A 144179-nucleotide genomic window follows, 5' to 3' on the forward strand; every position below is an offset into this window, starting at 1 on the left:
CAACTCCATAAGGTCATGAACCAAAATAGGGTTCGGGGATGATGGTACAAATCCAACCTAAAAGAGATTGAACCTGCCCTAATAATAGGCCTCTACTTTATTCTGCTCGTATTCATGTGCGCTTTCTGACTAACATACAATCAATAGGTTTAACCCTAAACCTGTTTAATCTATGTTGGTTGAATTTAATGCACAAATAAACTATTATAGGTGATCACTTGAATTTATAATCACAATTAACCTAACAAGATTATTAATTATCTTATTAAGCGCGATTGCAAATACCAATTCCCTTTAAACATGCATAAAAGGTGATCAAGCAATAACAATATAAAATAATATGCATATCAAGCAACATAATAAATAATAATAATCAATCATAACAATCATAATCATAAATATTAGGAAGAACATAGGAAGCATCGTACTTTTAATCATACTTAATATTAAAATTACCCTAGACATGATACTAGGAATCATAAATAACAATCTAAGCATGATATCTACATCATAAATTAATTAAACCATTAAAGTACTTACTTGGATGCCTCGTACCTCTTTCTAATAACAAAATACACACGTTAGTAACTTCAAGGAAAAATAATAATCAAAACAATTAAATTAAATAATTGAAATAGAGATTTGGGACCAAACCCTCAGAAATTAAAACCTTTCACGTCTAGGGCGAAGGCAACTTCGAATATGGCTAGGTGTTTCTAGATCTTGTGAATGCGGAATTTTGTGTGAAAAAAGTAAGGTATAAAAAAAAGAATGCTAAAGAATTAATGTTATTGAAAATTGATGAATGAAGAGAGTTGATGAATGAAGAGAATAAAGAGAATTGATGAATCATAAAGTGATTGTTGATGATAGATGATGAATGAAAACGGAGTTTTGATACGATATTTATAGAGAAAACCATCCAAAAAAGATAATTTATCAAAACAGAGTCTGAAGATCACAAAACCACCTTGGCGCCAGCCCTGGCTCATTGGCGCCAGGACCAGTGGCTAGCGCCAGGCGCCAATGGCTGGCGTCTGGCGCCAATCCTGATTCCAGGCGCCAAGGCCTGGGGTTGGACGCCAATTTGGATTTCAACGCGTTTTCGAAAATCTGATAAATTTCCCGTACTGGAAGATAAAATAATATAATTTCAGTCGAAAATGCTATTTGATCTGATTAAAACTCTGAAGAATCCTAATTGAATTAAGAATGATAAGACCTTCTAGAATGTTCTAGAAGACTAAAACCATTCCTAATTACATTAGGAATGATAAATCATATTAGGCCCTCCCCTAGATCATTGGGCCGTACTTAAAACTCAAACCGGGCCCAGTTTAGTAAATTGGCCATAAATTCCTCAATATTCATCGGAACTGGGCTTATAATATATCGTTGGAAAGGTCTTTGCAAGCCCCATCCAACTACACCACTATTGGACCCATATCATGGACCAACCAAACTGGATTGGCTGTTTTCTTAAAATAAAGTTTTCAAAAACAGAGAGAAGAGAAGAGAAAAGAAAAGAAAAGAAATAAAACTTTCCGCAACACTAGACCTTTCTACACTTTCGTTTCATTCGATTATGATTCGACGTGAAAGGCACTCATCACTGGGTTTGGTTTTGGGGAGACACAAATGGGTGTCTACAGTAAGTAACTCCTGAAAAAAAAAAACAAGTAACCCCTGAAAATACAAGTAACCCTTGAATAAATAATCCATACAATTAACCCCTGGAAAAAAAAAATACAAGTAACTCCTGAAAAAAAATACAAGTAACCCCTGAAAAAAAAAAAATACAAGTAACTATTGAAAAAAAAAAAATACAAGTAACTCCTGAAAAAAAAAATACAAGTAACCCCTAAAAAAAAATTACAAGTAAATCTTGAAAAAAAAATACAAGTAACCCCTGAAAAATACAAGTAACCCTGACAAAACCAATAACCCTGTTATGCGCGTGAACAGTAACCTCGTTATGCGCGCGTCAGAATCCGTTATTTTTACTAACTTGGCAGCAGGCCACATCGTGTGGCCTGCTGCACCAAAAAAGCTCTGAACAATGATTAAAATATTCCAAAAACACATGGTAAAGAGAAGATATGAGATTATTAGAAAGAGAAAAAGTTTATAGGTGTGGACCCCACTTATTTTCCGATCAAATTGTCTCATGTGATGGGGAACAACATGCTAATTGTTCCATTGTAAGCTTACATAGTACCATTGAATCTTCAATAGTACTATTTATGCATAAATTTAGTAAAACTTAGGCCCCGTTCACTTCACCTTACAAAAAATAATATTAAGTAAAAATAATTTCAGTTCTGTAAAATTAATTTTAGTTCAGTAAAAATAATTTCAATGCAGTAAAAATAAGTTCAGTTCAGTAAAATTCAGTTTTCTTAAAGAAGAATTATACGGGTAATAAAAAATTAGTAAAAATAATTTCAGTTCAACAAAAATAATTTCAATTCAGTAAAATTAATTTAAGTTCAGTAAAAATAATTTCAGTTCAGCAAAAATAAGGTGAAGTGAATGGGGCCTTAGACCCTGTTCACTTCACCTTAAAAAAAATATTAAGTAAAATTAATTTTAGTTCAGTAAAAATAACTTCAGTTCGGCAAAAATAAGGTGAAGTGAAATGGGCCTTATATACAACCACACTCATGAGTATTTTGTTCTCATTTTTATGATTATTTATTTTTTAATCATCAAATGAAGAGGAAACACTAAGGGGTCGTTTGGTTAGGGGTAATCAGGAAAGGGAATGAGAATCAACTGGCCGATTCCCTTGTTGATGTTTGTTTAGCACATTTATTCATTCCCTTTACCTTCACCATAACCCCTAATCCTTCCAACTTCATTCCCCACCCCCTATTTCCATTCCCTACCCACCTTCACAACACCACATCACCACCTTCACACCTACCAACACCACCGGAAAACCAGCCCAGACTACCGCCACCCCTACCATAACCACCGCCGCCCCTCCCTCGACCACCGCCGATCTCCCCCCGAGCCTCGCCGCCCTCCCCTCCCCCGTAAAAAACACCCCTAGCCCCGCAAAACCCTAGCCCCGATCTCCCTCAACCCCGAAAACTGTCGCCTGGCCCTCCCACGTCAATTTTTCGGCAAAGCTGCCGGCGATAGGTCAGTTCAAGTGTAAGGTTGTTGGTCAGTTGCTCTTGTGTCAGATTTCAAGCAGTTTCAGGTGGGTTTTTAGGCTGTTTCAGGGCGAATTTTAGGCTGGTTCCACGTCCATTTCAGGCGACTATTCTAGCAGATATTACGGCGGTTTCCAGGCTCTGCAGTTCCTTCGGCGGGTTAGGTTTCGGGTGGTTTCGGGTCAGGTTTCAGGCTGTTTCAGGTTTGATTTCCCAGCGTTATTTCAGAGTATTAACTTGCAGTTTTAGAGTATTTTAAGATTGCTCTTTCGGGGTCTTCAGGCTGCTATTTTCAGACTGCATTATTGGGTCAGTTTCAAGGCGTTCTTGGTGCGGTTTTGGGAGCAGTTGGTGCAGTTTATTTTGGTTGTCAGTTGGCGACGAGGGGAGGGGGAGGTCTTGCGAAGGGCGGTGAGGGGAGGGGGAGTGTCGGCGAGGGGCGGGAGAGGGCCGACGAGGGGTTTGATGGCTGAGAAAGATGAAAAATTAATGAAATGTGTGGTTGTGTGGTGGTTGTGGTGGTGGGATTAATTCCCTTTGTTTTAAAAACAAACAACAAAGTAAAAATAGGGTATTTTCATTCCATTCTTCTCCTTTCCCTTTGTTCATTCCATTCCGATTCCCTCGTGCGAACCAAACGGCCCCTAACTTTAGGTCAATTAAGTGTACGGTACACCAGGGTGTATTCGTGTATATAACAAATTCTACATATATAATACCACTATATGCATATATAGTACCATCGTATGTTTAGTGGTATTATTTGATTATCCAATAATACCACTCTCGTACATAAATGTAATTATATGAATGTCCCTTATTATGCATTTCTACCTGCATAACAATAATGGTAGACTATTTTGGAGTAAAAAAAGTTTTAAGGGCTTAAAGCTATTAGAGAGTATCTTATGAGTTATGGGAGTACAAACTCTACAACGTGTCTATCGGTCTTTGAATTGGGAAATCTCTAAAAAAAACAGCTTGAGAATTTTTTTAACTCAATTTGGAAATATTTTTATGACAATTTTTAAGAACTTGAAAAAAATAAGTGCGTTACAACTTGTTTAACTGTATAACGGCTTTACGATGACAATATTATTTTATTATTTTTAACGGGAGGAAAGCAAAAAAATGAGTAGGGTTTTTTCGGTGTTATTTACTTCAAACCATTTATAACGTCCGATTTTACATACTTTTGCCTACAAAATTATTTATAAATATTTAAATTTTTAATTATTGGTTATTAACGGGCAAACAACTATTTTTTTTATTTTTTCAACAATCTGGTTTCAAACACATAATTTGAATTTATCTAATTAAATTAAGGTATGGCATTTTGATTATGCAAAATCTTAAAATTCTACAATTTGATTTTATGATTCAATTTTGAGAGCCCTTCTGATTCAAAGCAGAATCCCGATTTTGAAAACTTTGCTAAAAATACTTTATATTTCCTTTGTTTGAACATAAAATTGTGTTCATAACACTTAAACTAAAAATATGAGAGGAATTTGAGTAAAACTTTGCAGATTTATTGAACAATGAAAATACTACGTATAATAAAATTTCCCATCTAGTCTACAATTTTCCACCGTATAAATTCTTTAAATTTTGTAAAATACCTGCAATTATTGCGAAATACTACATTCGTTTTTATTTAGTTGACACGTTTTGACTTTAGCACTATTCACACACCTTCCTTTGACCGTGTTTTGTGCTTTATACATAATGAAAAATATAGTCATGTGAGATCTTGCTAGATTTTTTACGTTATATACTTACAAGATATCAACTTTTCATAATTAATCTTTATCGATAACTAAAGATATTAATGATTGAATAACTGCATTGACAAACGTGACTAAAGTTTCGTGTCAACTAAAAAGAAACGGAGGAAGTACTTCCTTTTTAATAAAACCTTTAAAATTTAATACGGAGTACATATATATATACCCACTTATGATCCATAATCTTAATTTACTACGAGTATCATTTCTCATTCCTTCAATGATCTTCACCCCCCTTTCACACCGCTTTACTTTTCAATAAAATAATAACCTACTATCTTTTATTATAATTTTTTGTTACATTATCTACCTCACTAACATTTATTTTATTTATCCTCTTAAAACTCTTCTTGATCCCAACTTTAACTTCAAATATTCTCCCTTTTTTTAATGTATAATTTTGACAGGCAAATTTGTTAATACATATTTAAAAACGAAGGTAGTAACTTTGACCATTAATATCTTTAATTGTCTTTTAGTAAAAACTGTAGAAAAATTATAGTATTATGAAATTCAATATTATGACTAATCTAATACTACGTAATATATATTATATTAGTATATAATAACATTTATTTATTTTATAGAGGTGAAAAATTATATCAACATGATATATAAATAGTGCAAAAGTCAAAGTGATGCCTTTAAAAAACACGAAGTGCGTACTGAGAAGAGGGAGTATAGACGTATAGTTATTTTGTCGAAAAGGGTACACATAGACATAGTCTATGTGTACCCCACATAGACAAGGGTTTTTATTGGTTGGAACAGTTGGCCCACTTGGTCCCACTTCAATATTTTCAAAATTTTCGCTGTAAGTTTTGCAAATGAAAAACTTTGAATTTTGAATTCTTAATTTGAATTTAATTGTACTTTTGGCCGTGAATAATGTTGGAGGATTTGCGAGAAGAAACTATGGAGGACGACGGTTGCTTTAAGGCAAGGGTCGACGAAGGTGGCTTTAAGGTGAGTAAGGTGGTTGAGAGGAAATAAAGGGCCGATGGTCGATTCAATGAGAGACAATGGTTTAGAGTATGAACGGTGTTAGGTGAAATCAAAGAGCAATGTAGTCCACAAGATGGTCTGAAACAATGGTGGGTGAAATAAAAGGCACGGGTGAGAGAGCGACAAAGACGATGGAGACCAAATGTATTGTTATAGTATTGAAATTGTTTTGAAAATATTTTGTAATTCATCATTTGTATTATTTTAGTATCAAAACTGATTGTTTTAGTATTATTTGTATTATATTAGTTTAAAAAAGAATGTTTTATAAACAAAATTCATATAAAATTCTTAGTTGTGGTTGTTTATGGACATAAATATCACAAATTGTTATGATATTTGTTGGTCAATTATGTTCCTAAAATTCTTAGCAGTGGTTGTATCTTGTATAATATTTGATTTTCAACTTGAAACGAGTTTCTAAATTTAGATAAGAGTTTGTGAATTAGATAAGTTAATTACTGTAGATCTTTTAGAAGATGAGTTCTCTGTAACTATAGTAGTTGAAAACATTTGAGAAGAAAGAGTGGGTATGTGATTGTTGGTGAATTGGTTTCGATGTCGCCAAAAAATGGTTTCAAATGTCAGCTATCAAATGAAACTCTTCATCTTCAAATCAATGACTTTTTTCACCGTTGTTTGTCATTGCCATACAAATGGTTTCTAAAACTACTTAACTACCTTCAAGAAGAAGTAATTTTTTTTATTATTATTTTTTTTTTTATGAAAATGGCGGGATAAGATCATCACTTTTAGCGCTCTTCTCTCCTTAGGCGGGACACTCACAACACAAACTTTTACAACTTAATTTTCCCGCTCAACTTTCTTTTTATCAATTTTTTAGCAAGCTGATGTGTTGCAATATTATTGGTTGTCTACGTGGGGCTACACATAGACTAAGTCTATCAGCTCCCTTATTTTGTATATTTAATTTTTTTTATTTTTAGGGTGGACAACAGGTGGTGGTGAGTGGTGAAGGGGGAGTGGGGAGATATCGAGGTGGTAATGTGGGACCCAATGTGAGGAGAGAGAATCAAAGAGTGATGTAGGACAGTGAAAGTGAGTAGAGTATGCAACTATGCAAGTAGCCAAGTATGCTATGCTAGTGCCCAAAATATGGACGAAGGGAAGCAGTTAAAAAGATGAGTGTGTGAATTTGTTTGTATTATCACTATTATTAAGGGATTATTTATTATTATAGGGTGATCATTTATTTGGTCAATTATTTCTTCGTTTTCTCTCTCCACGTTGGTTTCCATTATGTCATTTTAGTCTTACACTTCATTATATCTCACATTTGTGCACTTGTTCCTTGTTTTTTCATCTTATTCTATGGACTTTATCAAAATAGCTCTCTTCTACAAAATGTGTATTAATGATTGTTAAATTAATTAAGAGTAACTAGGCACGATGTGTCTACAAATATAACGATGATACAGATCTTATGCCATGAACAATTTTTAATGTGTTATACGTAATTTTAATTAGATCTATCTAAGCTACTTGTGTACTTGGTATTATTTTATTAGAATCAATATTTTAATTTAACTTCACATTAACACAAAGATGTACATATTGTGGCTATGTTGAATATACTTTTTTTTTTTTGGGTACAATATGTTGAATATACTTTGTATTTATCTATAAATATTACTCCCTCCGTTTTTAAATACTTGCTCCATTTCTCTATGTGCGGAGTTTTAGGAGAAATTAGATAAAGTAATAAAATATGAAGGTAGTGGAGTAGTTGAGAAAATAAAAAGTTGTAAAAAAAACAAAAGTAGTGGAAGAATAAGAGGAGATAGAGTATTATATTGGGTCCACTAAGTGTGAGAAATGAATTAAATATTGTAAAAGCTTTCCAAAAGAGGAAATGGAGCAAGTATTTAAAAACGTCCAGAAAAAGAAAAGTGGAGCAAGTATTTAAAAACGGAAGGAGTACTAAAGTAACAATCGCTGACATCATCACTGCTTACGTGTCACTCTCTTATTTAATTTTTTCCCGCCAAAATGTAAGGATGATGTCATATTTTTTTTCCCCTTTTGAGCTACCCTATTTAACATTGTTTTGAAAATAAATTCAAATTGAATTTTAAAATTTAAGTTTTCTACGCATATTACGCTATTTTATTATTTACAAGTAGTTGTTAAAAATAGTTAATACTATAGTTTAATTGAATTTTAAAAAAATATGAAAAAAAAACAGATTTTTAGAAATTGTATTTTCATATTTAATTAGAAAGTATTATAGAAAAAGCAGTTGTTTTCTCTCAACATGAGCTAAAAAGTCTATAATTTATTTAGCTTATTATTTTAAAACTGTGCATCACACGGAGACTAATCTAGTTTAGTAAGATTTAATTTACCGAAACAATTAGTTTTCATATCCTAAGATAGCTAATTTTTGTCCATAATAATCAATTAATCACATTTACCTAAGTTTTTTTTTTACTTCTTAAGTTCTTATTTCTTCTAAAAATTTGAAATTTCGAGGATTAAGGCCCTGTTTGATTCACCTTAAAAAAAATAATATTAAGTAAAAATAATTTCAGTTCAGTAAAAATAAGTTCAGTTCAGTAAAATTAATTTCAGTTCAGTAAAAATAAGTTCAGTTCAGTAAAATTCAGTTTTCTTAAAAAAGAATTATAATAGAAAATCAGTAAAAATAATTTCAGTTCAGCAAAAATAATTTAAGTTCAGTAAAAATAATTTCAGTTCAGTAAAATTAAGTTAAGTTCAGTAAAAATAAGTTCAGTTCAATAAAAATAATTTCAGTTCAGCAAAATTAAGGTGAATCAAACAAGGCCTAAGTTCATATAATTTCTTTCAGCATCACAATTATCCATCAATACCTAAAATCAAAGTGTTAAGCTCTTGTGACAACTTGATGGAGCTGACTTCCTTTGATGTAAAGCAACACGTAAGCTTCTCACCAAATATTAGAGCTGGTTTGGTTTATTTATGTTAATATTGTATTTATGTTAAGTTTATTTTATTAGGAGTTTTAGGCTAATACGGCTAATTAGATTTCCTATTGTATTGTGTATATTTATGTGATTAATATCAATACAAAGGCTAAGCCGTTTTCTCCGGTATTTTCTTGAGTTAAACACCAAAAGCCTTCAGACAAGTAATAATATCATATTCTTGGTAGTAGCTGTGATGCATAACCTATGATTTTTGCTGCATCTGATTGAGCCAATAATGGAATCAACTTGGGCAATCAGTTTTATTCCATTTTGGGTCTCATATATTTGGACAATAAGGCTCAAAATTTGGGTACTGAGTTTCTTTTCACTAAACACCGGATAACTCATGACTCGTCTCATCCAATATTTTCATTCGTTAGATCATACACCTAAGGTAGAATAAACTTGAATAAACTAATCTGATTGACCATTATGAAAAGGAGTAACTTTAATTTTGATATAATGGAGAACAGAAGTCCGGGTTAAAAGAGTTAGGAAAATTTGATTAAAATAATCCAACCTTTGAACGTATTTATTTTTAATAATCTAACTTTTTGATTATTCTACAATAATCCAAGTTTTGGGGGGTGTCTTAGATTATCGGGCCTAGCAGGTCACTTAACCTAAAAGTGCAAGTCACCTTCCACGTGTCGGATTGTCATTAGTCTAATAAGTATTTTTAATTTTTATTTTGCAAAAATTAAATTAAAAAAAATCCCCTATTTTTCCCCTCGTTCTTCCCTTCAAACCTCCATGACAACACCACCACCGCTTCCCCTCCAAAAATCGACCACCACCACTCTTTCCCCTCCAAAATCCGACCACCACCACGCACGACACCACCCTCCCCTCCAAAATCCGACCACCCACAATCGGTCCATCCAATTGCCGAGCACCCCACCTCCTTCCTTCTCCTCCATAATTCCCATCAGCTCATTCCTTCCAATGAAATGAAAAAAAAAATTACCTGAGAAACAAGTCGCAGGTCACCTTAGCCTGATAATCTAAGACACCCCCTAAAGCTTGAATTATTGTGTAATAATCAAAAGGTTGGATTATTAAAAATAAATACGTCAAAGGTTGGATTATATAAATCAAATTTTCCTAAGAGTTATAAGTAATTAGGCACCATTATATTCCCACTACATTCACATATTTATTGGTCTAGCTAGAACCTAAGTGAAAACCAGAAATTTGAAAATGGAGATCAAGAGATTGGATCATTTATGTTGGGACCATGTACGACCATACCTATAGTGTCCGTCCAAACATGGTTTGAACCGATTTTAACATATTTGTTTTCATATTTAATTTTTATTTTTTATAATAAGATGGAAACAGGCAAAAGAAGTAAGACTAATGCCTTATTCTTTTGAGCTAAACTAAATTGAAATGAAGTAGAAAATGAACTAAGCTAAACTAAGTTGAACTGAATTGAACTTAAAATAAGTCCAAAAGAACAGGGCCTAACTGTTTAATGCCAATTCTTGGTTATGACCTAAACTAATACTTCGTATAAAATAACTCATATTATACACATCTTTCTAATAAATGAATGGATATAAAATCAAATAATTAATTATTTTCACGGATTTTTATGCATAATTTTAAATAGCTTATCGATCCAATTCAAGATCAGTTTTTAAATGGACTTGAATCTCTATATAGAGGCTTGAAATTTGCTAAATATTAAATATTTTATGTTCGAAAACTACACATGAATACAAATTAAATCTAACATCTCATTTGATTTTATTTTTTAATTTTTAATTTGTTTAAAGGAATAATGTGCAAATAAGGTTATAATTTAGTTAAATTGTAAAATAAAATTAAATTAATTAGAAATATTCAAATCATATCAAACAAAATGAAGTGAGCATAGCCAATTTTTGAAGATTAGTAGACCAGTACAGTTTTAGGCTGGTAGCAAGCTAGTAACGATTTGATTACTCCGTTAATAACTTAATACGGAGTACGAAGTATGACTATACAACAGTAGTGCACTGGTACAATATTGTTGACATAATTAGTTGTTCATTAGTGTTTCACAATCTACGATGTTTATATGCACTAAACTGACTAAAGTACAAATTATCATTTATCGTAGAATACTCGTTCCAATGAGAAACAAGGAAGATGCCTAGATTCCCTACACTTCAACATAATGCTTGCTTTAGATTTTCTATACTAAGGCCTATTTTGATTGATCGAAGTGAAGTGAACTGAACTTATTAGAGATTAAGTGAACTGAACTGAACTGAATTGAATATTTTATAAGAGAAGGAAATTAGGAACTGATCTGAACTGAATATTTATAAGAGAAGAAAATTAGGAGCTGAACTGAACTGAACTTATTAGAATTGCACTGAAATGAAAATAATTGTATCAGAACAGGCCTTAAGGCTACACATAGTCACATACAATAGTTGTATGTAGTGGCCCACATACAACCGTTGTTGGCAGCATTTGATTGGTTTGTATTTTGAGGCCCACCTTCCCTATCTTGCTTCCCTATTTTTTCCCTTTTCCTCTGTATTTTTTTCCTCTATTTTAACGTGACATACATATAATGGTATTGTAAGTGGGCTACGACATACAACCATTATATGTGTAGCATCACTCCTTAAGGAAAAGATAATAGTGCTTGCTTAGATTCAATTAACCTTGTTTGAGAATATTGTCATGTCTTGACATTTCTCACTATTTATATTCTAAATTTGACTATACATCTTTACTATTACCTCTATCCCTAAATATATTCTAAGACTCCGTTCTTTAGAGCTGTTCTGCTCCGCTCAAAAGAAATCTGCTCTGCTTTCAACTAATAATTAATAATAACAATAATAATAATAATAAATAATTAGTAGTAATAATAATTAATATTATATTGATGATAATAATTGATGTGTTTAAAATTATTATTATTATTATTATTATTATTATTATTATTATTATTAATATAAAAAACCTAAAAAGTCAATCAATTTACAAGAAATTGGTGGGGAGCCGAGATACAATCTGGGCCCCCACCCCTCTAGCTATTGCGAACCCGATCCTGCTGAAGATGTGAGCAGCCGCACGAGCACCAATATCCTGAGTCTTAGCGAACGCCTGAACCCGCTTCAGCAACGCAATAACATCCTTCTCTAATTCCCCCAACGAAGAAAAGGAGAAAGGAAGAAAACCATATCCAATAGCCCTGCAACGCGCCCCATACTTGTCCCGCTTCCGCTGAGCCGCCGTCGACACAACATGACCAGGAACGAAGTCAGACAACCCCGATTGTTATAGGGCATATTGAAGGGGTTGCCAATTCATTCTTGGCACTTCAGGATGTTTGCTTTTATATGTGTTTTCACTCACCTAAATCAATGGTATGCACTTAATAATAATAATAATGATAATAATAATAATAATAATAATAATAATAATAATAATAATAATAATAATAATAATAATAATAATAATAATAATAATAATTTTAACATTTAATAATAATGTCGAAATCTGCTCTGCTCTGCCAGAAGCTCAAAAGAACAGGGCCTAAATTTGAGGGCAAATATGTAAATAAACATTTTAAATATAATTGTCTAGAAATTACTCCGTATTAATAAGAATTATCTCAAATTTCTAAAAAGTGAGGATGTAATTATGTATAATTTTTTTTGGTCATTTACTATCTTTAAAAAGCACTATTTTGAAAAGGAAAAAGATATATACAGCCCTAAGGGCTGCATATAAGAGACTAAAAGTGGAGAAATAGGCTATAAATATATAATTTATTACATCGATTTACTCGTGAATTGTCAATAGATTTTCAACTTAATACTTAAAAAAGAAATATATTAAATGCTTATATACAACCCGTAGGACTGCATATAACATTACCCTTATTTTAGTCGATTACCCCTGAACCAAATAAATGTTTCCATTACGGTATCTACTTCGGATTAGTTGTCAAATTCATATTGACATGTAGTCATGTACGTATGTCTAATTTGATTTTGTCATTTATTATGGTATCGAGTGAGTAGTAGCACTACCTACAATTAATTCATGGGTAATGCTCTAAGAAGCCCGAAGTCCGTATATATACTCTTGAAAATTTTACTCCGTATAAAATTAGGAATTTATGATAAAAACATGTGTAAATCAGTGTAATTAGTGTTTATATTTTTATAATTTTCTAAATTTATACAATTTTTTAGTGTGTATTTAATGGATAGAGCTACATATAACATTTTCCTTATTAAAATTGTACTTGGTTTACAAGTACATTTTTAGTTTTTACGACAAATTAGAATTGTTTAAATGTAAAAAAAAAATAAAAATAAAAAAACCCAAACAAAGAAATTCGGGAAATTCTTCATTATAACCCTCTAATATTGATTTTACCAAGTTGTGCCTTTTTAAGTTACACATTGTAACCTTGGGTTTAATTATTAACCATACAATATTCTTGTTGTCATCCTGCCGTTAACGAATTCTGTTATATTTACTCAATAATCGTTAGTGAGGCCATTGTCCTTTTTTAAAATCAATTTACGTGTTAGAAAATGTTCCATTATGGAACCAAATTTAGCTCACATTTAGAATTTTTTTTTTTTAAAAAAAAAATGTAAATCTCTCATTTGCACGAATGCGTTTCATTATTTTTTTTTTATCCGCAGAAATTGTTCAAGTAAGGTATAAGATAATTTTAGTTCTTGAAAAACCAAATTGAGGTCAAAATCGACAAAAAAATGTAATTGTCTTGTTTTACGTGTCAATTGCGCTGTTTCTTAAAGAGGGGTGTTCAACACCGCCAATAATATTTATCAAAATCGCCAACATTTGATGTAAAAGGACAATAATACCCTTACTCTTTTTTTTTTCTTTTTTTTTTTCCTCTCTTTGACCATCCACAACTACCAATCCACCATTGCTGTCACCAACTACCATACAACCATTGTTCAGAAAAACTACTGTACAACCATATTGGGTGGAGGTGAAGGGCAGTAGCAGCACAACAATGAAGGGTAGCAGCGGCGTGACAATGTAGGGTAGCGACGACATGCATGGTTATGGCTTTGTGACAGTGTAGGGGTCAGCGAGTAAAAGGCAGCGGCGACCGGCGAATACAACGGAGAGGTATTAATGGAACGGTGGGGAAGGGGTTACTTTTTTTAATTTATTCTGGGGTCATCAATCAGCAGTCAAAACCGGTGAACGTCACCGGTAACCGGGGTCCAAAACAAGGTTACCGTGCAGGTTGACCGGTTTTTGGCCTCCGGTTGACCGTGGTTACTGGCGTCCAAAACTAGTCAACCGGCACAGTAACCGGTTTTGAACGCCGATTACCATGTCGATTGACCTGATTTGTGTGTCGGTTGTGTTGGTCACCGGAAATTAAAAAAAAAACCACCTTCCTGCCGACAAGGGAAGGTGGTGGGTCATCGTTTGTTGACTGCGTTTGTTGGGCGACATATAAAAAATAATCTGGTATCTCTTGGTGGTCGTGGGCGTGGGCGTCGGTGGTGGGTGGTGGTGGTCGTGGACTTGTGGTGGTGTGGGTGGTTGCTTTAATTTTGTGGTGGTTGATGGATGAGTTTGAGTCTTGATGGACTTAGGAGAGAGAAAGCCAAATGTGGATAAGTAAGGGTGATTTTGTCCCTTCATCTCTTTTGTTGGCGATTTGATAAAAAAAACGTTGGCGGTATTTAGCGATTCACTTCTTTAAACGCCAAATGAAACATTACATTTATTTATTTATTTGCTAATTCTAAACTTAATTTGGAACTATAAAACCAATTTCAAAACCTTACCCAAGCAATTCCACCACTAAAAATTATGGATATTTTTTTTCACAAAACCCACCTTGTTACCCACCCGATTTTTACAAAATCCCCCTTCTACCTCATTCTTTATCCTCCTCATAGTTGGCCACCAGCCATTCCAGCGCAGCCTCGCCTTAACCCTCCCCTCAAAACACACTCACGCACACCCTGCTAAAACCTCTTACCCGCAAATTCTTGGCTGCGTTCTAGTGCAGCCAAACTAGCTGCAACAACATTAAATGTGAACATATAGTACATTAAAATGAACATACGCTTTTTTCTTCCTTATATTTTAATTCTCTTTCTTCTTCTTCCTTAGCTCTATTATTTTTCTTTCTCTTCAGTTTTCTTCTCAATTTAAAATTTTCTCTCTCCTCTTTACCTCACTTCCCTTCAATCTTTAAAGTTTTCTTCTTTATTTATATAAATTTTTTAATTAGTAATTTGTGTTTTGATGGGTTTACTCGTTTCTTTCTAAATCTATGAGTTTCAGATTCAATTAATTGACTTTATCAAAGAGGAAAGAAAAATATGGAGGAGAGAAAAAATTGAAGGTCAAAGAAAACAATGGAGGTTAGATTTTATCAATTTGTAATTGTATTTTGTATGATTTTGTTGATCATGCATGATGATTTATTGTTTGATTATTTGAAATTATTATGAATTTGTGACGAATATCACAAATTGCTTGATTGTTAATGAATATCAATTGTATTGCTTAATTTGTAGTCATTTTCTCTCTCCTCTCTATCTCTCTTTTTTTTTTCTTTTGATTTCTAATCATGTTACAAATCAATAATTATTTTCTCTATGATGAATCAAGATTAGATTTAAGGTAGAAGACGCTCTTTTTGCCACGAAGCCTTGGAAAGCTCCGGGTCCGGATGGTGTTCCTGCTGGTTTCTATCAAAAAAATTGGGCTGGGTACAGGAAGATGTGACAGATGTTGTGCTTTCTTGCCTTAGAACAGGTAATATTTTAAAGGAACTAAATTGCACTAATATTGCCTTAATTCCTAAATGTGAAAATCCGGAAACCATGGATAAGCTAAGGCCTATTGGACTTTGCAATGTGGTTTATAAAATCATTTCTAAATGTATCACAAATAGGCTAAGGAGAGTGATAAGCGGTCTAGTTAGTCATTTTCAAAATGCCTTTATCCCGGGGAGAGCAATCTCTAATAATATCTAGCTAGCTCACGAACTCCTAAAAAATATAAGGAAAATAAAAAAAAGGTTTGAGAAGGAAGTTGGCTATAAAGACTGACATGAGCAAAGCTTACGATAGGATCAAATGAGAATTTTTGGAACATGTCCTTATAAAGTTTGGTCTGCCAGATTTGATGGTGAAAAAAATAATGAATTGTGTAACCACGGTTTCCTTTTCTATAATTATTAATGGCTCCCCAAGGGAAAAATTTTCTCCAAATTGTGGTCTTCGACAAGGAGACCCCCTCTCCCCGTACCTTTTCATTTTGCGCATGGAATGTCTCTCGGGGCTCATTAGAAATGAAGAATGCAGAGGTGGTATTGTTGGTATTAATGTGGCAAATAAAGCTCCTAAAATCAGCCACTTGTTTTTTTTGCTGATGACTCAGCTTTCTTTTTACAAGGGAATGAGAAAAATGTGGCTACTTTAAAACAGGTCCTTGAAGTTTATTGCAGGGCCTCTAGCCAGGTTATAAGCAAAGAAAAATCGGTCTTATTGGCAAGCCTGAATACTAGTGAGGAGGAGATAAAAAAACATAGTGAAGATCTTGGAATCTCAAGAAGCAATAAGTTTGATACTTATTTGGGGATACCTGCTGATTTTGGTTCCTCAAAACAGCAAATTTTTGGTAAGTTGGTGGATAAGGTGAAGGAAAGGCTGACAGCTCGGAACTCGATTTTTCTATCTTATGCTGGTAGACTAACACTGATAAAATCAGTGCTTTCCAATCTAGGAACTTATGTGCTTTTGGTTTTTAAGTGCCCTGCTATCATCTTATAACGCATTAATAGCATTGTTGCTAGATTTTGGTGGCTTGGCAACAAGAGTGGTAAAGGTGTTCATTAGAAAGGGTGGGCTCACCTCACTCAGAGTAAGGACAAGGGTGGTGTTGGCATCCTTGATGCTTGGTTTTTCAACCAAGCGCTTCTGGCCAAGCAAGGATGGCGCATAGTATATGACAGGGACTCTTTAATCAGCCAAGTCTTTAGAGCTAAATATGGTGTTGACCGGCAAACTCTTTTTGAAGAGTCTTGGAGTAGGAAAAGCTTAGGCTCGTGGGGTTGGAATGGTATCAAATGGGGATTACAAGTGTTAAAAAAAGGTTGTTCTTGTGCCATAGGTGATGGGTTCCTCGCAAAAATTCACCATCCCTGGGTCTATGGTGCAACCCCGAAATGGAGATACCAAGGATGCTCTGACAATAGTAGTGTAGCTAAGCTTAGAAAGGATGATGGGAATTGGGACCTGGATGCTTGTAATAATTGGTTTTCTGATGTTTCTGTTAAGAAAATCTGTATTATCAAGCCTATGATTGAGGGATATGAGGACTTGATTACATGGAAAGGTGATAGAAGTGGGAAGTACTCGGTAAGAAGTGGCTACAGATTTCTCTTGCAAAAAAACATCAAAATGACAGGAACACAAATAGTCATGTGAAGCAAAATATTAATTGGAAGGAATTCTGGAACGCTAAAGGAAACCCGAAACAAAAAATCTTTATGTGGAAAATCATGAAGGGTGCTCTTCCTGTGGGCTGTGAAAGGAAAAAGAGAGGTTTAGGAGATGACTACAACTGCAGATTATGTTCTATTGATGATTCACCCAGCAGCAGTCACTTAGAAACAATTGAACACTTGTTTAGGGAATGTAGTTTTGCAAGTCATTTGTGGAAAGGGTGCAGGCTAGGTCTCAATTTTGCCAATCAAGCAGACATTCCCCTAGCTGAGTGGATTTATAATTAGATGAGGATGCTAAACGACAAGAAAAGAAAGTGGAATGAGGAATACAATCTTTTACTTGTTGTGCTTGATTGTATCTGGGAAATCAGAAACAACAAAATTTTCAGGAACATTAATCTGAATTCAAGGTCTGCTACCATTTCCTTGGAAAGAAAAATGAGCTTTCATTACTCCAGATTTCAGAACTCAAAATCTGAAGCTATTATAGACTCTGAGAACTCTGAGTCAGGTTCTCCTGGGTTCGAATATGAGCATGACAAAGAGAAGGTTACTAATTTAGATAAGAGTACACAGCACATAGACAGTATCCAATTGGTTACAGGGGCTGGTTCTTGCAGCACTATCACATTAGGTATATCTCACAACCGAAGGAGTGGAAAGAAAAGAAGATGGGAATGGCTCTTGAAATCTGATGGTGTCACCTTCAAACGGGGGGAAGATCAGCAGCAACAGTAGAACCGTGAAGCTGAACTTCTGAGTGTGATTCTCAGAGGTCTAGAAGAAGCACAAAGATTACAGCTTTGGCACTTGGATATTGAGGTTGCAGACAGGAGAATTCTCAAGTGGATGCAAAGTGATCACACTAGCATACAAGGGGATAGGATGATAAAAAAGAAAATTGATGACATTGTACCTTATTTCCTTATTTTCATTGTATTTCTGTTAGTTTCACTAAGTTTAGGGATTAGTCTCCCTTTTCTCTAGCTGTAAAAAAAAAAAAAAAAGATTAGATTTAAGGTGTATATTCAATTTTTTAGAGTTTAAATAATTACAATCAATCTTGATATAATTTCTATTATAAAAAATGAACACACAAGAATTTAAAAATGAACATCTTTTACAAAATGAGCATTTAGTACACCGAAAATGAATATTAAATACATAAAAAATGAACATATTTTACTAATTTATTTTATCTTTATTTTTCATTAATAATTATCTAAAATGAATTTGAAACTTTATGAAAATCATGTTCATTTTTAATATCCTAAATGTTCATAACGTTTTGTTACATGTTCAATTTTATAAGTGTTCATTTTTTCATACTAAATGTTCATTTTTTAAAGTGTTATATGACGGTTCATTTCTAATATACTAAATGTTCATTTCTTTTTTTGGCATGTTCACTTTTTATTACTAAGTGTTCATTTTTTATCACTGATTTTTTTTTTTTTTTTTTTTTTTTTTTTTTTTTTTTTTTTTTTTTTAACTAAATGTTCATTTTTAAGGTCATGGTCTACCAAATTTATGATTATATGATAATCATGTTCATTTTTAATAAATGTTCATTTTCTTATAACATGTTCACTTTTTAGTATTAAATGTTCATTTTTTACGTGTTCATTTTGTTATTAAATGTTCATTTTTTTTCCATGTTCATATTTTTTAACTAAATACTAAATGTTCATTTTATAGAGCGTGGTGTTGATTTGGGCGGATCGCGGACATGTTGTTTAGGTTATTTGATTTGGGCCGCGTGTTTTGGGCTTGCCCTTGTTGTAGCTAAGACCTATTGCCTTTTACCAACAAGATCAAAATATGGTTTTAAACCAATTTTCTATTTATGCATGGTGTTGAGCAAGTTTGTAAAAAATAGTGGTTGGATTGGTGAAAAAAAAAAAAAAAAAAAAAGGGCTTTAGACAAAGTCGCTTGCTTTACACTTATTACACGGTGGTTAACGTTCCAAATCCGAAAGATCTCAAAATGGTCAAAATAAAGAGATTATTTAAGGTTTAAATCATACGGAGTATTTTGAGAATGCATATGTATGCAGCCCTCTATTTCCACAATTTACAAATTACTGTTTTTTTTTTTTTTGACAAATTAGATTATTTTTTAAGTTTTTTAATGCATCCCAATCAAGAAACATCTAAGTTTGCCAAATATGCATGCTACAGCCTACAGGATCGCACATATGTCAAGTCCAAATGCAACAATGTTAGAGAATTAATTACTTGTAATGCACTAATGCTTATAAGTAATTCTCACAGCAAAGTAAAACAAAGATTATGAAAATCTGTAAAAGTTGGATAAAAAAAAAACCTGGACCAGATATATAGAGACAGTGAAGAGAAAGAGAACTGGAATTAAGATAGAAAAATCGGTTGATGTGGCAGAAAGAATTCATCAACCATGTTTCTAACACGAAGCTACCCAAAGAAATCCAGAAGGATGAACAATCCCTCGCCTCCGCAAAAACAAAGGAATGGGGACTAAGTCTCATCTAACAGTTTGCCTCAGCTGTTCAAAATTTGTACAACAATTTAATACAAGGATGACCCCTAAAATCTACGCATATCTGCAACACAATCACTAGGGTAAATCCAATATAACAGCAATATTGGACGCAAAGGTGGGGAAGAATAATAATCTACACAGGTTACCTAGCATTAATGTAGTATTCTATGCACAATGTGTAGTTATTTCTTCCCTATATCCTTAGAGGCCAAAGGAATACCCATTACCAAACCAGAAAGCACATCATTAGTAAGAACTGAACTAATCTTCCAATCACGATGCTGGTAGAGAGATCAAAAGTGATCAGCATTAGCATGCGGCTACGCTACACATAAAGAATAGTCATTAGCCCTTCCCGAGTTGTGCAAGGTATTCCTTGTCAGCATTTGCAAGTCGATTTTGGAACAGAGACCACTCTTTCTTGCATCTCTCACGGACCTTGATATAAGATCATAGATGAACAAAAGAAATCAGTTTGGAACTTCTAGGGAAAAAGCAGTCAAAGTATAGCATGACTGTAGTAGTTAAAAGATTAACATTACATCTGCTACACAACATATGTGAGCAAACATGTCTACATGATCAATGTGAGCAAAAAGAAACAGAAGAAGAGAGAAATTCACAAGCAGATTAAAGATATTGAAGTACAAGTCCCTACCCCTTGCCATGGAGCCTTGCCATTCTCAGCCTGACCCTGAAAATGGATAGATGCACTACTTAAAAAGAATCACAAAATGATAAAACATTGAATTCAAAGAAAGCTGCAGAATAGCATGTATGTGGGATGAAAGTAAATATACGAGTTTGTGAGATTAAGAACACACTGCAAATGAAGGGAGATCGTTAACAATTTAATAGGGAAGCACCGTCTCCAAAGATTTAAAGCCACTCATGCTTTATTATTATAAATTATAAATATTACTCTAAAAAACACTTGTATGTGAAGTTTCACTTTTAGGACCTCAAAAACCTACGAAGACTTTACATGTTCAAAGCCACTACAAATTCACCGTTACTTATACAAGTTTTGAAAATGTAAAAATCAAGTTAAATCTCATAATTGTGTACAGCCTTTTCATCAAATAAGATTACATTTCTAACATTTTAAAAAAAAAAAAAAATGCAAAACAATCTGTTAATCTTTAAAAGCTATAAAATTGTTTCTGCAGGACACGATGATTTCCAAATACACAAAAAATACTCAGAACCAAGACATCATCTTAAACCATTATAGGACGCCCTATCTCTACTAACTGATAGTACAAGGGTACAGATAGACTTCAATGGATACAATTTTATATACAGTCTGTAAGTACTAAGAACCACCTCAGGTCCCAAGTGACCTCGAATACTTGATAGATAACTTTGCCTCTACCTGATAACTCATTTTCCCCCTCGCAATTGAGTGTAATTTTTTGGAAAAAGAGAGGGAGAGAGAGAGAAAAGAGAGGGGAGTAGCACTTCAGATTTTAAATATGCTATTTAAAGATTTATTTACCTGGTTCCCAAGAGAAGGAATTACTTGATGAACTATCCATTGCTGATCTACAACACCAATTTTCTCATGCGCAGGCTACAGAACAAACAACAAAAAAGTTAAGAATGGAGTACATTATTCGAAATGAAAGATGCAGATCATAAAAACTTTTAGCCAGAATAATGATAGGGCCACTTGGCCAATTCCACAAAAAAGAAAAAAAAATCATAAAAATTATCAAGATAAATATCATTTATAAAGAGCTCAAACTAATAGGGCCTACTTAAAAAAAAAATTATCTGGCATTATTGTCGAGAATCACCAATAAAAAATAAAAAAAAAAAAATTTATAAAAATGATCAGAATTCAGCTATAGAAAGAATTAACGCTATACTTAGCTGCCCAAGTCAAAACACAAGCAAGGAATTACCTTGAAAGTGAGTCAGTGACACACTAATTACATACTAGACAGAAGAAAAAGCAAGTATTACAATATAACTCTCCGAATAGGTAGTGAAAATGAAAATGATATGACAATCAGAAACGAAAGACTTACTTCTACACATCTTCTCAGAGCAAAATCCAGTCCCCACCCATGTACCAAATCATTCTGAAAGCATGATAAGAATGACAATCAATTAGAGATATAAGAACATCAAAATACTCCAACATCGAACTTCAACTGTGAAACATAACACAAAAACTTAGATTCTTCGCATAAATATTCATACAGGATTATGCACATTAAAACCATAGATAATAATTTGCAATAATAAAAAAAAAAAAAAAAAAATGTAAAACGTAAACCAAATACCTGAATCATATGCCACACACAGCGCCAAGCATCCCGAGAAAAAACAGGGGCCATGATTTCCACAAATCTGCAGCATTCCCAGAGCAAAAATACAGTTAAATAGGAAGAGAAAGAATGTGTGGGAATGGTTTACTAATCCCTTTAATCTTTCATGAGATAAGTAATAGGCTTTGAGTGATTTCTTTAACTAGATATGCTTCGGATTATTTTATTCACACAATATTCAATTTTCAGAGATCCATAACATTGCCAATCATGAAAAGTAACTGCAATTAATCAGCAAAACAGAGATTCATTTGCATTAGATATCAATCAAGCAGCTATTAAACATGCAATGAATACTGAAGTATGTGCATGTTAATAAAAGTAGAGTGACCCCAGTTTTGCTTCAAATTATGTGACCCAGCATTAAATCAAGCTATTAAGGTCCTAAAAAACAACCCATAACATGATACAAGGATTATTTCTTTTCTTTTTTTTTTTTTCTTTTTTTTTTCTTTTTTTTTTTTAATTTTTATCTTTCTATTTTACTTCAGCCTCCTTTTCCCACTATTTTGTCAAATGTCATAAGCGCGCAAGGAACAGAAGAACATACGCAGCACAAGGAGGCAAGTGTGGGTTGGAGCACCAGCCTGGTTTCTCCTCAGTATCCCTAGTGCAAAAAAAAAACAATTTGGTCACATGAGAGGAAAAGGATTACTGATGTCAACTGCATAACTTAAAATAGAAGGCATACTTGTGAACTTCTCTATCCCCTCTCCTCTTAGTCATCTCCCATGTCAAACCATTATTAGGCTCAAGACCAGGTTGAGAAATCTCCAAGCCATACTTCTTCACCAATTGAATATACCTAATAAAAAATTGAACAAGAAAAAGTTGTCTTAGAAATTAAAATCATAATAAAACCAAATCAATTGAAAATTTTCAACTTACTTCTCAGCATTGAAATGTTCAACACCAAGATCTTCATCCCAGATAAAGATATAGTCATAAGCAGCAACAACATCAGGGTGGAGAAATCTCTTCGCATACCACCTGCAGATTATTTAAGTGAGAGACAGAACAAGGTGACCACGTCAAATATAAGCAGCACAATAAGCTGTATGTCTAAATCATATTACATCACTATGTTACAAGCTTACAACAGAAATTACATATTCTTTGCACCTAATGCTAACAAATATTCCCGAAAACCATTGGAAAAAGAAAAAGGTCAGAAATGCCTGCCAATTTGGAGATAAGTCCTGACAAATTAGATGGATAAGAACCATTGATCCCCAAGTCTTTACAAAAATCATGCCTTGCATGTCACAAGCTCAACAAAGCTTATTTTTTATGGAACAGAATACAAATTAAGATCAAGGAAAATGGAAATATGATACAAAAAGGAGCGCCAAAACCAAGAGTAAAACAGAATATATAATGGGGAGAAAATTTACTTCATTGTTCTAATCATGTTACAAAGTGTGCACTCAAGGCAATCAAAATTCAGGACTACTTAGTCATTTTAACCATGCATGAATCTAAAAGTATCAACTCTTATCAGCTTTCAGCATTGTTTCAAATAGATTTCATACAGCTGAAGCATTTGTGAGAGAAATCAGATTGACTAAATGGGCTGTTGTATTCACAAAAAAATTGACAAAACTAGTACTCCATATATAAACATCATTTATACTTCTATCACTCCATGGATTGTGTTATAGGAACAACATTTACCATTATCCGTTTCTACAGAACTAGGCTATTAGCTATACATAGCAAGAGTTGTAAGAAGGATTCAAACCATTTTGTTTGCTTTGGAGCACTGACATGGATAGCTTTTTTGGACCATTCAAACTCATCCCATTCAGTAACTTTGCCATCATAGTGGAAGAGCAAAATTTGGAAATCGTCAGAGAACTGCAACACAGTGTCAAACTCATATCATGTCCTTGAATATAATTTTATACTTTCAGTGGTATTCTAGAAGAAGCTAACATTTCAATACCTTCTTTACAGCTTTATTAATGTTGTCCCTCTGAGCTAATCCAACAGTGAAAGTTACCAAGTATTTTGGCTTCTTTTTCAAATCCTGCAGGTAAAAGCGATACAATAATGAAAAAAGAGAAGTTTTTTTGCAAAAACGAAGGGAAAGGAAAGGGTAGTTTCAATATTTTCTTCAAAATCAATCAACATATCTCAAAAAAAGAGAAAAGGGTGGGGGGTGGGGGTGGGGGGGGGGGGGGGGTTGTTATCAAATTAAGACATAACAACAATTCCTAATGCATAAGTTTGTATGCTATTAGTAAAGAGCAAAAAAAAAAAATGACAGTCCAGACACTAAGAAACAATTTGAGTGAAAAGTGCACACAGAAATTGCAAGAACATCCTTCAAACCAACAGTCTGCCTTTTTTCCTTTAGATAAAGTATACATTACATCAATGAGACCAGGTCATTAATGCAAAATAAGTAGATAACAGACTTTGAGAACTATTTGAAAAAAAATTGAGATCCTGAGAAGTTAAATCAACTTATTTAGATTTCAATTGCTTTTCTGTCTCAAGGTTTTCTGCAGCTTTGCCCTCAGACAGAGAAATTTAATTCAATGAAAAATATATGGGAATTTAGCAAGGTTCCTTTATTATGAACTTATGCAATGTTTCAGCCTCAGAATTGAGGGAGTATCAGTCAGATACTTAGAAACACTCAACAGCACTAATATAGGTATTTGTTGAGTCAACAGAAGTATACCTCACTCGGTTCACCCCACAGTCTTCGAAGAAAAAAATCACTTTCTCCTACTACAATTCCTGGAGGTAACATCTCAGCACCACGCGGATTGGTCGGTACATATATCTGAAAGAATACCAGTAAAATGTTACCAGCCAAAGAATAAAGCAAGTTTCACAACAATAACAATCATACTTTAATTCAGGCACGATATGATATTTGGTGAGGCTACAAGTCTACAACAGATCTGGAACTCCTTCGATAAAAGCTCTTACTATAAAATTAAAAAATTAAAAAATCAACTCTACAACTTTATCCATCAAAAGTCATAACAAATACTGTCTATGACATAGGCAAAGCTACAATAAAGGGCAGAAAAGTGAAGATAATATGTTGATCAACTGCCATGGTCTCCATATACAATAGCACTGCAATAAGAATAAAGCTAAAAAAATTGCAATAAAAATTTGAAACATAAGTCCTGATTGTTTTTGTTATCAAAATTTGATTCTATTTATATACTGGGAAAATGTACTCCCTCGACCCTCAGTTTTCTTTTGTTTGTCTCATTTGGAATTTTGAGAGATTCCAATGGAAATGGAATCTAACACTTCAAAAGTTTTCATTACCTCAAAATATAGTCATATGGAATCTTGTAGATTCATCTTTTATTTCTATTTGTCAAAAATGCAATTTTACAAGAATTTTGAAGGATATTAAATTACAATATTACATTTAAACTATGCAAAAGAAACTAGTACAAACATAAATCAATGAAGAGAGTAACAGTTTTTTGCTATAAATGATGGTGGGTCGAAAAACAGAACTCTCAAAAAACCTTAATGCAGACTATATACATTCTTCTTGTTGATTAAAAATAAAGATATGATATTTTCATGTAGTTATGCAATCATGATACAGCATATAATTGGACAACAAAAGCTTCTAGTCAGGCATTTCGTGTATTAATATGATGCAGAAATTTAAACAATGCCAGCCTAAATTAATATGTTTGAAACTATGATAACTTAACAAACACCCAAGCAACCCAAATATAAGGCACACAACAATATAAAAACATTATCATATTATTGAATTTCAGATTAGGACCAACTGGAATTCTGGAAATCCCTTATTTCAACACAACAAAGGGTCAAAGGCAAAATAGGAAGTTCATTTAAAGCATTGTAAAATATCTAAAAAATAAAATAAAATAAGTAGTGGCAATTGGTAAAAACCATCAATAGAATTTATTCAAGTTTCTAAGATAGCTAGCAAAGGTAAGAAAACAATGAAAAAAAACACGCGATTCGAAACACGAAAAACGATTAATGACATACCTTAGGGATTGTCAATGATGCAAGATCTTCAAGAGACTTCGCGGAACTTTTAGAAATTCCATCAAAAGAGGAAATAAGTCTTGAAGATAATTTAATCTGAAACCCAAATCATAGCTCAATCATAACTTATTAAATTTTTTTTTTTTTAAAAAAAACAGCATAATTCAAAATTCCGATCGAAATTATTAAATTAAACTAAATGCTAGTAACATTTTTCATTTATTTGGAACCCAAATCATGGAAAACTGAAAAATTAATTACAAAATAAATCAATGTACCTTATCAGAAACTGAAGGAAATGAAACTCCAATGAAGAACCCAAAAACAACACCTAGAATAGTAGTCATTACAAGCCTTGCGCTATAATTCGATCGTTTCGAAACCCCACTAAAAACATAATCAAACGAATAAGATCAACAAAAATAGCCGATTAATCACTACAAAAAAAGCCCAGAAATTTCCCAGAAAAATTTCAAACCTGCGAAGAGGTGGGCCCATTTTATTATGCATTAATCTTCCCCAGAATCAAAAACTAAACTTCGAGCACATTCAACAAGAGAATCAAGACGTCCGCCGTTCGCCGGAGTACCAAATCGCTGTAATCGGCGATCTAGTACTCAAACTCAAGGCGATCAATTGACAAAATTTCAAATTGAAAAAGCGGCAAAAACCCTAAATCTTTCCAATTGAGAAAAATTAAAATTGGAATTGAATTGGGGAAAATCAATGAAAATTAATCGAAGTGGAAAAGATTAGCGTTGATGAAATAGGTTATATCAACCTAGATCTTGTCAAAAAAAAAAAATTGAAATATTAACAGTGTTGAGAATCTGATATGATTTAACTAAGGTTTTTTTTTTTTTTGAAGGAAATATGATTTAACTAAGGTTTTTGGGTGAAAAAAATAAAAACAAAAAAAAATTGTAAATTTCTGGGTTTTTATTTTTATTTTTTTTAATTTTGTGTTTTAATTTTATTTAGAATATGTGAAAACAAAAAAAAAAAAAAAAAAAAAAAAATAGGAATTTTATTATGATTGGTGTCGGCCAACCAAGATATGGCACATAAGAAGGCATATGAAGGTGGGAACCACGTACGTGGCACTACGTTGTTGAACTAACCCCCACCCACATGAGTGCAACATTTTATTGACCTGTCGGATTTTTGGATCTTTACACCCTTTTTCTCTTTCTTCCTTTCTTTATTGTGCCCTCCTTTTTTTTAAATACAAGTATGAAAACAATTATAGTCCGTACAAGATGGATAGATGGTGTCGCGGTTAATAATGATGTAGACGAGATTTGATTCGAGATATTTGGGTTTATGTACAATTAAAGTTAGTAATAGAATCAATTGAATTGACTGTTGGTGAAGTGGTAATAAGGCTGCACTTGGTGGAAGAACCCCGAATCCAAATTAGTGTAAAGGGTGAAGCGGGAGAAACACCAAAATAAAGTTAGTAATGAAAACAATAAAGTGATGCAAATCGTACGAGATTTGATTCGAGCGTTTCGGGTTATAAGTATATAAGTGTAGTTAAAGTTTCATGAAAACAAGAAAGTGTTACATAACCATATAAATGTAGTAGAGATTTGAAATTTTAAATTTTTAAGTTTGAGAAAAATTAGCTGAAACAATGTTTATGTTTGGTTTGAGGATACTAGATTATAACCATTAATTGCAAATACTCTTCATTTTTTAATGATTGACATTAAAGTGAAAGTATTGTGTAGAACGGACTCACGTGAATCCGGTCATACAAACAGAAAAAAAAAAATAAAAAATTTTAATTGTCATAAATTAGATAATATTCATAATAATGGTCAGATATTAAGTTATAAATATAAGATATTAGATTAAAAGTAACAGAATTTTGATAATAATGGTTAAATATTACGAGTAGATTATAGTTATCAAATATTAGATTATACGTGTCAAGGTATTAGGTTTTAATTTTCAAAAATTAGATTATAATTATCACATATTAGATTATATTTATCATATAATAGATTGTAATTGTCACAAATTAGATTATAATTATCAGATATTAGATTATAAGTGTAAGAAATTAAATTATTATAGTCAAATATTGGTTTATAAGTATGGTGTTGCATCACACATTTGCACGGGTTTTAACATTACTAAACTAGACCTTGTTAATAATTAAAATTCATCATGATTTGGAATGATTTATAGAGTAATTAAGGGCATGTTTGCTTCGGATGAAAACAGCTAAGCTGAATTGAATTGAACCGAACCAAACTGAATTGAATTGAATTAAGCTGAAAAGAATATTTTATTAGAGAAGGAAATTAGGATTGAATTGAATTGAATTGAGTTAAAAAGAATATTTAATAAGAGAAAGAAATTAGGAACTAGTTGTGTTCTTTCTATTTCCTATCTCGAGACTTATTTAGGTGGGGAAGTGGGGTGCGTTGATAATCTTCGATGACATCCTTATGCCTTATCTGTACACATACGTACATATAAAATAGACCATGTTTAGTTCACCTTAGTTTTACTTATTTCAGAAAAAATAAGTTTAGAACAGAAAATATAAGTACAAATCAGATCATCGTTCTATGTGCAGTTTTTTATCGCTAAATATCTTTAATTTCGTAATGAAAATCATATATTAATAAAGTACACATTATCACGAATCTAACAAGACCCCACTTGATATATTTTTTCCGCATAGATTATCGTATATATAAGGTCAAAGTTTGGTCAAATTTGACATTCAGATCAGATCATATAAGTTAAGATAAGCAAAAATAAGGTGCACCAAAGAAGCCCTTATTCTAAACATTATGAATAATCTCTATATATAAGCTAATAGCCTAATAGGGAAGTTGGTATTCACTCCAAATGACACTTTTACACTTGGATCGTATAATCTAAATTTAAGACTTTTACAAAACTAATAAAGGAGACTATAAAACTAATAAAGGAGATTACAATCACAAATCCTAATGTCTGTAAGAACTACAACACGTGGAACTTGGCCCTTGAGCATCCAAACCTCCATGATATCGTTGAGGTCTCAGCTTCAATTACAAGCCCCTTACTCTGGATCGCCCTACCAGCAAGTCAAACAAACATGTACACATTTTATGCATACAGAAATCTGAACCCTTCTATTTTGACATATGTATGCGTACGCTGATAGCCAAATGTCTATTAAAAACTTGACTGCATTTGCATATTAAGACAATGATTTGTTCGTAATGTAAAGAGTTCTGATATCTGTTAATTTGAACATATGGTGATGATTCGACATCAAGTCAATAGTCATGAAAACAAGTTTCTGAAACTGCACCCCTATTTCACATCACATCAGTTTCCAAAATTTCTGTTTGTTAACTGTACCACACTAGACTCTTCTGGGTGTTGCTGCAGTCAAGGCAAACTAGAAATGTGCAGACGGAGATTGCAACTTCTCAACTTGCTTCTCTAAGAAATAATAGGCACAAACAGAATTTACAACTTCTCAGCTTCAAAAGGGACAAACAGGATTTACATCTTCTCAGCTTTCAAAAGGGACAAACAGGATTTACAGCTTCACAAAAATGAAAGGTACACATCCTTCTCAACTTGCTTGTTTCTCATTCTCCTTGCAAATCTTTCCTATCACCTGCTTAATGGAGTACAAAGTATCGTCAGAACCTACCTAGAATTTTCCATTTAAGTATTTTTCCCTTTTAAGTCTTTAATATAAACCACTACAGACCCACTAGATACCTTTTTATGCATATAAGGCTATAACACCATGAGCCAGTTTAAAATAAATTAGACTATAACAGATTAACAGTTTAAATTTAGATAAACTTATATGCAATGAGAGAACGGATTAACTAATATTGCACCATGAAAAAAAAATGGCACACACACAACTTACATCATGCATATCCTCTTCCAGTTTGGCTACTCTCCTTGAAAGATAATCTGCTTCATGTTGTTCTGTCGAAACCTGCAAGTAAATGGATCTTAGTGTGGAAAAGCTATAGTTATAAGCTTAGAGTTTTAGTAGCTATCAAGTATAACACATGGAGTTATGAAAGTGCCAAGAAACCATGAATTTTACCTTATCCTCAATAGATTGAAAAGTAAGTTTAAGTTCATCCTCATTTGTCAACAGCTCTTCAACTTGTGCCTTAAATTTGTCTCGCTCATCAGTCATCAGCTTGAGCTTGTTTGTCTATAATAAGCAGATTAATACTTCCTCCGTGTCAAATAAGTTGCAATAAACTTCTCAAAACTGATTCCAAGACAAAAATTTTTGCTGAGCGTTTAATGGAGAAAGAAAGATAGGGACAAAGAATTTCCAAATAAAGAAATAAAACATTGTTGCAACTTATATGAAATTTTTAGAAATCACATGTTATGCATCAATATCAGTAGGCTAAGGGTATTTTAGGATGTTTTAATAATTTAGATACTAGAAGAACATGAGATGGTAGTTGATGGGGTGGAAAGAGAAGACATAAGTAAGAAGCTTCCATTAAGATCAGAGGATGACAAAGGAAAATAACGAAGTGGTGAAACTTTTCTGTTTCGTCGCCAACGACAACATAGGCAGAGGCGAGTTTGAAGGTCCACCCAGGAGACCATTTGTAACAGGGTTAATGGAAGCGAAATTAACCTAATTTTGGGCCAAGAAGGTGGAGCTGGTTGTGGATCGGGTGGTGGGCCCAGCGTTTTCGATGGAGGTGGCAAGCTCAAGGGAGGCAGTGATAGGACTTTGGTTGAGGAAGGATATGGTGACTTTGCAGGCGGTTATACACGCGGTGTAGGTGTTGGATATAGCAGGGAACATGGTGGATAATTCGCCGGTGTGAAAATCAGTGATTGGACTGTTTGTTTTAGAAGGTGACCCGAAAGGAGGCTTGTTGGCTGCAGGTAGTGGCTACGGTGGAGGTGTTCTCAGCGAACTTGTAAAACCTTCAAAAGGTGGCATAAAAGATAATTTTAGTTCCCTGGACCCACATCAGCCACGTGCCTTTAATTTTGAAATTGGAAGTTAGGAGAAGCAGAATTTTCACAAACTTCACTTACTAGGCACGAGCATAAAGATGATACAACGTTATTGGTAAAGCCCAAAATTATCCATTATGATGTGGCAACTAGTATATCTGGGCTGATTCAATCTCGGCCCAATTTACCCAACCGTCCCACATATCTCATAAATCAGCCCCATCCAATATCTTTTAATTTCCATTTTCACCCTTTCATCTTGTCACCCATCCATTTTCAACACCCAATATTCCAATTCAACCAGGAAGCCCACAAAATTTACAATCCAATGCTCTAACCCATTGTTCCAAACCCATGTCTACTTTTTCCCATTCGATACACTTCACAAACCCAATTTTACAAAGCACTCTCCCCATTAATCAACTGAACACCTTATTGTACCATCACCCTAACCCACTTTCAAAGTCAAATTGCACTTACAACTTCTTCATCCAACCAGAACACACTGACAACCTCTTGTTACTTGCAACTGTTGCAAGTTTACTTCCCCATAGCTACACTACAAGAGGAAGTGAAATTGTGGAGGCCTTTCATGGACATCAAATCCCATTCTTGGCTCGGCTGTGAATGTAGAGCCAATTACAACCCACCTTGAGGACAAGGTGGAAGTTTGGGCAACGGGTATTGTTATGCATCAATATTAGTAGACTAAGGGTATTTTAGGAAGTTTTAATATTTAGATACTAGAAGGTTCTAGAGTTGTTAACTAGGTTATCCTTATATATAGACCTAAGGAAGAGAAGATCACATAGGATGATGAATGATGAAAGTTTGATGTTATGTTGTGTATTATTAGAGTTGTATTATCTTCTTCTCTTGTATTATTCCATATCATTATCAATACTAGTCCATTTTTCCTTATTTAGTCCAGCTTAATCATATTAATCACAGCCCCGAAGTCAGTTCATAACATTAAATAAGATGCAACTAATTTTATACGCAGTGAGTCGCTACTTACTCTTTCCCCTAAACAGATTTAAATAGTCAAAAGGATATAGGTTTTTACTTACCAGCTCGTCCAGCTCAGCATCACGGATGCCGATCTCGTCGGCCAAAGTGTCCTGAACTCGAAGTGCCTCCCTTAGCTTAAATATATTAAAACAAAAAAAAAAAAAAAAAAAAAATTAACACTTAATGTTGCATATTTTTCTTTTAAATTGTTAAAATATATAAAATAATTTAATTGTTCAGAATAGAAAATTTACTCTTTTCAGGAGAGTTGCATTCAGATTCTTCATCTCTATTATCGACTGCAATAAACGTACAGATCAAATTAATTGTGCAATTTTTAAAATTAAAAACTATCTAACTAATTATACAAGTTAATTACCCTTTCAAGCTCCATGCTTTTCTGTTGTAACCTTTGCACCTGCAATAAGAGAAAGATCATTTTATTAGTGCAAATTAAGACTCTTTAGAAACTTGAATGAAATAATTTAGCAACCAAAATATGGAGTATAAAACAATCAGATAACAAATTTCAATTTGACATATCTCTCTCACTCTTTCTGATGAGATGGATTGGTGTGCAACTTTTTCACTAACTATGCACAGTTTTCTTTACACTACTACAAAAGGTTGAAAATCCAACACTTAATTAACAATGGTTCCTTCTCCATCCGTTGTTTTAAGGGGTTCTTATAATTTTTACTGATTTAAACAAACATACAACAATGGTTAAGAATAAATGGGTCTCGTAAATGAACAATTAATTGTGTAAAAACAAATGAAAAACAAAAAAAATAGAAAAAGAAAAAGAGTCTTCCTGGTTCTCACTACTATTCTGTTTTCAAACTTATATAGATTAGGTTTCTTCCCTAATTCTCCTAAATTCTACACCGTTCCTCTACTTTTGTTTTTCTCATGATGTGTTGCTCTCATCATTTCTCAATATATCGATTTTCTTCCAATCCGAGTCACTTACATCATATTGGAGGGTTATTAAATTTCAATTACACCAAGAATTTTTGAAAGGGTAAATTTTTCTTGATAATTTAACTACCAAGTGCTGATGCTATCATGGTTATTAAATTTCAGCTTTAGCTCCAATCTTTTAGTTTAAGCGCCTTGTAGAGTTTGTCTCTTTGTAGTGTTTGAACTGATCCGTAATTCAATTTCTCTTGACTGGCTAGGCCTCAAACTAGAGCTATAAGTATGACTACTTGTTCATGTTAATATGCTTGTTCGTTAATGAAAGCAAAAATGAAATTTAGAGGACAATTTTAAGATATGTAGCAGGACACAATTTTGGCTAAAGACGTGTATTATTATTATTGGAGTCAGTCATGGTACTTAGCAAGGGTAATTATTTCCACCTGTGTAAATTAGACATGGCTACTAGAGTGGCACATGATGAGTAAGCGTCCCAGGTGTGGGATTAAACTACTTTTATGAAAATTTTGCATGCTTTTAGTCTAAAGTGATGTCTCAATTGTCTAAAGTAAATTACTTGTAGGTTTGCTGTCATGAACTTGGTTAATGGTTTACATAGACAAAACTATTGTAATTAGATAAACAATAAAAGAGGAAAATGGAATTGTGTTTATGTTTACCCCAAATTGTTTGCTCAGCTATTTTTAATGGTTTTTATTTAATACATAGACAAAACTATTGTAATTAGATAAACAATAAAAGAGGAAAATGGAATTGTATTTATGTTTACCCCAAATTGTTTGCTCAGCTATTTTTAATGGTTTTTATTTAAGCCCCAAATCTGTAAACTGATTGCAATTTTATTATTATTCAATTGTCGGGAAAAATATGACCTGGCACATTATGAAATATACCACTTAAGCACGTTCCACAATGAAACTACCAGGTACGCCAGAAAACTTACCCACACATGAATGGGTATCCAAAGTCTCTTCTAGAGAAAGAAGAGGCTTGAAAGCGTTGGAGTGCTATGGACAGCCTTCTTCGGATATATAATTTTCAAAACAATGAAAATAATCATCATTGCTAAACTAAAACGAGACTTGAGCAAAGTTAAGTCTTCGCCAACTCTCAATTTAACAAAAATAGACAAAGCAATCTTCAACCAAAAGTACTTATAACTTCACTTACCACACACCCTAAACCTTAACGGACAAAGAGATGGGGGAATCCTTGACCTTTCGATTCCCTCTTGTCTCTTCCATTCTTAAAGGTCCCAAGGTAAGGTAAAACAGAAAGGTAAAAACCTCAAGGCCCCCTACACAATAACTGATCAATTCCAGAACCTTAGACAAACTGGAGTCAACAGAACCATCTCTAGCATCTTGGTAAGATTTAAAGCTAGAGATGGATAAAACCTGCCCATGAACAGTCAAGAAACAGGTTGCATTCGCCCAAGAGTTACTCACAAAGACCCCCTTCGATCCTAGACTTAGACACCTAAACCCTAAATCAACATCCCCTGCAACCCTTACCCATGACTCGAACACAAACTGACCACTAATAACCGAGACCACAAGTCGGACATCACAGCTAAACTTAGACACCTAAATCCTAAATCAACATCCCCTGCAACCCTTACCCATGACTCGAACACAAACTGACCACGAATAACCGAGACCGCAAGTCGGACATCACAGCTAAACTTAGACACCTAAATCCTAAATCAACATCCCCTGCAACCCTTACCCATGACTCGAACACAAACTGACCACTAATAACCGAGACCGCAAATCGGACATCACAGCTAAACCCAGCATAAGAAAGCCAAGAAATTCCTCAAACAAACACCAAGACTATGCAGTAGAAGACAGAGATTAACTGACTTTGAGTAAACATAATTAAATTAGGACAACATATAGCAAGAACTTAAAAAAGGAAGTAATGAAGATGAAAGAAAATAAAAAGAAATGGGATACACAAAACCCTAAATTTGCTGACAATAATGGAATTCTTGAATCAATAATTAATATAAAATCCATAAATCAATAATGGAATTCGAGAATCAAACATACCTCAGTCAGTTCAGCAACCTTGTCGGAAAGAATTGGTTCGTCCTCAGGCAAGGGCAAGTATATCGGCGTTAAATTCACAGCCGGAAAACCAACTATTTTCCTCTTTTGCCTCATAAAATAATTGCGATTGACCTTAGCTGGATATAGCAAATGCTTCTCCTTCCACAGGCCTTGATCCCTCAAGCATTTAGCAGCCTGTAACCCTTCTTTTGTATACACGATCAAATCAGTGATTTGTTCTTGATCCCCCATTAATGATTTCAGAAGCTCTTTCTTCTTCGATTCAAAAGTTGTGGTTAAAGTTGCATAAGATTGAAACAACTTCATTTTTTCAGAATCGGAAAGGGTTTTCGCCATTGTTGTGGTTGAGAGAGATTTTGACAGAGACAATCTCTCACTGTTCCTGATAAAAATTCTAAGCAAAGAAAACAGAAAATATTGAGAGAAAATGAAGAACAGTCTAAGGTTAAGCAGAGAGATTTTATTGAAGATATTTTTGTGAAAATCCTGGTTAATATGTCTGATAAACGAGGGACGTTTATATGAGGGTGTAAACGTCAATTCGTCTCCATTAGTAAGGGTAAAAACGTCAAGCGTGAAAAGGCGAGTAACTGCTGTTTAACTAACGTTAACTGGTACGGGTTTATTGGGTGTTTCATATAACGGAATTGTACAAACGGAGTTCGTCTTCCAAAAACAGAGTAATGTCTAATATTTTCTTGTCAATTCGACTTTTCATTGTTGAACTTGTTTGTACAAATCGATGACACAGTAATGAGGGGATCTGAGGGAACGATGAACAATTATTGAAGTGGGTGATAGCGGCGGGTGGTAGGGGCACGGTGGAGGGATTCCTATTATTGAATGCATGCTGCTCCGGTATGTTGCGGCCACTGTACAGCTAGGGTTGTGAAGTTCAGTCGTTATAGTCGATTAATTTCATTGGTAAGTGTGATTCTCGCCTGAAACTAGTAATTTTGAATTTGAGATCTTCATTAATTGTGATTCTAACTATCCTATTGGTTGCAATGATGAAGTTGTTAGTATAATTATCCTATTGGCTTCATTTAATTATGATTTGAAGTGTACATTGGATTGAATTGTTACTTGGATTAGTAATGATGAAATTGCTTACAAACTGAACTGAAATTGAAATTGTACATTGAATTGAAATTGAACAAATTGTGAATGAGAATTGAACTGACAGGTGGAATAAATGGAGGGAGGGAAACATAAGCGAAAAATGTGCAGCAGTCGAAATGATGATGAGGTACAAGTATGATACAAAACCTGAAACATGGAGTAGTCAAGTTCCCCCTATAGTCTGTTTAGCAATTGTGTAATTAATATATTATTCTCGTTAAATTTAGGATGGGATAGGAGCAGGTCATACCTTGAAGAAGCTATCTCCTGAAATATTCAAGGTAATTGAAACAATTTGTATTTGGTAATTGCACCTTAATAGAGTAATGGGGCTTATGTAGAGGTCCTTTGTTGTTGTAGGATGAATCTTTAACTTATGGTGGTGGAGTGAAAAGGAAAGGTGAAGTGTTGCAAAGACATGTGAAGGCAACTTGTAGGGTAAGTCCTTCAGCTGCATTTTTATAGTTGTAGGGGGTGGAGTCATTTTTTAGGAGTAATGGTAAAATTTACATTGATACGTTTTTGTTGTTATTGTTCATTATTCAGCCAGCTAATACTAGTTGTCGCGTAGAGTCGTTTGGTAGAATATGCCAAAAGTTAGACGAGCAACGAAAGGCTTGGGTTTGTGAAATGGGGTTTGATGGTCTGTTAAAAATTGGAGAGATTAACCTTCCACGGCAGTTGGCGTATTGGTTGATGACTCGCATAGATCCCTTCAACAACACTCTTACTAGTAGAGATGGTAGAGTGTTCAGGCTTTCTCAAAATCAGGTGCATTGGGTCCTTGGTATTCCCAATGGGGGACTTCCTGTTCCCACATATCAAACATTGGATAGAGAAAAGTTGGAAAGGGTGAAAAGTATTATGGATAGGTATGGTAAAACCTGGAAAACTAAGTCAAATAGAATTGGTCGTGAGTACATATTTAAGGGTATTCAATTTAATGCTGAATTGATTGCCCTGGTTGAGGGACGATGGGAGGAAGATCAAGCGGAAGAGTTCAAGACTGTATTCTTGTTGTTGGCGCTGGAGATGTTGTTATGTCCCAATCAATCATCTAAACTGGCTGCTGACTTAGTGCCGTCATTAACGTGTGCTGCAAAGGCTGCTGAATATGACTGGTGTAGCCTAGTTTTGAAGAAGCTCATGGATAGTGTTGCAATGTTTGCGCGTCGTTTTTACTCATGTGGCTATGCTAGTGGATGTGCAGGTTGCCTAATATATATTGTGGTATGTGATTTATATGAAGTATGGTTTGTTATGTTTGTTTAACATTGGGTTTGATTTAGGTGGTATGACAACTTTTGTGATACAGGTTATGTATTTGGATCGGCTAGATAGACATGCTGTGCATTGGGGTTATTTCCCCCGGTTGGAGGTTTGGAAAATGGAAGAGATACGTATGGCTGTTGCAGAAGATCGTTTCCCAAACGGTGGTGATTTTGGAAAGCTTGGGGTAAGAAGTTGTATTTGTATTTATTTAAATGTTACAACAAGTGTGATGGATGTATTTTGGTTTGTAGACTTTGGATGTTGCTTATGGTGAATTTCATCCTATTGAAGCAAGGGATACAAATGGGCCCGAGGGGTTTAAAAAGGTAAAGGGGTCTGGGATTATTGTATTTTCAGTATATTATTTCAAGTGTGTAGATGATTGATTCAAGTTTTCTAATTTATGATGTCACAGTTTCAGATCGGTGCAACTACTAGTGTTTGTTATAGGAGTACTGGAACACGAAAAACCACCTCAAAAACCAAGCGTCCTAGGAGAACGAATGTTCAAAATTTGAGTACTCATAGTGATTGTATATATAGGGATGAATGTAAACGGGAAAAAGCAAGCAGTTTGCCTGGTGAAGAGAATATGGCTGTGATGAAAAGTTATGATGTGTCATCGTTCAAGATTGATATGTTGAAGAGGTATTTGAAGTGACATCTATTGCCTTAAATTTATTTTTGTGATTGAAAGTATTTACTCTGGTGAATGTGATTTTGTAGGTGGATATCGGTTGATGGTGTCTACATGCTACAATCATTTACTTCAAGGGTTAGTAAGTGCATGATATCCTGAATGATACTGAGAATAACATGGCTAACATTCTTTATTGTCTTTCATTTATGCAAAAGATTTTGAGGTTGATTCATGCTATGGAATATGGTTCGGGAACGGGTCCATTAGTATTTTCGTCACTGGCGGAGGTATTTTCGTCACCTTAAAACTGTGATAGTGTTACTCCTTGAAATTGTGATTTGATAAACAATAACATCTTAGAAAATGCTACCAAAACCAGGGTGAGGTAGTGCTGTTTTCAGGTGGTATTGGTGCAGAATCTATGTCAAGAGAGTCGGTTGCTGCGTTTTTACGTACTGAATGGTGTTCGTACTTGGCCATTTTATCGGAGGTACCTTTAAAACTATCTTTGAACTATATGAAATTGGTGATTGGTGTGGTAATTTTTGGTACTTTACTGAATCCGTTAAATGATTAGGTTGAAGGTCAGTCATTGATGGCCTCTCCTGCGCTTTGTGTTTTAGTAAAAACTGGCCATTCCAATGACATATATGTGGTGCATTCTACTTCGTGGAACTCAACTTTGAAAGTGATCCAGAAGAAGCGGGTAAGTTTGTATGAAATGTTGTTAGGATATGAGTTTTTTTTTATTAAGTCGTTATGTAATCAAATTTTAATTCGTGGTCAGGTTGACAACGTTGATGATATGTTCTACGAAATGCATAAGGTATTCGGTAATGGATTAGCGTTTGGAGACAATACTAAAAATGTGATCATTAGTAATGATCTCAAGTGCAACCACTGCTCTGGAGCTCATAACAGAGTGTAACCATTTTTTAATTTTTTCAATTACAAAAATCTTTTTTAAGTTGTATAATGGCGTATGATTTGATTTGCATGGGTCAAATGTTGTAACAATGTACAATGCATGAGTCCAAAAATAATGGGCTTGTTATAATAGGCTAGGCCGACATTAATAATGGATAAGAGTCTACACTAGATGGTGTGGGGTTTGTTATAAAAGGCCGACATTAATATAATGGATAACAATCCACAAACAAATGATGTACAAGATATAATTTGGGCTGGGCTAAGACAAATGAAGTACAAGATATAATTTGGGCTGGGCTAAGACAACTTTATACGTTTGCAGTCCACCCAATAAAGAAATTATTATTAGCTCTTTAAACAGCTAATAAAAAAGTCCATTACCCCCCTATGAACATAATGGGCTGTGGGGTTTGTTATAAAAGACCAATAAAAATGATGCATGCATGAGTCCAAAAATAATGGGCTGTTTCTATGAACATAATGACTGATTATGAAATCAAGTAACACATAATTTAGCATTACATCTCATAATAAATAATTAAGCATTACATCTCATAATAAATATATTTCATAGAAACACTTCACATGAAATAACTCATAATGACATATATATTATGCAATCTCATAAGACATACTTGACATAACAACTCATAATTACTTCATAACAACTCATAATTACTTCCAAAATGACCAGAACATAATGACTGACTAAGAAATCAACCCTTAATAACTTTGTAGCATATTACATTTGCTTTTACACTTCATTAATTTTGAGCCCAAGAGTATTCATTAGGAAATGAGCTTATCAGCTTCATTTTCATATGCTTGGAAAAGGCAAGCATTACATAACCCCCCTCATAGTCGTTCCTTGAGATTCCGTGCACAGCAAAAGGGTGCAAATATGCACAAATGAGGCGGGCATATGAATTGAAACTCTTGTTTCAGTTAAGATCATGAAATGCGGCATATGCATCTCCATTAGTGACCTCAGTAATGGAAGGAATGTGTCCCTTCCCATATCACGACAATTCCATACCACGTACCGTAACCCCATTGTGCCCAATTCACTCCAAAAGCCCCCTTCTTCATTCACAGAAACTTGAATTTTCACCTCCATTGTTCTTCCATCTAAAATGTTGGAGGTGTTGGTGGTATTACGCAAATGTATGTTTGACACATACATTGGATGTTGAAGATTGAAGATTTTGAAGTAATTTCTGTAGCTAGGAATGTTTATCAGATGATCACCTAGTGACAAATCACAACATTCGATGGTTGGTGGTATTTCTGAAGGTGGATCAACCACCTCCACCACCTCCCTTGCTAGGACATGTTCGAAACCAGAACCTTCCTTCCCACCTTGGCTACTGATTAGCCACCTTAGAAAATATTTTGCATACCTTGGTAATAAAGCAAGGTCTGATAAGTCCGGCAAGTGTGCAAGACTGACCTTATTAGAGGGAGTGATGATGACTAGGTCTCCTTCTAGCTTAGTATGACCAGCCACTATTTGTGCCGCGCTAGCTGCGTCAAGTAATGAAATCGTAACCTTCTCATCAGAAGAAAGGATCGGGCTTATAATAACCCCAAGCACACCTTTTTGACGCCTTCTAGCCTTCCCATACGATGATTTAGGAGTACAAGGTCGGACCATTTTTAAACCCTTTGTTTTCATAATTTGTGTCATAGGTCTGAGTAGTAATTCTTGCGAAGAGGCTTTTTTGTGAATTGGCTTAATCATAGTGACTGGGATTAACAATTTATTTTTGGCCATGGTTTGATGCAAGCAAAGCTTCTCAATGCAAGTATATTGCACCATTATATATATATAGAACTGGAAGAGATAACCATATTATGGTTTTGGCGGGCTTTGTTAAATATTTGGAACCAATGGCGGGTAAAGGTTACAAAAAATTTTGGAACCAATGGCGGGTAAAGTATACTTTACAAGCACCAATTTACACCAATTTCACACTACAAGTTGTGGTGACATTATGTTTGACCAGAGGAACAACTCAGGAGGATGGAGTAATAAAACAAAACTTGTCTGGTCCTTAGTTAGAGGCGTGCCAAAAGTATAGGATTAGTTTCGGGAAACAAAAGTCTTATCCCAGTACTAATATTGTGTGGCATGCATAGTACTTGATTTTTGTCCATATATATAGTCATAATATTTAATAAGTATATCTATTTTATAGTATGTATATAGTTATAAGAAATTTAATGAGATTATTTGATATATTTTTTGGTGTTTTTTTTTTTTTTTTTTTTTTTTTTTTATTATGGCAATGGATTTTAATAATAGGGTAAATGGAATTTGGTTATTGTAATACGAAGTATTAAGATTGACTTAGCTTTTTTTAAAAAACTGGTGTATTCATAATGATTGTTATTGTTTTTCAAAACCAATACACTTTTTCAGTTTTTAAAAGATTAAATTGAACATTTCCATTTATGAAAGTAGTTGCAAAAAATATAAGGTAAATGGATTCTCCAGGCCATGAAAACCTAACATGTGACAATAGTTTATTCTAGGACAATAGGGAGTGTGTGTTACTAAGTTCATACTAAGTTCATACTTTTTGCATACTAATAAAAAAAAATTTAAATTAAATAAATCAGAGAAAGGAATGATAAACTTTGAGAAATAAGATAAATTATTGTTAAGAAAAACCAATCATATGACATTCAAGATTAAGTAGGTTAATCACATTCATTTTAACGTTTAAATTTTTAATGATGTCATATAATTGTTTTTTTTATTAAAATGATTAAATTATTTTAAAGTCAACTAAATAAATTTAATATGATAACTTTTATTGCAGCCAGCCATTTAAATTATTTTAAAGTCAACTAAATAAATTAATATGATAACTTTTATTGTAGCCATTTAAATTATTTTAAAGTCAATTAAATAATTTAATATGTTTGGTTATAGCTACTGATTGTCATTGAAATTTTTTCACAATATATAGTTTAAAGAAACCATTTTGTCCTTTTTTTATGAAACAATTTGTGAACCACTTATTTTAACAATTGAAAATAACAACCCATATACTTAACCAAAACCGTAATTAAGCATAACATGCATTACAATCTAATAACAAAGACTTCAATTAAGCATAACATGTGCATCACAATCTCATAACAAGAGACCATAATTACGCATAATAACCCCATAAGATGAGTTCACACGTGGGATAAATACCCAAGTAGGAAATACACAACAAGCAACATTGGCAGTAACCAGTCCACAACAAAGCGCGAGACACAAATTTCATTTGCACATAACAACAAGGAAAAGTTCATGTTTAAAATAACAGATTTTACTTCCCACTGATTAGGCACCAGACCTCAACTTCAATACATTAGCACCAGCCCTCATCATGGATAAAAGGGTCATCATCCAGACCAGAATTTGATAGCCAAGCTCCAACGTAATCGTAATCATCATCACTCTCATCCTCTGGGCGACCTTCTCTATCACTCTCTGGGATGCACCAAACCGGAGGATTAATTGCGGGACCCGGCTGATGACATGGTACAGTTACAAAATTACACAGATTGAGTCAGTGGTAATAAATCCAAAATGAATGATTAGTTAGAGTAGTACAAGAAAGTAAATAAAACTGTTCACGTAAGCCCTAATTTGGATTCAAAATGAATGATTAGTTATTTAAATCGTTCACGTAAGCCCTAATTGAACTTTTCGATTGAACTTTTCGATTACTATATGTATAATCAATCATAAATAATATTATTTATTTAATAATATTTATAAACAGAAAGTCGATTTTATAAATAAAAAGTTAATTAAAAATGTCAGGGATAATTACAAGATAATGGGATAATGAACAAATCGATTCTACAAAATGCTTAATTCAAATTAATGGTATAATTAACAACTCGATTTTAGGTAATGTACAGATTAGCATTAAGAAATTATATTAGTTAGTAATTGGACGTGCACACCTGAATAAAGTAGTACTAATCGTCTTATTGAACAACAATTTTACCTATCAATTATAAATTTATCATTACCAAACATACAATAACGCTAAATGCATTTAGACCACAATTGCAATGATTTATAATTATGTGATACATAACAGTTATCATAATAATAATAAAAAAATAATATTAGAGTAATTAGTGTATAAAAGGAAAAAATTAATTTATAATTAGCTAGATTATGGCAATTACCACAATTTCGACGTTCAGCACGTTGCCAGTCAAGCAACACCTCCTCGACCTGAAATTTGGCTCCGCAAGCTTGTTCCAAAGCAGAACAACCCCTCCAACGGTAGAATGACCGGTTGACTCAAATTGATATGCATCAGGCAACTTTAGAATCAACTCCCATACTTGAAGGTGTCGTGGTCGAGCTTCAGTTATTCTGACCAACATCGGTTTGTATTTCTCATACAGTATACGGAAATTCTCAAGGAATGAAGGCCTAAGGACATCCTTCGCATTCCAGTACACCACGAAAGACCCTTCCTTTAACACCGGCTGCTTGGTGTCACCAGGCAAGTCACCACAAACGGTCAAACGATGGTAATGTATACTCCCTCCGTTCCACAATGATGTTCTTGTTTTGACTTTTTGACTTTTTTAAGAAAGAGAGAATCTTCTAAATTTCTCTTAATCTATAAGAATAAATATAGTCATGTGGGATCTAGTTTGATTCGTCTTAGTGAGTAGATTATTAATATCTAACTTTTATAATTTTTGCTAGTGTGAGATTAAAGATATTTGCGGTCAAAGTTGGGTCAAAATTTGCATCGATTTACGAAACAGGAACATCATTATGAAACGGAGGGAGTACCGTTTTTGTTGGTGACTCCAGAGAATACAGTTAGTTGAATTGCCGTCATTGGTGCTGCAATTTTCATAACATGAGTTGCATTGGTTTTAGCCCCAATGAATACATGCTTTTCCCGCAGAGGGAGAGCATAAGTGACCGTCGATTCCGCATCAAAAGTAGGAACAAGGTCAAATATAGGTGCAATATCTTTTGGAACAACCTCATCTTCTTCAAAAGAATGGTTCTTAAACATCCATTCAACAAACATCTGCACTCCACGGTGCTTCATGTACCCTTGGATGTTAGAAAGGAGTGGTAGGTAGGCTGGTTTCTGCTCACCACCCGGTAGCTTCATCATCCTCATGACAGAGGTATCTGCGAACCGATGTATATCATTCATACAAAGCTCGGCCCGGATAACATCATCTTCTATTTTTTTCCCTTCATCAAGGTCTTTCTAGTTTTTGTAGTAAGTAATTTTGTTAAACTCAAGCTCGGGGTTGGTTGTTGGAGTAAGTGGTTGAAAATACATGATTGGTTCGAATGGGTGAAGAGTAATAGATTCACGACGAACACACTGCTTCTTAGATGAAACGAGTTTTGGGTTTCCAGGGTTCTCCATTATTGTTTGAGAATTAGGGAATGGGTTGAGGGAGGTAAGATAATTGAGAAGAGATAGAAGAGAGATTGGGAGTAATGAAAAAGGTTTAGTTATCAATACAAATTCGAATCTAGAAGACTGTCCAACTGTACCTTTTTTTCGTCTTACACGACACATGGCAAAGAGCGTAAAGTAACAGGTGAAAATTAAATTAGTATTACACAGTAGTACAAATTGTAAAACAATGGTATACAATGGTGAAAAATAAAGTGATACTTAGTCATGGAATTCATATTTTGAAAATAATTTGAAGAAATAACCTTTCCTTTTCTTAAAATTTTAATTAATTCAACTGTTACAAACCAAATAAATATATGAATATATAAATATATAAATATGCACTTAGAAAGTTTAAGTGTTAAAAAAACCAAATAAATACAAAACCAAATAAAGATAAGACGGTAATTATAAATTTCAAGTCAACCCTAATAAATATAAAATTGTAATTAAATAATTTCAAGTTTTGCAAACCAAATAAATATAATTATCAACTCAAAGACGTGCTAATCCGGTGAATCTCTTAATAATATCCTATCATTGAACTCCTAGTGGACGTCCAAATCCGGTTAATACATTAATATATTATCCTATACCTATACTCTTGTTGGACGTGCTACTCTGGTTAAACATGTAACGATATCCTCTAATTATACTCCTATTGGACGTGCTAATCCGATAAATCAGTGAATGATATCCTATCATTAAACTCCTAGTGGACGTCCAAATCCGGTTAATACATTAATAATAACTTGTAATTATACTCTCATTGCATTTGCTAACCCTCAAACCGTAAACCCTAAACCCTTTTATAACCCTAAAACCCATAACCCTAAACCCTAAACCCTAAACCCTAACATAACCACAATTGCTAAACCCTACATATTCACCATTCCCTTAACCCTTAAATCTTAACCGTCCATTTTCTCCATTTTTAATAAACCCTGTACACTGTTCAAGGAAAAGTCATGATAAGATATAGTTAGGAAAGGACAAAGCACTGAACTAAAATAAATAACATAGTACATACAAGCATTTATTGTGGTGTCATAGCTTGGTGGAGTTGTGTTTTGTTGTTCCAACACATCTACCCCATGTGGATGTGACCATTCAATGTAATTACTAGAGTACAAGAGCTTAAAGTGTTGTGCTAGACGAATTTGACAGCATTTGACTCCTTTAACCGGTTTAAGAGCATGATTTGGCATTTATATCTTACCAACAAGTAAGTTCAGTTGCTCAGTTACAACAAGTAAGTCAAAATTAGAAAAAACCTAAGCAAAAAATAAAATAAAATAAAACTTCATACGCATTAAGGATTTGATATTAATTTCGACGTACGAGATCCTAATATATATTGCACAAAAAAAACGAATGAGCAAACACCAGGGAGGACTTCAAATGTCATATCAATTAATATTTAATCCAACTAAAAATAATGAATATTCATTTTATTTAAATTAATAACAATCAATTTAAATGTAATGTGAAAGTACGTATAACAATTTATTTTTATTAATTTATTTTTTGGTAAATACGTATAACATGATAATAGTTGGGACGAAATGTAATGTAAACTAAAACTAAGAAGGGCAAATGGTCGTTTGTCCTCTTACTGTATCCAAATTAAAATGATAAACCCGATGTATGTCTGCATGAAGGAAAAGACCTGCTGCAAGAAGATCTTCTGAGCATTGAGGAATCTTCGTTATCGAAACTCGGGTAAAAAGCAATTATGACTAGGGTCAGTAAAATTCATTGGATGACTCACAAAATGGAATGCCAAGCTTGTTATGAAATAACTCTTTCAACCAAAAAACATTTCTAAATAAGTTAAATTTATAGTGTGATAACCGAAATTAATTAGTTTTTAATTCGAGTTTAGACCACATGCATGTGACTTATCTAAATCTAAATAATGTAAAAAAAAATCCAATCCAATGTGTTAATCATATATGAATAACAAAATTAATTCTCAGTGTGTCAAAATTAATTTTTTTTTAACCGGTTATGTTACAAAACAACACAAAAATTAAATTGTAGGTGTCGACCAAAAGAGTATAGAATGTGAGTACATGGCTTCAAAAATTTTTCTAAATAATTGATTTGAAAAATAATTAGAAAAATGATCTCTTTAAAAAGAATTATAATAAATTTCGTTGAAAACAACTTATTCACATTTTTACATTTTTAAGTCAAGTGTATGATTATAACGAGGAAATCCTTCCGTATGATATATTTACCTATTATTCAAACCTTTTCAAACAAAACCTCTTTTTACCTTCTATGCAGTGCTAAGTTTCTTATGAAAAATTTCGAAGATTATGGTTGATATTATGTCAGTACAAGTAAGACAATGCTAATGATGGAAAAGGTAATGCCGTCGGTTTAGTTCACGTTGGTTATGCCTCCAATGAATCTGCATTTCACAACTTTGGATAAACTTCAAGGTGGACAATACATGGTAGGTTAAAAAGCAAAGTCAAAATCCATGACTTATCTTGGTTGGACATCCTTAATCTATGGAGCATGCGTACCCTGCAGTTGCTGCATACATTGGTATGGTAAACACATTGGAGCGGTGCAGTAAAACATCAGCTTCCCTACTGTCTAAAATTGTATAGCCTATACCCATAGCAATTATTATTTGCTGTCTTTCTAAAATCGTATAAGCTCAATCTTTCAAAAAAAAAAAAAAAATCGTATAAGCTCAAGGTTTGCACTACGCTGATGATAATTTAGCATTATTGAACACTAAGTGGATCATTACATATATTTATGCGGAATTAAGAATAAAATTGTCTTCTATCACACATTTTAGTGATTATATTTAGGGAATATTTTTTTTTTTATTAAATAAAAAGGTTGTACAATTGTATAGTATTATCCCAAATAACAAAAAATAAAATTACGAAGTGCTTCAAGAAAGGTCCATAATGAAATACTAAGTATTTTCCTTTCTTAAATAATATTTTTATAACTTTAAATAAATCACTTCATGTATTACTTTGAGGAATATATATATACTTCTTTTAAAAATGAAAGTAGGTATATAACTAAGGTTTACCCTTAATATTAAGAATGTGCATGAACGAGTCACATGTAACGCGTTGTTAAATTTAGTATAATGAGGTCCGTCTTAATTTTCAGTGAAAATTGAATTTGTATTTAAAGTAAACCTTTAATGTATTAAACTCAGTTTTTTTTTTTTTAAATTTTATATTTATAAATTTTTATTAAACCGGTATTGAAAACAAAGGATGATATGTACTATATATTATTTGACCGTTACTGAAAGGTCAAATAATATATAGTAATTACATTGTATTAAACAAGAATTATCAAATAATGTATGGTAATAATATATCAAATAATATATTAAACAAGGATAGACTACTGACGCGTCATAATTTATATGGTAATTACATTGTATTAAACAAGGATTATCAAATCTACTTAGGCAAAATAAGTAGAATAAATATATTTTATGACAAAAAGACATGAACAACCAATGTGAAAAATGAGAATCTTCCACGTCACCAATTTGATTTGCTTTCTCTCAGTATAAATACCCTTACCCCCATTACAACTTGCAACTTAGTTCAAAACCCTAACAGAAACAAAAAATATAAAAAAAAATATCAGAAATATGGCAACAACCAACGGCTGTAATGGTAACGGAGGAGATGATGGATCCAATGGAGGTGGTGGTCGAAGTGGATCGGGTAGCCATCATTCAACCAAACCCAGAAAAGAGAATTCAAGAACCAAGCGTCGTAACGCTCTGATAGCTGAAATTATTGCCAACATGTCCATTCCTCCATTCCGTATTGAACAACCACGAGTACTACCCACTCAAATGGGCTCGGCGGGAGCGGGTTCGAGTCATGTGTCGGGGCCATCTGATGTGTCTGGTGTAGAGCCTGTGAAAGTGACTTGTGTAGAGCCACCGAGAGGTGCACCTTTTCGTGTCGTCGAGTTCCCTAAGGTGGAAAGGAGTGAAGGCCCTAAAGTTGACCCACCGCCTCAAACTGTAGAGCAGGTGCCACCTCGTCAGCTTCCTCCTCAACCAGCTGTCAACGTTGTTGGAGGTGGTGAACAGGTTGAGAAGCCTGATGTCGACATGGACGAGGTTATACCAGCTGAAGATGGGCAGGCTGTGGTGCTGTCAATCATCGTGAGGAGCTACACTCTCGGTGATGTGGGTGTTATGTACAACATAAGGACGGATGAAACCTTCGAAGCCATCTACAAGGACTATGCATCTCGGATTGATGTCAATACTAATCAGATCAAGCTTTACCTTGGCGCTACTTACGTACCAGCAACTGAATATCTAAAGGTTGTGGGTGTTGAAACCGGTACTGTACTTTACGTACAAGGAGAGGTACATAATTTAACCATGATTTTGTGTTACAAGTTGTCTTATTTTAACGTTCTTTGCATGAGTTGATAGTATAAGATAATGGCATGAGTTGATAGTATAAGATAATGGCATGAGTTGACCCTAATAGTCGTGTGTCACAGTTGATTTATGGAATGGAAATGTTTACTTAGACTTTTGCATGTTATATGTGATATGTAAGACAACATTAATATTGATAAATTGATTACGTAGTATACTTGTGAATGTGTTGATGAGATAAAGCAATCCTCTACTTATTAATATTTGTGAATGTGTTGATGAGATAAGGGCGAAAAATTGTGAATGTGTTGATGAGTTATAGCAATTCAAAACCAATAATTAAATGTGTTGATGCGATAAAGCAATCCTCTACTTATTAACGTAGAATACGTTGTATATTTGTGCAAGTATTGAGTATGATAATGTTGTCTAATGTAGTTCAACAATTTAATTTTTAAATCAAGTTTGTTGTATTTAGAAAATAGAAAAGGAAAAACAACAAAATTAAAAGATGATTAAAAAATAAACAATAATCACTGATGTTGTGTGAAATAAATAAGTAATAAACTTTCTACAATCATAGGTAAGTTTGTTGTATATTTCATGTGATAAAAAAGATTTGCCTCATTTGATTTAACTAAATATGCTTATTGTCAACCCTAATAAGATTGGTTTCAACAATGTACCTGATTAGTTTAGGCAAAATTAATTTAAAAACTTAATTTAAAAACTTAAAAATTTTATTATAATGTATCTGACTGTACCGAATTTTTATCATTAATGTACCTGATTAGTTTCAGAATTGGTTGCACTAATGTAACAGATTAGTTTCAATAATAATATTACAGAAAAACAAATTTTGACATCTTCAATCACTGTATAGTTTCAATGAAATTAATAAACCTAATCATGTATTCAAATGGGTGTTGTAGTTTGAGTCATTATGTTCTGGTCATTTTGGAAGTAAAAATGAGTTGTTATGTCAAGTGTGTCTTATGAGATTGCATAATATATATGTCATTATGAGTTATTTCATGTGAAGTGTTTCTATGAAATATATTTATTATGAGATGTAATGCTTAATTATTTATTATGAGGTATAATGCTAAATTATGTGTTACTTATTTTGTGGTGTGGTACATTTTCATTAGTTGTTTAAAGACCTAATTTAATTGACCCAATAATTGACCCTAATAATAATTTCTTTATTGGGTGGACTATTTATTGCAAACGTATAAACTTGTCTTAGCCCAGCCCAAATCATATCTTCTACATTATTAATGTCGACCTATTATAACAACCCCATTATTTTTGGACTCATGCAGTGTACTTTGTCACAACATTTGACCCATGCAAATCAAATCAAACGCCATTATACAACTAAAAAAAGATGTTTGTATTAAAAAATGGTTACACTCTCTTTTGAGCTCTAGAGTAGTGGTTGCACTTGAGATCATTACTAATGATCACATTTTTAGTTTGTAAATTTTTGACATGGGTCACTAAACGTAATGTATGCAGGAAGGAGTGGTGAGCACTTGCACAAGATTCAAGAGATTCTACCTCAAGAACACAGGACACCGCAGGAAGATTAAGCTTCGCGTTCAAGGCAAATTGGACACCTCGTTGTGCCGTCTGTTTCACATTTGGGGAGACAAGGTTAATGTGGATCCAACTGACTTAGTCTTCTACCATGAGGATATCATGTTGTGCACCCTTAACACTATCAGGGAAGCTGAAATCAAGAATGGCGACAAAGTCATTGTGGCTCCGTACGGGAAGCCGTGATTTTGTGCTCTGGGTAGGTCTGGTTTTGAAGGGGTCAGATCAAGAACGACTTCTAATTGCAACACCACTGTTTTTGTTTATGAACTAGTTAAGCATGCATTATTCTCTTCATCTTTAACTGGTGTTGGACAATTAGATGCCACACCTTTCATTGTAATATAATGTGGCTGTCAAAAATTTGAACTCCTTGATGTTGTCTTTTGTGGCTTCTTGTAAGCATGGCTTTGACAAAACAATTTATGGTGTTTATGTTATGTTATGTTTAGTAATGACGTTTATTAATTTAATCATGGCCTCTGTGTGGATTGGTTTAAAGCGTGGATTGGGTTGGGTTGTTATGCAACCTATCCAAATTTCAATTTGGGCCAAAAATATGTGGGTTTTGATCTAAGTAGCATATTAGGCCAAATTTCAATTTGGGCCAAAAATATGTGGGTTTTTATCTAAGTAGCATATTAGGCCAAATTTCAATTTGGGCCAAAAATATGTGGGTTTTGATCTAAGTAGCATATTAGGCCAAATTTCAATTTGGGCCAAAAATATGTGTAAGGAGCATATTAGGCCATCCAACTGACTTAGTCTTCTACCATGAGGATATCATGTTGTGCACCCTTAACACTATCAGGGAAGCTGAAATCAAGAATGGCGACAAAGTCATTGTGGCTCCGTACGGGAAGCCGTGATTTGTGCTCTAGGTAGGTCTGGTTTAAAGTGTACTTTAATATTTGGGTCATACCAAAAAATTTGTAAAAGTTTAACAGGATTTGTATAGTTCACCAAATATGTTTACAGTCCATTACCATAAAACTAGCAAGTTAAGGAGTTTTAGAAGTAACAGGGAATTACCCAATTTCATCATATGTATGATTGACCAATACGCATCGCCGGACATTTTCCTACTAAAACAAATATTGTCCAACTTAAACTCACACACATATTACGAGTACTTGTATGAGAAAAAGGACAGATTTAGATTTTGGATCACACACATGAACAAATGCAAACATTGTAGCTGTTAATGAGGAGAAGAATTGTAGGATAGTCAAATGCATTTGCAAAATGAGAGGATTCAATAAAAGAGTCAAAGGAATATGTGGGGGAAGAAGAACCAATAACTGTTTGCACCTAATTGTACAATGTATGTGTGTTTAACATGGATATAACACACCGTTGTTAACAGACATAACATTCGCCACAAAATATATAAGATCAGGCAGGGTTATATCGGTTTCTAATTCAAATACATGTTTTATATTGAGTACATAGTATGATAAACACCTGCAACATGTCCAGACCAGACTCAGTCAACTCCCAAAAGACGGTGCTGCATATGTCTTCTTCCACCATCCACACTCTTCTTAAAAGGTTTCAGAAGGAGCAGAGCCCCAGTCCACCCCATTACGCTGTACAAAGTCATCAACGTAACCATCATCTACAACATAGTCATAATAATTCTCGATTGTGTTTTGGATCTGAACGCCGCCCTGTGCTCTTTTTCTCTTAGCCTGTCAAGAGGTTTACATCATATAAGGGCAGAGAAAATAAGAATACAACGAATAAACATGAACACTTACAGGTAATTTTGCAGCTGGCTGTTGTAGATGTACACCCTTTTTCGCATTACTCTTTTTATAGCCCATCTCCGCAAGGGATTTTTGCCTAGACCCCTTCGGTCGTCCCCGCGGTTTCTTCCGACAAACAGGATCCTTCACTGTACCAGATGCAGGGTTCTGTTCTCCAACAGGCTTGGATACTGACGTAGGGGTTTGGCATGATTGAGGGTTGTTTGAACTTATTTCAGATGGGGGCAGCAGGGTTCTTGGCAGAATGGGTAGATCAGGCTGGTTTTCCAAGAACTTATCTCTGCTTTTTTTACATCCACAGAAAGTGATTGGAGAGATTGTAAAACAAGATCTATTGTGTCCTTGTCATCAACAGCAGCTGCAACTTCACATATGGGCTCAAATTCCACCATCAATTTCCTAAAAATCTGAACTGAATATTCTTCACTAGGATCGTGGTAGGCCACCTTAACCCGGGTATGCTTCCGAGGGACATCTTTGCGCCACCTATGAAGTACATACTTAGAAGGAATGTCAAACACCAAATTTTGATCATAAACTCGAATGATATGTCTGCAGAAAATACCAAAGGTTTCGAACTTCCAGCAATCACAAGAAACATCCTTTGTGGCTGTGTTGAATAGGACACAATAGAATCGTCTCCTATCAGTTATCTCCTCTTCGCTCTTTCCTTCTGGGATGATCCACACCCGATCTTCAAGTAGGTATTGAATCCAGTTCCCTTCCAAGACACGCTCTTCTCTCCTAGAGCAATGCATAAGTCTACAACACTCTATTTGAATCTCTTGGAATTTGGTGTTAGTGTATATGTCCCTGAAGAATTTTTCTACATAAAAACCACTCACAAGCTGCCTCAAATATTTTCCACACTGAGCATCGACTTCATTTTCAGCTTTAACATGCCTCCCCATTGCCCTTTTGTACTTCTCCGGGAATTCATAAAGCTTTGTCTTCCTATTCACAAACCCGTCAAAGAAATTATTTATGCTTTCAACCCTTTGTGTTGTCTTCATCCCGGCCCAAAAGTGCTCTTTCATAAAGGCTAGGACCCACATGTGCCTCTCCTCAAATAAATCAGCTAACCACTCGTTCTCCTCTAGCCCGAACTGTTGGATTAACTCAGACCATCAACGCTCAAACTCAGCAACTGTGAAGCTCTCGTATACAAGAGCCTTAAGAGGACTCTTAAAATCATGGTAACTGAAACATTAACACAACTAATACTTGACATACTCATTGACAGCTGAGAAATTAAATCATGTAACCAAACAAAAATCAAACCAGACTGCATTAATTATCTCTAATTATCTCCTATGACATAATAATACGCGATATACATGATTTCTATTAGATGCAAATCATGAGAATAACTAAAGTGCAAATCATTCACCTGTCATGGTTACTGAGTACAGTTATAGCATCATATAACTAAAACATTTACATAACTAATTAACTACTTGGCATACTCATTGAAAGCTGGTGAAGATTAGTTAATCATGTAACCAAACAAACATCAAACCAAACTGATGCAATTCATAAAGTACAAGTTTAATACTTGACATAATAATAACAAATACATGATTTCTATTAGATGCACTTTATAACAGAATCTATAGGGCAAAACATTCCAACTGTTCAGGTTAGTGGATTCAATTATTTTCAATTATTACATCACATACAGAACAAGTTTAATATTCCAACTGTTCAGGTTAGTGGATTCAATTATTTTCAATTATTACATCACATACAGAACAAGTTTAATATTCCATCTGTTCAGGTTAGTGGATTCAATTATTTTCAATTATTACATCACATACAGAACAAGTTTAATATTGCAAAAGTTATCACTTATAAATAATATACCAAGTTCTCACTTTATATACACAGCAAATCCAATAATAACTTGCATATGGCATAAGTTATAACAGCATAGACAGAGCATAGATTACTAATATACCCAGTAATCACTTACATATGGCATAACTTATAACAAGTACACTACATAATGTTATATTTGTACCCAGTTATCCAATACATATACTCAGCAACCCCATTTATGACTTATATAGTGCTTAAGTTAAAACAACAATTACACTACATAAATTACATAATTTAGCAGCTTAATCAAGACAACTTACTGTTCACATTTTCCAAGCTTATCTGGGATCTTCTTCATTATGTGCCAAATGCACCACCGATGTCGAGCATTAGGCATCACTTGTGCTAAAGGCTTGCGCATTGCTGCAGCTTGGTCGGTCAAAATTGCCCCGGGTTGCTTATTCCCCATACAAGAAAGCCATTGCTTAAATACCCAACCAAATGTGTCGCAATCCTCATGTGACACAAGAGCGCAGCCCAACAATATGGATTGCCCGTGGTGGTTGACCCCTACAAAGTTGGCAAAAGGTAGGTGGTACTCATTAGTTAGATAAGTGGCATCAAAACATACCACATCCCCAAATTCTTTGTATGCCACCCTACTACGAGCATCAACCCACATTACGTCCTTCAATCGCCCCTCGTCATCTAACCGGTGAGCATGATAAAAATTCTGATTATCCTCTTGCATACGGTCAAAGTATGCCATCATTGCAACCGCATCTCCTCCTTCCATTTTCAACCGCTTCTCCTTACTCACTTCATGCTCAAGGTCCTTAACATTAGGAAGGTTATCAACCCCGGTCTCCGTAGCCATACACCCATGAATTTGCCTTATAGGGACACCTTCTTCATAGTAGTTCAAAAGTTTCTTCTTCACATTCGACGTGTAGTTCTTCATTCGATATTCCTTCACCAACTTAGCATCACTAGGTTTAGGATTATGGTTATCATGATCATTTTTCAATTTCCTTATAACCCACAACCCATCATTGTCAACCCCGACATATAACATGGCACCACACTCACATTTCTTGGAGGTCCTTTTCGACCGCTGCATGATATCTTCCCCTATTTCACCATTAACCACCCCTCCCGTGCCACATAATTCCATTGCCTTTGCCCTTTTCTTGGCCTCCCTCCTTGCCCTCATATCAGGTGGACCCCAACACTCACACTTCCATGTAGCCCCTCTACGCTCCTCCTTATCCTTCTTTGAAAATGATGATGAAACTCGTGTAACCCCAAAACCTTTCTGCTCAGCATACTCTTTGTAGTAGCTTTCTACATCTTCAAAGGATTTGAAAACCATCTCCCATCTAGGTGATTCAACATAACTGTACATGCTAACCTGGTTTGTTGAGACAATGGTCTCCACAGTTTCAATGGTTTTAATTGGAGACAAAGCAGCTAGTCTGTCGGCAGAGTTAGGAACCTTCAATGACATGCAGTTCAGAGAGGGGGCATCATCAGCCAAACCACCAGAAGTTATCACTGGCCCACCATCATCAGTATATGATAATCCATCAGGATCACCCATTTCACCAGATTCAAATTCACAATCCATTTGCAGCTTCACAACTTCTGCCACAGACATCAGGAACTTCAGAATACAGCCATCAAAAATAAAATCAACAAAGCCACTATTTGGTTTTCTTTTTCATTTTTAATTTTTTAACAGGCTGTTGGGTTTTGAGGCCACTGTAATAGCATAGCAAAGAGCAGGAAGGATTGTTCCATATCTAAAGAGCAACAACAACAGTAAGGATTGTAAAACATTTAGATATTCAGCAGAAAATCCCTTACATTAAACCTCACTTTTACTACATATCAACAACAACATCAAGAAATACATAAATCCCCCCCAACAACACCATACATTCACGCCCACATTCAAATTAGCTATTATACTACTTTGCTTTACTCATACCAAAGCCACATTCCAACATTTAGACCATAAGCAGAATTCACTTAAATCAGTACTCTTTTTCACATCAACAACTACAACAACAGGAAGAATTGTTCCATATCAAAACTTCTAAAAACCAATAACAACAATTCACCCGAAACATTGAGGCGAAATTCATAATAACTAGTACATTACTTTACTTTTCTCTACTCAAATTCCACAGTCGCGTAATTCAGAATACAGTCAACAAATCAACAAAGTTTTACACACTAACATAATTGTGATAAAGGAAGAACACGCAAATCTTCACCGACCAATTGCAATAATCGACCTCAACAATTGCAAAATTCAAACCAATTTGCGAAAACTAGGGTTTACAACATATAATTTACCTTACGCTTTCTCTTGAAAACACCAGAATCCCACACTTCGAGCTGGGTTGAGGACTCCAATCATCAAATTCGTAAATCAGTCTCTCAGTGATAAAAATAGAGAACAGATGAAAGAGGGAGAGATGGTCTTCTCCAGCTTTAGACTTCTGATTCCTCAATGACAGGATCTTGTGATTCCTAAGTTTCAGACAAAACGGGGGGCTAAAATTCAGCGTTAACGTTCGACTAACGTCCCAGTTAATCTGCCATGTCACCAACAAACCCAATAAACAATAAAATATTGCAAGATACCTCAATAATAACGAAAATGCCATCATATTAACGTTATACGTCAATATGTCTTATTAACTGGGGGAAGCTCGATATTTTTGTGAATAATGATCTTACATCAGCTAAGCCTATTTATAATGATAGAATAAAACTAGAAGCTTCCAAATTCTGTTACAACAGAATTGGATTGTTATAACAAACTTGAGCTGACGTGGCATGAATGCCATATCAGCTATTACCAACAGCCCCCCTCAAGGTGGGATCTGGATACAGTCCCATCTTGGAAAATAGAAGCTGAAACTGAGCTGAAGAAATAGGCTTAGTAAATACATCTGCAAGCTAATACTGAGTGGGAAGATAAGCCAGTTGAATGAGCCCTTCCATAACCTTATCTCTAGTGAAATGGCAATCTATCTCTATATGTTTGGTTCTCTCGTGAAACACAGGGTTCCTTGCAATGTGTAGAGCAGATTGATTGTCACAATGAAGAGTGACATGCTTCAAATTTTTAACTCCCAAATCTTCCAGCAAATTCACTAACCATGTAACTTCAGAAGATGCTGAGGCCATAGCCCTGTATTATGACTCAGATGAAGACTTTGATGTTGTACCTTGTTTCTTAGACTTCCATGAGATAGGAGAACCACCCAGCAACATTATATATCCTGTGATAGATCTCCTGGAATCTGAACATGAAGCCCAATCTGCATCAAAGAAATCCTGCAAGGTCAGAGAGTCTGAAGCTCTAAGCATGATGCCCTGCCCAACTGTGTATGCAAGGTATCTCAGTGTATGATGCAAAGCTTGCAAGTGAGGCAATCTTGGAGTCTATAGAAACTGACTAAGTGTCTGAACAGAATAAGACAAGTCTGGTCTGGTATGTGTAAGGAAGTTCAACTTCCCAACCAATGACCTGTAGTGTTCAGCATTCTTATATATATCTCCTTCATCTGATGGGAGCTTAATGTTCTGAGGTAGAGGAGTCACAATTTTCTTGCTAAGATCAAAACCACAATCTTGTAATAATTCCCTTGTAAACTTCTTTTGACTGAGAATTATTCCCTCAGAAGTGTACCCTACTTCAATCCCCAAGAAATAATTCAATCTCCCCAAATCCTTGATGCTGAATTCATGATGCAGATAAGCCTTCAACTCTTCTATTTTCTGAGTATTATTGCCTGTAAGTATAATATCATCTACATACACAGCTGCAACACAGATTAAACCATTTTCCTTGCATATGAACAGGCTGTAGTCATGTTGACACTTGATAAAACCTTGAGTTCCCAAAACAGAAACCAGTTTTTCATGCCATTGTCTAGATGCCTGTTTTAGGCCATAAATAGACTTGATAAGTCTGCACACTTTGTTCCCTGTATTATCCACACCTTTAGGAATTCTCATATAAACTTCCTCCTTCAAATCTCCATGCAAGAATTCATTATTTACATCCAATTGGAACAAAGACCAATTGTTACTAGCAGCTAGAGCAATCAAACATCTAACTGTGCTCATCTTCACAACTGGACTGAAAGTTTCTTCATAATCAATCCCATATTTCTAATTGAAACCTTTTGCAAACAACCTTGCCTTGCATCTCTCTAAGGTACCATCAGCTTTTAACTTGACCTTGAACACCCATTTACACCCAATTGCCTTTTTTCCTTTGGGTAAATCAACCAAAATCCAAGTATTGTTCTGTTCCAAGGCTTTTATCTCTTTTTGCATAGCTTCAACCCATTGAGGACTGAGAGAAGCTTCTGCAAAATTGAGTGGCTCTTTGATGTCACAAGTTTGTGACAGGAAAGCTTTATAAGGTGAAGGAAAAGAATCATAAGAAACCAAACCACACCAATGAGCAGAATAAGGGTGTTCTGGTTTATTTGCAGCAAAGTAACACTCATAAGCATATAAATATGAAGGTGTTTTATGAGGTCTAGAAGATGTCCTGACATTATCAGGAACATGAACATTAGTATTTTCCAAAATTCCAGGAATCTCAGGAATAGACTGAGAATCTGGAGAAGAATTGTAAGGAATAGATGGAGAAGAAGACTGAGAAGAAGAAGAAATAGAAGAAGAAGAATGAGAAGAAGTGATAGGAGTATGAGAAGGGAAAACAGAAGCTAGAGAAGAAAAATCAAAATCATCAAACTGTTGTGTTTGAGTAGAGGTGATAGCAGGTAAATAAATTGCATCAGAATAGTTAGAGGTGGGCAAAGTATGTTTTCTGTAAAGATGAAAGGGAAAATGCTTCTCATGAAATGAAACATCCCTAGAAACTTGAATCTTATAAGTGTCTAACTCCATGACTTTGTATCCCTTTTTAGAACTGGAATACCCAATGAAAACACATGGTTTAGCTCTATTATCCAACTTATGTCTCCCAACTTTACTAGTTGACACATAGCAAAGACACCCAAAAGTCCTTAAGTGAGAAACATCAGGAACTTTAAGATGCAATCTGAAATAGGGTGTATCAGAATTTATTGCTTTAAGGGGCATTCTATTGATCAAATAAGCTGCACTTAACACACAATCACCCCAAAATCTCTCTGGTATTTTTGACTGTATGTACAATGCCCTTGCAGTCTCCAAGAGGTGTTTATGTTTCCTCTCAACAACCCCATTTCGCTGGGGTGTATCACTACAACTAGTCTGAATCAAAACTCCAAGACTTGTATATAACTTTTTCATTTCACCCTCACATAATTCCCTGTCATTATCTGACCTGACACATTTAACCATAACTCCAAACTGTGTCAAAACCATTTTCAGAAAGTCTTTCATAATCTGAACAGAATCATTTTTATTTCTCAACAAATGAATCCAAGTAAATCTTGAATAATCATCCACAATAGTCAGAAATTGATTACAACCAGATGATGTTTTTACAGCATGTGGACCCCATACATCAATATGGATAAACTCAAAGGCTGCAGAAGTTTTTATTGAACTTATAGGAAAACTAGACCTAGTCTGTTTAGCAAGAGGACAGACTTGACAAAAGGTGTTCTGCATACAAGCAGTAACATCACATTCAGGTCTAATTAGCTTTATTTGACTAAAGGGCAAATGCCCTAACCTAAGATGCCAAAGCTTTGCATCCTCAACAGCTGAAAAACAAGCAGATCTTGAGCTGACATTCTGAGAAAGACTTGACTATATCACCTTCTTATCACCCACATTGTACAAACCAGATCTCACACTACCAAGAGGAATCAAATTCCCTTTCTGACATGAAAGAAAACACTTATCAGAAGTGAAATGTAACTCATAGTTCATGTCTCTACAGAGTTTATGAACTGATATCAAGTTATACTTGAAATCAGGAACATGTAACACATTCTGCAGTGTAATAGAGTCATTCAATACTATAGAACTAATATGTTTTATAGCAATTTTTCTACCATCAGGAATTGTGATGAAACTGTTATCATTTTCTACTAGTTTATATGTAGAAAATTGAGTCAAACCGTAGCAAAAATGATCAGAAGCACCACCGTCAAGCAACCATTTCAGATTAGTCTGAGAAAGTAAACAAAGATTACCTGCCATCATGGCTAGGTTTCCCTGCTGTGCTGAGCTTGTTTCTGCACACTGAGCATCTTCATGCTGTTTTGACAAAATAGACATAAACTGTTGATACTGTGAAGGCTGAAGAGAACCACCAGTAGCAATCGACTCAGCATGATTAGCTATTGAAGAGCTTTCTCCAAAAGACATAGCAGCAATCTTGTTGTCTTTGAAGCCTTTAAAACCAGGAGGAAAGCCATGTAGTTTAAAACACCTATCAATACTGTGACCAGGTATTTGACAGTGAGTACAGAAGTAATTTGCACCTCCCTTAGATTGTCTTTTATACCCTGCACCAGAATAACTTGAAAAAGAACTAGGAGCTTTGTATGAATCAGACCTAGACAGGTTGTTTTGATTCTGAAAATTACCACCAAATTTCTGAAAACTGCTACCAATTTTCTTAGCAGCTAAAGCCAATGAATCAGAATTATTAGCCATATTAGACAACTCCTTGTGCCTCTCCTCCTGAGCAAACAACCTAAAGGCCTCAGTAACCTTAGGCAAAGTCTGCATCATTAATAAGTTTCCTCGGATAGTTGCATACTTATCATTCAACTTCATCATAAATTGCTGAACCATTTTCTCTTGTTGCCTCTGATAGATTTTCTTAGTCAAATTACAAGTGCAGTTGTTACAAGTACAATATGGAAGTTGATGAGCTTCCTCAATGGCATCCCAAATTGTCTTAATCTCAGTAAAAAATTCAGTCACAGATTTATCTCCTTGATTCATATCAATTAACTGTTGTTCAAGAGAATATACTTGTGCCATAGAAGCATAACCAAACCTTTCTTCTAAATCATTCCAAATTTCAGAAGCAGTTCTCAAAAACATGACAGATTTAGCTATCATCTCATCCAAATTAAACAGAAGTAAGGCACATACCAGATCATTGCACCTTCCCCAGGCATGATATTCAACAGTGCCAACAACATGCATTGGAATGCTTCCATTCACAAATCCGATCTTATTCTTCGCTGAAAGAGTCAACATCATTGATCGTTTCCAGCTAGTATAACCAACACCATTGAACTTGAACGAAACTAGTTGAGCTGTGTTAGCATCAGATGGATGTATGTAATAAGCCCTTGAAGGATCTTGATTAGGAAGAGTTCCAAAATTCCTCTGAGGATCAGAATTTCCAGTCGCCATTGTTGAATCTCCAAAGAAACTAGGTCAGAAATAATGCGCAATAACCAGCTAGAACAGTAACCAATCGAACAGTATCCAGTAATCAGATCAAAATCAATTAAAAACCACAAAAATTATGGTCAGAAAATTGAAGCAGAGATCAAGAGAATCGGAGCAATCGATCGTCAAAAGAAACGCACAACAATCGAATGAAAAATCCAGAAATCAATCAAGAAATCCAGAGATCAAACAAATGATTTCAGAATAAAAAAAATAGAAATCAGGAAGAAATGCGGAAAAATCAGAGAAAACGAGCCAAGATCAAAAGATCCTGCTCTGATACCATGATAAAATTCTAAGCAAAGAAAACAAAATCTGGAAAATATTGAGAGAAAATGAAGAACAGTCTAAGGTTAAGCAGAGAGATTTTATTGAAGATATTTTTGTGAATAATGATCTTACATCAGCTAAGCCTATTTATAATGATAGAATAAAACTAGAAGCTTCCAAATTCTGTTACAACAGAATTGGATTGTTATAACAAACTTGAGCTGACGTGGCATGAATGCTAGATCAGCTATTACCAACAGTTCCTCCTTCCTTTCCAACAAAAAAAAGGGGGGATTTCAAAGCAAAATTTCTTTAACAATGGAAGAATTTTACAGAAAGAAGAGTGAGAATTGCAGCAGAAGATCTTGGGAATCAACAATGGAGGTCAAGATTGATTGTAGATGAAGGTGGTGGTTGGTTTCAGGAAAAGCGAACGAGAAATAAGGGTTTAAGATAAATTCGATCAATTTTGAACAAAAAGGGTACACAGGAGAGTGAAAGAGAGGAGAAGAGAAGGAATTGAACAAGGGAAAGATGATTATGGAGTGTTGTTCTTCAACGCCATTTTTGCATTTCAATTGGTAAGTTAACGCCGCTAGTCTGAAGTTAACACCCATATTCCACTATGCCGACTTTACCCTTAGTAAAGCTGGCGAAATGACGTGCATACCCTTTTATGAACACAGGTCTTTCATATGTAGCACTGTCAAAAAGGTTTGACAGTTCGGGTTCGGTTCGGTTTGAAATCGGTTCGGTATTAAATCGGGTCGGTTTGAAATCAGTTTAAATGTTTTGCGGGTCGGTTTTAGTTCGGTTTAAATAGTTATCGGTTCGATTCGGTTTCAGTTTATTCTTGAACGGTTTGAATTCGGTTCGGGTTGTAACCAGTTTGGGTAGTAAGCGGTTCGGTGCAGACGGGTTGCGGTTTGTTAACGGTTCGGTGTAAACGGTTTTTATCCCGGTTCAAACAGTTTTGGGTTGGGAACGGTTTCGGGTTAGAAACAGTTCGGTTCTTTTTTGGTTCAGTTTATAACTGGTTCGGTTCTTTTGCGGTTCATTTTATAACTAGTAACTTCTTTTTTGGTTCACTTTATAACTAGTTCGGTTCTTTAATGCTCGATCGGTAGTAAACATGTGTGCATAATTAAATTTCATTTAAAACACTTTTTTACTTGATTTTAATATTCTCTTTATAGTAAGCAGTTTGTAGTCGATTCGTTTATAAGCAATCCGGTTCATAAACGATTCGGTTTGCAAGCGGTTCGGTTTATAAAAGGTTTGTTTTATATACCGTTCAGTGTAAACGGGTTGCGGGTTGTTAACGGTTTGGTGTAAACGGTTTTTATTCCGGTTTAAACGGTTTCGGGTTGAAAGCGATTTTGGGTTAGAAACAGTTCAGTTCTTTTTCGGTTCGGTTTGATTTCAGTTCGGTTTAGAACTGGTTCGGTTCATTAACAGGTTCGGTTCTTATACGGTTTAACATTATTCGGATCGGTTCGGTTTCGGGTTCATTCACATACGGTTTGGGTCGGTTTTCGGTTTCAAAAAAACGGTTTTTAATCGGTTCGGTTCTCATTTGGGTCGATTCGTTTTGGGAAGTTAAACGATTTCGGTTTGAAATTTGACAGCACTATTCATATGGCATATGAACAAGGATTTTCTCAAAAAAAAAGGGGGGAATTTCAAAGCAAAATTTCTTTTTGAGAAGGTGCATGTGAATTTTTTTTGGATGTTTAAAATTATACAATCAGCAATTAATAAGTGTATGTGTTGCTTTTTTTTTTCTTTCTTTTTATATATATATATATATATATATATATATATATATATATATATATATATATATATATATATATATATATATATATATATATATATATAGGAAAAGTGTATGTGCTTCTTAATGTACTTTTAATTAATTAATTAACTAGTTAGTAGCCCGGGTTTTGCTTAAAACTATACAGTCAACAATTAACTAATGACACGGCAAATTGAGGAGTTGAGTAAAGGCCTATTCACTCCAGCTTAATTTAAGTTCAGCTCCAATCAGTTTAGTTAAGTTCAGCTCCTAATTTTCATCTCTCATAAAAATATTCATTTGAGCTCAATTCAGTAAATGTGAACAGACCCTAAGTGACGTGTCGAAATAAAGGGATCTACGGGGCGCATAGACGTTCTTAGAAAAAAAGGTCCAAGCTGAGGTCCCTAAAAATGGCGTGCCCTAATCCCTAGGTCATCAAACCCTAAGGAGGGCACACTTCCCAAGGTCCCTATAAATAGGGACATTCCCTCATTTATTGGGACCCATTCCAATCATTACGGATCTGTCACTAACAAGAAACAGACACCACTTGAGCTTGGAATCCGAGCAGATAACTTATTTTCCGTACGTTTTACTCCGAATCCATACTAACTTAATCTGCGGAGGCGGACCACCGACCATTCGGTGCTCCGTTTGCTTTGCAGGTACACGCGTCCTTGCTGAATCCAATTTTTAAGTTGTAACTCTCCCGAGGGACACAAAAAACCCCGAAACATTTGGCGCCGTCTGTAGACAACCATTTTTGTCTCCCCAAAACCAAACCCAGTGATGAATGCCTTTCACGTCGAACCATAATCGAATGAGGTGAAAGTGTGGAAGGTCAAGTGTTGCGGTTTAGTTTTATTAAAAATTCTCTTCTTTCTGTTTTTGAAAACAACTCTATTTTATTAAAAATAGTCAATCCAGTTTAGTTTGGTCCATGATAAACGATATATTATAAGCCCAATTCCGATTAATATTGAGGAAGTTATGGCCAAAATACTAAACTGGGCCCGGTTCGTTATTTACATACGGCCCAATGATCTGGAGGAGGGCCCAATGTTAATTATTATTCCTGAAATTATTAGGATTAATTATAATTTTTTAGAAATCTCTAGAATGTTCTTTTAAATTCTAATAGAGTTAGGATTAATAATTATTTTAAGATGGATTTTTATTTGGAATAAAATATTATTATTTTATTATTATTATTATTATTATTATTATTATTATTATTATTATTATTATTATTATTATTGTTAATTATACGTTTTATCTTCTGTACGGATTCCGTAGATCAAATTTGGTTAAAGATCGGATTCCGCATGGAAAGCGCGTGAAAGCCAGGCTGTCGCCTGGCGACAGAGTGAATTTCTGGCGACAACGTGTAGTTATATTCCTTATCAAGTTCTGTCAATTTTCGGACTATTTTCCTTATAAATAGGGTCCTTGACCTCCGTTTTTATTCATCAACTCTCATCAAGGCTTACTTGATACTCTTTCTCTCTCTTTCTAAACCAACCTTTTGCAAACACAATTCCGCATACACAAGATCGAGAAACACCTAGCCAAGTTTGAAGTTGCCTTCGCCCTAGACGTGCAAGGTTTAATATTTTCTGAGGGTTTGGCCCAAATCTAGTTTAAACTTTATTTAATTTGATTCTTTAATTTAATTCTTTGATTTAATATTTCATTGAAGTTTACTAACGCGTGTATTTTGTTATTAGAAAGAGGTACGAGGCATCAAAGTATGTAATCTTATTGCTCTATTCTTGTAGGATGCATGTTTATTATTTATTAATTCCTAGTACATGTAAGGATGTTATTTATTGCTTTCTAGTATCATGTTCAGGGTGCCTTTTACTCTTTTCTAATATCATATTAGTACCATGTTAGGTCTAAAACTTTGATTTTTATTGTTTAGTGACATGCTAGGATTCGTTATTAATCTTGTTAGTATTAATGCCAAGATCTTGCTATTATTATTAGGCTTTAATTTTAATATGATGATTAACATGATTTTGATTATTATTATTATGTTACTTGATTTATATTTTATTATTATTGCTTGATCACACCTTTTATGCATGTTTAAAGGGAATTTGTACTTGAAATCACGCTTAATAAGATAATTAATAATTTGGTTTAGGCTAATATGATTTTAATTCAAGTGATCGCCAATAATAGATTTATTTGTCCATTAATATTCAACCAACATAGATAAACAGGTTTAGGGCTAAATCTAATGTTTGCATGTTAGTCAAAAAGCGCACATGAATACGAGTAAAATAAAGTAGAGGCCTATTTTATAGGGCGGATCCCTTCTTTTGTAGATTGGATTCGTACCCTCATCCCCGAACCCTATTTGGTTCAAGACCTTATGGAGTTGACGATCTCCTGGATCGTTTAAGGGGGGGTAACCTTCACCTCGTGATTGGTTTACAAGTTCCTAAAACTTGTTGGCGACTCTTTTGCTCTAGCTTTCTTCCCTTTAGAACGCCACCATACTTAAGTGTATGATCACAGTGGGGTTCAAGCTTGGAGTTATAGTGCTTGAAATATTCCCTACAGTTTTTTGGCGACTCCACTGGGGAGGATTTCTATTTTAATTCCTAAAATTTATTTTGGCAATTACTTAGAATGAGCGGATGAGACTCGAAAAATTCTAAGTATTTCATGTGCGTAATTTTGATTAACATTATTGTCATATGCATAAAAAAGGTCCTCATTGGATAGACCATCCGAAATGAGTAAAAAACATAGGATTTTACACGTAGGAAATTTGAGAAATATCTTTCACAACTAGAATCGAAATAATAATGCGAAATTTGGAAAATTCTAAGAACACATATACCTGCCAAGGCATGTAGGAACTAGCGTCTAGAAAACAGTGACCGTCGGCTGTAAAGAGCTTCTGTCGCCAGGCGACAGTTCTTTCGCTTGGCGACAAAGGTTCTTTTGCGGCGACAGTTCCTGTAGTCTGGCGCCAAGTTCTTCCAATACCGAGCCAGAACTCTGCCTTCTTGTTTTGACTATTTCTAGTACTGTTGGCTCGATTCTACTTCCTGATTGAGTTTACTCACTTTTCTGAAACCCATATGTGTTCTACATATGGCCATAACCCTCTGGGGGTTCACGCTCCATCTACCCAATCGAACGCTCCTGGCAACGACGGGTACATCCGAGTTAGTGAATCCACCAAACTGTGGAAGCAAGTTTTTAACTTGCGGGGTCCCATCCATACGCGCCAACCCTTCCAAAGGTAAGGCTTCCGCGCGATGCATCCGGACTCATAACCATGGACCCTCTTTGACTTAACCCATATCCTTGAACTTTAGAGAACTAGAGCCATGGTTAGGTTGCAAACTCATTGCATCATATTGTGACTATGTGAACTACTTGTGCATTCTTGCTTGTGCATACTATATATGTGCTAACCGTTTGTTTGACTTGTGTTTAAGACTAAGTAAATCGACTAATGACTAAAAAGGACTTTTTCTAAATTAATTAATTAATTAGACTAATTAAAGGCTAATAAATTAATCAACTTGACTTAGTACGACTTTAGGCATGTCCCTTTAGAGTAAAATTACTGGAAACAGTCCAGATTAATGTTCTAGCAATGGCGCAAAAATCTGGGCTGTGGCGCCTCTGTTTGCTGTCTGTCGCCTGGAGACAACCCTGTCGTCTGGCGACAGGCTTTTAACAGTGGCGACAGTCCTGTTGTTATAGCGACAGTCCAGTTTCTTGCTCGAGTCATCATGACGAGTCTAATTAATTAAGTCTACTAATCAGTTCACCGATTTATTAATGGTTTAAACCATGTTCAAGTCTTTAATTGAGTCTAGGCACTTAAGTCCCATGGTCATACACAAGAGTCAAAGCATGTCACTCACACACACTTATAATGCACACACATAACATGTTTGTCACACCATGACCATGTTTAGAGAGTCTTGAATGCATGTTTTCCGTCAATTTTTTTAGGGGGGTAAGTCGAATATTAATCCTCCAATCAACCACTTGATTGAACCCATTCCCAAAATATGCACCATATTTTTGCTTTTTTCTTTTGCTTTTTAAACCATAAAATCAAAGTCGATTAGAGTCGGGTCATTAAAACGAGTATGGTTTAATTTACAGCGCGTGGACAATAAAGGAAGGGCGTCTAATCAAGGACAACACTTTCGTTCAAGTAGCACTTTTTGACAAACCAATTGGTAGGAAAAGGAAAGCTAAGAAGATAATGGCAAGTCAAGAAGAACTTAATGAAGTTAGGGGAGAGGTAGCTAACTTGGCTGAAATATTGAAGGGTTTAACTCTTCAAATCAACGACCCTGTGAAACAACAACAAATGGACCTAATCCAGGAAAGTTTGAGCAAGCTGTCCAATGACTTTAGGTTCCAAGGGATTAACTCACAGGGGGTCTCGGGGGACAAGGACCTTCTTCCGCAGAAGTTCAATGCCAACGACATCCCGACGTTCAAGCCTATGGACAACCCTTATTTTCATTTAAGAGATTTCGAAACTGTAATGAATATTAAGGGAATAGACAAAAAAGCATTTCATTCTGTATTTTCTTTATCATTAGAAACTGTATGTCAATAATGGTACTTTTCTCTTGATAAAGAGAAGACCTCTAGTTGGGAGTCCATTGTAAGTGCTTTCATTGATAGATATAAGTGTAATATTCAAGTTGAAACTGATCATAGAGAACTTGAAATATTAAAACAAAAAGAAAATGAAGGCTTTACTTCCTTCTTTAATAAATGGAGGGAAATTACCGCAAAAATGGTTGAGGTGCCCAGTGAAAAAGAATCTGTAAGGATGTTCATTAAGAACCTCCAAAAAAAATATTCAAAGCACCTTAGGTACCAAAGTAACTTACACACCTTTAAGGCCGTCTATGATATTGGTATCAATATTGAAGACGACCTAGCTAAACAAAAAGCTGCCAACAATAACTCCAACAGTGGTTGGAAAGGTAAGAAAATTGACAATCCTTCTTCTTCCAAAACCACCCACTCAAATAATGTTGGCACCTTTAATTTAAATGAAGTCCTACCTATGAATAACAACCAAGGACAAAATAAACCGTTTAGGAAGAACTATACTCCTATCTGTATGAGTTATGACACCGCGTTTGATCGCCTACACGCAAAAGGTCTTATAACTCCCATTGGACCATTTGGGGACCCACCTGTTGAAAAGAGAACGGCTAGCTGGAATCCAAATGCACACTGTAAGTATCATCAAGGTAGGGGCCATCCTATGGAAAATTGTTGGAGGCTAAAGGAAGCCATCCAAGATCTAATTGATAGCAACAAACTTCCATTGCCCCCTGCAAGTAAGAAGCCAAGCATCAACACTACACCATTGTCGGATTCTTTGGCCATTTCCGACGAAGAAAGTCAAGTAGACCCATCGAGTCTTATTGAGCCTATTGAGACTATCGAAGAAGAGGAGATCTTCGAAGATGCTAGTGACTCTTATGGGCAAGAACCTGTGACTAAGAAAGACATATGCGCATTTACACTACTTATGGCAGAAGCAAATAAGCTATTGTTTCAGGCCAAGGAGGCTCTAAAAGAACAAAATGAGTTGCTCAGAAATAGACCTCCACCAAAGGAGAAGAAACCCTTCTCCCTACAAGTAATTGACACTCCCAAAAGGAATAATAGGATATACACTCCAATTGGGACCTCTTACGCCAACATGTTTAAAATGCTCTCCGAGAATGGTAAAATCCAACCTCTCAAACCGAGACCATTTGAATCACTTAAAAGGACAGATAGGTATTACTGTTCATATCATCAATCAGGGGGACATACAATAGAGAACTGTTTCAAGTTCAAAGAGTTAATTCAACGACTGATTGATGAAAAGAAACTAGTCCAACTCCCACAGGATGCCATAATTAATGGAGTATAGGACAGTGACGATGAGGATGTCTACCTCAAAGATATCGAAGAAACTCCTCTATCAAGAATATATCCAGTAAGTGACATTTGGGACAAAGAAGATTCACCCATAGATGTCCTCACAAGGTCCGGGAGAATGCAACCTCCCATTACAACACAACCTACGCCTACTATTCAACAAGTTCCCATACCAATCATAGAAGACAACGATGTTGTCAAGCAATTAAAAAAGACCAAGGTCGAAATGAATGTATGGAAACTCTTAGCCACATCCCGAGAACATAGAGTTGTAGTTATGGATGCTTTGGCTAAGGTAGGCATAGATTCGGACACCACTCCTGAGGGATTAGCCAATTTCCTCAAGAGTGATCTCCCAAGTCCTATCAACTTGATCACTTTTTCGGACAAGGATTTACCGCCGGAAGGTGACAAGCACAACAAGGCTCTTAACCTCACAGTGATCTGTAAAAGGATGAATGTCCTTATGACCCTTGTAGATAATGGATCGGCAATTAATGTTTTCCCACTTAGAACTGCAAGGATGTTAGGCATAATAGATGAGGATTTATCCCTATCAACATAAGGAATAAGAGCCTATGATACCTCACGTCGTCAAGCATTGGGTACAATTACCATGAACATAACGGCGGGAGCAATCGAGCATGCTACCACATTCCAAGTAGTGGACATTAAAGCATCCTTCAACCTACTATTGGGACGCCCTTGGCTTCATGACCTAAAGGTCGTCCCTTCATCTCTTCATCAACAAGTGAAAGCCATAATTAGAGGAATACCGATTACGATCGATGCCTCACCTATGAGAATTAAAACAGTGGAAAACCCACTAATCAATGTAGAGCATGATGAAGACTTGTGGGGCTTTAACGAAGAGGTCTCCTTAATAGAGGAAGATGAAAGGACTCCTCTTCACTATGACCTCCACTCAAACATGGTTACTAATGCTATCTTAAGAAGCAAGGACACTTCCCTTGAATGACTCTAGGAAAGAAGAAAGAGATAGCTAAGCACATGGAATTACCTGGCCTCCCTAAGTTGGACACTTTTGAACTTGGTTTTGAACCAACTCTCAAAAACCTTAAGCGAGCCCAGGAAAAGTCAAAAGCACGTAGGAACGCTCGCACACAAAAGAAAGTAATACCAATGGATCAATACCCTCTCACCTTAAATGGACAATTCATAAGAGAAGGAGAGGATTATCCATGTTATGAATTTCCTGAACCCTTTGTCGTAAATGGCATAAGACAACTAGGGTTCGAAATATTCTTAGACTGTTACTTTCTAGATGAGATCCCAACTCCTAACCATAAGAAGAAAGCACCCCCTTGCTTTGATTTTAATGTCATGGGACTCCTCTTTGGGCGAGAAAAGAATGAGCCAAGATACGTGGAAGACAATTCTTCACTCATTCAAACGGTCCTACAAAGTGAAAACTTTGATCCATCAAAGTTCATTACTCCAATAGAAGATCAAGAGCGAGGATGGCGCAAGACAGTAAAGGTGACCACTTCAAATGGAAGAAAGATCTCCGTAACTACAGGACAAGGGCCAATGTTTGAAGAATCGTCTTAGTCAGAGTCCGAGTCAGAGTCTTCCCCTATCGAGTCTTCCAAATCTCTAGTTGTAGCACCTCCATCTTCTATTTCTACTCCTAGGATATTTAATAGTCAAGTCCCAACGGACATTTCTTTATTCGATGTAATGATCTCCGAATTTAATAATATGTCTTCTTCCCCTTATTCTTGGTGTTATTATTTAACCAAAGATGACGAGCATTGCTTAAATAATGATGAAAATGACAAATAAATTATTAAAGCAATGGAAACACTTGAAAATAAAACACCAATAATTGAAGACACGGAAACGGTTGATATCTCAAAGGATCCAACCGCTAAAAGAGAAGTGAAAATCGGACTTACACTAAGCAAAGATGAAAGAACTGTAGACACCCATTTGTGTCTCCCCAAAACCAAACCCAGTGATGAATAACTTTCGCGTCGAACCATAATCGAATGAAGTGAAGGTGTGAAAGGTCAAGTGTTGCGGTTTAGTTTTATTAAAAAATCTCTTCTTTCTGTTTTCGAAAACCCACTCTATTTTATAAAAATGTCTAATCCAGTCTAGTTTGTTCCATGATAATGGTCTAATAATAGTGTAGTTGGATGGGGATTGAAAAGACCTTTCCCACGATATATTATAAGCCTAATTCCAATGAATAACGAGGAAGTTATGGCCAAAATACTAAACTGGGCCCAAACCGGATTTTACCTACGACCCAATGATCATGAGGAGGGTCCAAAAGTTTAATCCTATTCCTAAACTAATTAGGATTGATTAGAATATTCTATAAGATTCTAAAATATCTTAATTATCCTTTTTTGAAAAGATAAGATCATAGAGTTTGAATTTGAATAAAACTTTCCTTTTTTAAAGTCCTAATTCTATTTGAATTTAAAGATGTTTAAATACAGTCAGATATTATTTTCATGCCTCATATTATTAATCCAAATTTTATATGGTTGGATAGATCTTGAAATTATCTTTCCAATGATATATTATAATATTGATTCCGAGCTATAACGAAAAAGATATGAAAGAAATACGAAACTCTATCCAAAACTGACACCCTTCCACTATTTCGGCCATATCTTTTTATCTAATTGGTTTGGAAATTAGACTTCAAGAGCTTTCCAACGACATATTATATGACTTATTTGGACTTCTGGATCAAAAGATATGATAAAAACAAAATCCACAAAAACTGTCTTTGTCGCCAAACGACAAGTCTGTCGCCTGGCGACAAGATGAATTTCTGGCGACAAGGTCGGTTCGTTGGCGACAGCGTGAAGTTTTATTCCTTATCAAATTCTATGATTTTCCGGACTGTTTTCTTATAAATAGGGTCCTCGACCTCCGTTTTTATTCATCAACTTTCATCTACAATCAACTCTCATCAATTCTTTCTCTCTCTCTTTCTAAACCACCCTTTTAAACACAATTCCGCATACACAAGATTTAGAATCACCTAGCCAAGTTCGAAGTTGCCTTCGTCCTAGACGTGCAAGATTTAATATTTTCTGAGAGTTTGGTCCAAATCTAGTCTAAACTTTATTTAATTTGATTCTAATTTAATTCTTTAATCTTTAATATTTCATTGAAGTTTACTAACTTGTGTATTTTGTTATTAGAAAGAGGTACGAGGCTTCAAAGTAAGTAGACTAGCTTACTCCCTATTTTATTCACAATGTAGAAAGCATGTTTATTATTTATTAATTCCTAGTATCATGTTAGGATGTTATTTATTGCTTTCTAGTATCATGTTTAGGGTGCCTCTTGTTCTTTCTAATATCATGTTAATACCATGTTAGGTTTAAAGCTTTGATCTTTAATGTTTAGTGACATGCTAGGATTTGTTATCAATCTTGTTAGTATCATGCCTAAGATCTTGCTATTATATTCAAGCTTTATTATGCCTTAACATAATAATAATTATTATTCTTATTTTATGTTGTTTGATATTATTTATATTTATTGTTATTGCTTGATCACACCTTTTATGCTTGTTAAAGGGAATTTGTATTTGAAATCACGCTTAATAAGATAATTAATAATTTTGTTTAGGCTAATATGATTTTAATTCAAGTGATCGCCAATAATAGTATTATTTGTGCATTAATATTCAACCAACATAGATAAACAGGTTTAGGATTTAAATAATGTTTGCATGTTAGTCAGAAAGCGCACATGAATACGAGCAGAACAAAGTAGAGGCCTATTCTATAGGGCGGGTCCTCTCTTTTGTAGATTGGATTCGTACCCTCATCCCCGAACCCTATTTGGTTCAAGACCTTATGGATTTGACGATCTCCTGGATCGTTTTGAGTTTACAAGTTCCTAAAACTTGTTGGCGACTCTTTTGCTCTAGCTTTCTTCCCTTTGGAACGCCACCGTACTTAAGTGTATGATCACAGTGGGGTTCAAGCTTGGGATCATAGTGCTTGAAATATTCCCTAGAGTTTTTTGGCGACTCCACTGGGGAGGATTTCTATTTTAATTCCTAAAATTTATTTTGGCAATGATTTAGAATGAGCGGATGAGACTCGAAAAATTCTAAGTATTTCATGTGCGTAATTTTGATTAACATTATTTTCATATGCATAAAAAAGGTCCTCATTGGATAGACCATCCGAAATGAGTCCAAAACATAGGATTTTACACGTAGGAAATTTGAGAAATATCTTTCACAACTAGAATCGAAATAATACTGCGAAATCTGGAAAATTCTATGAACACAGATACCTGCCAAGGCATGTAGAAACTAGCATCTAGAAAACAGAGACCGTGGCCTGTAAAGAGCTTCTGTCTCCTGGCGACAAATCTGTCGCTTGGCGAAAGAGGTTCTTTTGCGGCGATAGTTCCTGTAATCTGGCGCCAAGTTCTTCCAATACTGAGCCAGAACTCTGCCTTCTTGTTTTGACCATTTCTAGTATTGTTGGCTCGATTCTACTTCCTGATTGAGTTTTTCTCACTTTTCTGAAACCCATATGTGTTCTACATATGGCCATAAACCTCTAGGGGTTCACGCTCCATCTACCCAATCGAACGCTCCTGGCAACGTCGGGTACATGCGAGTTAGTGAATCCACCAAACCGTGGAAGCAAGTTTTTTAACTTGCGGGGTCCCATCCATACGCGCCAACCCTTCAAGGTTAGGCTTCCGCGCGATGCATCCGGACTCATAACCATGGACCCTTTTTGACTTAACCCATATCCTTGAACTTTAGAGAACTAGAGCCATGGTTAGGTTGCAAACTCATTGCATCATATTGTGACTACTTGACTACTTGTGCATTATTTGCTTGTGCATAGCTTATATGTGACTAAACTAACCGTTTGGTTTGAGTTACACAAAAGGGTACTTAAAGGTCGAGCTTTATTAAGTGTAGGTAAAAAGGATGCTCAAAGAGCTATGAGAGTCGTCCATGAAGGAATATGTGGAACACATGTTAATGGCAAAATGCTAGTCCAAAAGATAATGAGAGAAGGATACTATTGGACTACCATGAATAGGGACTGTCATCAATATGTAAAGAGATGTCCCAAATGCCAAATCTACGCAAATTTGCAACATGTTCCTCCATCTCTCCTCTACACATACACTTCTGAAAGATAATAGTGCGAGAGGAAAGAAGAACGACCATCCTTCTTCTTCCTCTCCCATTAACGAAGTACATGCTACGAACACCTCTAAACAGCGAATCCAAAGGTCAAAAAGAGTGTTCACTCCACTTGGTATGAGTTGTGAAACAACTTTCGAAAGGCTACACCACAAAGGACTAGTCATGCCCATAGGAACTATCAAGGATCCAGTTCCCAAAGCCAGGCCACCTAAGTGGGATCCTAGTAAACACTGCGAATATCATCAAGGAAAGGGTCACGGCACTGAGGAGTGTTGGAAACTCAAAGAAGCTATTCAGGACCTGATTGATAACAATAAAACTTCCGAGATTCTAACCATCACAGAAGATCAAACATCCTTCGATCCTTCACTCCTTATCACACCTGTAGGTGAGCCCATGATCGATATAACCTATATAACTTCTATTGATGAAGTGACCATGATTGAGGAAGATGAAGGGGTTTTCTTAGATAATACCGAGGAAAATTTCTCAAGTCTAAAAGAAGACGCTCGAAAACTGCAAGATGTCATTGCCATGCTCTTGAATGTGGTAGAAGGATTAACAAGTCGGATAATGGTTATCGAACAAAATTCTCACCAAGGATTCAATGAAGAATTCAATGCTCCTAAGCCACGGGCAAAACGGACCATGGAAAACCTCGTTGATTCAAATCACCTTCATATTCCTCTTGGAAACAGGAAGGCCAAGAACAAGTACTAATAATAACAGTGGCTGGAAAGGAAAGAAGAACGACAATCCTTCTTCTTCCAAAACTACCCACTCAAACAACGTTAGCACATTTGACTTGGATGAGATCCTTGCCATGAACAAACGAGGGCGAATAAGAAACTTCACACCTATTGGTATAAGTTATGACACCGCATTTGACCATTTACATGAAAAAGGTCTTATAACTCCCATTGGACCGTTAGGGGATCCACCTGTCGAAAGGAGGACGGCTAGCTGGAATCCCAACGCACATTGCAAGAATCACCAAGGTAGGGGTCATACTACTGAGAACTATTGGAAGCTGAAAGATGTCATCCAATATTTGATTGATAATAACAAGTTTTCTGTACCTCCAGTCGGCAAGAAGACCGAGTGATGATAAGGCACAAGACAAGAGGCGAGCTTCAACGACAAGATTTCATGACCTCTTTTTCTATTTCTTTTTTCATCCCTTTCCCCAACAAGTCTAGCATAGGCACCCTTTGTTTTCCTTAGATTTATTTTGTAGGTTTTTTTTTTTTTATTTTCCCCTTAATAAAATGAGCATTTTGTTTTCTTGCATATGATCATTGCGTTACATTAAAAAAAAATAAAAAAATAAAAAAATCGCCGAATTAAGCACAAGGTATACCAATAATTTGAGGCACCTCTTGTAGCCATATCTTATTATTTTCACCTTTTATACTTCAAATATACAATCCTTTTTGATAAAACACTTTGAGCCTCGTCTAACGATAGACCTTTCATTTTTTTTAACCCACATCTACCTAACCTTGGGATAGGGATGGTGTGCAACTTATGCAAGTTCTAAATACAAAAGCTTGAGTGATCTCAAAAGAATAAAATAAAAATATAATAAATAATAAAAGTGTACAAAAGGGAAAGTGTTCTTATGTCTTGGATATAAAAATATCTTTGATAAGAACATGTCTCAGGTTGCGTTTCTTATCGAGTGCTCGGTACCGTGCCTAAGAAACATGAATGCCAAGTGAGTGATATACCGCATAATCGGGATTGCCCACACTTATCAAAATAAAAATGCAAAAGCAAAAAAACATAGAGAAAGCAAAAAATAAGCAAAAGAGAGAGAAAAAAAGAAAAAAAATAAACAAAAAAAAAAAAAAAGTGAGAAAAGCTCAAGCATAAAAATATAAAGATTCAAAAAGCAAGGTTGCACACCTTGGGGGCTTATCTAGGGTCTTGAGCCTTTATCCCCTTCTTCTTCAACCTTTAGCCTAACCACGTTACAACCTTAAAAGACCTTTTTGAGGTATACATACACTTGTGCGAGGTTCGGCTAGAGCTACGTTTGACCTGATTCCTAACGGATACGTAGGCAACCTCACATTGAGGTGCGACCGTAATAAAATGCATTCATTTTCACATTCACACACCCACACCGTGATCATATCAAGGGATCTCCGATGCTCATCCCTATTTACTTAGAGCTAGACTTGGGGGCTTGATCCTCACATCATTAGCCTACCTAGCCTAAGAGTCATCATTATTTGACTCTTATTAAATAATATATTTTCCACACCGTTAGCCTTTGCAGCTTAACTTTAGTGTCACTTTCACACACTGCACAGATACATGACCAAATAGTCCTTCCCAGTAGGAACCCTTTGTCATGAAGTCTTAACACAACGTTGAAGCATGCTTTGTCAAAATCACACATCACTCATCATTCATAATCATCATTGCATCGTAAAGTATGAAGTGCTTAGCCTCCATGCCTAAGTTACCTAAATACTTTCAAATAGGTTGGATTAATCCTTGCACCTTGAGAGATAGTATCAAATGAATATATGTGTTTAAGCTCATTCAACATGCACCATCAAACACTTCGATTCTTTTTTCGCGTCTTTCTTTTTCGGGAGAAAGTCGGTACCCTCCACAAAAATGACGGAAAATTTTTGCTTTTTTGCATTTTCGAGTCGCACATCACACACGAGTCATGTACATTGAGTCATGTCGTGTCATATCACATCGAGTTGAGTCTAACACATGTGTCAAAACACATTAAGTCACACGAGTCATGAGTTACACGTGTCAATTCACCTTGGGTCAACCTCAAGCCAGTCAGTCACATTGAGTCAACCTCAAGTCAGTCATCAAGCCTTAGGTCAACCCTAAGAAAAACAATAGCAAAGTCTATTTTGGCAATTCTTTTGATTTTTACAGGAATACAACCATTCAACAAAGCTCCTGTTCGCAGCCAATCGAACGATCTCAAAGCTCTTTTGTTCAGAGACGCGTGGACATGTTATTTAAAGCTCTTTTGTTCAGAGACGCGTGGACATGTTATTTAAAGCTCTTTTGTTCAAAGACGCGTGGACATATCATCAAGCACTTTTGTTCAGAGACGCGTGGACATATCATTCAAAGCTCTTTTGTTCAGAGACGCGTGGACATATCATCAAGCTCTTTTGTTCAGAGACGCGTGGACATATCATTCAAAGCTCGTTTGTTCAGAGATGCGTGGACATATCATCAAGCTCTTTTGTTCAGAGACGCGTGGACATATCATCAAGCTCTTTTGTTGAGAGACGGGTGGACATATCATCAAGCTCTTTTGTTCAGAGACGCGTGGACATATCATCAAGCTCTTTTGCTCAGAGACGCGTGGGCATCCTATCAAAGTGACAAGGCAATAATCGTGTCGTTGAGCGACTACACCTAAGTCAAATTAATTTATAACGCTCTACCAACCTAATACGTGTATAGGGTAAATAGAGGGGTCGAACCACAAGGAGACATGCATAAACACCGCATTCACTACTTAAAACTTTAAGCTATCTCGGGACAAGAAGTATGAATAACTAAGAGATTAAACTAAGGATTAAGAATGATTAAAGATCAATATAACTAAACACCAAGGGAAGTGGGTAGATGTAGACGTCACTTGATCATGCAATAACACAGAAGCAAAGCAATGGTAAACTAAGCATGCAAGAATATCGAAATAAAGCTCGATCTAACCGCCTTCCGGGGTTAATCGATTTCTCCTAACATAGCCTCTATGTTTCCGCATTAGAACCATATATTAGAAGGTGCAAACAAAGAATTATCGATAGTAATGAATCTCAACTAAGTCAACTTCCGTTACTTGTTAGTAAAGATTCATCTTTGATCAACTAACAATGTGCACTTGCAAGAAAGACCAAAGAATATCAAGCATACAAAGACTTTAATCACCATTAACATAACCCCAACATCATAAGCATGAATCAATTAACAACTACACCATCCCCACACCCTTGGCTAGGTGACTACTCACAAATCATATTGAAGACAATATCAATCATCAAATCAATAAGCATCGACATGATCAATAAGCAAAGAAGGAAAATCAAAATAAGCAAACAAAACTAGATACAAAAGTAAAGAAAGAGAGTAAGAGATTGCTCATTAATTGAAGATGAAGATTTACAAAGATTCAATCAAGCTCCTTCTTCAATATCCAAGTTCATCAATGGAAATCCACACTTTCTCTCTCTACTAATGAAGTTTCTCTCTCTAGATTAAGCTAAAAAATGTAGAAAATTAAAACTAAGTTAATCTCCCCTAAAACGTTCTAAAAAAGGGACTTATATAGTCCGTATAGAGTCAGCTGACAAAAGGAGAGGTCTGACCGAACAAATGGGAAGGTTCGGCCGGACTACAGGGTAGGTTCGGCCGAACCATGGGTAGGTTCGGTCGAACCTCCCTGATCCTGGTCTGGTCGAACTCCTGTGGTTCAGCCACTCCTGCAAAAATGCCAATTTTAATCTTGCCCCTGCCTCGAAGTTCGGCCGAACCACTAAGCAGGTTCGACCACACCTTGGTTCGGCCACACCATCAGGAGGTTCGGCTGAACCTCTTCTGAATCATGCTTCCTCTAGCTTCCTTTGAGCTTAGCTTCCTCCTCTTGAAAATCTCGATGGTTCCTACAAAGCATAAGCATGAAAAGCACAATAAGAACAAAGCGGGAAGACTAAGAAAAGGGAGGATAAAGGAGAAAGAAAAGAGAAAGCAAAGCTAAGTAAAAATGCTTAGAAAGAGGGCCAAACAAGTGCAAACGAGGGGAGAATCCTTAGAGAAAAAGGATAAAAGAGTGGCATAAATGCCACTCATCAAAATCCCCCACACTTGCCTTTTGCTTGTCCTCAAGAAAGGAATACTAAAACAAAAAGACAACACACACAACAAGCATAATATGACAAGGGTTAAGAAAATCAATCAAGTTTCACGATGGGAAATGCTCCAAATGGACTCTAACATAGGGACATGAATCAAATAATGCTTACTTTTCTCAACTCAAAGAGGGGGAACACGTTCTAAGATGCTCATGGTTGAGGGAGACAAACCTAAGCTAAGCGTAGAGAACTAATGATTTCATCCTCTGCCCTAGCTCCAACCAAGACGGTTCGCGTTCTCTCCACTAGCTTCAAATCATCCCCAAGTTAGCTCCTCATGGTTCCTCGAGGGAACCGGAAAAAGAAATTTATTGTGGAGTCATGAGGTTATCCCGACATCTCAACTATGCACACTCTTTCCATAGGGTTGAAATCTATCTCCCTCCACCGTTCTTTGACCGCACTTCTCCAAGTCCAAGGGTCTTAACTTGGGTTGTAATGTCATGGCTAAGGGTTAAGGTTGGGAATTAATTTGAAAATTTTTGGTGGCAAATCCTAAGTGAAGCAAAAGAGTGGCCATCTCTCAAGAACCACCTAAGAATTGAACCTAAATTCAAATTACAACCTTCAATACAAAATTTCATAACATTACTTCATTTCTCTCATCATTTCCTCTTCCTTTTCCTTCCCCTTTTTATTTTTATTTATTTATTTATTTTTTTTTATATTTTGAACTTCATACGTTGCATCCTTCCTCACAAATTTTTTGCAAATATTTCCTTTCATGAACAACTTTCAAAATCTCACTTGAACCAATATTCACAACTTTCTTGCCCTAAAACCAACACTCTCGAATTCGAACCTCAAAAACCAATGCTTTACTAACTACAAGGGTTGGTAGAACATAGGCCAATAGGTTTGTAATATGGCTAGATCAAGAAAGGGGAATGAGGCCCAAATTGGTTAGCAAGTGGGTGGATGTAAAAATGAAAACCAAATTTGTAACAAAACACAAAGAAAACAAAGAAAAATGAGAAGAAATGCCCTCTTCCTCCTTTAAAGTTGTTTGGTCACGATCTCGGGAGCTAAATACCAACACAAAGATTAAGACATGCATAGTTAAGGATCCAAAACGCCGCTCACAAGAGTGATGAAGGCTAGAACAAATGACGCTCACACGGGATAAAATAAGCAAATACCAACCAAGGGAATCCTATTCACTACGGAGAGCAACACCATCTTACCACTTTCCCGTGAACTAGGGGGTTCAAACGTCATCAAGAGTTCTAAACCGGGCTACCTTAGCTTATAATGTGTCTAATTCAACCTTAAGCATTCTTAAACCGTGTAAACCCTCATCAACTAGGAAGGTAAGCATTCAAAGCCATGTCATCAAAAAGGCACATAAATTCTTGAATCCAAATGAATGAGCAAATCCACATCAAAAATGTTTCAACTTGTCATAGTCATGCTCGTTACACAAAAGAGAACAAGAAAAACACACAAAAGGGAGGAAGAAATTAAAAAGGTTCATAATCGAGGCATGTAAATCAAATAAATCCCAATCGACATACAAGTGATCGTTGATATCAACATCAACGATCCCAGGTTCCTTGGAACCAAAATCAATCAACCTCGAACCATTCAACTCTTCCTAAACTAGACCTAAACTAAGCACTCAAAGAAAAAGAAAAAGAAAGAGAGGAAAGGTCTCACCGAATGCCGCTTGAAATATAAGACAAGGTAATATATCCAATCTCACCAAGGGAGCTAGTGTTGCTCCTTAACGTCCTACATCTCCGCTTCAAGCTTCAATAAAGGTGAGCCAAACAAAAGAAACTACAACAAAACAAGAAAAGGTTAGAAAACAAACAAAAAGACTAAAGAAACAAACAAAAAGAAGAAAAATTAATAAAAAGCTATCTACAAAGTTTGGATTAAGGGGATTTGGAGTTTCGGGAAATTTGGATTTGTTTTTTCGGGAGCATCTCCACCTACAAAGACTCGGGGATCATCAAAGAAAATCATCAGAAATCAGCAAAAATAACCATAAAACATCATCATCATCATCACATCAATAATCATAAAACATCACCATCTCATCACATCACCATCACAACATCACCAACATCATCACCACCGCCACAACGCCACATCAATACCACAAAGCCACTATCCTCACTATCCTCCTTATGTGCAAGCAACTACCCTACCACTCTACCTTCCTATGTACACTTCAACCAACCAAAAGGACATCCTCCCCCACACTATTCCTTTGCTCGTCCCGAGCAAAAGTGACAAGTGAGAAGATCGGGGGGGGGGGGGGGGGGAGGGAAAAGTTCCCACAGCATCACTGGTTATCATCTCCTCGCCCCCTAGGTTGAGGGGGGTTGTTAGGATCAAACCCGGGAGTGTCCATGAAAGGGTGGAAGGGTTGGTTAAAGTGCTCATAGGGCCACCCTTGGGCACCCCAACCACCATCAAAAGGAGCGGGGGTGGATGCGGATGCCGGGTCATAAGCCGGATCACACCCACCCGGACGATAGGGGTCGTATGGGGGGGTGCCAACGCGTTGGGTAGGGTCGATGAGACCTTCCCAATAGGCGTAGCAAGGGGGGGTGGGGTGTTGAGGGTCATAGGGTCCCCAATGATTGACCGGACCCTCTTGAGGAGGGTGGTAGGGGTAGTTCACATAGGGCGCTTGAATGCCCGCTTGCACAAGATTGTCATAATTTGCCCTCGCGTAGTACCCCCATTGCTCAATGGAAGCTTTATTGTCTCGACGAATATCATCGAGGGTACTACGAAGGGCATTGAAATCAAAAGGAGGAAAGGAAGAAGAAGAAGATGCCTCACCTCCCCCGCTAAGGGGGGGATTGATTTGCTCTTGATGGAGGACCGGTGGAGGTTGAGGAGCTCCACCCCGGGCTCTAGTTCGCCTCAGCTCATTGGGGATGATTTGCTGAGGGATCTTCCATTTGAGAGGAGTGGAGTGGTCCACCGTAGTGAGGTCGGGGTCCGGGAGGACACACCATTCGATCTCCCTATCGACCAGGAGGATAAAACGGCGCTTGCTAGTAGTGAAATTGAGGAAGCGGCTGTGACGGAGGGCGCTTATGGATAGAGCATAGGGAGGGAACTCGTCGGTGAGCTCTTCTCGGTTTTGGTGCACGGGTGGGAGCAATTCAATTTGGTCCTTGTATGCTCCACCCTTCAAAGAGAGAGCAATGATAGTAATCATGCCACCCATAAATATCTCATCACCTAGACGGTTGTCCCTAGTATCCAAGAGCCGTTGGATAAAGGTGTTTGAGCATTGAAATTTTATCCGTTGAGGATTGTCGGCCAAGAATAGGCAAGCAACCTCGTCTTTTACCATGGAGCCGAGGTTGGCTTTGAAGAACACGGCGTATTGTAGAAGCCGTACAAAATACCTCAAGGCTAAATGGATGATGTTGTTGACCTTTGAGGTATTAGTTTGGAATCTATCCTTGTTTGTGATGCTCCTCCACCACTCTTGCTCGTTGTAAGGAATGCGATGGGAGGAGGTCATTTCAGACGGGTGATCAAGGCTAGTGGCGTGCCAAAAGAAGATCTCATTTAGATCACTCTCCGTTAGAGAGTGATCCTCGTTGAACATCCTGAAGTGTATAATGAGTTGAGGATCCTTATCGACATCTTCCGGCTCAAAAACTTCCTTGCGGAGGGAGGCAAGGAATTCCAAAGTCACACGCTCGTAAGTGTGAGCGTGGAGGTGGATGAAGTCGCCCCAACCAAAGTTTTGAGCCAACCTAGTCACCTCATCCAATATTCCCAGCTTCCTCAAAGTTTGAGGGCAAAAGAACCTTGTGGACCTAATCGGACACTTGATGAGTGATGCATATATAGGCCAAAATTGCTCGTCCGGAGCAATAATGCCATGATCGTTGATGCTGGGAGGAGGTGGGAATTGCGTTGCTGAGGATTCTCCCACCCTCTTCCTCTTTGACTTTCCTTTTCCCTTGCCGAACATCTTGATTCTACAAATTCACCAAGAGCATATCATTAGAACAAATTGATAGGAAATGACATAAGAAGCCAAGTACTTAACCAAGGTAAAAGTGTATGCTTGAGAGTATACAATTCAAGGCATGCATGAATACATTTGGACCAAGGTTTGAATAAGGATTCCTATGTCATTCCTAAATTAGTCCTAACAAGGTCTAGGTGAAATTTGGCATGATGTCCCCTAATTTTCATGATATCCATTCATCAAACCATCAAAATCAAGCCAAAACCATGAATAACAATCTCCAATAACATCCAACTCATGCATTTCTCAATCATAAAATGGTAACATGATTACCCTAGTATGAAATCAACACTCAAATACATTGAGATCAAAATAAAACCAAGGTAAACATGCATAATCATCATAAGAACATGTTCTACTATGAACAACCAATCAATTGCAACAAGTCAATCCAAAGAACCACATGAAATAAACAAGTCATTACTAATAATTTCAAGAATACCATAATTCACACTTAAATATGTAAAACATGGTAAAACTATAAGAAATTAAAGAAATAAACTTGCAAAAGCTAGAACAAACATACCACAATTGATTGGAAGGAAGTAAAAACCCAAAAACACCGAAACACTTAAACCCTTGAAATTGGGGAAAATGGAAAGATGGGTTTGTTTGGTGAGGAATTTTTTGTAGAGATTGCAAAAGTTGAGTAAAGGATGGAAAATAAATGAGAAAGGGTGAAGATTGGAGTGATTTTGATGGAGATTTGAGGTTGTAAATGGAGGTGCAATGGAGGTTTAGAGTGAGAAGGAGAAGAATGGGGTAGGTGACGAATATGGGAGTTATAGTCACGAAAAAGCAGCAAAATAGAAAACATGGCAGCATTTTTTTTCGAATCTGAAGATAGGTTCGGCCGAACCGAGGGTATGTTCGGTCGAACCACAGTAAAAGTTCGGCCGAACTCCCCTTTTGTTCGGTCGAACCATTGCCAAAACTCTACATTTTGAAATCCGGGCAGAAAGTTCCAGCAAAATCGCAAAAAGAGAGGAGTGACCGAACCCAAAGAAGTTCGGCCGCACTACAAGTTAAGTTCGGTCGAACCATCCTGGGGTTCGGTCGAACCTATGCTGGAACTGCAAATTTTCAAATTCTGGCAGAAAGTTGCTGGAAATTTCTAAAAATTAAGGAGTGACCGAACCCAGGAAAGTTCGGCCGCACTACAGTATAAGTTCGGTCGAACCTCCCAGGGGTTCGGTCGAACCTTCTGCCAGAATTCAATATTTTTGTTTTTGGCAGAATGTTGCCATAAATCCTTGAAATTGCTGCAGTGGCCGAACATGAAGTGGTTCGGCCAAACTTCCATAAAGAATCACGCAAGTAAAAATAGTCCGTTAACACACATCTAAACACATTACAATCATGCTAGATGCAAAGTATATCTAAAACCCAAGCACAATCAAAACCCAAAAATCCAAACAATCCAAAGTCGTAGATGGAAAAATAGAAGCAACATGAGAAGAAAAAGTATAAAAGGGTTAGAAACTCGGGTTGCCTCCCGGAAGCGCTTTTGGTTAACGTCGTTAGCTCGACGTTCCTTGAGTTGATCAAGGAGGGTCGAATTAACGATGCACATCAAGAAGTGTCACAGAAACTGGTTCATCACTTGGGAATCCTTCATGATAGGGCTTAAGACGGTGACCGTTGACTTTGAAAGAGGAGTGGCCGTCTTGGGAAATTTCGTAGGCTCCATAGGGAAACACTTCCGTGACAATGTACGGCCCACTCCATCTTGACCTAAGTTTGCCCGGGAAAAGCTTCAAGCGGGAGTTGAATAGGAGGACTTTTTGGCCTTTGACGAATTCCTTCTTGACAATTTGAGCATCGTGCCAAGCCTTAGTCCGCGCCTTATACATGCTTGCGCTATCGTAGGCATTCATCCTCAACTCCTCTAACTCATGTAGCTCTAGAAGCCTTTGCTCACCCGCACTATGGAGATTAAAGTTGATTTGCTTGATTGCCCAATGCGTTCGATGCTCCATCTCCACGGGCAAATGACAATTTTTCCCATAGACAAGCTTGTAGGGAGTGGTCCCTATTGGAGTTTTGAAGGCGGTCCTATAAGCCCATAGTGAATCAATAAGTTTGGAGGACCAATCCTTCCTTGTCCTAGCAACCGTCTTCTCCAAAATCACCTTGAGCTCTCTATTGGTGACCTCCGCTTGGCCACTCGTTTGAGGGTGGTATGCAAGCCCTCGCTTGTGAGAAACCCCATATTTATCAAGTAGTCGAACGAAGGTGTGGTGCTTGAAATGCGATCCCCCATCACTAATTATTGCTCTTGGAACACCAAATCTCGGGAAGATCACCTTTTTGAAAAGGTTGACCACCACCTTAGAGTCATTCGTTGGAGAAGCCACGGCCTCCGCCCACTTAGACACATAGTCAACGGCGACCAAAATATACTTGTTCCCATGTGAAGAAATGAAAGGGCCCATGAAGTCTATAGCCCACACATCAAAAACTTCAAGCTCAAGGATGGGATTTTGCGGCATTTTTCATCCCTTCTAGAAATATTCCCCATCCGTTGACATCTATCACAAGTTTTGACAAATATCCACGCATCCTTGAATAGAGAAGGCCAAAAGAGCATAGATTGAAGGACCTTTGAGGCGGTCTTTTGAGCACTCATATTCCCACCACAAGGAGAAGAGTGGCACATATGGAGAACACTTTGAACCTCGTCGTTGGGGACGCATCTCCTCAACAAACCATCGACCCCTCTTTTCAATAAAATGGGATCATCCCAAATGTATCTCTTGGCCTCGTGCTTGAGTTTTCGACGTTGTTGTGAAGTGAAATCTGGTGGTATGGCACTACAAGATAAGTAATTCACAATATCCGCATACCAAGGCTCCGATTTCACTTCAAGGACATAAAGCACATAATCTCTTAGAGCGTCCTCTATTGGCAAGCCATCATCTTCAAACCTTGCACCGCCTAACCTTGAGAGGTGATCCGCCACCACATTCTCGGCTCCCTTCTTGTCTCTCATCTCATAATCGAAGTCTTGGAGGACTAAAACCCATCTCAACAACCTTGGTTTAGCTTCCTTCTTCCCTATCAAATATTTGAGAGCCGAGTGGTCGGTATACACAATTGTCTTAGAACCAATGAGGTAGGTTCTAAACTTCTCGAATGAATGGATAACCGTTAGGAACTCCTTCTCGGTAGTTGTGTAGTTTCGTTGGGCATCATTGAGAGTTTTAGACAAATAATGTATGACATGAAGTTTCCCATTCTTTTGTTGTCCAAGAACCGATCCAATGGCCTCGTCGCTTGCATCGCACATGAGCTCAAATGAAAGAGACCAATCCGGACCTTGGACAATAGGAGCGGTGCAAAGGGCTTCTTTCAACCTACAAAATAACTTTTGACAAGCATCATCAAACACAAACTCCTTATCTTGTTGCAATAGGGATGTGAGAGGCTTAGCGATCATTGAAAAATCTTTAATAAAGCGCCGATAGAACCCGGCATGGCCAAGAAAAGACCTCACTTCCCTCACGTTGGTGGGGGGGAGGAAGTTTTTCGATGACCTCAACCTTGGCTCTATCAACCTCAATGCCGGCATGGGAAATTTTGTGCCCAAGAACAATCCCACTTTCGACCATAAAGTGGCACTTTTCCCAATTCAACACGAGGTTAGCCCTCTCACACCTTTCTAAGCAACGAGATAAATTAGATAGACAATCTTCATAGGTGGCTCCTCCAACGGAGAAGTCATCCATGAAGACTTATATCTCATCCTCAATCATATCACTAAAAATGGACATCATGCAACGTTGGAATGTTACGGGGGCATTACAAAGCCCGAAAGGCATCCTACGATACGCATAAGTACCGTAGGGGCATGTGAAAGTTGTCTTCTCTTGATCCTTAGGGTCAATTGGGATTTGGAAAAATCCCGAGTAACCATCAAGGAAACAATAGAAGGAATGCTTTGTAAGCCTTTCCAACATTTGATCAATGAACGGTAGTGGAAAATGATCTTTGCATGTACTTGTGTTAAGTTGGCGATAGTCAATACACATGCGCCAACCGGTAACAAGTCTAGTGGGTACTTGTTGATCATGATCATTTTTTACTACCGTCATGCCCCCTTTCTTAGGCACAACTTGCACGGGAGATACCCAATCACTATGAGCAATTGGGTAAATAATTCTCGCATCAAGAAGCTTAGCCACTTCCTTCCGCACAACCTCTTGCATGGAAGGGTTAAGCTTTCTTTGCCTTTGCCTGACGGGTTTGGCATCTCCCTCTAGATCGATTTTGTGCATACATAAAGATGGACTTATACCCTTGATATCATCAATGGTATAACCCAAAGCTTTTTTGTGATTTCTCAAAACATTGATCAAGAGGGAGGTTTGCTCCTCCGTTAGGTTAGAATTTACAATCATGGGGAAAGACTCATTGGGACCAAGAAATGCATACCTCAAGCCCAAAGGTAGAGGTTTCAAGTCTACCTTTGGTGCTCCCTTACCATTGGGGCTCTCTTCTCTTTCTTCAACTTGAAAGAGGTCATGAATGTAAGGAGCCTCTTCTTCCATGCTCGCGCCCTTGCACTCCTTGCTTTCCTTAAGCAAATCCTCATAGAATTGTATGTCTTCTTTGTGAGTACCTATCTTTGATTCATTCAACAAAACACTTTCAAGGGGATCATTAGTGGCATGCAAGTGGGAGCAAGAAAATTCATCAAGAACCGTATCAAGAATATCTACCCTAAAACATTCACCACTTGAGGAGGGTTGTTGCATGACATTGTTCAAATCAAACTCAATAGAATCATTGTCAATTTTCAAGGATATCTTCCCCTCCTTCACATCGATGATAGCTCTAGAAGTGGCTAGAAGTGGCCTACCCAAAATTATAGGAATCCTCTCATCCTCATCCATCTCTAGCACATAGAAATCCACGGGGAATGTGAACTTTCCTACCCTAAGGGGAATGTCCTCAACTTTGCCCATGGGGAACTTAACGGAACGGTCCGCTAGTTGGAGAGTAATGTTAGTGGGAGAGAGGGTTCCTACACTAAGCTTTTGGTAGACGGAATAGGGCATGAGACTCACACTTGCTCCTAAGTCACACAAGGCTTTATCAAATTCAATGCCATTGATAGAGCAAGGGATGGAAAAGTTACCCGGATCTTTCAATTTGGTAGGTAGTTTGTTGGAAAGAATTGCACTACAATTGGCGGTTAAACTCACCGTCTCACACTCCCTTCTCCCACTCAAAAGATCTTTCAAAAATTTGGAATAGTGGGGCATTTGCTTCATAGCATCAACAAAAGGGACGGAGATATGCAAATTCTTAATGACTTCCAAAAACTTCCCAAATTGGGCATCAAGTTTAGCTCTCACAAATCGTTGTGGAAAGGGTAGCTTCTCCTCTCTAGGTTGGCGATTTAGGGGCAAGGGGGTGGCTTCTTTTTCCTTGAGCACCTCAACATGTTTTTACTTTTCAACACTCAATGGCTCATTGGGTTTTTCACCCTCATTCTCTAACTCCACCTCTTCTTGGGGTTCTTCCTCAATTAAAAAGTCACTCCCTACTACCTTCCCACTCCTTGTTGTCACGACATACAAAGGTTTTGGGTTGACTCCTTGACTTGGGATGTGAGAAGAAGAAGGAGAAGAAGAAGAAGGGGATGAATTAGATGCAAGTTGAGCAATTTGAGTCTCAAGCATTTTCATATGAGCATTGGTTCGTTTTTGAGCCTCTTCATGTTTCTTTTGATCCTCCTCACGCATTTTTAAAAGAGCATCTAATTTAGCCATCACGGGATCTATTGGAGGGGCTTCAAGTTGAAGAGGTTGTTGAGGTGGAGGAAGTTGAGGTTGATGGAAACCCGGAGGCCTATTAGTTTGGGCATAGTTAGGAACAAATTGGCCCCTATTGCCTCCCGTGCCTTGGTTAGGAACATTGCCTTGTTGATTATTTCCCATGTTACCTTGGTCACCAAAATTTTGATTTTGATGGTCATGGTATCGGGAATTAGGTTGTTGGTTTTGATTACCATATCCTCTTTGGTTAGAGTAGCCTCTTCCATTGAAATTGGAAGGGCCTCCCCCACCATGGTATTGGTTATCATAACCACCACCATTTTGGTTCCAACCACGGTTTCCACCTTGATTCCAATTCCCCATTTGATTGGAGTTTGGCCTCAAGTTTCCTACATTTCCCATTCTAGGAGAAAAATTCATAGCATTGACATTTTCCATATTACTATCATGTTCATGGGAAGGGGGTTGAACTTCACAAGCATAGACACAATGAGAGGTATCATGATCATAGGTTTCACAATTAGAACAAAACATGCATCCTTGGGGCATTGTATTGTAAGAAGAGGGGGAGGAAGTATCCATACCATTGCCTCCCTTGGTTGAAGGGGAGGTATTACCATGAGGGTTGGACCTTTATTTCATCAATTCATCCATTTGCTTGGTCATTTTGGAGATTTGGGTAGAAAGGTTGTTGATTGCGTTGGCTTGCTCCAATGCATAAACGCCCTTGCTAGAAGTAGCATCCCTTTCTCCTTCGTACCAATCATCATAGTGCTTTGCGGCTTCCTCTATAATACACTCCACTTCATGCTCTCCTTTGTTCATAATTGGACCACCGGCCGCGGCGTCTAGGCTTGTTCTTCCTTGAGGTGTGAGACCTCCATAGAAAGTGTGAATGAGTTGATACTTAGGTATCCCATGGTGTGGGCATTGACGTTGAAGCTCTTTGTATCGTTCCCATGCCGCACTTAGAGACTCACCACTCTTTTGGCAAAAACCTTGAATCAAAGACCGAGCCTCGGCGGTCTTCCTATGGTTATAAAACCTCCTCAAGAAAGCCGTAGTCACTTGGTCCCATGTCGTGAGAGAATTAGGGGGCACCTCCTTCTCTAGCCATTCTAGACCTCTCCTAATTAGCGAAAATGGAAACATTTTGAGGCGAATATATTCTTGAGTCACTCCATTGGCCTTTATTGTGTCACAATATTTCTCAAACTCTTTTAGGTGCTCATGAGGACTCTCAAACTTTCCACCCGAGAATTGTTTCCTCTCAATCAAGGCAATCAAATTAGGCTTGATCTCGAAATTGTTGGCTTGACTAGTAGGAGTTAGGATCCCACTTTGCGCTCTAAAAGCTTCGGGGGCCCCAAGACGACTCAAAGGCGTATTCTCTCCCATTTTAGAACCTTCTTTACTTTCAAACTTATAGGTTGAGAAAGGGTTGATTTCTGAATTCGAAGATGATTTAGGGCTATCTAATTCTTCACTTAAAGGCGAAGAGGGTGGAGTATCTTCTAATTCTCTTACTCCTCTCGTTGGAGTGCGGGAATTTCTACTCCTTGCTCTTGCTTCTCTTCGAAGTAGGGACAAAGACCTCTCTAGCTCTGGATCGATGGGAATTAAGGATCTTGAGCGGGTTCATCCTCTGTTCATACAACGAAGCTAAGAAGAACGTAAGCACTGACAAGTAACAAAAGTAACAAACACTAACAAATAAAGGTGAGATAGTCTCAAACAAGCAATGAAATAGCAATGGAAACCGTCTCCCCGGCAACGGCGCCAATTTGACAAGGCAATAATCGTGTCGTTGAGCGACTACACCTAAGTCAAATTAATTTATAACGCTCTACCAACCTAATACGTGTATAGGGTAAATAGAGGGGTCGAACCACAAGGAGACATGCATAAACACCGCATTCACTACTTAAAACTTTAAGCTATCTCGGGACAAGAAGTATGAATAACTAAGAGATTAAACTAAGGATTAAGAATGATTAAAGATCAATATAACTAAACACCAAGGGAAGTGGGTAGATGTAGACGTCACTTGATCATGCAATAACACAGAAGCAAAGCAATGGTAAACTAAGCATGCAAGAATATCGAAATAAAGCTCGATCTAACCGCCTTCCGGGGTTAATCGATTTCTCCTAACATAGCCTCTATGTTTCCGCATTAGAACCATATATTAGAAGGTGCAAACAAAGAATTATCGATAGTAATGAATCTCAACTAAGTCAACTTCCGTTACTTGTTAGTAAAGATTCATCTTTGATCAACTAACAATGTGCACTTGCAAGAAAGACCAAAGAATATCAAGCATACAAAGACTTTAATCTTCATTAACATAACCCCAACATCATAAGCATGAATCAATTAACAACTACACCATCCCCACACCCTTGGCTAGGTGACTACTCACAAATCATATTGAAGACAATATCAATCATCAAATCAATAAGCATCAACATGATCAATAAGCAAAGAAGGAAAATCAAAATAAGCAAACAAAACTAGATACAAAAGTAAATAAAGAGAGTAAGAGATTGCTCATTAATTGAAGATGAAGATTTACAAAGATTCAATCAAGCTCCTTCTTCAATATCCAAGTTCATCAATGGAAATCCACACTTTCTCTCACTACTAATGAAGTTTCTCTCTCAAGATTAAGCTAAAAAATGTAGAAAATTAAAACTAAGTTAATCTCCCCTAAAAAGTTCTAAAAAAGGGACTTATATAGTCCGTACAGAGTCAGCTGACAAAAGGAGAGGTCCGGCCGAACAAATGGGAAGGTTCGGCCGGACTACAGGGTAGGTTTGGCCGAAGCATGGGTAGGTTTGGTCGAACCTCCCTGATCCTGGTCTGGTCGAACTCCTGTGGTTCGGCCACTCCTGCAAAAATGCCAATTTTCATCTTGCCCCTGCCTCGAAGTTCGGCCGAACCACTGAGCAGGTTCGGCCACACCTTGGTTCGGCCACACCATCAGGAGGTTCGGCCGAACCTCTTCTGAATCATGCTTCCTCTAGCTTCCTTTGAGCTTAGCTTCCTCCTCTTGAAAATCTCGATGGTTCCTACAAAGCATAAGCATGAAAAGCACAATAAGAAAAAAGCGGGAAGACTAAGAAATGGGAGGATAAAGGAGAAAGAAAAGAGAAAGCAAAGCTAAGTAAAAATGCTTAGAAAGAGGGCCAAACAAGTGCAAACGAGGGGAAAATCCTTAGAGAAAAAGGATAAAAGAGTGGCATAAATGCCACTCATCACAAAGCTCTTTTGTTCAGAGACGCGTGGATCCTATCAAAGCTCTTTTGTTCAGAGACGCGTGGACATCTCATCATCAAGCTCCATTGTTCAGAGACGAGTGAACATTCCTCAAGAAAGCTCCATTGTTTAGAGAAGAGTGAACAATCCTAAAAAAAGGCTCCATTGTTTAGAGACGAGTGAACATCAACAACAGCAAGATGGCGTTCTCTAGTTTGTAGAAGGTCGTCAAAACAAAATGCAATCAAAACGGTTACTTCCAGAGACGTGTGCTCGACGGTGCAAGATACGCGTTTCTTAACTCTTTTATCTGTTTAACTAACATTGTTTTATAGGTATCGGCGTTACAAGAATGATTTGGGATCGCAGAACGTTCTGAACCATTCTCCGTCCCTATCGCTACTTTGACTTTTGTTTTCAAAACATGCGTTTCTCCAAACTCTGTTAAAGTGGGGGCTTCTGTAGACACCCATTTGTGTCTCCCCAAAACCAAACCCAGTGATGAATACCTTTTGCGTCGAACCATAATCGAATGAAGTGAAGGTGTGAAAGGTCAAGTGTTACGGTTTAGTTTTATTAAAAAATCTCTTCTTTCTGTTTTCGAAAACCCACTCTATTTTATAAAAATGTTCAATCCAGTTTAGTTTGGTCCATGATAAGGGTCTAATAATAGTGTAGTTGGATGGGTTTGAAAAGACCTTTCCAACGATATAATATAAGCCCAATTCCGATGAATAACGAGGAAGTTATGGCCAAAATACTAAACTGGGCCCAAACCGGATTTTACCTACGACCCAATGATCATGAGGAGGGTCCAAAAGTTTAATCCTATTCCTAAACTAATTAGGATTGATTAGAATATTATATAAGATTCTAAAATATCTTAATTATTCTTTTTTGAAAAGATAAGATCATAGAGTTTGAATTTGAATAAAACTTTCCGTTTTTAAAGTCCTAATTCTATTTGAATTTAGAGATGTTAAAAGACAGTCAAAAAATTTTTTTTGCCTCATATTAATAATCCAAATTTTATATGGTTGGATAGATCTTGAAATTATCTTTCCAATGATATATTATAATATTGATTCCGAGCTATAACGAAAAAGATATGAAAGAAATACAAAACTCTATCCAAAACTGATACCCTTCCACTATTTCGGACATATATTTTTATCTAAAAAATATTTTAATCTTATTCTAATTGGGTTAAAAAGTATACTTCAAGAGCTTTCCAACGACATATTATATGACTTATTTGGATTTCTGGATCAAAAGATATGATAAAAACAAAATCCGTAAAAACTGTCTTTGTCGCCAAACGACAAGTCTGTCGCCTGGCGACAGACCCTGTCGCCTGGCGACAAGATGAATTTCTTGTGACAAGGTCGGTTTGTTGGCGACAGCGTGAAGTTTTATTCCTTATCAAATTCTATGATTTTCCGGACTGTTTTCTTATAAATAGGGTCCTCGACCTCCGTTTTTATTCATCAACTTTCATCTACAATCAACTCTCATCAATTCTTTCTCTCTCTCTTTCTAAACCACCCTTTTAAACACAATTCCGCATACACAAGATTTAGAATCACCTAGCCAAGTTCGAAGTTGCCTTCGTCCTAGACGTGCAAGGTTTAATATTTTCTGAGAGTTTGGTCCAAATCTAGTCTAAACTTTATTTAATTTGATTCTAATTTAATTCTTTAATCTTTAATATTTCATTGAAGTTTACTAACTTGTGTATTTTGTTATTAGAAAGAGGTACGAGGCTTCAAAGTAAGTAGACTAGCTTACTCCCTATTTTATTCACAATGTAGAAAGCATGTTTATTATTTATTAATTCCTAGTATCATGTTAGGATGTTATTTATTGCTTTCTAGTATCATATTTAGGGTGCCTCTTGTTCTTTCTAATATCATGTTAATACCATGTTAGGTTTAAAGCTTTGATCTTTAATGTTTAGTGACATGCTAGGATTTGTTATTAATCTTGTTAGTATCATGCCTAAGATCTTGCTATTATATTCAAGCTTTATTATGCCTTAACATAATAATTATTATTATTCTTATTTTATGTTGCGTGATATTACTTATATTTATTGTTATTGCTTGATCACACCTTTTATGCTTGTTAAAGGGAATTTGTATTTGAAATCACGCTTAATAAGATAATTAATAATTTTGTTTAGGCTAATATGATTTTAATTCAAGTGATCGCCAATAATAGTATTATTTGTGCATTAATATTCAACCAACATAGATAAACAGGTTTAGGATTTAAATAATGTTTGCATGTTAGTCAGAAAGCGCACATGAATACGAGCAGAACAAAGTAGAGGCCTATTCTATAGGGCGGGTCCTCTCTTTTGTAGATTGGATTCGTACCCTCATCCCCGAACCCTATTTGGTTCAAGACCTTATGGAGTTGACGATCTCCTGGATCGTTTTGGGTTTACAAGTTCCTAAAACTTGTTGGCGACTCTTTTGCTCTAGCTTTCTTCCCTTTGGAACGCCACCGTACTTAAGTGTATGATCACAGTGGGGTTCAAGCTTGGGATCATAGTGCTTGAAATATTCCCTAGAGTTTTTTGGCGACTCCACTGGGGAGGATTTCTATTTTAATTCCTAAAATTTATTTTGGCAATGATTTAGAATGAGCGGATGAGACTCGAAAAATTCTAAGTATTTCATGTGCGTAATTTTGATTAACATTATTTTCATATGCATAAAAAAGGTCCTCATTGGATAGACCATCTGAAATGAGTCCAAAACATAGGATTTTACACGTAGGAAATTTGAGAAATATCTTTCACAACTAGAATCGAAATAATACTGCGAAATCTGGAAAATTCTATGAACACAGATACCTGCCAAGGCATGTAGGAACTAGCGTCTAGAAAACAGAGACCGTGGCCTGTAAAGAGCTTCTGTCGCCTGGCGACAAATCTGTCGCTTGGCGAAAGAGGTTCTTTTGCGGCGACAGTTCCTGTAGTCTGGCACCAAGTTCTTCCAATAATGAGCCAGAACTCTGCCTTCTTGTTTTGACCATTTCTAGTATTGTTGGCTCGATTCTACTTCCTGATTGAGTTTTTCTCACTTTTCTGAAACCCATATGTGTTCTAAATATGGCCATAACCCTCTAGGGGTTCACACTCCATCTACCTAATCGAACGCTCCTGGCAACGTCGGGTACATGCCAGTTAGTGAATCCACCAAACCGTGGAAGCAAGTTTTTTAACTTACGGGGTCCCATCCATACGCGCCAACCCTTCAAGGTTAGGCTTCCGCGCGATGCATCCGGACTCATAACTATGGACCCTTTTTTACTTAACCCATATCCTTGAACTTTAGAGAACTAGAGCCATGGTTAGGTTGCAAACTCATTGCATCATATTGTGACTACTTGACTACTTGTGCATTATTTGCTTGTGCATAGCTTATATGTGACTAAACTAACCGTTTGGTTTGAGTTACACAAAAGGGTACTTAAAGGTCAAGCTTTATTAAGTGTAGGTAAAAAGGATGCTCAAAGAGCTATGAGAGTCGTCCATGAAGGAATATGTGGAACACATGTTAATGGCAAAATGCTAGTCCAAAAGATAATGAGAGAAGGATACTATTGGACTACCATGAATAGGGACTGTCATCAATATGTAAAGAGATGTCCCAAATGCCAAATCTACGCAAATTTGCAACATGTTCCTCCATCTCTCCTCTACACATACACTTCACCATGGCCCTTCTCAACATGGGGAATTGACATAATTGGAAAAATTACACCTCCTGGGACAGGAGGTCATGAATACATTTTAGTCGCAATAGATTACTTCACAAAGTGGGTTGAAGCACAATCATATGCCAAACTCACTGCAAAACATGTAGCACTCTTTATCAAAAGAAACATAATTTTTCAATATGGAGTCCCACATGAAATGATAAGTGACAATGGAACTCACTTTCAAGCCGAATGTAAAGAATTGCTACAAAAGTATGGTATTCAACATCACCATTCTTCCCCTTATAGGCCTCAAGCAAATGGAGCAGTTGAGGCCGCTAACAAGAACCTAAAGACTATCATCGAGAAAATGACAGAGAATTACAAAGATTGGCCTGACAAACTCCACTTTGCATGGTGGGGTTATCGCTCGTCAATCCGAACATCAACAGGGAATACACCATTCACCTTGGTGTATGGAATGGATGCCGTACAACCTGTGGAGTTAGAAATACCTTCTCTACGCATCGCATTAGAAAGCAAACTCAATGAAGTGGAATGGACTAGAGCACGGTATGAAGAGCTAATTCTACTCGATGAAAAGCGACTAGAAGTTCTACATCATACCCAATGCTATCAAACTCATATAGCTAGACACTTCAACAAAAAGGTTAAGACTAGAAATATCAAGGTTGGGGACTTGGTATTAAAAGCACTAAGGAAAAATGTTTTGGACCCAAGAGGCAAGTTCAGGCCTAATTGGTCCGGACCATACATTGTCAAGACAATCCTGTCAGGAGGCGCGGCCAAATTAACTGACATGGATGGCAACGAATTTTCAAATATGACAAATCTTGACCAACTTAAGAAGTAATACCCATAATTACTTGAGTAAAACACTCAAGAGAGCTACGTTTGGCCTGATTCCCTAATAAAGGATACGTAGACAACCCTTTAAAGGGTGCGGCCACTTTAATTTTTCAAATTCTCGCATCCCAGAATCGAAATAATTATGACTGCAAAGAAACAAGTCTGACGCCAGAAAAAAGACTCTGTCGCCAGACGACAGTGTTGTCGCTAGGCGACAAAAGGAATACTCCGGCGACATAACAGAAACCAGCAGCGCTAGTTTTTTGCGAGCATTTGGGCAAATTTGGTGCATTCTGGAAATTTTTTCGACTTCCGTACTCGAAGAAATCTCCCGAAAATAAATATCTTTAATTGTTTTCATTGCTTTAAATGTAAAGTTAATTTAAATAAAAAGCTGAAATTGCATTAATTAATAAAGAATTACATTATTGATGAAATAAAGCTTAAAGAAATTAACTTAAAACAAATTTAAATCGTCTAATAAATCAAAAGAAAAGCAATGCTCTAATCTTTCTTTTCTTTCTTAATTCTTTTCCAATTTTTGTTCGCATCTTCTTCTTCCTCATCTATCACCTTTGCTAGGAGGCACCCATTAGAAGATCTACATTCTACTTTGGTGTAGGTAGTCTCTCCCTCCGCTAAAACCCCATGCTTCTTCTCCACCCAAACTTTCTTTTCTGTAGAGTCAACTTTTGTTTTCCCTTTTTCTTTGTTAAAACTCTTCTTTTTAGGCATAAGAGGAGTCTGAAACTCGTTTCTTCCACCTAGGCGTTCCTTAACAGGAGCTTTCTTGTCTCCCAGACGAGTCTTCACATTGGACTTCTCACCTTTGACTTGGTCCTTTTGAGATCTTCCATCAAGCCATTGCTTCACACTATTGGACAAAGAGGGTGGAACCTTATGGGTAATCACTTCCCATAAAGGCCTAGCACACCAATACTTATCAAAGCGCTCAAATTCTTGTGAAACAGGGAATTCATAAGGACGGCGAAGATCTCCCGTAGGGATGGTTTGTGTAATGCCATATTGTCTCTTCACTCTACAGGGATAAGAAAAGGTTAATTTCGATAAACTAGGGAGACGACAAAAGGGTTGGTTGTTACAACCAATCATCTTCTCAATCTTCCACCAAGGGACGACCCAGTTTATGGAAAAGTCACCAGCAGCAAACACCTTGCCCCACTCACGGCGACCCATCTTTAAAGAAAAGCGTTTCTTTCGCCGAACAAAACAGTTGGGAGTGTATTTGTCAATATCATCAGGAGGACTAATTAATCCTAATATCTCCATAAGCCATATCTGTAAAAATGAATTTGATTAGTATTACAATACAAAAATATTTTTTTTAATTTTTGTAATAAAAAATATTATTTTTCTACCTGTAATAAAATTGGAGAACCTCGAAGGGGTGCTTTTGGATTCTTTTTCAATTCATCAAGACCCGGCATAGTCTCTCCAACAATTAATGGCATTGGGTTTCTCCCTGATTCAATTTGTTCTAAGACACATATAATTATTGCTTGGCCCTCATTATTTTTACCACTAGTAAGGAGATATTGGCTAAGCATGCAAAAGAGGAAGGCTCTTCTTCTATAAACATGAAAAGACTCGGAGCGTGGTCTATTAAAATAAAAACGTGCAAATTCTTTTAAATAAATAGTATTACCATGCACTATGTTTTTTAGATCTTTACCCCTAAGATCAAAGAAACGCACATAATCTTTATAATAGCACTCACTTATCCTAGGCATTACCGCAAGATTTAAGGAAGGGAAGCCTAGAATGGCTCCAAATTCTTCCGGTAAAGGGCAAATTTCATCATAGAATAATTTAAAACAGTGAGAATTAGCATCCCAACATTCTAAGGCGGTATGAATAAAATTTATGTCAAGATCTACCCCCTTTATGCCATAAATACCCCCCATGCGAAGCTCTTTTCTCTCTTTAGTGGTTAAAGAACGACACCACTCACGTGTGAAATCACAAAAGTTTTTCTTAATTAAAGACATGATTAATGGTTAATTTTTTTAAATTATTAATCTGTTCGAATTATGCAGAAAACGTCAGATCTAAGGGCTATTTATAAGTTTTTTCTCACCAGAATTCGATTTCTGAAAGGATTCGGTAAATCAATTCTGTCGCCAAGCGACAAGTCTGTCGCGTGGCGACAGAGTCTGTCGCGTGGCGACAGAATTAAACGCGTGGCGCCAGTTTATTTTATCCAGCGACAGCCACACGCTTCGTAAACCGTGTTTTTCCTAACTCAAATTCGACTTTGATTTTGCCTATCAAACCCATATCGTTTCATCTTTATCCTTTTTTCTCTTGATTAAATTAAGCTTAATTAATTTTAGGCTTATTTTTAGTCAAAGCATTTTTTACTTCATTTTATTTTTTTTTTCTTTTTTTGGGGGAGAAAGTCGGTACCCTCCATTAATAATAAAAATGACGGAAAATTTTTGCGCAAAGATCACAATTTTTTCACACACTCACATGCACATAAAATAAAATGAAAAAATAAAATGCAAAATATAAAATGAGTTTAATAAAAATAAATTGCATATATAGAAGTGTCTAATACATGAGTTATATAATACAAATTAGACAAAGTCCTACAAAGTCAAAATAAATAATAAACACAGGTACAACTATGGTGCGGGAGGCCGTAAATGATAAGGAATTTTGAAAGTATCGAAGAAAGTCGTACTCTGTAGAGTATGTCCCTCACCATCTCCCGATCCGCCAACCGTCGGAAACCGCAACTCAGGGCCAGCTCAACCCGGCTCACCCTGATATCCGATAGACGGCGGCTGAGGCTGCAAGGGTTGCTGCGATGACGAGCCAGCCTCGTACGTCCCACCACCCATGAAAGGAGCCCCTGCCATCCCTCCTCGGCTGGTCGGCCCAACTGGAACCTTCTCAGGACATGAGGCTGAATCCTCTGTAGGGGCGGCCTCAGAACGACCACCCCGACCTCTCGAAGTAGTACGATGAAGCCTCGAGTCGGACCTAGTAATCTCCCTCCTAGGCTCGGGTCTAGACCGTGTGCGTGGAGAAGGAATAGGCTGTTCTTGCAAGAATGAATCAAATCAGAAAGCAAGTAAAGATAAAACAAAGAAATAATGCTAAAGCAAAGAGTAATACCTCCTCGGCATCGTTGCTACGACAGGTAGCACGGTTCCGCAACCTCACGAGCTGGCTGCGAAAGGCGTCTATGCACCTCGCCATAGCTGTCACCACCTCGCGAGAAAACTGTCAAAACGACAAAGTTAGTAACAATATGTGGTCAAATACAAAAGCAAAAATATGTAAATATGCTCACCCGAATATGGTGACGGGGAATGGAGCGCTCCACGAACTGCTCCTCCTCCGGAGCTGGCGGAATCAGCTCCTCAATCGGCCTGTACATGCCGTGGTAGCGTATGGACATCCTCGGGGGAATAAACTCCCTTGGACCGGCCTGATAGGGGTGAAAACAAAAGGTTAAAAGTCACTTGGGGGCTACCTAGTGGAAAGCAAATGAAACAAAGTAAAAAGCATACCGCTGCCTCCTCAGAAAGAATAGGAGCCGGCGCTAGCAACGGCAGCAGATCATCCTCGTAGCTCTGCTCGAGGAGAATGTAAGACCTCCAAGGAGTACCCCGAGACGATCCACTCGCTCGGTCCCGCTGTAATGCATCATGAAACATGTGCCGAGGTGGAGGAGCAGGAACAATGAAAACCTCTGAGGAATGCTGAATAGCTACCCTCTCTCCTAGGTAGACCACTGCGTCATATGTCCCCAGAAAATACCGACGCTCAGCAGTGTACTGTGCAGCTAGCACAGGTACAGCAAAGTTGGCCCAAGGTCGATAGACCGGACCAGGCTCCTATAAAACAACTATGTAAGATAAAAGCTAACCAAAAGATGATGATTAAAGAGCAGTGTTCGCGAAAACCTACCGAGAGGATCATCTCTCGAAGACGAAGTGCCTCGGGTGGACCTCAGCGACCTTCCCAACTAGCAGCAACAGGAAGCACACGGGGTGAAGTTCTCGCAGGCGCGAGTGAGGGGAAATACTTGTAGAACCAGATCTACATAAATGGCAAAAATCAGCAAAAGTTTACGCTAAGTCTAGAGCTAAATCTTAAAGGAGGAAAGAGATGTACCTCTGCGACCCTCCAGAAGCTGGAAAGTGCGACCTCTCCAGACAAGGCCCTGTGACGACAAGAACGTCGCAAGCCCAGCAAAAAGTCCGCGTAGGCCAGACTGGCCCGGTCATATGTCCCGACCAGGTGAAGGTCGCAAACAGCGGACAGGTAGTAAAGAAGTACTCTACTACCCCTATCAGGGGAAAATGTCCTTGACAACAGAATAAGTACAAAGATGCGCACCCGCTGTTCGCGAGTGGTAGCATCATCCTCGAAAGCCGCAACTTGTGTGCCGCGACGAATGCATCGGGAGCTCAGCTGTCCCGACTGAGCCTCAGCTCGGGCCCGAATGGCGATCGGACCCAACAATTCCAAAACGATCGGTGAGTGGACCGTGATACCGCTATCGAATGGCAGAGGAGCAGACTGAAACTCTAGCCGCGTGATGAGACTAAAGTCAGCTGGAGTGACTGTCTTCTCACCCCAGGGGAAGTGGAAGGTGTTGGTGGTGTCCCAAAAGAACTCCACCAAAGCTCGAACGACGAGGTTACCCCCATCGTATAAAAGCATGGCCCAGGTGGCCTGAAGAAGAGGAGTCAGCCCACATGACTCCCAAAGCTGCCGCAAGCCCTCATCTCTACTGATGAAGGTGTTGTAGAGTGTGCCAATAGTGGAGTTACCCGAGCCGTGACTACAGGTCCTCCCACTCTCAAGACCGCGTCGGACTCGCTTCGACAAATGGTGCACAGGTGCGTGAACCAGAGTGCGCTCGTCCCACTCTGGAAAAGGTCCTAGTCTAGACGTAGACGGAGCATCCTCGCTCTCGCTGGCAGGCTCGTCCTCCCGGCGCAGATCTCTCGATCGAGAACCAGAACCACGTCGTTTATCCATGCTAAATGATGTAAAAGTAATTAAATTTAAGGCTCTAGTATCTAAGGTTCGCCTAGCCGCATGATACTATGTTCGCAAAAAACAGAGTACGTAGTACTAAAACAGAGCAAAGATTCAATCTGAGCATAATTAGAATTTTCAAGCAAACAAACAACTTCTTGCAATAATATAGCTAATATTGTGACAAATTGTACAAAAAAAGACGGCAAAAACACAAAGAACGAGTCACATTGTTTTTCACGACCTTAAGAGGTCCACAATGGTCAATTGTTCATTTCTTCACCAAATTGAGTCAAACAAGTCTCAAAATACTCCCAAGGCAATATACAAACATAATCAAGTGAATTCAAGACATAAAATTCAACAAACAAAGCAAATTAAGCATAAACATATTCAAATTTTTCGAAAATTTGTGAACAAGAATGAGCAATTCATCAAAAATCGGAGTGAGTTTGAGCAAAACTTACATAGATCGGGAAAGTAGATGAGAAAAGCTTTGATTTGCAACAAGTTTGAGCGAATTCGGGCAAGAATTGAGCAAGAACAAGTGATTCGAAATTTTTGAGAATGAATACGAACAGAGCAGCAGCGAAATGAAGAAGAAAGAACGGGTATTTAAAAACCCGATTCTGTCGCCAAACGACAGATTTTTCGCAAGGCGACAGACGCAAATGCTGGCGACAGTTGTTTCTAGCTGGCGCTGGAGCGGCGGCAACATATGGGGCCTCATATTATGTTTATGTGGACCTAGTGTAGCAGTTTGGGTTCCTTGGTACGCCAGTTAGCTCTTCTAAGCAAATTGACATGATTTTAGTAATCGGTTCGATTACAATCACATTAAGTGATCGACCTGATAAAATATCGTCTCACTTAGCTTAAAGCGCCTAAATATTGGCTCATAGCAAGGCACCGAAATAATGGTTCACAAAACAGTAGAAGCACCGACGTATTGGTACAAGAGCAGTGATAAAGATCAATACGTATAGTAATCTTCGACGATATCCCAACGTAAAGAAGAGATTGTCTATAGCGGCGACGCACTGCCGTGGCGATGTACTGCCACAACCCTGAAGATGACGACGTACAGTTATTTTCGACGATGTTCTCGAGATACTGTAGAGGATTGTCACCAAGAAATGTTGAAGATGACGACGCAATGTTACCTTCAAAGATGGAATTCTCTAGCTTGTAGAAGGTCGTCAAAACAAAAATGCAACAACAAAAATGGTTACTTCAGAGATGTGTGCTCGACGGTGCAAGATATGCGTTTCTTAACTCTCTTTATCTATTTAACTAACATTATTTTACAGGTATCGGCGTTATAAGAATGATTTGGGATCGCAGAACGTTCTGAATCATTCTCCGTCCCTATCGCTACTTTGACTTTTGTTTTCGAAACCTAGGTTTCTCCAAACTCAGTCAAAGTGGGGGCTTCTGTAGACACCCATTTGTGTCTCCCCAAAACCAAACCTAGTGATGAATGCCTTTCACGTCGAACCATAATCGAATGAGGTGAAAGTGTGGAAGGTCAAGTGTTGCGGTTTAGTTTTATTAAAAATTCTCTTCTTTCTGTTTTTGAAAACAACTCTATTTTATTAAAAATAGCAAATCCAGTTTAGTTTGGTCCATGATAAGGGTCCGAAAATAGTGTAATTGGATGGGGCTCGAAAAGACCTTTCCAACGATACATTATAAGCCCAATTCCGATGAATATTGAGGAAGTTATGGCCAAAATACTAAATTGGGTCCGGTTCGTTATTTACATACGGCCCAATGATCTAGGAGGGCCCAATGTTAATTATTATTCCTGAAATTATTAGGATTAATTATAATTTTCTAGAAATCTCTAGAAGGTTCTTTTAAATTCTAATAGAGTTAGGATTATTAATTATTTTAAGATGGATTTTTATTTGGAATAAAATATTATTATTATTGTTAATTATACGTTTTATCTTCTGTACGGATTCCATAGATCAAATTTGGTTAAAGATCGGATTCCACGTGGAAAGCGAGTGAAAGTCAGGCTGTCGCCAAACGACAAGTCTGTTGCTTGGCGACAGACCTTGTCGCCTCGCGACAGAGTCGCGTGAATTTCTGGCGACAACATGTAGTTTTATTCCTTATCAAATTCTGTCAATTTTCGGACTATTTTCCTTATAAATAGGGTCCTCGACCTCCGTTTTTATTCATCAACTCTCATCAAGGCTTACTTGATATTCTTTCTCTCTCTTTCTAAACCAACCTTTTGCAAACACAATTCTGCATACACAAGATTTAGAAACACCTAGCCAATTTCGAAGTTGCCTTCGCCCTAGACGTGCAAGGTTTAATATTTTCTGAGGGTTTGGTCCAAATCTAGTTTAAACTTTAGGAAAATTTGTAAATTACCACCCAAAAAGGGGTCCTGTTTTGAAATTACCACCCATTAAAAAATTTATTTTAAATTACCACCCATTAAAAATAAAATTCTTTCAGATTACCACTTTTTTTTGTTTCCCGGTGGAAATTCTGTTTGAGGGCCCCACATAACGGCTATAAACGGCTAATTTGACTCTTTTGACTCTCTCTCTCCCCGAATTATGTTCTTTATAAATTGTCTACCTCAAATTTCAACTGCTACTGTTAGAAGAAGTTATCTACTGAAGTGCATACTCTCAATTTGCAGCTAAGGTATGATTCAAGTACTTTGTAATTTAGGTTTTGTTCCTTAATTTAGGAATTAGGGTTCCTGAGCTAATTAAATTTGGGGTTTTTCGCAATTAGGGTATTTGTTTGCAATTAATTGTGCGATGTTGTTAGAATTATGCTAATTGAAGTTGATGTTGTTCAAATTTATTGAATGATTGTTTATTATGTTGAATAATTGTGTCTTATGTCCTGTGTTTTGCGATTGAATGATATGAATGATTCAGTACAACCAAAGCATTCAATTTCCAGAAAAAAGTAGATTAAGGTTTTGATTTAATCCTATATGGGTAGTGAGAACTTGACAGAGAATTAAAGGAAGAAAGAGGGAAAAAAATGATGATTTTTGGTTAGATTAACAGAAGGAATTGAGGAGAGATGAAGAGTATGGAGTTTAATGCAATAGTCAGAACGTTAGGTCGAAGAAAAGAAAAGAAAAAAGGAGGGAAGTTAATAAGGTGGGACCCACAGTCGGAAATTCAATTGGAAAACAAAAAAAGGTGGTAATCCGAAAGAATATTATTTTTAATGGGTGGTAATTTAAAATAAATTTTTTATTGGGTGGTAATTTCAAATTAGGACCCCTTTTTGGGTGGTAATTTACAAAATTTCCTAAACTTTATTTAATTTGATTCTGTAATTTAATTCTTTGATTTAATATTTCATTGAAGTTTACTAACGCGTGTATTTTGTTATTAGAAAGAGGTACGAGGCATCAAAGTATGTAGGCCCCCAGGACACTCAATCAAGCCCTCAAGGCAGTCGGCTGATCCAACCCAGGCGGGAAGAATAGCCCCGGTCACCCGAGATGAGCTCATGAAATTCATGAGCAGCTTCAAGGGTGAAATCAAAGACTTAATCACCAAGCGGTCGACCACTCCAAGAAAGGAGTAGTCGGCCAAGAAACCAGCTCAGTCTAGAAAGCAGAAGTCGGTCAGGGACCGTCAGCCGACTTCTCACCCCGCTCCAAAGGAGAAGGCTCGATCCCAGATCGACCCCTCAAGACTTCGTTTCAATTCCCAGAAACGATGGCAAGAAAATCCATCCGACATATACAATCGGATGGTAGCCAGAAGACCTTTTCTGATGCTCGACATTACATCGAGCAAAAGAAGACCCAACTGTTGTCAGAGTAGGCATGCACGTCGACATATAATGATAGCTTCCAGAATACCTCTATGAGGTATTCGCAATCTGTACATGGGACCCCGTCTAGTGGCACCCTCATCCAGTCGGGACCCCATGTAATCAACTCGGCTCAGTACATGGCACAGCCACCGTACCGACCGCCTGCCTTACCCTATATCCAGCCCTCCCTCTTCGGGGGACAGGCGGCATATAATTACCAACATATGGATTGGCTACTTCGGCTACAAAACCTTGGGGACCAGCCTTCGGCTTTCTCCAATCAAATAGCCAAAGTCGAACAACCGGCCAAGGTTAAAAATGTGTTGGTTAGAACCTATGATGGGACCTCCTACCCTGAGGACCACCTTCTGGCATACACCCACCTCATGCTGCATGGTGTCGCTGTTTCCCAGCTACCCTAAAGGGCATAGCCCAACAGTGGCTTGGCAATCTGCCGGCTGGTTTCATCAATAGCTTCAAGACGCTCGCGTTCTTGTTTGCTTCAAACTTTTCTATGAACATCCCTGCAAAGAAAACGAGCCTTTATTTGGGCAATGTATAGCAGGGGGATAGAGAAGGGTTGCGCTCCTATGTTAGGCGGTTCAATCTGGTGAGAATCTAGACCCAAGGGCTGTCTGACGAGGTCGCCTTTACAGACTTTTTTAAGGGTCTAAAGGTCAGGTCAACTTTCAAGTATGAACTCGTCCGCAAGCAAATCTTTACCCTCCAAGGAGCTCTGAGGGAGGCGGAAGCCTACATACAGGCGACCGAGCTCTGCTCCTCCAACAAGCAGTCGGACTCAAAGAAGTCTGACTGACAAAAAGAGAGTCGGCCTGCTCAGCCAACTCCAAAGCCTAAAGAGAGCAAAAAGAAAAAACAGATCTGGGCAGTTGATAACTCTGATAAGCCGGCCAGAAGAAGAAAAAAAGTAGAAGTCGTACGTTCCCAAGTACGAGTTCCACAAGGACAGTTGCTCTATCCTCATGGAGATAAAGGATCGGCTGAATTTGGAGAAGCCGACTCTTATGAAAGGTTCCGCTTAAAATCGGAACAAAAACAAACACTGCCACTACCATGAGGATGTCGGCCATGACACTAACGACTGCTTCAGTCTCAAGCGAACGCTTGACTGTCTAGCCGAGAAAGGACAGCTGAAGTCCGATGTGAAGTCCAAAGTGACTTCCAAGGCGAATCCGGGGCAGCCCAGCAAGAAGACTCCCCAGCTTATTGTTAGTACTGAGACCGATGAGGATCCGGTCTATACAATTGCAGGCGGATTCGCCAGAGGTGGCCCGACCATCCGGGGCAACAAGAACCATCTGAGAAAGATGGTCAATCCTGTTGAAGAGGGACAGGCGGCAAGCACATCCGCCTTCCCCGAAGTCATCATAACCGAAGAGGACAAAGGCAAAGTCCATCGGTTGCATGATGACCTTGTGGTCATCGATTGCAAAGTGGCCAACCAACTGGTTGGTCGAATACTTATTGAGAGAGGAAGCTCCTCAGACCTCATCAGCCTCAAATGTCTATCCAATCTCAAATACAGATCGGATAGCATGATGAAGGTCTCTCATACCCTCGTTCAATTTGGGGGAGGACTTGTGCACTCAGTCGGACGGATTGATTTACATGTCCGCCTGGGAGAGAGAGGAAGCGGTCGGCACATGCCCATCCGTTTTTTGGTGGTTGAAGAGCTGACCGCCTACAACCTTATTCTTGGCCGACCCACTCTTAACGAGTGCAAGGCCGTCATCATCCCCGCCCTCATGCTAGTCAAGTATGATAAGGATGATGGAACTATTGGTTCCCTAAACAGGGACCAGAAGACGGCCTGAGAGTGTTATCTCTCGGACGTGAAGCCCGCGGCTGCTGTAGCTGGCCTGGGCGTAGAACAATTAGACCTTGATACAATCAAGGACGAGCTCCCGGCCCCACTAGCCGCCAAGAAAAGTAAGACTGATCAGCTAGTGGTGGTCAAAAAAGAAAAGCAATAGCAATCACTGACCGGAGAACAGTCAGACGACCTCCGTCCCGAGCCTACCGGAGAACACATTGATATCCCTCTGGACGACAGTCGGCCAGAGTGGACTGTTAAGGTTGGGACGGTTGCTTTTGCTAATTTGGGGGCAAGCCTGCTCCAACTGCTGTAAGAATTCAAAGACATTTTTGTCTTTGAAGTGGAAGAGATGCCAGGCATCAGCCCGGATCTTGCTGTCCACAAACTCGCCGTGGATCCTAAAACGAAGCCCATTCGGCAAAAGAAAAGAAACCATGGCGAGGAGAGAAGTCAGGTGGCAGCCCCCGAAGTAAAAAAGCTGTTAGACGCTAGGTTTATTCGGCCATGTAACTTCCCTGATTGGGTTGAAAATGTTTTGCTTGTAAAGAAGCCGAATGGTACCTGGCGTATGTGTGTTGACTACACTGACTTGAATAGAGCGTATCCGAAGGATAGTTATCCACTTTCAAAGATCGACAGTCTGGTCAATTTACAGCCGGACATGCCCTGATGAGTTTTATGAATGTCTACTCAGGCTTCCATAAGATTCCCCTGTGGAAAAAGGATCAAGAAATTAAAAGACGACATTCGTTACTGATCAGGGGTTATTCTATTACAATGTGATGTCGTTTGGCTTGAAGAATGCGCCTGCTACTTTTCAACGGATGATTAATACAGTCTTCATTAATCAGATTGGGAGGAACGTAGAGGCGTATATTGATGACTTGATAGTCAAATCCAAGCAGTAGGCGGATCACCTTGCTGATCTCCGAGAAACATTTGCCACACTCAAGCGGCATAAAGTCATGCTCAATAAAAAAAAAGTGTGTCTTTGGTGTTGAGTCTGGGAAGTTTCTCGGATTCCTGATTGACCAACGGGGGATAGAGGCCAACCCTGAAAAAATTCAGGCGGTAATCGACATGCAGTCGCCTCGCACTGTCAAAGAAGTTCAAAAGCTAACAGGTTGCCTGGAGGCTCTGGGGAGATTCCTCAGTCGGTCAGGCGACAAGTATCTCTACTTCTTCTAGGCGATCAGGAAGAAGATTAACTTTGAATGGGGGGATAATGCTGAGGCGGCCTTCCAAAAGTTGAAAGCACGTCTGCACTCTCTGCCAAGGCTGGTTAGCCCTCTACCAAAAGAGATGCTCTACATGTATCTAGCCGTTTCAGATCATGCCCTCAGCGCTGTTCACTTAGCTGAAAGAGACGGCATCCAGCTCTCGGTCTATTTCATCAGCCATGTTCTTAGAAACGCAGAGCTTCGGTACCCCATCATTGTAAATTTTGGTCTCGCCCTTTACATGGCTGTCAAAAAGTTAAAACCTTACTTCTTGGCGCATGCGGTAGTGATCTATACGGACCAACCGATCAAGCGGCCACTAACAACCTTGGAGTATTCTGGATGAATGCTCAAATGGGCGATTGAAATGCAGGGATTGAAAATCACTTACGAACCAAGGAAGGCAATAAAGGGGCAAGCATTCGCCGACTTTATTGTCAAATTGACAAGGTCGGCGGTGCTGGAAAACACTGATCAGGTTTGGAAAGTGTATGTGGACAGGAGCTCCAATGCGAACGGCTGCGGTGCAGGGATTATATGTCAATCTCCTTAAGGAGATAAGTACGAGTATGCACTGCGGTTTGAGTTCCAGGTCTCAAATAATGAGGCCGAATATGAAGCCCTACTAGCCGGCATCTGGTATTGCAAGGCGGCAGGGGCAACAAAAATTGACGCCTGCTCAGATTCACAGTTGGTCGTGCACCAATACAAAGGAACCTATGAGGCCACTCATCCGACCATGATTAAATATCTACAAGCGGTCAAAGAGGAAGCTGGGACGCTTGAAAATTTTCACTTAAGTCAAGTGCCCAGGTCTTCCAACAATCAGGCGGATGCTCTGACCAAACTGGCGTCATCCGCCTCTTGTGAAACGCCTCGGTCAGTCTTCTGGGAAGTTATGGAAAAAAGAAGTATTACTGAAGAAAATCCCATTAGAGTACTGGACCGAAGCTTCACCTGGATGGACAGCATCCAGGCATATCTTACAGAGGCACCCTCCTTGATTAACCTCAAGAGGCGGCCGTGCTGAAAAAACGAGCTGCAAACTTCAAGATAAGATAAGGAGAGCTCTTCAAGGCAGGTTTTCTAGCTGAAACCCCTATTGAAGTATTTTACCCCAAAAAAGGGAAAGAAAGTTCTTGAAGAATTGCATGCGGGATACTGTGCCTCCAATATAGGTGGCATGTCCTTGGCCGCCATGGCCAGGCGGCACTATTTCTGGCCAACACTTGAGTCTGATGCTATGGAGATGGTAAAAAAATGTGACAAGTGTAAAAAATTTGGCAAGCTAATCCATCGTCCGACCACCGATCTGACGACCATCCACAACCCAATACCTTTTGCTAAATGGGGCATGGATATTCTGGGGCTTTATACAACCGCTCCAGGCGGCAAGCGCTACATTTTAGTGCCTGTGGATTACTTTACCAAATGGGTAGAGGTAGAGGCAGTAAAAAACATCAAGACAAAGGACGTCATCTCCTTCATCTGGAAGAATATCATCACCCGTTTTGGGGTGCCTATGTCTATGGTTTTTGACAATGGTCCTTAGTTTGAGACGCCTCATCTAAATACTTGGTGGTTTGCATCAGTCGGCCGACTCCAAGCAAACAGCCGGGTCGAAGCCTTCAACAAGTTAATCTCGGACGGGATTAAAAAGAAAGTAAAAAGAGTTGGCAGTCTATGGGAGGATGAACCATCACACGTCTTATGGGCCATCAGAACAACTGCTAAAGGAGCGACAAGAGAAACCCCATTTCTTATGGTGTATGGTGCAAAGGTCGTCTTGCCAATTGAACACTATGAGCCGACTCTTCGGATCATGTTGTATGACGAAGAGGCAAATCGGGAGGCCATGCGGCTGGCATTGGACTCACTCCAAGAGCGCAGGGGCAATGCTGCCTTGCGCCATGAGATCTATCGTTTGAGGATGACTCGGGTCTACAACAAAAGAGTACACAAACTCCCTTTGAAAGTTGGGGATTTTGGGCTACGGAAAATGGAGGCAATCGGTATGGCGAATTAACAGGGAAAGCTAACCCCAAATTGGGAAGGCCCCTACCTATGAAGAAGTAAGAGACGGCACCTACCACCTGGAAGAACCAAACGGCAGGCAGCTGTCTAGAACTTGGAGTGTAGAAAAGTTAAAAAAAGTACTACTTCTAAGCATTTTTGTAAATTTCCCGATTTGTTAATGAGAATAAGCCTTCGTTTCCAAATTTGTCTTTTTAAAACTCCGCTTGTCCAATGTACAGGCGGGGCAAGATCTATTTTTATCACAACACCATTTGTGCCATGTACGGATGGTATTACTGTTTTAAAGAGCGTCTGCCCCAACAACAGACGCCCTTAACCCATCTGAAGGAGCCGACTGCACCAAACCAGTCGTCCCTACTTATTCAATTTTTTTAAGTCATAAACACTTAACGACTATCCATAATTTCAAAAGAGGCCAATGGCAGGATATTATTATTTAAAAAGAGGCTAACGTCCACTGTCTGCTCCAACATGAGTACGACCGTCTGCTCCACCATGAGTCAGATAACCGGCGACGTCCATTCGAGCGAATTCGTCGAGGAGAAGCATCTCCCATTTGGGTGGCACATTTCTCAACGAACAAAACAAACGGCCCTATCGAATGCGCTAAGGCAAAGCTCGCAGCCGTTTGATCTAATCTAAATTGAAATCTAAAAAGCGTTGATTTTTTCGATTGTTCTAGCACAGGCGCAAAACGGCTACCGTTTCATATTAGAAGCTATCTTACCGCCTATTCTTACTCTGGGGCAAGGCAGGCGGACAGTTCTTTTATCAACAAAAAAACTAAGTAAAAAAACTTAGCGGCTTATCTATATTTCATGAGGCCTTTGGCCAGATGCAATGAAGAGACCATCTGCTCTGCATGGCCGTATGTCACTTGGTTTGGAGCAATCACCATAGTGATTGATTGACTTAGAAACCATGCATACTCTTTAAAGTATTAATAATTTCTAAGTCAATCAATCCACTCAACTAGGGATGGCAACGGGTCGGATTCGGATCGGACTTAATAAGATCCGAATCCGATCCGATTTATAAACGGACCACAGATTTGGATCCGAATTCGAATCCGGATCCGGATCACTATACTCCGAATCCGAGTCCGCCGGATTTTCGGACTTTCAAATTTTCAAAACACCGAATCCAAATCCAGTTGTTTCACGTCATGAACAAATAAAACAACAAATAAATAATGTAAAATTGATATTCATCCATGTTAATTTACAATAAATGCCTAGAAACAAAGTATTACAGTGGAGTGTTGGACATAGTAATTCATATTATGAAGTTATACTTTCGTTTAATATAAAAAAGGAAAAAAAAAAAAAAAGAAACCAAGACCATTCCAATAGAAGTTCAGCAACCAATCTTGTTTGATAATTAAGTGAAGATCTACTCTCTCCTGCATGTATTTATTTGCTAGATATTCACTGATTATAGTTACAAATAAAAAGAGTGAGGTGTTGAGAGGTGAGAGGAGACTAGGAGAGAGAGAGAAAGGGTTACATTGGAGAAGAATCAAAGAAAAAGGAAGGTGCGGCTATTTGGGGGAAATGAAGTGGCTAGGTTTTATGACCACATATTTATATATATTGTGTATAATAATAGAAAAAGGGCCTATCTTATAATGGATCGGACTCGGATTATTCGGATCGGACCCTACACAAGATCCAAGTCCGCTCCACCTCCTATTCGGATTCAGACTTTTTTTTGCGGACTCGGATTCGAACTTTTTTGTTATCGGATTTGGATCGGAGTTTATTCTTCGGATCGGTTTGGATTCGAATCGAAGCCGGAGTAAATTGCCATCCCTACACTCAACCGAAACCAACCATCTGTCCAAGGGCAAGGACATTCGCATGGTATATAGGTTAAAAATACTTAGCCAAAGATAAATACATGCAGAAAAATCAAAGCTTTAAAATTTTTAAAGCATAACACCAAAATAAACAGAACCGGTCAAACGACGAAATGCTTCAATAAAAGAAGCAGCCGCCCAAAATGGACGACTGCTAGAGTTAGCCGGCATAGCCGGAGGAGATGTTGAATTACCCGACCCCTCGGTCGGTAAAGATACACAAGTACTCGGCACGCAGGCCGGAAAATCAAATACTTGGCCATTGAGCCGCAGAAATATATGAAAAGCTTAAGTAGCAAGGGAGAGGTTCTCATTGTTAGCAGCCGCATCCTTGTTTTCACCCGCCGGCTGCTCATCATCTTCTTCATCCTCCTCCTCCTACTCACCCTCGGAGGACTCTATCGAGGAGCCTGACTCCTTAGCCGCAGCAGCCTTGGCCGCTTCCTCCTGAGCCTGCTGTAGGAGCTGGGCGTTGAAATCATTGCTGGCTTGATCAAACTTGATCTTCCAAGTATCATAGTCAACACCTGGCTTAGCCGCTTCCCATGCCATCCGCATGATGGCTTCATTGTCTTCCATCATTTGTTTGACGAGGGCCTCCTTCTCCGCCTAGGCACGAGCCTGATACTTGGCCCGGAGCTGCTTCTCTTGGTTAGCCAGGCGCTGCTCCAGGCGGCAAACCCACTGCTTGGCCTTCTCAGCATCTTGCTTGGCCTCATCCAAGGACTCAAGCTTCTCCTTAAGTCCCTTAACATCAGCCTTAAGCTCGTTGATCTTCGTCCGAGCCGTCTCCAAGTCCCGCTTCACCTGCAGGTTGGCATCCGCCTTGGAATACATCATATCAAGGATCAATAACTCATTCGGGGCAATTTCAAATTGAGCTCTATCTAAAGCAGAGGCGGCTCGGTCATTAGCAGCCGTTATCTCCTTGAACTTCTCCTGGATGGGCTTTCTAAGCCCATGCACGTGCAGCATAGCCTGCATTCGGTCAAAAGGGGCGAATGGTTAGCAACAGGTGGATATACATTTGATTTGTAAGAATTTATACAAAGTCTTTACCTTGAAGAGGTTCCCTAAGATGCCATCCAAGCTCAAGGTGTCGACCCCTCGAACAGACGCCTTGTCCTCCGGATCCACCACACGCAGCATCTCCCTGGCCATCTGGACAACAGTCGGCCTCTGAGTAGGAGCTGCACAAATTAAGATTACGTAGATCAAGAGAAGGCCGAATGATCTACATATATGAAAAAAGCATCAAGGGAAAGTGGCTCTTACCCTCCAGCTACTCCTCGTCCTCCCTGATGGGCTTCTTCCCGTACCCTGCTGAGCCGGCAGCAGAAGTGAGTGGCTTGCCACTCTTCAATACCCTTGGGGCATCCGGCTTGCTGGCATCTTTGCCAGCGTCGAGACGGGGGTCGTCGCCTCCCTTCTTTGGTTTATGGGCAATGTACTTTTTAGACTTGCCAGAAGCGCCCACATCTCCGGCCCTTAACTTCTGTAGCTTAGGGTCAGATGGTTTGGAGGGAGAAGGTTTAGTGGAACCACCCTGCACCAACAAGGATTAGTCAGAAAACATGCGGACTAAGGAAAAATCTTGTTCAAAAAAGACAAGTGTGAAACATTTACCTTGGGGGTTCCGCCTGTTTTTTGTTCTTCGTTCGACCGTTTGAGAACGTTCGAACGGTACATAGCTGCAGAGACTGTCGGCTTCTTGGAGGCCGAGAGATTTTCCATAGCTTTGTCTGCACAAAGAAACATGAGTTAGAAATCTGCAAGCAAATATTGAAAACAGCTAAAGCATTAAAAATATCAAGCGGCCGACTAACTCTCGGCATCTATGTACTAAGGCCGCAGGCGGCCAAGTATACCCCGTCCGAGAGCCACTCGTAACGGGGATTGTAACTTTGGTGGGTGACTTCCTTCTCCCCCGTCTGCTCGTTTGTCCGGACGGACAACTTGTTGGACTTAATGATTTTGATGATGACACAACCTCACTTACTTACCTACTAATAAAGGCTTGATTGTTTAAGTGTGTGATCAGTGCAAAGACTAGGAGAATTAAGTGTCAAGCAAAGATACCATGAGGAACAGGAAGGCTAGAAACAAAGCTACACAAAAAGAAGAGTTCCTTCACAGGAACTGGCGCTTCAGAAATGAAGACTTGAGAAGAGAAGGTTCCCTCAGGGAACAGAAGCTTCAGAGAAGAAGCATCACCAGAGAAGAGAAGTTCCTTCTAAGGAATAGAAGCCTCGGAATTGAAGCTTCATCAGAGAACATGAAGACTAAATATATTTTTATATTTTAGGATTTATGTAAGTATGGGAAAATTAGTTACACTCGAAAAATCTGTGTGGAATTGGTCTTAGGATATAATTTTGTGCATGCTAGTTTTTAGGAAAACTGTTACAATTTAAATGTTTATCTTTTTTTCTTAAATTAAAAGATTTTATTTTATTTTCTTTTTCTGATTTTAGGAAAATATTTTTAAAAATAAAATCTCCCATGTTTTCCAAAACTTGCGGCCTACTCTCCCATGATCTTCATCAGTCATGGCTTTGCACATTGAGGAGTTCATGGTTCCTTAATTCAAAGGACATGATCTTCTTAATGGGTATGAGTAGTGGCGTAGTGGATTTGCTGCACAATGAAGGTTTTCCAATGCGTTTATTGCTCTATAAATAACTCATAGTTTCTGTTGGAAAATCTCACCCTTGCTCACATAAGTTTTAAGCTTCCAATTGAGTTAAGAGTCCAATTTCACATAAGTCAATTAGAGTGTTCTTAATGTTCTTGTACTAGAGTTTTTATTTCTTTCTTTCGAGTTGTAATTTGGGGAATGGGGAAGTTTGAGTGAACTTTTGTATTGTGAGAAAGAGAAGTGATGAGAAAGAGAAGAGAAAGAGCAGAGAGAAGTAAGAAGAGAGAAAGATAAGATAAAGAGCAGAGAGAAGTAAGAAGAGAGAAAGAGAAGAGAAGGAGTAACAAGTTGGGTGACTTGTTCCTCGGGGCTTCAAGTTCGTTGAGGAACTTGAAGTAAGAGTCTTTAGTTTATAATAGGATTTATTGCCCTATTCTAGTGAAGATTCTTTTCCTAAAATCCCAAGTGGTCGTGGTTTTTCTCCTTGATTAGGGCCAAGGAGTTTTCCACGTAAAAATCTCTCGTGCACTTTTGTTCCTTCATTTTATCTTTCTGTTCCTTTAGCTTACTAATTGCATAGCATTAAAACAATCAATAGGAAATCAATTAAGCATTAACAATCAACGACCATAAATTACCCCTTCATATTATTTATTAGATCCCCATAAACCCTAGAAAGTAAACTACTCAGACATAATTAAAAATAAACTAAACAAAGTAATTAAATAAAGCATAATTAAAAGCCATAAGAAATATAATTAGATAAAGAGAAAAAGCTAAACAAGTTAAGAATAAAATCTAGAAGCTAAAACTACAACTAAAACTACTTAACTCCTACGTACTAATCATATCCCCTTTTATAAAGAAGACAAAAATAAATCCTAACCCCACTCAAATTCCTCCACAAAACCTAACAAACTATAAATATATAAGTTGCGGAAATCTTCATAGGCTGCCATTAATTGGGCTTTTAACAACGAAGCCCACTGATGAATCAAATCAGCTCAATCTCGCAGCAACAAGCTCGCTCGATCGGGCATTGGGCCGCCCGATCGGGCCCGTCAGAAATCACGCCCAGCAGCTGACTTTTCTTGGGGTTGGGCTTCTGTTTGCTTTAGGCCCAAACCTCTCTATTCACTACTTGGCTTATCTAGTAAAATATCGTGATACTTGTTTGGTTCGTACTAGTAACATGAACTTTGTAGCTTGCTTATTTAATCGAGCCCTTAATCACCAAACTAAATTTATGTAGCTCGGCCTTGGGCTTATAATACAGTCATAAAATACGATCTGACTCTAATATCTTTGTAGTGGCTCAATAAGCTCAGGAATTATCGTAATTCTGCAAATTCCTACAAAATAATACCAACTCTACAAAAATACTAGAAAACGTATATTAGTAATAAAAATAGCTCCGCAGAGCTCAAATTAGCACAAATATGACCATGGGACAGGGAATATAACTATATATAAAATAGACTCATCACTTACTTAGTTTTTAATTCCGCAAAAAGTTTGGCTAAACTCTCATACTACAATTTAACCCCCCCTTCTTGTAGTATTCATTGAAACAACAATTGGTATCAGAACCTAACTTCTAAGAGAATCGGGAAACCCTGAAGAAGAAAGGTCCTGGAGAAAATGAATACTCACGAAAAGCTCGAGGAAGGATACTGAACTCAGAGACCTCATATGTTCAACGGCAAGTTCTATACCTACTGGAAGAACCGTATGGAGATCTTTATCAAGGCGGAGAACTACCAAGTTTGGAGGGTCATTGAAGTTGGTGATTTCGAAGTCACCAAGACAAACGCTCAGAATGAGGTAATCTCTAAGCCCATGTCTGAATATGATAAAGAGGATTTTGATAAGATGGAAATCAATGCTATGGCTGTGAAATTGCTCCATTGCGGGCTTGGACCTCATGAACACAATCGTGTTATGGGGTGCAAGAACGCTAAGGAAATATGGGATTTGCTGCGGATTACTCATGAAGGAACAAATGAGGTTAAACGCTCAAAATTAATCTACTTATGTCTAAGTATGAAAGATTTAAGATGCAACCTAAGGAAACCATCCAGGAGATGCTAACTCGTTTTACTAACATCATAAATGAGCTGGTTTCCCTTGGTAGACAGATTCCTACAGATGAGCAGGTTAGGAAGGTTCTCAAAAGTCTTCCACGGGACGAGAGATGGAGAGCTAAGGTGACAGCCCTACAGGAAACTAAGGACTTCACCAAGTTCAACATCGAGCAACTTGCTGGTTCTCTCATGACTCATGAGTTACACCTTGGAGTCAACACTGAAACCATGAGGAACAAGGGGTTGGCTCTGAAAGCAGAGGAGGAGGAAGACTCGGAAGTGGACGAGGATGAGGCTGCCATGATTGTACGAAGGTTCAAAAGGATATTCAAGAAAGGTCGCACCTCAAGGAACTTCGGGAAAAAGAACTCTAATACCAAACCTGACTACAGCTGCCACAAGTGTGGATCCCCAGATCACTTTATCAGGGATTGTCCCCTCTGGGAAAATGATAAAGGAAAAGGAAAGGGTAAGGAGCAAGGAAAAGAAAAATTCAGCAAAGTAAACTTTCAAAAGTCAAATATGAGGAAAGCCATGATCGCAGCTTGGGGTGATTCTGACAGTGAAGAAGATGAGGATGACCAACCAGAAGAGGAGACAGCTAATCTGTGTCTGATGGCTAAATCAGATGATGAAAAAGCTTACCTTGAGGAAATTCACAAAGAGGTATTTCTTGATCCTAAACAGCTTAAAACTCTTTCTAAAGATGTCTTAATAGATTTGTGTCTAGAAGAAGAAGAATTCTTTAGAGATAAGTGTGTGAAACTGAATAAGTGTGAGAAGGCTCTCAAAGTTTGCAAGGAACATGGCACTTGGTTGGAAACAGCTTATGCCAAGTCCCAAAGCAAATTGTAAGAGTTGGATATTAAGTATAAACACATAAAAGAGATAGCTGATAGAATCAAGAATGAAAGTATTCTTCTGAATGTTGAATTAACTCAGTATAAGCTCATGAATTCTGATATCAGTTCTAGCAGTTCCTCGAGTGATCAATTTCTTAAATTTAATGTTGATTTTGAAAATCTGAAAAATGAACTTTCGACTTTAAGAAACCAAAAGGATCAACTTGAAAATGAACTAAATGCCAGAAAGGATAGGAGTATTGACCCAAAAGTCATACCTAAATGGATTGCTGAAGCTCAAGGAAAAAGAACAGAAGGTCTTGGTTATATGACCAAGAGAAAGGGTAAACAAAAGAAATATGTTGAGCTTCCTAGCATGAAAATATGTACTTTTTGTGGTAAGACTAGACATCTCTATGGTCAATGTTGGATTAGAGAAGAAGCTGATAAAAGAAATGTAAAACAAGTGTGGGTCAAGAAAACTGATGTTGCATCCACGTCAAAGGAACCCAAAGAAACCTGGGTTCCTGATTCTAATGCTTAGTTTTATTGCAGGTTCTAGTGAGGGGGAACAACTCGTGGTATCTCGACAGCGGGTGTTCAAAGCATATGACAGGTGATAAATCAAAATTCCTCTCACTAGAAGACTACCCTGGAGGAACAGTAACCTTTGGGGATAACAAGAAGGGCGAGATCATTGGAAAAGGAAAAATTGGAAAATCAAAATCTCATTCCATTGATAATGTGTTCCTGGTCGAGGGCTTAATGCACAATTTGCTCAATATATCACAATTTTGTGATAAGGGAAACTCTGTAAGTTTTACTTCTGATTCTTGCAACATCATCAACAACAAATCAGGAAAGGTTGTTCTAGAAGGAACAAGAAGCGGGAATACATATATTGTTGACCTCAACTTGATCCCAAGGAACAACCTCACATGTCTGAGTGTTGTTGAAGACGATCCCCTACTATGGCATAAACGTTTTGGACATGCTAGCTTTTCATTACTGGACAAACTGAGGTCAAGGAACTTGGTCATGGGACTCCCTATTATCAAGTTCCTACAGAATAAAGTTTGTGATGCATGTGTGAAAGGCAAGCATGTTCGTTCATCTTTTAAATTGAAGAAAATGGTGAGAACTACAAAGCCTTTGGAACTAATCCATATGGACTTGTGTGGTCCCATGAGAATTCAAAGCAGGAGTGGGGGAGAACGCGGTAAGATCGTTTGGGATGAATGTGGATTGTGATGTCTAGTTCCTATGCCTAGCATACCCTATGTTTCAATCAACCTTAGATATCTTAAAAAACAACCGCGGTAAGGGTATCCTAAGAGTTTACCCACAACTCTCCACCAACATCAAAGAGGCAAAACCATAAAAAGAAAAGAAAAGGAAAAAAAAAAAAGAAAACAAAACCTTTGCGAAATGGACTTACAAAGAGACTACAATGCAAATGAATGAAAATCTTTCTCAAGTAGTCAAGGTATGCACTTTTCAAGATATCTAAAAGTTGATTGAAACATAGGGTATGCTAGTCATAGGAACTAGACATCACAATCCACGTTCATCCCAAACGATCTTACCGCGTTCTCCCCACTAATCCATATCAGAGCTAGGGGACTGCCGGCTGGTGCCAGCAGGGTCCTCCCCCAGTCTCTCCTCCGATGCTTGTTCAGAAGGCCCGGGCATAGACTGATTTTCAGCCTCCCACAATATTGTATTGCTGGGAGTACCGCTAGAGGTTGGGGAATGGTAATAAGTTGGAGTTGGAGGAAGGTCAGAAGAAGGGCTTGGGGGATTATCATATAACTCATTAACAGGCGCCCTAATGGAGCCGTCTGAGTAAACGGTAAACCCTTCCAAATGGTAGAAAGAACCATCCGAATTATATTTTCTTAAAGTTCTCTTGGTTCTGGCCATGGTGCCCTGCACAGACACAGAAGCGGTCGGATTCGGGGAAGTTCGCAAAGCAGAGTCCTTGAACAAGCCATCGGCACCGCTAGTACTAGATTCAGCCGTCCCCGGTGACCGGCTGATCACCACCCTATGCCGTGCCGTGTGCGTTTGGGAAACCATTTTAAAAAACAAAGCAAGGAAAAAGTAATAGAAAGAAAAAGAAGCAGGCGGTTACCTTTAATGAGTAATAGGAGACGGTTGAAAGAAGCTTGTCCGTCTGTTTACAAACGGACTTGCAGACGACTGTCGGATGCTTGCAAGGAATGAGTTAAGAGTTCAGAAGTCAAAGGCTCTGGATTCTCTCAAATGATTCACAAATGTGTGAAAAAATGAAGGGTGGTGAACCCCTATTTATAGAAAGGGTAAAGAATCTAGGGTAAAAATCCTTAGATTCACCCATGGTAAATGGTTAAAAAACCAACCACTCATAAACCGACACCTGTCACAGGCGGCACGTGGAAAGCCTATGACCTCCTGTGAGGGGCAAATGATTTGGGTATTTTATACCCTGCCAAGTGGCCCAATCCGAGCCTAACACGTGTCACTGGAAGGGGCGCCAGCTTGGACCTTCCAGATGGTGACACGCGTCAAGCATATATTGCCCCCTGGGAATGGCGGCCTTCAAGGCCCAAATCCCAAGGGGCCCCTAAAAGCGGCGTGCCTTAATCCCTAAGTCACCAAACCCTAGGGAGGGCACATTTCTGAAGGTCCCTATAAATAGGGACATTCCCTCATTTATTAGGACACGTTCCAATCATTATGGATTTGTCACTCACAAGAAACAGACACCACCTGAACTTGGAATCCGAGCAGATAACTTATTTTTCGCACGTTTTACTCCAAATCTGTACTAACTTAATCTTCGGAGGTGGACCACCGACCATTCGGTGCTCCGTTTGCTTTGCAGGTACAGGCATCCTTGCCGAATCCAGTCTTTGAGTTGTAACTCTCCCGAGAGACACAAAAAACCCCGAAACAACATAGTTTGGTGGTAAGATGCTTATTAGCTCTAGAATTAGAGGTTGCATGTTGGTCCAAGATATGGGACCTTAAATGGCTAAAGCTCACTGGGCCAAGAGGTCCATGTGAGGGGGAGTAAAGAAGCATTCTAGCTTGAAAAATCACATGAGACAATGTTAAAAGGCACCTTACATGTGAGGGGGAGTGTTGAAGAATAAACTTCCCAAGTACACATGTAAGTGTCCTACATTGGTTGAAGAAGAGAGAGTTAAACACTTTATAAGGCTAAGGGGCTACTCCTCCTATTGCCATATGGTTTTGGGATGGTGTAGGAGTTTATAGGTACTACGCAGCGGAAATAATATGAATCATATTAAATTAAGCACCTAATCCCAAGAATCACATGCATAACACACAAGACACATAATCATACATTTGAAGCGTGAATTCCACGTAGCTATTCGACAGGCAAATCAGGGAGAGAATAGAGCCCCAAATGTTGTTCCTCTTCTTAGTCTACGAGATTCGAGCGAGCCGTCCACCAATACTAGATTGGTCGAGTGATTAAGGAAAACCGCGATCACCACCTTTTCGGACAACCGACCACCGCACGAACCACCACCACCACGATACACCACCGGCGCCGAGGAGGAGGAGAGAGCCGTGAGAGAGAGGACTTTGAGAGGGGTTGGGTTTCGTGTTTGCTAATTCGGGTTTGATCAAAAGATCAGTAAACTGCTTACTTGCAAACCTAGGCACCTAGTCTATTTATAATCTCATTATAATTAGACTAGGGCACGAAGCCCAAAACCCTCTAATCCAATCCATATGGCCGGCCACCTAGAGTGATGAGGCCCATGATGGGTCTCGTCCTCTAATGCTCGATCTAGCCCCTTTACGTGACCTTATAGGATCCGTCCAATTGGGCTTTGGCCTATTTTACCAGTCCAAAGATCGTAAGTACCTCTAGCTATGGAAAAACGACAACCCAAATGTCCGGACTTAATTATCTCCATAATTTGATCCAATTATATATCTAGTAATTGCACACGACGAAGACATAACTCTTTCAGATGGAACCTCCTTGGACTTGTGAAGTGGACTCTCTCTCTCTTGGTTTGCGGGTGCTGCCCAGGCTTGCGTTTAACAAAGACCCACGTGGCGTTGAATCAGTGACATGAAGTAATAAGAAGTTAAGTGGATGATGTGGCGTAATGACGTGGCGTTGAATGAGAAACATATGTTGAATTGAGAGCGTTAAGACCTGACCGTAGGCTTAGCAATTGCTCTAGATAATTGATTGATTGAATTGTTATTGATATTTGATAGATTTTGAACTATATACAAGGTGAAACATAACCCTAACACTACTAAAAATTAGCCAAATTGCGACCGCCGCAAACGGTCGCAGAAAATAGTAAAAATGGTCGCAAAACATAATTGCAACCGTCAACGGTCGTAACATGGTGGTCGTTATTCTCTTGGTCGCAAAAAAACAAAATTACGACCGTTTGACGGTCGCAGATTTTTAACGATCGTTTTAACTATTTTCAACGATCGTTGAATAAACAGTCGCAAATATTAGAAATTGCAACCGCCTTATGAAACGGTCACAAATCTTGAAATTAGCGGTCGTCAGACGGTCGCTAAAAGTATTTAAAAAAACAAAAATAAAGACCCACCCACCCGTAACCTAGATCCACCCAAAGCAGATCCGACCCAAACCACCACCACTGCCCACCCTAAACAACCACTAGCCGCCGCCTCCCTCTACCCACCATTACTTTTGCCCACCTTCAACCCCCCATACCCACCACCACCCACACCCACCCTTAACCCAGAAATTCGAACGAAAAAATTCGAACACAACAATAAAACCCAGAAATTCGAACAAAAAAATTCGAACACAACAATGAAACCCAGAAATTCGAACAAAAAAAATTCGAACACAATAATTAAACCCTGATTTTTAGTGAAAATAATCAAATAAAAACGAAATAAACCCGCATAAATTGAACCTAAATTCTACAATAAACCCACAAATCCAAACCTAAATTCAACAAAAATTCGAACGTAAATTCGACAATTAAACCCACAAATTCGAACCTAAATTCAACAAAAAAATTCGAACCTAATTTCGACAATTAAACCCACAAATTCGAACCTAAATTCGACAATTAAATCCACAAATTCGAACAATAAATTAAACAAAAATTCAACATACCTTTATAAATAGTTTTTTCTCTAATGGTTCATATGGTCGAATTCGACCACAAAAACTCCAGATCTGGAATTTTTATGGTCGAATTTGACCATTAACACCATACTTCGTTTGTTGCTCGTTGAATTTATTAAACTTTGTTAATTGGTCAGTGAAGAATCGGCAAAGGCGTGCTAGCTCTGGTGTAAAAGAGAACGGATGGAGGAGAAGAAGAGAATAAAGGAAAAGGAGAAGAGGAAAGAGATTGGGGAGAAGAGGAAAGAGAAGGGGAAACAGATCAGGGAAAGAAGAAGAGGAAAGAGAGAGGGGAAGAGGAGAGAGGCGTGAGGAGAGAAAGGGGAAGAGAAGCGGACGAAACTGATCAGGGTTAGGGTATGCTCCTCTGTTATAGTACCCTTTTTTTAAGAAAAAATAGATCTTTTGCGACCGGCATTAGCGGTCGTAATTTTGCGACCGCCTCTCAAACGATCGCAATTGTGGGAATTTACGACTGCCACTAACAGTCGCAACAGCATTATTTCTATTTTGAATTTTTTTAACACATATTTTTTTTAAAAAAAATATCTAAATACCTTTGCGACCGTTTTTTAACTAAAAAACGGTCGCAAATCTGCGACCGCTTTCAAAACAGTCGCGTTTTCATGAGGTTCGCAGAAAAACGGTCGCAAATTGGCCGAATTTTAGTAGTGTAAGTCTTTTTATTAATTGTTTTAATCTTTTTTTAATTTAGACTACTTTTCTATCCGAATTTCGTGACTTGTTTAGTTTCTCCAATTTTTAGAGGTTAGATTGAATACTATCTCTTTGTGGATTCGACCCTACTTACCTATTACATTGTTAGCTAGATTTGTTAGGAATTTATTTTTGACAAGTGTTCGATAACCTATCAAATTTTGGCGCCGTTGCCGGGGAGACAGTTTAATTTGATTTGACTTTTATTTTTGGTTGAACTAAACTTGTATATACTTGTAGGATTCGTTTAAAGTACGTTAAAGCATGTTGTGAATATGCTTGGCACTCATAGGAAGTGGGAATTGACATTATGATTAGGGACACGATTAGGGACAAGGAAAGTAGGGAGCCGCCAACAAGTTTTTAAGGAACTTGTAAACCATTCACGGATCATTTAAGGCAACCACGATTAAGGGACAACGAGAGGCAACAACGATTGACCCGCGAAGGTTACACCCCATTCGTAAATCATGAGATTACTAACTCCATATGGTTCGCAACCACGAAAGGAGGATCGGGGATGATGGTACGAAGTGAGTCATGGAGTCACGTTCGCCCGTATTGGCCTCTACTCGATTCTTACTGTGAAAAGTATTCCTGCGATCTCAAAGGCATGCAAATAAAAATTCAATTTGCTCCAAACTAATTGGTTGAATATTAATGCACACGTTATTTTAAAATATTTGTGACCACTTTGATTTAATGATAAGATTAAAGGAACCTAAACCGGTTGTCCAAATTATCTTATTAGGCGTTATATTCAATTACATATTCCCTTTAACATGCAATATGGTGATCATAAATAAAAATAATAGAATAGACATTAATATTGGAAGCAATTTAACAATAATAGCGTGAGTCAAATTAAATACAAATTAACCTAATCATGATACTAGCAATATAAAATAAACTAAGTAATTAAATTAATTAATTACTCACATTCCGCGCTTTCCTTTAAATTGCTACATCATGAATAAATTGTTAGTAACTTCAATAAAAAATTATAAATCAAATGGAAATTAAATAAATGTAGAGTTGATTTGGTCCAAACCCTCAGTTAATTATACCTTCCACGCCTTGGTTTAAGTATAGAACTTCGGGTGTTGTATGGACTCCTTAGAGTGCTTAAGGGATGTATTATAAGAGAATAGGGTGGCTAGAATTTAGGCTAAATAAAGAGGGGAGAAAGAATGATTTTTTGGTGTAGGGAGAGAGAGAATGATTTTTTTTTTTTTTTTTTTTTTTTTTTTTTTTGTAGAAGAGAGGAAGAGAGAATGATTTGGTGATCAAGCTTGTTGATGATTGAAAAAAGGGTGATATGACCTCTAATTATAGAGAAAAAAGAAGGGTCGAAGAATTAGGATAAGATCCGAATGAAATCGGAATAAAACTCGATAGACATCAATTTTTTATGTTTATGCTATTTACTAGATGAAAACGGTCCATTAACAATCGGTAGTCGTAAATTAAATCAACCATAACAAAAGACAAAGGTTAGCACAATAATCACAAGAAACTAGGAAGACGAGTGGAATTCTAGAAGAGTTAGGACTCATGGGAATAAAGAAATAAATAAATAAATAAAAATATATAATACTATGTTATACGAGTTGACACGGATCAAAGGACTTGGCTAAGACTAACTTGACACGAAAATATATAAAAAAAATTAAGAAGAAAGAAAGTTGACGCTAAAAAGACACCTAAACTGGACAGGCTGTAGTATATCGGTTATAACTTTTTATCTGTGATTCTGATTGGGACGAAATCAACGCCAAATGAAAGTTAAAACTTGGGGCTACAGATCCATAGGTTGCTCTACACGTAATTCTTTCTAGAAATCCAGCTATGACCAAAACAAATTGACTCTTGTGCAGGATACGGGAATAAAAATCCGGGTTGACTCAAAATTAAAAAAAAAAAAAAAAAAAAAAAAAAAAAAAAAAAAAAAACTATGATTCGACTCTAATAAAAAAAGGAGGATTAGATAAGAAAAAAAAATAAAAATATGCACACATATGCACATTGTCACGAATGATGCAATGAAGTTCACAACCTAAAGTCAAGATCTATGTTCCACTATGGTCAAGCTTATTTGGGTGTCAAAGGGTACCATGGTTAAGAGTTTGGACGTGTTAGCAAGGCAGCCTCCCTTGAGGGTGTATGCCAACGGGCGGCTCCGCGAGTTCGTGATGAAATCGAACTCGACTCCATGGTTTGGGTGGATTTAAAAACTCGGATGAACCCTTATTGCCATGAGCGTTTTTGGGTTGATAGAGCTTAAATCCCCCGGGCTAGCCACATACGTAGAACACATACTATTGTGGAAAAATAGGTAACCTAAAATGCATATGCATATGTGACAATGCCAATTAAATCGCAGGAATACAATTCAAGAATCTTTCAAGTCTCATCCACTCATCTTAATTAAATACCGATCACTCAAATCGATAAATAACCAAGAATCCTCCCCGGTGGAGTCGCTAAATTGTAGGTGTCGTTTGAAGTGCGCCTGCGTTAAAGCATGTTGTGAATATGCTTGGCACTCATAGGAAGTGGGAATTGACATTACGATTAGGGACACGATTAGGGACAAGGAAAGTAGGGAGCCACCAACAAGTTTTTAAGGAACTTGTACACCGTTCACGGATCATTTAAGGCAACCACGATTAAGGGACAACGATAGGCAACAACGATTGACCCGTGAAGGTTACACCCCATTCATAATCCATGAGATTACTAACTCCATATGGTTCGGGACCACGACATGAGGATCGGGGATGATGGTACGAAGTGAGTCATGGAGTCACGTTCGCCCGTATTGGCCTCTACTCGATTCTTATTGTGAAAAGTATTCCTGCGATCTCAAAGGCAAACAAAAATTCAATTTGCTCCAAACTAATTGGTTTAATATTAAAGCACACATTATTCTAAAATATTTGTGACCAGGCCACTTTGATTTAATAATAAGATTAAAGGAACCTAAACCGGTTGTCCAAATTATCTTATTAGGCGTTATATTCAATTACATATTCCCTTTAACATGCAATATGGTGATCATAAATAATAATAATATAATAGACATTAATATTGGAAGCAATTTAACAATAATAGCGTTAGTCAAATCAAATATAAATTAACCTAATCATGATACTAGCAATATAAAATAAAATAATTAATTAAATTAATTAATTACTCACATTCCGCGCGTTCCTTTAAATTGCTACATCATGAATAAATTGTTAGTAACTTCAATAAAAAAAATTATAAATCAAATGGAAATTAAATAATTGTAGAGTTGATTTGGTCCAAACCCTCAGTTAATTATACCTTCCACACCATGGTTTAAGTATAGAACTTCGGGTGTTGTATGGACTCCTTGGAGTGCTTAAGGGATGTATTATAAGAGATTAGGGTGGCTAGAATTTGGGCTAAATAAAGAGGGGAGAAAGAATGATTTTTTGGTGTAGGGAGAGCGAGAACGATTTTTTGTATAGAAGAGAGGAAGAGAGAATGATTTGGTGATCAAGCTTGTTGATGATTGAAAAAGGGGTGATATGACCTCTATTCATATAGAAAAAAGAAGGGTCGAAGAATTAAGATAAGATCCGAATGAAATCGGAATAAAACTCGATCGACAACAATTTTTGCGATCTTTGTTTTTATCATATCTTTTTTATCAAGAAATCGAAATAAGATAAATAAGATATCATTGGAAAGCTCTTGAATTTTAATTTCTAACTCAATTAGAATCAGATTAAAATATTCTGTAGAACAAAAGATGTGGCTGAAATAGTGGGACGGTGTCAGTTTTGGATAGAGTTTCGTATTTCGCTCATATCTTTTTCGTTATAGCTCAGAATTGATATTATAATATATCATTGGAAAGATAATTTCAAGAGCTATCCAACCATCTTAGATTTAGATAAAAAAAAAATATGAGGCACAAAAATAATATCTGACTATCTTTGAACGTCTTTCAATTCAAGTAGAATTAGGACTTTCAAAAAGAAAAGTTTTATTCAATTTCAAATGCTTTAATCTTATCTCTGAATAGGATAATTAAGATATTTTAGAAATTTATAGAAGATTCTAATTAATCCTAATTGGATTAGCAGTGGGATTTAAGCCTTTGGACCCTCCACATGATCATTGGGTCGTAGGTAAGGTGGGCTTAGGTTCGATTTAGACTCAGTTTAGTATTTTGGCCATAACTTATTCGATATAATTCGGATTTGGGCTTATAATGTATCGTTGGAAGATCTTTTCAAACCCATCCAAATATTAAATCATTGGACCCATATTATGGACCAAAATAAACTGGTCTAAACGTTTTATAAAAAGGACACGAAATCAATTATTTTAATGGACACGAAATGAATTATTTTGGGTTTAAAGGCATGAATAGAGGAAAATAAGTTATGGTTGGTGAAATGGGCTAGGAATTTGATTGGTTTATGAAATGTATTGGGAGTGAACATGGATTTAAGCACTCCAAAGATTACATACTCAACCCGACAATAATGGCGGTGAAAGGTTGTTCATCATTGGGTTTGGTTTTAGGGAGAAATTTTTAGGTGTCTACAATACTAGTTGTTGGCCCAGCGCGCGGTCCCCCAATGTGATTTTGTCTCGGTGATTAGCGTATAATTAGTCGTAATTTATGTGTTAATGTAATTGGTTGCGTTTTGTTTGCCGATTTTTTTCTCTGATTGGTTAGCGTATTATTATATGTGGCAAGCCTTAAATTTAATTTGGCTAATGATCACTTTAGCTATAGTAAATAATGATTTAGGCATAGAGGCCAGAGTGGGTAGCAAGATGAATTTGTTTACTATTACATTGGATGGCACGCAGAAGGCACATGATGTGAGTATTGCTGAGAATGTTGCGGTCCCTCAATTTGGTGATCTATGCTTCGTGATTATTGTGTAATTAGTCAATGCTATATGCGTAGATTATATCTAATGTTTTATTGGTAATGAAATTAGGTATAGTTGTTAGCGTTGATCAATGATGAAATCTAATGGAATAGATTGTTTTGCTAAGAAATAAATGTAATATATGGGTGTGTTGATTAATGTGTATTGTGTTATGTATTAATAAAGTGATTGAAAGGGTTAAGTTGTAGTTTCTTATACTTTAATTATATTACCTATATTTATTATGGAAATAATAAAGTTGTTGCTATTATTGTTGTTAAATTGTTTGAAAGAGTTATAAAAGGCTATTAGCATTTTAATAGTTATAATGATTTAATAATTAATAATAAGGGTAAAAGAATTTTTTATTATATTTTGGAATTTTGTTATAGAGCAATGGTTTATTAAAAAAAAAAGGTTAAAGAAAAATCACTTAAAAAAAGGAAACATTTCTAGTTATGATTATTTAAATTTTAATTAACTTTAAGAGTAAGGCCCTGTTCTCTTCACCTTAAAAAAATAATATTAAGTAAAAATAATTTCAGTTCAGTAAAAATAAGTTCAGTTTAGTAAAATTAATTTCAGTTCGGTAAAAATAATTTCAGTTCAGTAAAATTAAGTTCAGGTCAGTAAAATTCAGTTTTCTTAAAGAAGAATTATAATTGAAAATCAGTAAGAAATAATTTCAGTTCAGCAAAAATAATTTCAGTTCAGGAAAATTAATTTAAGTTCAGTAAAATTAATTTAAGTTCAGCAAAAATAATTTCAGTTCAGTAAAAATGATTTTAGTTCAGCAAAATTAAGGTGAAGAGAACGGGCTTAAGACATCTTGTAGATTTCTTTGGATACTTTGTAACTTAACTGTTCGGAAAAGGAAAATGAAATAAAATTTCAAATATTTGTAAAAAGGTATAGAGGCAAAGGATCTTGTAAATAACCATTATCACTTTCCCTCATTTGTTCCCTCTCTCCTTCATTATCTAATGATACAATAAAATTTACGTAGTTAATCCATACCCCCCCTCCTCTTCATAGTTCTCCTCCTCTCCCTTTTCCATCTTCCTTTACATTTTCACACTTATATGGTTTTACAATATTTAGAACCTTTTCAACATGTACCGGGCCATTTACCTAATTCTTGATTACATACTAAAGATGGTCCTCGATTTATAGAGTTTTTCATCTATCCTTTCTCTTTTCCAAAAGCCCCTCGCAATTTTTATTTCTTCACTTCACATTCTTAATTCCTCTTCATTTCTCTCTTCCATAGTTTCTAAGTCTTTTCTTTAATTAAACACTAAGAATGGTCTTTTGAAGTGTTTCTCATCTTTTCCTTTCTTTATTATCCTAAAACATCTTCCGGTCTCTCTCTTTCTCTTTATCTCCCCCTTAACATGGTTTTTCCCCTACTTCTTCTAATTTTAAAATGGATTTTAAAAATTATAGGTCGTACTTGATCCCCTCTCACTTAATCCTTCCTTTATTGGCTCAAACTCTCACACTTTCTTTATTTTTTCTTTCCTATATATTCTTTCCTATCCATGTTCCATCCTCTAAAAATCTTTGAAAAATATAGGTTACACTTGTTCTTTTTCCGTTGGCCCCTCTCGCTCTCTCTCTCTCTCTTTTCCCCTCGGTCCCTTTCTTTTTCGGCTTCACTCTATCTTCATCTTTCTTACGACCTCCCTCTCTCGCTTTCTTTCTTTCATGGCCATTCTGTCTCTTCCTTTCCCCCTTTCTCTCTCTCGATCGACCCCCTTTCGTTCCTTTCTTTGATTATAATCTTAAAAAAATAGTCTATTTTTAATTAGGATTTTTTGTGAAAACTACCTTTTATATACAACTTTTTGTGAAAAACTACCTTTTAAAAAAAATTGATGTAAATGACTACCTCTTTTAAAAAAAATGTTGTAAATAACTACCACTTGCCGGAATCTGGCTGTTGACTCACTTTTCCGGCATTGACCACCTACGTGACGGTCTTTTCTCGTTTTCGACCACCCCCACCCCGTACTCCTCCCTTTTCTAGCTTTCGACCACCCCTACCCCCTCGCCGTCACCTCCCCCTCCCTTGTCCAGTTTTCGACTACCCTTACACAATTCCGATTGCCACGCTTGTTGCCCCTCCGCCTCCCTTTTCCAATTTCCGGCCATCCCCCACCCCCTGCAGCGCTCTTTTTCCCTAGCCTCCTCACCCCTTCTTGAGAAAATGGAGGAAAATTCATCATTGATGTTGGAGCATCGGCGTGATCGTCAAAAACTGCTTGAATTCATAATTTCTTCCTCAAATCTAATCAAACAAGTTCGTACTTCTTCTGGTCCCACACTCTCTCTTTCCAACATCAACCTTGATACTCTCAGTGCTGATTATGTCCTCAATTGCGTCAACTCTAGTTTGCCTTTTATTCATTTTTGTTTTTTGAATTTTGAATTTTTGCATTTTTTGTTGTTGAATTTGAGCGTTAATTTTTCTTTTGAATTTGTTTTGTAGGTGGTGTTTCGGATGTTGCTGAAGCGACTAATAGTTATTATCATGAGTTGGAGTACCCCCACTTCCATTATTTTCGGCAGCCCTTTCTTTGCAAACCTCCCTTTACTGCTCATCATTTCCCCCGAACACCTCGAAACCCTTCCCCTTTCCCTCAATTCTTGATTTTCAGCCACCCCTCAAATAAATTATCAATTTCCGGCCAAATTTCATCCCACCCACGCACATCTCACCCTTGAAATCCCACCCACCCTCCTTCGACCCCCTGACTCTTCCCTTCCTTTCCTCAATTGAGGAAATTATTGATGTTGCTGTTTGAGGGTCGCGAAATTGCGGAGTGATTAAGGGCTTGTATTGGATTCGACGGGGTGGAGGCGGTTTCAAGTGGGGTTGGGTTGGTTTTAGGATATGTGAGGGCGGTTGTAAGGGAGTTTTGAGGTGGATTGAGGTGTTGTGGTGGTGGGGCGGTGGTGAAGATGGCGGCAATGCTGGTGGTGCATGCATGGGAAAAAAGAAAAAAAAATTAAAGGTCATGTGACCGGCACGTGGGTGGTCAACGCCGGAAAAGTGAGTCAACGGCCAGATTCCGGCAAGTGGTAGTCATTTACAACATTTTTTTATAAAAGAGGTAGTCATTTACAATAATTGTTTTAAAAGGTAGTTTTTCACAAAAAGTTGTATATAAAAGGTAGTTTTTCACAAAAATCCTTTTAATTAAAGTGTTTTTCATCTCTTTATCCTTCCTTGAATCCCCTCCTTGTTTTTCTTTCTTTATTTTCACATTCCTAATTTCTCTCATTTATCTCCTTTGTGGCGGTTGTGTCTCTTCTACAATTAGTGTGTGATCCCCGAATTTGGTAATTTCTAATATATTGTAATTATATATTAGATGATATCATGTGTTTTAATTCGATTATTAATATTGTAGTAGTGCGCGGTCCCCCAATTATTGGTGACATTTAATTCATTATAATTACAAAAAAAAAAGTATAATTACTAAATTGTTGGAAAGATTTGAGTTGTAGTTTCTTATGCTTTAATTATAGGAAAAATGGAAACTAATAATCCCACCTTTGCTTGGGAGGAGAGTGGTTTCCGGTGGTCTGGGCTGGGAAGGGGGTGGGTAACGTTACCGGCGGCTTGAAGCCGTGCGTATGGGGTGGGGATGCGGTGTTGGTGGTGGTGGTGTTTGGGTGGCCGTAGATTTTTTCTTTTTCATTTTTTTTTAATTTTTTTTAAATATCCAATATTATTATAACACGTGGCAGTGTGGACCCACTTAACGGATTCTTGGACAGAATCTATTGAGTGGTGGTAAAATCAAATTTTTGAAGATTTTTGTGGTGTTAAAATTAATTTTTTTTTATGGAGGTGTTAAAAACCATTTTTGTGTTTTTTCCAAGTGTTAAAATCTAAAATAACCTAAAAATAATTTCAGTTCAGTAAAAATAAGTAAAATTCAGTTTTCTTAAAGAAGAATTATTATAGAAAATCAGTAAAAATAATTTCAGTTCAGCAAAAATTATTTCAGTTTAGTAAAACTAATTTAAGTTTAGTAAAAATAATTTACGTTCAGCAAAAATAATTTCAATTCAATAAAAAAAAAATTTTGCAGTTAAACAAAATTAAGGTGAAGAGAACGGGTCCTATCTCTCTCCCTCTTTATCACTCAATCTCTTTCTCGGCCACTTTCTTTCTTTATCGCTCTATTTCTTCTCTTTTGACCTTTTCTCTCTCACCTGGCCCTATTTCTCTTTCTTTCCTTCTTTCTATCTTACTCTCCAACCTTCCCTCTTTTTTCTTTCTCTATCTTTTACCGGCCCCTTTCCCCTCTCTCCTCTCTCTCTCTCATCACCTTCTCCTCCTTTTTTTTCTCTCACATTCTCTCTTGCCCATCTCTTTCTCAACCCCTCTCTCTCTCTTTCGACATGTCATCTCTATCTTTCATTACTCCTCTTTAAATCCTTTTTTTTTCTTGATTTCCTCTCATTAGGTTCCTCTCACTCTCTTTCTCTCTCCCATTCTCTTCTTTCTCTATCTATCTTTTTCTCCTACTCCTTTTCTCTCCATTTCATTCTCCTACTATATCTTCCTCTTTTTCTCCCTCTCTTCTTCCCTCGTCTTTTGCTCTCTCCTCCTCCTCCTGCTTTCCTCCCTATCCTCTCACTCACTCTCTCTCTATTTTAACAATTAACTTTTATGGTTTTACAAAATTTAAAACTAAAGTATTATTTACTACTCCTTGATTACATACTAATAAGATGCTCTCTCTCTCTCTCTCTCTCTCTCTCTCTCTCTCTCTCTCTCTCTCTCTCTCCTCATTTTCACTTTCTCCCCTTAATCTTTTTATCTTTTTCCCTCTCCTGTTCCCCATTCCCTCTCCGTATGCTTCCTTTCCATCCCCCTCTCTAAAACTATATAGTACTAAGGTCGTATAAAATTAAAATAAAAACACGTATCCATAAAACTAACACGATTTTACCATAGTTTTGAGTTTTAATTTTAAGGTGCTTCTAAGCAGTTCACTTTCTCATGATTGATGAACACGTGCGTTGTATGTGGTACCAAGGTATCACTAAATTTTTAATGTGTAACGACTCGTTTTAAGTGTGATTAGTAATCGTGAGATTTTTTGGTGGTAATTGGAACTTATAATTGTAGGCATGGTAAATGAAAATGCAACAATTTTTGTAATGGAAATGAAGGGGGAAAAAAATGCATAGACATTTACTTCAATACCCAATTTTAACATTTCTACAATACTGTTCTAGACACGTAAAGCTGAATGATACATCCAAATCAGAGGCAAACTTTTATACTCAATATTATTAATACCTATAAACAAAAGATATGTTTGGTTTTAATAAACTTGATGCTTCTAATTCTTTTACCATCATATCAGCAAAGAAAGAAAGAAAGTACAAAATATTGTAAAATGACATCAGCAAAGCAATAACATCAGAAATGTTCTTACTGCACTAATCAATCGATACAATTTTAAATACATTTAACTTAAAAAAAGACCATCAAAGTCGATTAAAACAATGACAAATAATTCCCAACTGCAATATAATCCAAGGCAAGAACTACATTTAGAATAGTTTACCAACTTGAATTAATCTCCGAGAAACCATGTAATATTTAATGGTTTTACAAATAACTGCCATAATTATAGTTTAAACAACATGTAAAACACCATAGATGACGAGAGCACCATGGTTCCGCCGCCTGCAACAACTCCCTTAAATAGCTTGTTATCTTTCGTAGCCACAACTGGAGAATCCATTGCTATGATTTTTCTGTAAAATTAATCAGTTGAGTCAATTGCATATCACCATCATCTTCTCTCCTCTTCTGTTCCAGGCTTGCAGCTGTTTCTCTTGCACAACTATAAGTAGTATTTATTTAAGAGTTGTAATAAGCTTATATGTTTTTTTATTGTAAAATTGTGTTTTTCCAGGAGCGTATGATTGGGTGCATTTAACCATTTGCAACCACCCATGTAGCCCATCAACATGTGTATTTGTAATGTAAATATGCTTCTTTGATCAATAAACTAATACAGGGTATTACCCTTTATATAGAGTAATTTTCAATATAATTACAAGTTTCAACAATCTACCAACTCTTTAAAAATCTAGATATCAAGGTTTTTTTTTTTTTTTTTAATGATCCGTGTCCTATTCGATTAACTATTTCAATTTCAAAATCTTCACTTGGCTAGCCCTCGCATTTCCATTTCAAATAATTAGATAGATAAAATTAAAAAAAAATATCATTTGTTTAGAGTAATTTAATTTATTTAGACTATGTATATATGAAATATTTACAATAATTGCATAAGATACATACACCTTAGCTTTACTTTTGTTGCACCAAATAGATGTATTTGTTTAAACTAAATGTCTCCTAGAATTAGAATTAAGTAACTACCAAAAATGTCTTCTTGATGGATCTTATGGACATAAGAATCCACCTTAGTTTCTTGTATTGGTGTTAAGAAACTACTTCGACCACAATTTTTATATATAAAGATGATACTTTTATTATTTAATAATATTGTATCGGATCATATATTATACACTTATTCTTAATTAAAGCTTCTATTTTCTTTTCTTAGAAATAATAAAGCTTCTACTCTCATTTTGTATCTTTTAATAATGCATATGTCAATGTCAAAGGATCGAAGATTTAGTTAAGTCCGAACTACTACCAAATAATTTTAATCTAAGTGGTGTCCTTTATTTTGTTTTGAAATCCCTTATTTTGTTGTAGAGAATCATTTTTTTTACCAAATAATTTTAATCTAAATGGTGTCTGATTATCCATCAAGTATTCTCACATCATCGACATGGCATACAACTCATAATTAAGGATATCTGACAAAATTTACAAAATAGATAACCAGTGCCATTTTGTAAATTTAATATTAGCTAATAAGTGACGTAATATATGCATAATGTTAATTTCTATAACGGAGATCAATGACTTGATAATAACAATTTACTAAAGCAACTCACATCACAAATTCTTATGGTATAAAATGATGTACGTAATAAAACAAAAGTAAAACATAAATTATCTTACTTTGTGACAATGTCCAGAAGGGTTTTAAGTCAACTTTGCTTCAAGTAAGAATAAGAACAATATAAAAGAGAAATGATGTAATGTATACCTGCTCGAACTGACATCATTTCTTAGTTTTACTAATCTCTCCCCTGCATCTTGATTCACTTTATTGATTTCAGCTTCTCTCCGGCGAAAATACAGATGGACAGCTCTAGTTAAAGCAAAGTCTTTAAGAAAAACTCTATAGCTTACAAAATAAAGACAGACAACTATGTTTATATTAAAGAAAAACATATGGGCAAAAAGAGCAGGATAATCGACCTCATTATAGCATAATTTTGAGATTTATCCTATATAAATGCCATATTATATTCTATATCACCTACTCACATATCAGGTTATGTAACTAAACTTGTAACAGCTTGCGAATAAACCCAAATTGTCACTGCTTACCTTTTATTTCAAATACATAAATTTTTTTTGGGAGGGAGGATACAACACTGAAGTCAAAGATATAAAAATATCAAAGAAACTAACCAGAAGTTTCTCAGCTTCTGCATATTTTCTTTTTGAGCCTTAGCTGCATAACTTTAGCAGCGAGTTGATTATACACATTGAGAACAAGACAAGCAGAAGACATTGTTGATTAAGGGTAAAACAAAATAAAAACACACTAGTTTTTACACAGAAATTTGTTAAGACTTTACCAGACTTGCTGGTGAAGAAGTGAATAGACCTGGCAGGCATCTGACGGAGATATAGCCCTTCTTCCAAGCCTTGTGAGCAACTCAGCAGCTTTAAGACATAGTTCTTTGCCTTTTAGATCTTCTATAACTTAGAGAATCTATAAAAATATCAAATTGGAGTTACATGATGAGGTTCTGTCTACGGTTGTTGTCTTGCTGAGGTGGTGCAAGAGGTTCTATCTTTGGTTGCTGAGGTGGAATCAGCGGTTCTGCGGTTCTACCTTTGGTTGCTCTGGTGGAGTCGGAGGTTCTGTCTTTGGTTGCTCAGGTTTTGTAACTTGGTGCCTCCTTTGAACCACCTAAGTATTCTCAATGCTACTTGGGTCTCTAACAAACGGCAAGAACGAATGAATTGCTTGCATGCAGTCATTACCTATTTCAGGGCACATTTCAATTAATAAGATTGTCAAATTCGGACAATATTCAGCAATAGCAATTAAAATGTTGTCGATAATAGGACACTGGTTTAAGTCAATATATGGGTTTCATTCTAATAGAAAAAAGAATAAATACAAAATCAATCCCAAAAATTAACAATAATTAATAAATTGAGAATATAAATACAAGCAATGCAAATTCATAAATACCAAAACAAAGAAAACAGAATAAACACAAAAAAAAAAAGAAAAAAAAGAAAAAAAAAGAAAAACAGAAAAATTAAATCAATCTTGTAAATTAACACCAACAAATTAAACTGAGAACATAAATCACATTCAATGCAAATTCATAGAAATCAAAGCAATTAAAAAGGAGAAAAAGCGAACTAAAGACAAGTAGTCAAAACAGGTATACATTATACTTTTAAAAAGGAAAAATCAGAATACTAACATTAGAAAAAATCATATAATATGTGAAAAATAAGCAATCAAATGAACTAAAAAAAAATATCTTGCTAACAAGCGCCACAGGGCGTTAGATAAGGAATAATTATATTGGTTGAAATAGTATTAACTTAGGAATGCATAACAAAATTAAATCACGCGTCGTTCGGTGTAATTAATGTAAGTTTTACTCTAATATTTCCACTTTGATTCTCTTATCTAACGCCCCGGGGACGCTCATTAGCTTTTGTTAAAAAAAAACGAAAGAAAGAAAATGGAGCTTGTCGTTGCTACTTGCTTGTGACATTTCAGACTGACAATGCTCCTTCTCTCTTTCCCCTCTTTCTCTCGCATTGTTACCGTCACATTTTCCCTATCTCCCTCTAACCCTTTTCTTCCCTCATCATCAGCTCCTCTCTAACCTCCTCTTACTCTTATTCTTCTCTCCTATTCATTCTTCTATTGTGGTCTTGACAATTCAGTTTTCCTACTTGCCCCCTCACTCTTCGTCACTCCTTTTTTCTATCGCTCCTCTCATTTGTCTTATAATTATATGGTCATGGTTATTAAGATATTCTCTTTTTAATAATTTATATTTCTGTCATGTCATTGAAAAGATATGTTCTGTAACGGTTTCCTAAAAGAGCTGTAATTTTCTTGACTCTTCTTTGCCTTGTATCCTTGAGGACCTCGATTTCTCTATATCATCTTAGCCATCACCTATAACCCTTCTCTCTCTCTATCTCTCTCTCTCTCTCTCTCTCTCTCTCTCTCTCTCTCTCTCTCTCTCTTCCTTATCCCCCTCTCACTCCTTCATTCTCTCACCTTTCCCCTTTCTCTGGCTTCTTATGCTTCTCTACACCCCCTCTCTCTCTTTAATGGTTTTAACAATTTTAGTAATCGTAGTATGTGTTAGCCTTTTGTCATACAGAAGAAGAGAACAAAACATGAACTAAATAAATCCACTGCACGCATCTGGTGACTCTCACATAATTGCTCGGGTGCTTGCTAACCCAAACTCCCACGGTCCAACTGCCTGCAATTTAAAGTCAAGCCACTCTTAGGTATAGGTGGCATACAGATTTATTCCAAACTAATATTACATAATCATGGAGTATAATATATTCAAGTACTTTGTATAAAACTAAGATTTATAAGTCAATACTTTACAAAATTATAAATAAGATACTAATGAGATTTATAACAAATTGATATTAGAGTATCAATATTATTAGTATCAGATCAAGAATTTGAGATAAGGGGTCAATACCTCAATAGATTTTATTATAACACAAAATAGTTGAATTTTGCCAATGGTTGAGTATTACTTTGTAAAGTTTGGCTATTTAAAAGTAGTATTAAAACCAAGATACTTGTAGTTGATTTTGGCGGATTAAAAGTAAATAATAAAAAATTCTTTCCAAAAAGAAAAGTAGGCTTTACATCAAACACGCACATCGAAACATAAAAGCACAAAATAACAAACACAAGCTTTGCAAAGACAAAATCATAATAAGCTAACATTGTATAGAATCTAAATACTAATTCGCAGCCAAAATAGCAAATAACTGTTCAAAGAGCACAGTTGCCAAACACTAAGAAATGGACCAAGAAACGAAGAATAAGAAGATCTCTGTGTCAAAGTCACCTACATATAGAGGCAAAAAAAACACATTTCTAAAATCAATAACAGATTAGAGCAGAGAGTTTCCCACAAAATGTAATAAGTACCATACATATAAAACTGAAGGCACGAGATAACCAAGCTCTATAGCACCATCCTTAAGAAAATTACATATGACATACCCAGACAAACCATGTGACAAAACCAAATAACGACTAGACCACACAAATTACCCTAATAAAACCCACCGCCAACCATGCCAAGCTTACCACTATCTTATAGCTCTGTTGATTAGCGTAATTTGTAATGTAACACAAGCCATATATCTTATAACCAGCATAAATAAGCAAATGCAAAAATCACTAAGAAACAACAAACAAGAACTAATACTTTGTAACGTAGTTAACCACACAAACTACAATAGAATTTTACATCTTTTGGGCATTTTTTTCCCCCTTACATGTACCTTTATCCCCAATTCAAAGCACTTATGTAAAAAATCAAAAAATTATTAACAAAATAGGTTTTTCTCATTTTATATTATGTGCCATCACCCTAGTCATCCAAGATTCCCAAATTCATGAAAGTAGCAAAACTTTTATAGATATAAATAAGGCATGGTAAAGGCTTGAAATTTTAAGATAGCAAAAACATAACTTAATATGCACAAATCCATTTCTTAATTAATTTGAACGGTGAGGCTGCACATTCTGAGGTTGATATTCTGCAGCACACCCCATAAGAGGGTGAAGAGCTTGAACTCGTTCCTCCTCCTCGATCTCCTCTTTTGCTCTGAAATCTAACAAAGCATTTAGCAGACCAAAAATACGAAGTATGATCATTTTCATAATCAGCTTACCTGTCGAAATCAGCTGTCCTTGCCCCAGGATCAATCTCATGCCTGAATTTTTTTACTTTACTTTGCTTCAAAATGACAGCTAAAATGTAGCAAAACTCATCCTCCCAATTTTGTACATAATTCTAGAAAGGAAAAAAACACATATTCAGAACAGAATATTTATTTTGATGCCCCGTGAGCATTGATTGTGTTCAATCAAAATACAAAGTAGCAAAAATCCTACAAAATTGAGAAAAGCATAAACACAGAAAGCAGCAGCTCATAATCCACGGATATTGTTTAAAGCCCACATGCACCTACACTGGAATTAACCAAAAAAAATAGTGCAGAGAGTACTAAATTATCTTAAAATACTTCTTATTACAACCATTTCCCCGGAAGAAAGTCAGACTAATCACATAAAGTATCGATTTAGTGACATTTTTCACAGTGATAAGCTTATGGGTGATCACATCACTATTGCTCAAGGAGGACAAAGCTAAGAAAAGTTCCTAATTAATAGAATTTTCGCCAATAATGAACATCAAACACGTCTTAAAAAGCACATGGCTTCCAGTTGGAAGCACGATCATAAGAGACTTCCCACAGCCCTTTCGGTTCGGGCTTATTCTGTCCCTACAAATTGTGAAGGATTTGAACATTTAACACTGAAAGACTGGATAGAAAATACACATACTCGCATAGATACAAACACTTAACTAAGTGGTTAATGCAAGAAAGAAGGCATACCTCTGCTAATGCATGGGCAGCTAACTTCAACAACCTTCCAAATGGTGTCTTTAGAGGCTTATTCACTTTAATTATCTTTCACAGGTCTTCCTGCATCCAGTGACAAATATCAGTACATATATAAAATTTGCCTTCAAATGGCTCAAGCATTTGTCAGACTTGTCTACACAACAATGAACAAATAATTGATATTGTTCTGTAATCATCCATTATTTGCAGCCACTTAACAAAAGTTACCGTGAATTCACAGAAGATTAAATAAATAAACACAAGCTGAGCCAACTTCTCCTTCGCTACAAGAGAAACATACCTAGTTTGTTTTACAAAAACTAAATTTTCTACTCCCTTGGTTCCAAAATTGAAAAAACAATTCCAAAATCAAAGAACAACTCAAATCCAAAAATATAAGGATTATAGATGCAACCACAATCTCATGTTCAAGTACTTCAAAAGACAGTTGAGTGCTTAATTGTCTGAGTTATATGTTATTACTATGCAAATAGTATAATCTAAGTATATTTCCATTCGCATCGGACTAAAAATACATACGCAATGATTTAAATTGCCTCACTCAACATGATCACAACAACCTCGTTTATATTACAAATTCAACAAGTCTAGGGCATTCATACAATTATGTCAACTAATTGACAATTATAATCAACAATCAACCGACAAAATTCCCAAATTCGACAAAATCAACTAAAATTCATGTTAGAAATAAGAACATAACTTCAACACACACCAATATAGTTCTTATACCCCTCTAAGGCGAGCCAAAATCGCTTCCCTCATCGCCGCCTCGTCATCGCTTTCATACAAAACCAAAACGAGCGATCAACAACAAACAATTAAATAAACAAGAAACCCTAATTAATACTAAAAATTCAAGAATCAAACCAAAAACACTTCTCAAATTCCCGAGTCTTCTGAAAATCAATAGCAGAAGGTCCCGCCATAGAAATCGGCGTTGTCACTCCAAGTTGCTTCACCAATCCTTCTGTACTCCCCATCCTTCTTCACTCAACAAAATTCTCTCAAAATTTCACCCAAATTCCTAAGAACAAACCCTAAATTCTCAATGATCTATCCTCACAACTAGGGATGTCCATAATTCGGATTAAAACCGAAATCCAATTCAATCCAAACCGAATTATCAATTTGGATCGGATCCAAACTTTAAATCGGATTGGATTGGATTGAGATTTTTGTAAAATTCGGATTTTCGGATTGGATTGGATTGACCCTAATTGGATCCAAACCAAACCAAAAATCGAATTGTAAAATTAAGCATCGACTAATATGTTGACTTATTGTTTAATTACGGTGTTGCTATTGAACGCTAAAATTTGGTGATGCCATGTAGTTAGTTGCTGATATTATGTGCATAGTGTTGTTGTAAACTTGTAATGGTGATGTCTTGCAGTTATTCTAGCTAAGTAATAATTAATATTGACTTGATGATGAATAATTATCACTATTTTCAAGACTTGTATTAATTTTAAGGCTTGATTGGACAAATGGTATTTTTATTATGGTTTTTTTTTTGTAGTTATCGTATTGGACGCTGTAGACACCCATTTGTGTCTCCCCAAAACCAAACCCAGTGATGAGTGCCTTTCACGTCGAATCATAATCGAATGAAACGAAAGTGTGGAAAGGTCTAGTGTTGTGGAAAGTTTCATTTTCTCTTCTCTCTGTTTTTGAAAACTTTATTTTTAAGAAAACAGCCAATCCAGTTTGGTTGGTCCATAATATGGGTCCAATAGTGGTATAGTTGGATGGGGCTTGCAAAGACCTTTCCAACGATATATTATAAGCCCAATTCCGATGAATATTGAGGAATTTATGGCCAATTTACTAAACTGGGCCCGGTTTGAGTTTTAAGTACGACCCTATGATCTAGGGGAGGGCCTAATATAGTTTATCATTCCTAATGTAATTAGGAATGGTTTTTGTCTTCTAGAACATTCTAGAAGGTTTTATCATTCTTAATTCAAATAGGACTCTTCAGAGTTTTAATCAGATCAAATAGCATTTTCGATTGAAATTATATTATTTTATCTTCCAGTACGGTAAAATTATCAGATTTTCGAAAACGCGTTAAAATCCGGTTTGGCGTCCAACCCCAGGCCTTGGCACCTGGAATCAGGATTAGCGCCAGACGCCAGCATTGGCGCCTGGCGCTAGCCACTGGTCCTGGCGCCAATGAGCCAGGGCTGGCGCCAAGGTGTTTTTGTGGTCTTCAGACTCTGTTTTGATAAATTATCTTTTTTGGATGATTTTCTCTATAAATATCGTATCAAAAACTCCGTTTTGATTCACCAAGAATCATCAATTCTCTTCTTCATTCATCAACTCTCCTCATTCACAAATCATTCACCAATATTCATCAACAATCACGATCATCAACAATCATCAACTTTCATGAACAAGCATTAATCATTCATCTCTTTCATTCATCTCTCTTTTCTTAAATTCTCTTTCGAATACAAAATTCCGCATTCATTAGATCTTGATACGCCTAGCTATATTCGAAGTTGCCTTCGCCCTAGACGTGAAAGGTTTAATTTCTGAGGGTTTGGTCCCAAATCTCTATTTCAATTATTTAATTTAATTGCTTTGATTATTATTTTCCTTGAAGTTACTAACATGTGTATTTTGTTATTAGAAAGAGGTACGAGGCATCCATGTAAGTACTTTAATTGGTTTTAATTGATTTATGATGTAGAAATCATGCTTAGGTTGTTATTATGATTCCTAATGTTATGTTAG

The 144179-nt window shown here is 37.1% G+C and overlaps 5 protein-coding genes, 1 long non-coding RNA gene and 1 other non-coding gene across 18 annotated transcripts; 2 read left to right on the forward strand and 5 right to left on the reverse strand.

Annotated features, from left to right (window-relative positions):
• Nucleotides 1-19753: 19753 nt before the first annotated feature.
• Nucleotides 19754-27144, reverse strand: LOC145558371 (uncharacterized). Its single transcript, XM_081619594.1, has 14 exons — nucleotides 26748-27144; nucleotides 26548-26656; nucleotides 26270-26365; nucleotides 24951-25055; nucleotides 24207-24290; nucleotides 24003-24118; nucleotides 23150-23251; nucleotides 22953-23066; nucleotides 22812-22868; nucleotides 22217-22283; nucleotides 21959-22012; nucleotides 21424-21498; nucleotides 20584-20619; nucleotides 19754-20363 (listed from the first exon to the last, which is right to left on the reverse strand). Exons 1-14 carry the CDS (start codon nucleotides 26777-26779, stop codon nucleotides 20271-20273), a joined length of 1140 nt encoding a protein of 379 aa, XP_081475720.1. The 5' UTR covers nucleotides 26780-27144; the 3' UTR covers nucleotides 19754-20270.
• Nucleotides 27145-29065: 1921 nt separating this feature from the next.
• Nucleotides 29066-35713, reverse strand: LOC145559531 (uncharacterized). 2 transcript variants are annotated; one of them, XM_081620947.1, is made up of 7 exons: nucleotides 35251-35713; nucleotides 32634-32672; nucleotides 32509-32553; nucleotides 32314-32388; nucleotides 30354-30467; nucleotides 30168-30239; nucleotides 29066-29903 (listed from the first exon to the last, which is right to left on the reverse strand). In XM_081620947.1, the coding sequence occupies exons 1-7, from the start codon at nucleotides 35605-35607 to the stop codon at nucleotides 29859-29861; spliced, it is 747 nt and encodes a 248-aa protein (XP_081477073.1). In that variant the 5' UTR covers nucleotides 35608-35713; the 3' UTR covers nucleotides 29066-29858. The 2 variants fall into 2 exon arrangements, with proteins under 2 accessions (XP_081477073.1, XP_081477072.1); XM_081620946.1 differs by having other exon boundaries at nucleotides 29066-29906.
• A 261-nt stretch (nucleotides 35714-35974) lies between these two features.
• LOC145559533 (uncharacterized) lies at nucleotides 35975-39441 on the forward strand. Of its 3 annotated transcripts, none has more exons than XM_081620950.1 (13): nucleotides 35975-36195; nucleotides 36458-36526; nucleotides 36621-36674; nucleotides 36754-36831; nucleotides 36940-37623; nucleotides 37709-37849; nucleotides 37917-37991; nucleotides 38087-38313; nucleotides 38392-38440; nucleotides 38521-38592; nucleotides 38685-38795; nucleotides 38883-39011; nucleotides 39093-39441. In XM_081620950.1, exons 2-13 carry the CDS (start codon nucleotides 36467-36469, stop codon nucleotides 39231-39233), a joined length of 1821 nt encoding a protein of 606 aa, XP_081477076.1. In that variant the 5' UTR covers nucleotides 35975-36195; nucleotides 36458-36466; the 3' UTR covers nucleotides 39234-39441. The 3 variants fall into 3 exon arrangements, with proteins under 3 accessions (XP_081477076.1, XP_081477074.1, XP_081477075.1); XM_081620948.1 differs by having other exon boundaries at nucleotides 35976-36195; nucleotides 38081-38313; XM_081620949.1 differs by having other exon boundaries at nucleotides 35976-36195; nucleotides 36458-36520; nucleotides 38081-38313.
• Nucleotides 39442-51944: 12503 nt separating this feature from the next.
• Nucleotides 51945-56873, reverse strand: LOC145559534 (protein FAR1-RELATED SEQUENCE 8-like). 3 transcript variants are annotated; one of them, XM_081620953.1, is made up of 4 exons: nucleotides 56656-56873; nucleotides 54615-55935; nucleotides 52468-53676; nucleotides 51945-52398 (listed from the first exon to the last, which is right to left on the reverse strand). In XM_081620953.1, the coding sequence occupies exons 2-3, from the start codon at nucleotides 55919-55921 to the stop codon at nucleotides 53604-53606; spliced, it is 1380 nt and encodes a 459-aa protein (XP_081477079.1). In that variant the 5' UTR covers nucleotides 55922-55935; nucleotides 56656-56873; the 3' UTR covers nucleotides 51945-52398; nucleotides 52468-53603. The 3 variants fall into 3 exon arrangements, with proteins under 3 accessions (XP_081477079.1, XP_081477080.1, XP_081477077.1); XM_081620954.1 differs by having other exon boundaries at nucleotides 52468-53582; nucleotides 54615-55938; nucleotides 56656-56872; XM_081620951.1 differs by having other exon boundaries at nucleotides 54615-55938; nucleotides 56656-56871.
• Nucleotides 52252-53531, reverse strand: LOC145557424 (protein FAR1-RELATED SEQUENCE 6-like). Its single transcript, XM_081618605.1, has 3 exons — nucleotides 52751-53531; nucleotides 52468-52646; nucleotides 52252-52398 (listed from the first exon to the last, which is right to left on the reverse strand). The coding sequence occupies exons 1-3, from the start codon at nucleotides 53529-53531 to the stop codon at nucleotides 52252-52254; spliced, it is 1107 nt and encodes a 368-aa protein (XP_081474731.1).
• A 33627-nt stretch (nucleotides 56874-90500) lies between the features above and the next one.
• LOC145561081 (small nucleolar RNA R71) lies at nucleotides 90501-90606 on the forward strand. Its single transcript, XR_014093666.1, has one exon. It is a non-coding gene; the product is annotated as a small nucleolar RNA R71 (small nucleolar RNA).
• A 44408-nt stretch (nucleotides 90607-135014) lies between these two features.
• LOC145559535 (uncharacterized) lies at nucleotides 135015-142218 on the reverse strand. Of its 7 annotated transcripts, none has more exons than XR_014092750.1 (7): nucleotides 142167-142212; nucleotides 141405-141494; nucleotides 140676-140797; nucleotides 137362-137744; nucleotides 137163-137213; nucleotides 136732-136804; nucleotides 135015-135355 (listed from the first exon to the last, which is right to left on the reverse strand). It is a non-coding gene; the product is annotated as an uncharacterized LOC145559535 (long non-coding RNA). The 7 variants fall into 7 exon arrangements; XR_014092753.1 differs by having other exon boundaries at nucleotides 136732-136836; XR_014092751.1 differs by having other exon boundaries at nucleotides 137333-137744.
• Nucleotides 142219-144179: the final 1961 nt, after the last annotated feature.

This window comes from Chenopodium album, chromosome 9 (genome assembly GCF_948465745.1).
Source record: "Chenopodium album chromosome 9, dcCheAlbu1.1, whole genome shotgun sequence".
Classification (NCBI taxonomy): domain Eukaryota; kingdom Viridiplantae; phylum Streptophyta; class Magnoliopsida; order Caryophyllales; family Amaranthaceae; genus Chenopodium; species Chenopodium album.

What these genes read in the sequence shown, in the direction of transcription:
- LOC145558371 (XM_081619594.1), bottom strand. Translation starts at nt 26,779, where the DNA reads ATGCATAATAAAATGGGCCCACCTCTTCGCAG. An exon ending in CATCATTGACAATCCCTAAG is followed by an intron (nt 25,056 to 26,269) that starts GTATGTCATTAA and finishes GTATTCTTTCAG; the next exon opens with ATATATGTACCGACCAATCC. An exon ending in CACTTGCCTCCTTGTGCTGC is followed by an intron (nt 22,284 to 22,811) that starts GTATGTTCTTCT and finishes GGAATGCTGCAG; the next exon opens with ATTTGTGGAAATCATGGCCC.
- LOC145559531 (XM_081620946.1), bottom strand. Translation starts at nt 35,607, where the DNA reads ATGGCGAAAACCCTTTCCGATTCTGAAAAAATGAAGTTGTTTCAATCT. An exon ending in AGGTTGCTGAACTGACTGAG is followed by an intron (nt 32,673 to 35,250) that starts GTATGTTTGATT and finishes CTCTTATTGCAG; the next exon opens with GTGCAAAGGTTACAACAGAA. An exon ending in ATGCTGAGCTGGACGAGCTG is followed by an intron (nt 30,468 to 32,313) that starts GTAAGTAAAAAC and finishes TGCTTATTATAG; the next exon opens with ACAAACAAGCTCAAGCTGAT.
- LOC145559533 (XM_081620948.1), top strand. Translation starts at nt 36,467, where the DNA reads ATGGAGGGAGGGAAACATAAGCGAAAAATGTGCAGCAGTCGAAATGAT. An exon ending in TATCTCCTGAAATATTCAAG is followed by an intron (nt 36,675 to 36,753) that starts GTAATTGAAACA and finishes TTGTTGTTGTAG; the next exon opens with GATGAATCTTTAACTTATGG. An exon ending in GTGATTTTGGAAAGCTTGGG is followed by an intron (nt 37,850 to 37,916) that starts GTAAGAAGTTGT and finishes TTTGGTTTGTAG; the next exon opens with ACTTTGGATGTTGCTTATGG.
- LOC145557424 (XM_081618605.1), bottom strand. Translation starts at nt 53,531, where the DNA reads ATGTGGGTCCTAGCCTTTATGAAAGAGCACTTTTGGGCCGGGATGAAG. An exon ending in TGTAAAAAAAGCAGAGATAA is followed by an intron (nt 52,647 to 52,750) that starts GTTCTTGGAAAA and finishes CCCCTACGTCAG; the next exon opens with TATCCAAGCCTGTTGGAGAA. An exon ending in AGCCAGCTGCAAAATTACCT is followed by an intron (nt 52,399 to 52,467) that starts GTAAGTGTTCAT and finishes ACCTCTTGACAG; the next exon opens with GCTAAGAGAAAAAGAGCACA.
- LOC145559534 (XM_081620953.1), bottom strand. Translation starts at nt 55,921, where the DNA reads ATGGATTGTGAATTTGAATCTGGTGAAATGGGTGATCCTGATGGATTA. An exon ending in AAGCTTGGAAAATGTGAACA is followed by an intron (nt 53,677 to 54,614) that starts GTAAGTTGTCTT and finishes TTAATGTTTCAG; the next exon opens with TTACCATGATTTTAAGAGTC.